General features: G+C 40.0%; 2 protein-coding genes across 3 annotated transcripts; one reads left to right on the top strand and one right to left on the bottom strand.

Annotated features, from left to right (window-relative positions):
• Positions 1-44,640: 44,640 nt before the first annotated feature.
• Positions 44,641-98,581, bottom strand: LOC116992904 (beta-1,3-glucosyltransferase-like). The gene is made up of 15 exons (XM_033053015.1): positions 98,450-98,581; positions 89,376-89,437; positions 87,170-87,209; positions 79,541-79,650; positions 66,165-66,241; positions 63,570-63,681; positions 60,980-61,116; positions 60,108-60,171; positions 58,243-58,374; positions 57,130-57,199; positions 53,069-53,182; positions 50,032-50,131; positions 48,884-49,003; positions 48,217-48,361; positions 44,641-46,268 (listed from the first exon to the last, which is right to left on the bottom strand). Exons 1-15 carry the CDS (start codon positions 98,535-98,537, stop codon positions 46,101-46,103), a joined length of 1,539 nt encoding a protein of 512 aa, XP_032908906.1. The 5' UTR covers positions 98,538-98,581; the 3' UTR covers positions 44,641-46,100.
• Positions 98,582-117,384: 18,803 nt separating this feature from the next.
• Positions 117,385-140,548, top strand: LOC116992597 (heat shock protein 105 kDa-like). Of its 2 annotated transcripts, XM_033052377.1 has the most exons (18): positions 117,385-117,592; positions 118,459-118,516; positions 124,200-124,340; positions 126,059-126,181; positions 127,431-127,530; positions 128,253-128,386; positions 128,865-129,109; positions 129,982-130,210; positions 131,077-131,183; positions 132,412-132,545; positions 134,566-134,771; positions 135,544-135,675; positions 136,414-136,551; positions 136,892-137,017; positions 137,544-137,651; positions 137,759-137,878; positions 139,041-139,202; positions 139,689-140,548. In XM_033052377.1, exons 1-18 carry the CDS (start codon positions 117,486-117,488, stop codon positions 139,884-139,886), a joined length of 2,568 nt encoding a protein of 855 aa, XP_032908268.1. In that variant the 5' UTR covers positions 117,385-117,485; the 3' UTR covers positions 139,887-140,548. The 2 variants fall into 2 exon arrangements, with proteins under 2 accessions (XP_032908268.1, XP_032908269.1); XM_033052378.1 differs by lacking the exon at positions 135,544-135,675.
• The last annotated feature ends 396 nt before the right edge of the window (positions 140,549-140,944 follow it).

Genomic DNA, 140,944 nt, shown 5'->3' with positions numbered 1-140,944 from the left:
CATGCCGTCCCATACTGCTGGGAGCCCAAGCCGCACTGCGATGCTGGGAGCCTGAACCGCTCGGCGGTGCTGCGGTGCTGCCAGCTCCCCCCACGGCCCTCATGGCTCGCACTTCCGGGTTGGCAAATTTCGCAACTTTGTACATTATATAAGGTGCACTGGACTATAAGGCGCAGTTCGGGTTCAGACCAAAATTTTAGTCAAAAGGGTTTGCCTTATAGTTGTGAAATTACTCTAATTTGAAATACTCAGAGGCACCCAGTAGATGTTTAATATTTTTAATTGGATGCTGTGTTGCCAGGTTGCTAAGTGAAGGTGAGGTTTTTCTCTCATGGTGAGCTGCTGCCAGATGAACTGGTCTGGTCCCTCTTCTCCAGTTCCACAGTCACATCCCCTTTGCCATCCAGCCCTGGCACAGGACTGTTGCTCTCTGCAAGAGCAGCTTTCTGCTGGTTTAGTTTTTTTCATCTGCCAGGCACCAGGGAAGCAAGAGAGGTGGTGGGAACATAAAGCCAGGAACAGGTAGGGGTAGACAGGATGTTCCCATCAGAAGTGACTGTAAGGTCTCTCTCTGCTCTGGAGATCAAGGTCTATGCCTTTTTTGGTGTATTATTCTGTACAAAAGGCATGCAAGAGACAGAAGAAAACCACAAAGAATCAAAGAATAGGATGAACTAAGTGCTGCACTACTTACAGAAAATCAAAAACTACTGAGATAACATCAGTTACTGTGAGTTCCAACACAAATATAAGGGAAATAGTATTCACTGCACGGGAAAAATGAATTTATATCCTCTGACTGAACTGCTTTGGCAAAAGTTCCTCTTTTTTTTCCTTATGATTGCTGCATTCAGGTTAAAAACATGCAATATGAACCACAGTAATGCTTTTCCAAATATTTTGTAAGCTATTTGGTTTACTGCCAAGAAGGCATGTAATGAAAATTAAAAATAGAGTGATTATTTAAAAAAAATCCCTCTCTGCATGCATTATTGCTGACATTTGTTGAAATGAGAAGATATATGAAAAATTATTTATAGATTTTTTGAGTTACAACAGGAAATAAAATACAATCAGAATGACACTTGGGGGAATATTTTTATGGAATATGGTAATAAGTGAAAACATTTGTGACATTAACTGAAGATAAGAGATATTCAAAGAATTATTGAAGGACTTAACACAATAGAATCATATGCTTAGATTTAAAATGCAATCATCCACAAATTTAACTCATTTAAATGTTTTAAAAATATCTTAATCTGGAAATAGCCCAAATTCCTGAGAAATTGTATAGCTCACAAAGACACCAGACATTTCAAAATTAAAATAAGGTATTGATATATTTTAAATTCTGTGGTAATGAGTCTAGGTTTTTTTAAGAATTAGAAGGAAACTTTTGGGTACATGAATTTTCTTTGGTAGCAGTACCTGGTGGGCAGGATTTCTTTTAATTAGAGGTTACTCCCATATTTGGAGTTTATGATTTATTTTGGGATTTGATTGCAGCAGCATAAGCTGGGTTGACTTAGTTTTTCCAGAATTTTAATAACAAGAGTGAGAAAATGAATAGATTCCTGAAAAAGATGAATTAAAGATGAAACACTGCAAGAAGAAAACTGAGTTAACAATTAAAATTTAATAAATATATTAAATTAATTACCAAATTAAAAAGACAAGACAAACTTTTCTTTGACTCAGGTGAGGCTTGTATTATTTTGCTTTTAGATTTCAACTTCCACCTACATACCTGCCTAAAACTCTAGCTAATATATTGTATTTCTATCCCAGAAGAAGGATGTTGGTATGTGTTGATTACACAAACTTTACAGAATATAAGAATTGTTACTGGTCTTAGGTATTTGTGGAAGAAACTTTTCTGGTTCTTTTCAAGGAAGCACAGATTTATGAGGGCCTTAAATGATAATGCTTTAACACTTATGCCAGAAACTATATAGTACAGGACTTAATATGCAAGCCATGTCCTTTCAGATGAGATGCACCTATAATTAATGCTTTATATGAGTTTTATGGAAATTTGGACTCCTTCAGATGACAATTTGCAGCTTCTAATACATTAAGCTCACTAATCAGAACTCAAAATCAATGTGATTAGCACAAAGCTTCTCAAAAGATATGCAGGGGAGAGAAGATTTCAGCTCCTGAGTCTTCTAGTGTTCTAGTGGAACATTATTTCAGATGCGCAATAGTACGTTTTGCTTCTCTGCATGTAGAAGATCAAAGTCTGCTGGGCAGTGAAAGGAAGGGAAGGAGAGAGAAGTATCAGGGACATGTATCTAATGCTTGGGACTGTCAGTGGTGGTGTCATCATGGTCCTCATAATTTTGTGCTACAAGAGGCATTGGATAAAGTATATAAACAATCCTGAAAGCAAAAAAAGAGGTTCATTTGCTTTCAAATGAGCACTCAAATCACTTGTGCTTCAAGATTTGTGTTCCTTCTACCCAAAAACTAGCAAAAAATTCACCACTCTAATCCAAACAGAGAGTGCTCCACCCAGCAGTCTATTCCTCAGGCATTGAGATGAGAAAGAGGAGGTTCAAAAGGAGATGTGACTGAAAGTCCCCACAAAGGAGGAATTAAGTGAATGTGTGAGGTACAAGGGAGACTGGGAAGTGAGAGGCTAAGTGGGTTCATTGCACATTGCATTCTTGTAATATTACTTTTATTTTTATGTTCCCTTTTCTCAGTACCAGCTGAGCTACAATGAATGTAAGGAATAGTTATTTGTTTTGACATTAAGTACCTCGAGACTATGTGTCTGATTTGAAAATAAATAAGTTCATAGATGAGATCTTTCAGTTCTTTGGAGGACTTCAACAGCCAAGTGTGTCAAGCTGGGCAGTTCATCAAGAATGTCCCATGTGAGACCTTTGCTCTGACTCTTAGAAACATAGCTAATAAAGCTCAGCCCTGAACCCCTCACATGTAAATTATCCCCTGGTCCTTCTGTTGTTTTTTGGTTTTTTTTTCAGCCTAGGAAATGAGTCCAGCAGGTAATTTGTAGCTGCTCTGTTTTGACAGAAGCAAGATGTGTATGTTCCAGTGAAAAAGTTAGCAGGGTTTTTTTAGGTGGTTTTTCAGGAAAAGCTGTCACAATTCCCTAGCTCCCAGCAAGTCTTTTGCTGTTTTCAAAGTTGTTGAATTTCAGAAAAGTGGTAATTAAAAACACTATATCTAAAATCCTGTGCTTGTCATTCCTTCCAGAAAAAATCTTTATCCATGTATCATTTTGTTTTCCTAACTGCACAAGCTTTTGACAAATATTTACTTAGCAAGCAAATCATTAAACATGACTTTTCTTATAAGATTGGATTTGATGGCAGTTAAAAATTGACCATTGATGGACACTTAAATTCCTTTGAATGGGTCAGTTTGCCAGCTTGAATTCTCTTTGTATCTTCATATGTGCTCATCTACAGCAAGTACTGCACTTTCTGCTCACATTAAAAATCTCAAAAGTTTTATGATTTCTTTCTCCTCCATTCTGACCTAGTGTAGTAATTTGATTAACTGCTAATAGTCTAGTGACACCTTGAAGTGATGTCCTTGTTGGCTTAAGAATGTCACATCATAATCATTAAAGTTAACAAAGCTACTCATTCCCTTTTTATATCTAAAATCAGCCTGCTTTTGCAAAAATATTGCACATCTCAAAATATATTAAACTGTTTAAAAGACGGCCTCAAAAGCTTCCAAGTAATAACCCAGATAGATGAAAGGCTACCAAAGTGACTCAACATTAACAATTCTGTCCTTCAGAAATTACTCAGTGAGTTGCAGCATTTTCATGGGAACTTCTCATGGTGCAGTAGAACAACATACACATGCAACCTTTTTCAGTATAGACTCTGTAGGCCATACTTCTTGTAGCAATAAGGATAACTAAAATAATAACAGCAAAGCAAAAAGATTACCTTTGGCAAATAAAAGGGAAACCTCGAAATACATTTATAAGAGGGAAGTCTGGAGGTGAACGAGCTCCCTGCTTTTCTAGTATCTTTATTTTACTTTTTGCCCCACCCTTGCTCCTTGGTGGAGCAAAATCTGCCTTCTTCTGTTAGACAAAAAAAAAAGAGCACACTTTGCTAGGCCATTGTGGGGTTTTTGTGCTTAAACACTTATTTGCCTTGGTCTGCAGTGGTACAGCTGTCAGTTGTGCTTCCTTCTGATCTCCTGCTTTTGTTTGATGAAGAGGTTCACCCACTCTGTTCAAGAACTAGCTGGCCTATAGAAAAAAGAACACTGAACTTTAATAACACACTGAATCACTTAAATGCTGAAAGCACACTGAGCTGAAAGCACACTAAGCTTCTAGAAGGAGAATATATTACCTTTCCAAAAGAAGCCCAGGATGAAATACAGATTCCTGTGCAGAACTGGGGGCCATGCTGCAGAAACAGGAAACCATCTACTTTAAATTTTCTGCTTCAATTAGCAGATGTCCATCAAGTTCCTGCAACCAGTCTCTGTTTCCTGCCAGCCTATTTGTGTGTCAGATCTCATGGAGCTTGTGTGGGAGCAGACTGCAAGAGGTCTCCAGGGCTCCTGGAGGCATCCTGCTTAGCTCAAGCCTCCACCCTAGGTTTTTATCACTGTGCCTCAGACTGAATTCCTGGCTGCACTTCCAGGACATTCTGGAAATTCCTGTTAGTTGAATGTGTTGATTGCACTAGAAATATCAATACATATGTTTTGAGTCGTTAATGATTATAGATATGTATGTGACTGTGTGGTTCTGAGACTCTATAGCCAAACCCGAGAGACTGAGAAACATGAATAGATGTAATTACCATCTTACTTAAGTTTGATTTAGTCTTTCTCCCCTAACATATGGTAAAAATTACTGGAGAGATTTTGAAACCTGTTAGGAGAAATTATGAAAAGCATGTTAGAGAAATCTAAATGGTTTAGTGTAAAACAGGAGATACTTAAAGAAAATATGCAAGTTAATTCAAGACTATAACATTTTTAGAGCCAGTGTGAACATGTGTGGTCAAGAAGTTTTCATATCTTTTCCAAAAAATACATTCTATACTGTTATTTTCTTCCTTAGTTGGCTCATATACTTAGGATGACTCTCAATTCAGTTCATTGCAGTTTACCTTGAAGTCCCAAAGCTGTGTTGTTCAATGAGTGTTCTCATAAAAAAGAGAGAGAGAAAAAAAAAGATGAGTACACTGTGATTTATCAGGGACATCAAAATATAGAACATTTTGTGGATATAATGTCAGACTAGACATTCTGTCAAGCTGTCCACAATGCCTTTAGCATGATCTCTACATTTCAAGAATCCTGAAAGAAAAACTGACTCATTTGCCAGCATAAAGTTATTTTACATCCAAAGTGGTGCTGTGCTGGAGGAATATGACATGTTCATTAAAAAAATGACAAGCAATAAATTTTTTTTCTGAAAGGCAGCTAAGTTTAAATTCAGAAGAGAAATCTACCACTCCGCAGCTCACTACACCAGTTGTTTGCACGTGACCCACAGCACTACATGTATGCACCTTGTGTATAAATGTCATCCAATGAAATGTGAATGCAAACCTTAATCCATGATTATAAAGTTTTAACAAACAAAAAATGGTTATAAAACACCCAGCAGCTGAGGAAGCATGAATCCCTCATGGCAGAGATGAGTGATGGCAAGAAGAAAGAGACAGGGAGGAGAGAAACTACAGCAATCACTGTAAAACAGTAACATATGCTTGTAGCCTTTAGGATCAACTAAGATGTCATTCTACTAATGCTAGAGGTACTGTGAAAATGCTCTAGCTTTGGAGATTAATGACAGGGATGTTTAAAATGCTTATAAAGATATTCTCTTTGTTTAAACTGAGCCACTGAAGTTATGTAGACAGAATTAAATAGCACATTATTAGAAATAGATTCACCTTTTAAACAGGCAAAAGCATTTTCATGCTGAATATGTAAACTAGGTCAGCTCTTATTTAAATTCTGTATTGCTGAGAAAAGGACACCAAAGGGAATGTGATTTATCAGTAGATCCATCTGGCAGATCATAGCAAAAAGCTAGTGTTTTAATTGCCATTGCTTTGTCAAATCATAAAAATCACAGAAATGTGTAGTGAAAAGGACTAAAATGAATCTTTTATATGCTCCAGTAATCAAATAAGATTACACCTCTTCTGAGAGATACTTGGCTGAATCACAACCATCCAGGGCTGGGGATTTTGCTTTCATTCTTAAAGCCTGTTGTAGCCTTTTAACACTTTCTTCTATGTTAGCCTTAAAAACAGAAGGTTTTCTCTCATATCTGCCTGATACCTCCATTTCTGAAAATTAAGCTAATTATTTTTTCTTCTAGCTTTAGTAGACATGAAGAGCAGTCACAATACTCCTTTATTACTGCAACCTATAAAAAAAAAAACTTTTATCAATTATTTTCTGAGCTTCCTGAACCCATTTATTTGTATTTTTATATGCACCATAGTGCCAACAACCTCTCTAGCTGACTAACCTTCTGTACCTGCCTGAAACACCTTTGACAGATTTCCCCACAGTCGATGAAGACCCCTTATAGCAGCCAGAGTGGTGTGTTTGCAGAGCTGCTCTACCTTTGAATAGTGGTGTGTTCCAAAGGCTGGATCAGGGAGGCTGGAGGTGGACAGAGGCAAGGACTTCTCCCTCTCTTCTCTGTCCTGAGACTACACAGGGTCCTGAGGGAAGGCGTCAGAAGGACTAGGGGAAATTAGATGGCCTTGAGAATTCACAGTGATTTCAAAGTCTGGCTGAACTGAACAGGGCAAAATTCCTCTATCACAGCCCTTACAGTTTGGGTCAGGATGGAAATTTGTGTCACACATATGAGAGGTCAAGTGATTGCCTTGGTTTCACTCAGATGTGACAACTCAGAAGTTTAAGTACTGTGTCCTGCGTGCTAATTTTTATGAAGATTACTAAGAAATTGGTATTTAAGCTTTCTCAAACTTTTTCCTTCTGATGACATCCTACAAGGTACCTTCAAATTTTCTGGTATTCATTGTTCAAGCTGAAATTTGATATCTTTTATTTTGTAAAGGTGATGCTTTAGCTGAGTCAAAATTATTCTGTTTCTAATGATAATACAATACATGCAAAAAGAAAATACCTCTCCTACCATGAAAAACAAACATGCAATTGCCATTATAAAACTCTAATATTACTGACTAAAAAGGAGTGAGGTTCACCATACTTGTTATTTTGGGTAAATATTATTCCATTTGACAAAGCTGTGAATATTGAAAGACATTTTTTCATATGCACACACTTCTTAAGAATTTAGTCTCTTCCCATTTTTACACCTTTTAATCCTTTGTTAGTATTTTATCTTCTTTAAAAAGAAACTAAATTGGATGGACAAAGATCTGGAAGCAAAGAGACTTGGTGACTGGATATCCACAATCAGACCTCCTAGGGTTTTGCAGGAGGCTGGAGCATGGACCTTCTGCACAACATCCCCTTTTCCTCTGCAGCTGGAAGAGGACACAGCTGGGAGAAGGTAGCTTGGACAGACTTGCCTGAAGGCCTGTGTAGTAGCTCCTGAGGTGAACTCAAGCAAACAACTAGCCCAGGGTGCAGGCATGCCTTCTAGGAAAGGAGGAGAAATGATCTTTTTTTTTCTTGTCTTTCTTTGGCATATGTGCTGCATTTTAAAATAACATTTTAACTCTCCATATGTGTTTGAACTGCTTGCACAAAGAAATTAGATAGGGTCTTTCGATGCTGTAATAACATACCTATCTAGAGTGAGTATTACCACATATTACTGTGAAGCTGCACCATGACAACAGACCAGAGTGGGAGAATCCCCCTCCCTTGACCTGGTGGTGATGCTCTGCCTGATGCACCTGAGGACATTTTATTCAGTTCCTTGTCATTTCTCTTAAGGCGCTTTACTGCCTCTGCTATAGATGGTCTTTAGTTTATCTCATTACTGTTTTCAATTCTTCCCAGCTAAAGAAATAAACCCCATCTCTTTGCATCCTCTCATGAGAAAACAAAACACACCCCCAAACCCCTGTAGCTAGGGACTTTCATCATTGTAGCTTACTTTCAAACCTGCCTTTCTTACATGACTCATTCATTTCAGTGTTTACTGGAGAAGGGTATTTTGTAGTAAATGGAACAAAAGCAGATAATATTTTTGTATCACAGATTTAGAAAGCTAGGAGAGGTAGTTATGGATGGGAATCTTGTACCTACTCAGGGGAATAATACCATATTCTGTCCTACAAGAGTATTTTACCTTATTATTTTGAAGAATTGTCTTTCGTGTGTTTTGCAAAATGCTTTGAGATCTCAGAGATCTCTTATGTAAGAACTCAGCCTCAAAAGATGCCGAAAATGCCCTGGCCAGTAAAGCACTTAAACAGGTATTTAACTCAAAGTGCACAGGAATACTCTGGAACATAAATATCTTAAAGTTAAATACATACTTCTGTGCTTTGTTGGATCAAAACCTCAGTTCTCAAATCCTTGCAGGGCTGAGCCCTTGTGTTTTTTGTTTTTATAGAGTATTTGTTTACTGAGTTTTGTAATTCTTAGTATTTCACTCAGCTCAAATACAGTTCTAGAGAACACTTCCAAGGCTATACTGCCTGGTCCTGTACCATTTTTGGCCAGTAGAAAGCTCTGTTTTGATATTAATATGACCATATCTTCATGGTTTAGTCCGTGTCCTAAAGTTATACATAAATAATAATTATTGTTGCTTACAAAAAGCATCCAGAAATGTCCCGTGCACTTCATAAAGCAAGACAGAGGGAAACACTTCCCTCGAGGCATTTCCCAGGGGAGCATCATGAGTAGGCAAGGCTGTGGGCAGGGAAGGGGAAGATGAGCTGGGAATGTACCCACACCTTAGGGGCACAGCCCTTACAGCAAACAGCCTCTCTCAGTGCAGAAAGAACGAGTTAACAGCCTGCCACTTTGGATAAAAGAGTTTGCCTTCCTTTCTCACTGCTTCTCAAAGATGAGAAGGTAGACAGCATCATAAAAGGCAATAGTTACAAGAGGCGATTAAAAAGTAAAGAGGAAGGCAAACTTAGAAGGCACAATAGAATCAGACTTTGGATTTCTTGCTCATCTTAGAAAAGTAAAAATAAGAAAACCAAGAAAATGCTCTCTGAAAGGTTTTCCTACTGGGCTGTGACCAGAGTTCAAGAATGTGCCTGCACTTACCTCATACAGAATGTCAGAGCTGTCTGGGTAAATCATATCAGCACTCTTATAACAAAGTCTGAGGGTTTATTTTTAGCACAATGTTAACTATTGCAACTACCTGGATGTACTGTGAGAACCTGCCAATGAACTTCCCAGTCATATCATCAGTCCTTAGCCAGCAGTTATATCGGATAGTGTTCATGAACTCCTAATCCACCTTTTACTTGCATTCAGGGTTTTTTTTAGGGTTGAGGTTTGATTGATTGATTGTTTTTTGGGTTTTTTACAATCCTTTTCCTTTGTAAGCTCGATGTGGGGAAAACTACTGGTCTTTTCTCCTAGGAAAGGGTGTTTCCACCCTAGAATAAAAGCTGCAGAACCACAGGCAAGATCAGAAATCACAAAAAACAAATGACGGAGAAGTTGAATCAAAAGAGCAGAAAATATACAAACAGTGCATGAGACGTGTAATTTTACATAAAGAAAAAAGTAGCAAGAAAGTAAGTGTATATTAAATGCTAACAAAACCTGTTTTTATCAAAGTCTGTTAAAGGAGCAACAGACTAAGTTGCTCCTAAGCCCTACTATTCTCAACATAGTGCAGTACTCAAAGGAAATGGAGGCAAACTGTGACAAGATTTTTTTCTTCCTAAAGCGTATAGCTCTACAATCAGGTTACTGCTACAAATAGTTTAGGTAGTAATCATTTCCAGCATTCTATTGAATTCATTCTACCATTCTATTGAAAAATGAACAGGAACATGCTTCTTGAATAGACACACCTATCAAAGATCCTTTTTTAGGTCATAGGGACAATGGCACCATGACTGCAGCAGTCACTGTATTCTCTGTTGATAACAACCCATATTTCTATTGTATTAAGTCCCAAAATTCTGGAAGATGGATTTGTTTTATTATAAAATACACAAAGGAATGGTATAATTTCTTAGATTTTTTTCAGCTACTAACTTCTTCTTTAAGACCAAGTCCATGGTTTACTAGTTTATGCTTTTGATATACTTTAGGTCTCATTTTACTCTTTATAAATTCATACAGTACCCCCCTGTACACATATCCTCTGAAGTTCAAAGAAAACTATTAGCACTTAAAAGAGTTTTGGATCTATCAAACCTGAAATTTAAGTCCTTATGAAGGTAACTGTCAGGAGATAGAAAAGAGACTAAATATGGACATTTTAAAATCAATTTCACAGTAAGTAAATCATTAACTGTGTATGTTTTTATATAAGGACCTACATTTTTTTCTCTTTAGTTATTTTGCAGCTTGTTTCTGTTGTTCATAATTTATGTTTTTTAAATGACTATGAGTAAACTGCAGGGATACTTCCTCTCCTGGATATCCATGAAGCAAATTACTTTATTCTATTTGTGGTCTTTCTGTTTTGCATGGCTTTGAACACAAGGATGTGCTGCATTTTACACCAATTAGATTTTCTGCAAATTTCCATGATAACAAGTAATCAGTATTTTGTTTTTGCCAACAGAATCCATCAATGAGAAAATGCCAGGAGCAAGACAAGTATGATAAATTACTGCAGTAATCGATACCATTATGATTCATTGCACAATAGGTTCCATATTGCCCCTGTTGTTTCACTATTTCGTGAAGTATTTGCTGTATGCTGTGAACCAGATCCTGATGACAATTGAGTCATTTACAAATCTTTTGTTAATTCAGAGGATTTTTCACCCTCTCTTTAATGAGACAAATATGAATGATTGCAAGTTAATTTAACAAGCAGCAGATCTTCTTCCAGACTCCCACTGGTTTTCTCTTGTCTGGGAACACAGGCTGCAGCATTGGCTGGGGCATCTGACCCACCTACGCTGCTGCCACCACCCAGAGGGAGCTGCTGAAGGGAGGGGCTGCTGTGAAGACCTCAGAGGGCTGCAGAGGTGCTGAGACCTTTCTCCTGAGGCAGGGACAGTCAGCAGGGACAGGACACCTGCCTGTGAAAGGTGTGCCCTGTGCAGGACCTCTTGGGGCAGGTGGCTGAGCTGCAGGACATGGTGAGAGGGCTGCATAATGCCAGGGAGACTGAGAAGGAGTTGGATAGCTTGGCCCAAGCACAGCCTTGGTCAAACAGCCTAAAACTCCCACAACAGCACACACAGAAGGGAGGGAGGGGGCCAGTAACACAGAAAAATGGAAGATTGTAACAGCAAGAACCTACAAGAGGAAGAGGGCTCCCCCAAAGCCTGACATGACCTTTCAGAAGCAACTCACTGCCGGCTGAAAAGCCAAGATTTATCACATCAGGAGAGAGGGGACCTGCAAGAGAGCTGGAGAGGACCTCTCTTTCAGGGCAATTTGTGACAGGGCAAAGGTGAATGGCTTTAAACTAAAATAGGACAGGTTTAGATAAAGTATTAAGAAGAAATATTTAATTGTCAGGGTGATGAGGCACTGGAATGGGTTGCCCAGAGAAATTGTGGATGCCCCATTCATAGAAGAGTTTGAGGCCAGATTGGATGGGGCTTTGAGCAACCAGGTCTAGTGGAAGATGTTGCTGCCCTTTGGAAGGGCAGAACTAGATAGTCTTAAATGTTCCTGAGTCATCCTATGATCCTATGATTCTATGTAAAATTTTATTCTTGGTCTGAGTTTCAGGAAAAAAAAAAAGTCTTTACTTGTAACAATCTTCCTTGCAAAGACGTATGCCTGTCATGGTGCCTTGCAGTGAAGAGGATGAAGTGGTGGCAAGTACCAATCCTACACCCAGACTTGTGGGCATTGCAGGATTCCTGTGGTTTTATTAGGCAACGTGTCTTCAAAGTGCAAGTGAGAGTACAAAGTGGGGGAAAAAAAAAACCATAATAAAGTGAGATTTCCTATGTGTAGATCATAAAGTCCAAAGGAAGATGGCTCTGACTCATCTGTCAGAGCTGGACTTTTCAGTTCTGCTTCTTGTGAGAGTAAATCTTGGCTATTTACAATCAGCCTCAGGTAACTGTGGAAGTAAAACCATGAGTGCGTTGAAAGGTAGTACAGATTTATAACAGTATAATAATTTTTTGTTTACAACAGAGACTCATTCTCACTTTTGTGTGTCAGAAATACAACATAACCTCCCCTTGCAGTACTAACACTCTTTTGAGAGCCAAATGAGTTTCTGAGATTTTAAAATCCAGTCTGCTAGATAGTTTAGGAATTAAAATTAATGGAAACTGAACCCTCTAAGAAATTTAGCAGCTGTGTCAGACTCTATTCCTACCCCAAACGAGCTAAGTAATGAAATAGCACAGATGAATATATATTTCCTATATGGTTAAGCTTATTGAGAAACAGTGCATATGCCAAGCAGCATGAAATTTTATAATTCATTATTTATGGAATTAATTATATATTTATATATTTATTAAAAGTATTTCCTGGGCATGTAATGGAAAACTGAATCAATGCGGAAATGGGATTACAAGCACAGAATTTTGAAATACCTGAGGCAAGCATGAAAATTTACACATGTATTAGGTCACATAGATTTTTCCTGACAGACTGTTCTTTCTGGTAGAAAATTGCAATGAGTTCCCACTTTCCTACAGAAAAATCTCTTGTGTAAAACTTTTACTAACTCCTTGATGTTATTTCATATTACAGGATGACATGGTGTTACGGCAATTTTTGCATTCCAGATCACATACCCAAATACAGATAGGCACAAATGTTATCTCCTTAGCAGTACTTGATTATACTTTAAAGTAATATTATTTTAATCATCTTAAGATTTATTAAAAAGAAATATCTCATTGCAGTTTAGCCAACACAACTTTTTTGAGGGCAGGCTCGTAAATGATACAGTCAGAAGGCCTCTGAAATCCAAATATAAAATGATTAAGTTTAAAGATATGCAAAATTTGATGTTGTGGTTTTGGTTCAAGCCCACATCTAAATTAAATGAAAATTCTTATGGTTAAACACTAATTTATAACCCTTTTAAGTGTTTCTTTGGAGGCTGTTTAACTTGTACTGTGACTCAAAAGCATTTCAGTCTCAAAAGCACCTAATTTCAAATACATGTTTATGAAGTATTCCTTTTCCTTTTCCTTTCCTTTCCTTTCCTTTCCTTTCCTTTCCTTTCCTTTCCTTTCCTTTCCTTTCCTTTCCTTTCCTTTCCTTTCCTTTCCTTTCCTTTCCTTTCCTTTCCTTTCCTTTCCTTTCCTTTCCTTTCCTTTCCTTTCCTTTCCTTTCCTTTCCTTTCCTTTCCTTTCCTTTCCTTTCCTTTCCTTTCCTTTCCTTTCCTTTCCTTTCCTTTCCTTTCCTTTCCTTTCCTTTCCTTTCCTTTCCTTTCCTTTCCTTTCCTTTCCTTTCCTTTCCTTTCCTTTCCTTTCCTTTCCTTTCCTTTCCTTTCCCTTTCCCCTTCCCCTTCCCCTTCCCCTTCCCCTTCCCCTTCCCCTTCCCCTTCCCCTTTTACAGGCCACTCAGCCAATCAAAAGGTTTAAGGTTCAAATGCAAAAAAGGCATGAGCAACATGTAGGGAACTTGCACTGTGAAAAGAAACCCAGGAGAAATAAATTGTGTAAAGGATGAATTTTAAGGTAGACTCAGATTCAGCAAAAATTCTGCATGTCACATCAAACTAAGGGCTGCTGCAAAAACATAGAATAAAAAAAAATTGCAAACCAAAATGGCAACATGCTTGATCTGGATGTTCTATCTATTTTTGCTTTTTAAAATTAAACTGCATTTTATGCATTCCCTTATCTAAGAGGCAAAGCAGGTGGCGGGATGCCTTCCAAAGCATTAGAAGGTAAAGCTTTGTTAAAAAAGAAATAGTAAACTGTTTGTAAAGGCCTCAGGTTCTTGATCTTTTGGTGAAACAGAAAATTTGCGCTATTCAGGAGCTGCATGATTTTCAGTGTGCAATTTCCAGTGGAGTGGCAGTTCAGAAATTGCGTATGATGCTCCACTTATGGTTCTTTTGCTGCTCTGGGTGACGGCAGCTGGAAAAGCTCTGTGTTGCTCAGGCATGATTAGGTGACAGCCGTGCATGGAGTTCTTAATTGAAATCGTGGTAAACCTCTGAGTTCCTTGCTTCAGCTTATTGAAGATAGCAACATTCATATGGCTTGAAAGAGATGATAATTTCATGGAAGGGTAAACTTGTGGATTCCTAACTACACAGAAACCACATCAGCCTGAAGAAGTCTCTGGAGCTGAAAACAGTTGGAAGCTTGGAGCATATTAGAAAGAAATACTGTTCTCATTGTTTGTTCAGGCACTTGACAAAACAATATTTTTGAGTACACAGTTGTTTGCAACACATCTCTACATTTCTTATCTCTTTCATATAGTAGTTGATATCCTAACAGAAGGGGATTTTGCCATTTTTAATAAAGTTTGTGATTTCACAAATGTTAAAACAAGGCAAAACAGTGATGTTTGTCTGCTGCCAGAACCTTAGAATACACTGTGATTGGGGAAGTGCTGGTAATTATTTCTGAGCAAAAGGATATTGCCTAAATGGTGTTCCAAAGTAATGCCAGTCAAACTGAAAACAATGCAGGTCTTTGGGTTTTACTTTTAAGCCTCAAAAATATTAATACTATTCACACACACACACACAAATTGGAGCAATCACATTCTTGAGTGATAAGGTAATTACAAGACAGATTTAGGATGCAAATAGCTGCTCCCCTCATATAAGTGAAAATATCAAATGATACCGTCTAAGAGTGTTGAAAAGCTGTTGAAAGCTTTAGAAATTAAGATAGTAAAAGGGAGGAATTTATGCCTGTCAGAAAAACCAAAGCAAGGTTTATCTCAAAATGGCAAAAATATCCTGGCAAATAGAGATAATAACAGCAAATTATCAGGAGGCAGAACAGCAACTGTTTCATAAACTCAGTGCTCTGGTTTTGTGTGCAGTGCATGTCTGCTGCCTCTGTGAATTCATGCAGTTTATTTCAAAAAAATCAAGAACAAAAGATTAATTCTTGTCTCTATCTGGCACATCAGGCAGCTGAATACATTTCAGATTTAGAAAGACCTTTCACATTAAAAGTGACTTTAAAAACTACAGGAAAATGTTTTTGGTCTTCCTGGGGACTGTAAAGCATTCAATTCTGAAAGTGAGATACTAACAGAATATATAATTTTATATATATATATATATATAGCCATTTAGTCAACTTCCAACTTTCATGTTGAAATCTGCATGAAACCATAATGAAAAATTTATTTTACTTATTTTGCAGACTCCAAAATTAAATTATAAATAGACATCAAGGCATTATGTTCAAAAGAGTAACTAATTACTATTTAAAATCTGATCTCAGTATGATGTACTCAAATACAGTTTTAGCATAGGAGCAGCTGTAGAGTGACATATCATAGGTTCAAATGAAAGAAGTTGTCCTCTGACACTGCCTTTGATTGTAGCGGTTTTTGGAGTTTATGTTTGTTACTTTAATGTCAAATGGATGAAAAATTCTAATGCATACTAAACATTCATAAATATACATGGGTTCTGGCTTTTCCACTTTGTTAGAGGCTGCAGGATCCAGTGAACCTGAGGACCCAGGGGCTTTGTGTCCTTGGCAGCTGACTCTGGGCATTCCTGCAGCTCTGCCTCCCCAGCTATGGCCAGCAGTGACCTGAGCAGGTTGTGGGAGTTTCCACTTGTAATCCTCTCATTCTCACCGGGCCTTTGGGGTTACAGCATTTAACCTTTAATCAGGTCCCGAATTAAAGTAAAAAGTAATTCTCACTCCTTCTAAGCTGTTTTTGACTAACTTAAGGCTCTAGAACAAGAAAAGTGGCTCTGTATGTAATGGGCTGTGACCATGCTGGGGAGATCAATCAATGTCCTAGGAAAGCTCAACTCCTTGGATGCAATGTCTCTCTTAGGTGTAAATCCCCTGTGGACTCCAGGCAGTGGAGTAGGTCTCAGGGTGCCAAGGAACGCCCAGGTTTCAGCTCTGCCTGTCATCTAGACATGTGGGGTCAGCAAAGTGCAACCTGCAAAACTACGCCTCTGATTATGAAATGCTTGTTTCTGCAAAAGCCAACACTTTCCAGTTACTGCTTCCAGTCCACTTTTATTATTTTATTTATTATAATTATCATATTGCAATGGAAGCAAAATCTCGATTAATTTTTCATTGCATTACTTTTACACTTCTTGCTTTTCAATTCACCTTGCAAATGAATTGTAAAGAACATAAGAAATAGAAAGTCTGTCATTTTTCTTTGCCTCCCAATGCACACAATTCTCAGAGCTGCTGTAATCTGATAGCATTATAATATGTTTGGTTTGGTTTTGGTTTTTTTTTGCAGAAAGGGAAAAGGAAAGGAAAAAAAACTGTGGAAAAAGCAATTTGTATTAGGGTAAGCCTCATTATTTGTTGCTCTTAGCTGATCCTACTGCTCCTGGTCACAGTGCTCCTTAGGGCAGCTTGAATCTTCCACAGCTGCTCATGGCAACACTCAGCCACGTACATCAGCTTCCTCTTACCAGCAATGAAAGTGAGCAGTGAAAGATTTAAAAATAATTGGAATAAGTTGGAAAGTGTAGGCAAATGGAGGGATAAATTCAGATAATGGAAATTAAAGAAAAGTTTAATCGTTATCACACACACATTTACTTTACTGCTATGAATACAGCTTTCCTGATTGCAGACATTCATGTTCTCAAAGAATGGGCCTAGAAAACAGTAACCAAACAGGATAAAAATCTTTATCAATCAGACCCCAAACCTGATCACATCATGACATGACATAATAGTCTTTCAGAAGAGGAATATAATATGAATAGCCTTTTTTCCAAGCAAATAATTTGAGAAGCGGCATTACATTTTCCAACCTCTCTTTATGGGGTCAGTTAATGTCTTTGATGTTACTCTTTCCATTACATCTCCTTTCAAGCTTCAGAAATATTTAATGCATAAATATCACAGAACCTGTTCAGGAAATGGTCTTTATTAAATAGATGTTGTTTTACTAAGTTCATAGCCATTTTAGGTTCCCTTTCTGTAGGTATACTTATACCAAAACTTAATGGCAAAACGATTTTTGAGTCACTTGAACATCAGTTCAAACTGTCTGTAGAAAGGACTTCAAATGAAAAGGTAGGCTGTGCAAGAAAGCTGAGTGAGAATTAGGTTGGTGACATCAAGAAGTTTGGTCCATCAGCAGGACTTGCAAGGTGTGGGTGTGGTTCTTGTTGCTGTCAAGACTCAGCCTCCACCAGGTCGGTGTTCATTCTTCACAAAGTCCCTGAAAGTCTAAATCATGCTGGGAAAAGAGGAGATAAATTTTCCACTTCAAATACAAGTCTGCACATAGACGGGCACTCAAAGGCATATCGTGCATCAGGGAAAGTGTCTCCAAACTGTGCAAATCCACAGTGAAGGTGGAAATACCAATTTAGCCACATTACTGTAAAAATGGTGGTCAGGCTTAGCAGGATCAAGACCTATCACAGTGGGAAAACTCACTGTAGAGCTACAGGTATGAGAAAATACCCTCTTCCTATTGTTTCCAATCCCCTGTGGCAGCCAGTCCATACAGAGATGACTCCAGCACAGACACACCCAGATGTGCTACTCACTTTTTTCTCTAGCCAAAACAGCAGTTAATTTACCTTCCACTCCACTCCTATAATTTGAAACCAATTTAGAGCCATTCCAAGCTATTATAGCAAATTTTCCAGCTGGCAACTTTAATATTAAACAGAAAAAGCTATTTTATTTACTGCACTCACTTTTAGATTTGCCATAGGTACTTAAATCTCAATTGGACAGCTGTTTGTACACATGCCCAGTTTGAAGGAATAGAAGTGACAGGTGGCAGTAGCAGTAATTCCTGCTTCCATCAGCCTTCCTACAACTCTAAGTGGTTTAGATTAATGCCTGTGCTTGTCACTTTAAGATTCCTCATACATCAGAGCAATCTGATTGTGAGAATGAGTAAACAACCATTCCCTTCACCACACAGATAATTTCTAGACACCTCTAAATTCAGGAATAGGTAAAATAAGTCATTTTAACTACAATAACATTGGGTTCTTTGTGAGTTTTATGTACACTGCTTGTCCCACACTTGGTGTTTCATCTTCCTCAGGTGCAATTCCCAGAAGTAGGCTCTTCAAAGGAGATCTTATTCCATAATAAAAATTCTGAGAAGACACACATTTCCCCCTCCCACCTCCAGATCTCATATACTTATTACAGAGTATACCACTGGCAAAATTATTCTTTAACCTGCAATGGGTACTGTAATTGTAGCAGGGTATGGCCCTTGAATAACATGCTGCAATAATTCTGTCCATTATTTAAAAGTGTGTTATATGACATTCTCAGGAAGAGACAGGAAAACCTTCCAAAGGACAACCTTTTAGGGCTATTAATTTTAAACTAGTGCTATTTAAAAAATAATGTCCTTTTCCTTGGCTCTGTACTTCATATCCTCTGTTTCTCAGATGTATTTATCACAAGATTTTGACAGAAAGTTTGGAGAATCTAATCTAAAAATTCTTCAGTAGAAGAATCTCATAGCTTGAAGGCTTTCTGCCAGTCAGTAATCCCTATTATGTTCTGAAGACTCCCATGGTTTCCTCCAACATCTGCCTCCAGAAATAACAATCTCTTTAGCTAGAGAATTTTGAAAAGCAGTAAGTTGAACAGTGACACAGCCAACCACTTTCATTTTAACAATTTTTTTTTGCTTTGCAAGGAATATCCCAAATTACTACATTATTGAAAAAAATTGGATTCTGGACTGACACTGACACTGACACTACAAGCTCACTGGTTTCACTGGTGTCATTTGAACCTGGGATAAATTTTATATTATTCATCTTGGTTGACACCAATTCCTTTTTCTAGTATAGAGTGAGACTTTCTAACTCAAAGGAAATGCACTAGAAAAGGTAGCTATCTTTAGAAAATTCTGCCCATGAGATTCCCTAAGAAGAGCTTCTTTATGAAAACAGTTTCATGAGCAGCTCATGAAATTTTGTTCTCTTCTGAAATGTGTGTATTTAGGCAGAAAGACATGCCCATTGTGTCTTGAGCTTTCATGTTCAGGAGGTCTTTTCAATATTCTGGTCCTAAAGGCTTTGTGCATGAATGAATGTATAAGGTTGATGTTTAATCCACTGGCTGAATTGCCTAAATTTTGGTGCAAAACATCGTGCACAAACTTCGTGATGAATAACAGAATAAAATCAATTGGATTATACCTGCTCATCAGCTGTACTTTGTACTATGTTCACTTTTATTGAGTTTATACTACTTGAAACTACTGTCACCAAGGGCAAAGGTGGGAGAAGAGGGTCCTCAAAGAATGACAGCAAGTGGCAGCTGAAATGGAGGGATCAGGGCAATTAGTGCTGCTCAGACTGCCTACACAGCCATTCTGCTGTGGCACAGCCAATAAGGGCAGTCTTTTTCAGACCCCATCATCTTGCAGAAGCTTATTAGAATTAATGATAAATCAGGTATCCACTTGTACCTTAAAATCAAGCTTTCTTCTTGGTTGTTTGAACTGATTTTCTTCCACCTCTGGATGTCAAGCTGAAATTTCTGTATTTCCATGGAGATAATTAAAATATACATTCATTTGGACTTAGCACTTGTTTTAACAAGAAACCCTCCACCTTCACAAAGTTGAAGCAAAATAATATCTTACACTCACATTAATCACAATGTGCTTAAAATAATATTATAAAGATATTACATATTATATACAAATATTAAAACTAATGGCACACAAAAATCTCACTGTATTTTGAAACAAAAGAAGCATTCAGAATATTATGTTGCAACTTCTTCTTCTGTTTATTTTATGTTGCTTCAGCAGAAATGCTTTCATGTGGTGTCAGGGAAGGTTTATACTGGATATTAAGAAAGGTTTCTTCACTGAAAGGGTTGTAAGGCATTGGAACAGGCTGCCCAGGGAAGTGGTGGAGTCACCATCTCTGTAGGTATTTAAAATTGTGTAGATGTGGCACTGAGGACATGGTTTGGTGGTGGACTTGGCTGTGGTGGGTTAATGGTTGGACTCAATTATCTTAGAGGTCTTTTCCAACCTAAACTGTTCTATTATTCAATGCTTCCTGATTATTTTCCTAATTTTGGTCATGCGGATTATTCTGTAAGTATTAGGTTTGCATTAAAAAGTCATAAACAGTATGGAAAAAAGTATTTTGACATTTATATTTGAATGCAGCTTATCTAAATCAAGAATAAGGTCAAAAAATTATATTTTGTCATTTAAAAAATTTAAAATTATACTTTCTGACTTTAAAAATGTCATTGAAATGTATGAAAAAGAGTAAAAACAGTTTATGTAAAAAGGAGATTTTAAAGGAAAATTGTTCTAGGAATTTCTTCAATCTCTCGTTCCACCTACAAAGCACATTTTTAAATTGTTTTGAGTTAGTGGAGAAGACCAATACATGAATATACATGTATACATACATATACATAACATGTATGTGTGTGTATATATATATATATATATGCACATGTGTGTCAGCCAGCATAAGAGATTAAACACAACTCTCCTCTGGGAGTGGGATAAATTAAAACAAACTTTTTGACAGATAAAAATGATTACCTGAAAAATAGAAATAAAATACTGTTTTTCACTAATAACTAAAGGATTTCATCACAGGTTGCCTGGAAGATCCCTAAATTAGGTTTTGGTGCCTCAGTCCTACCCACTGACTCAGAAGTGATCAATCTTCTATGATCCTAAAATCAATAGTTACTCCTACAAATGGCACAGAAGATCCCATGACAGCTTAGGCTGGGCTGCAGGCACACTTGTTGTGCATGAAAAACTGAGCAGGACAAAGAAAGAGAAAGGAGTGGAAAGATCAGGAGTGGTTTGTGTGCTCTGCATCTTGCTCTAGTGACTAATACCTTATGGTCAAATACTGTTATTCTAATTTTCCAGCAAACATGTCATAATATTGTCAGTTAAACAAAGCATTGCTAAGGTAATGTTGGTTTATGAGATATTTCAATTTTCATAAATTGAAAACACAGTACTGGTCCATGAGGTGATGATGCATGCTGCAGCATGGTGAACCTCAGCTTCTCAGGAAATACATGAATATATATTTGAATATATTAATATGTGCACTCAGTGAGTGCATTATACAAATAAATTGATGCTTGATGTTTCTGCAGCGGAACAGTAAAAGCTTATCAAGTGGGACATTATTAACCACATAAAGGACATTTGTTGGGGTGTTTTCCTGCGCTCAGTCTAGTCAGTAGATCTGGCAGCTATCCTCATTTGCTCCTCATTGTGTTTTTTTTTCTAGTGGTAAATTCCATCTGCTTTGTGGCACCACAGTTGCCATGTGCTCCTGGCCCAGCATTTCATGCCAGTGCATCCTTTGAGATAACAGCAGGACACTCACAAGGAGCCCCAGGACTCAGGATACCCCGTGCCCCCAGCAGCCTTTTGCTGAGCCTGTGCAAAGGCAGGGACACAGCTGGGTCACCTTCAGCGCAGCAGAGCGATGCAGACTGGCTGTGTGCTAATAAATAATGTCCACAGCCGCTCTAGCACGAGTACTAAGCTGCACTTTCAATCGCCTGGCTCACTTTCTCAATCACCGTTCCCAGCTCAAAATATTTACTTGAGATTCTTGCTATTACATCCAACATTTCTGAATCCAGTTCTTGCACAAACTGGATTTTCAGTCCTTCCTCAGATTTCTCTTTCAATAGCCTGTTTCTGACCAATCACCTTGCCTTTATTATCATATTCCAGAAGTATTCCACTAAAAAACCCAAACTTTAAGCATTTATGCAGGAAACATGCCTAGAATGTTTTCAAACTACCCCTCTCTCTCTGCGCTGGTGACCTCATATTTTTTGTTTTCCTCTTTTAATCGCTATGACTCAAAAAGCTCTTTCTATTCAATGTAACTTTAAAAAATGCAAGCTAATTGCAGGCTCTAACTTATGTTACCTTTTGGTGGTTCTCAACTTACGCCGACGACCTCTGACGCTGAAGGTGATTTAAGTTAATTTATGGTTACTTTGCTACGAAGCAGCCTGGAGTGCTCACACATATTTAATGTTTTCAGCTCTGGAGGAAATGGCTTCCAGGTGACAGTAGCCATTTGAACCACTTTTGGTAGAGCTGTGTGAACATGATTGTTAACCCCAGCTGGTGTTTAATAGCTTGGTAAATCAGAGGGGCAACTTTAGGCTGGCACCCGACAAAAATAGATGGGAAGCAGTATTTTGTCTAAATATTGTGCCCACTCTCTAAGAGTCTAAAAATTTAAGTAAAGTAAATTAGAACTCAAACTACCTGGTGACATTAGTAAATATAGATTATTTGCATTTCTGACACAGAATTATTTGCCTTCTTCTATTACCATATAGTGAATGCTGGAGGAGGCTCCAACAATAAAGAAGAGAGACATATTCTGCTCATTCAATTAAAAATTAACAAAAGAGATTGGTTTTATCAATGTCAAAACAAACACACTAACTCCTGAAGGAAAAAGCCTACATTTATCATTGATGAAAAAAGAGACACAAGGAAAATATATATATTAATTAGAGCCAAGATCTTTAAGAGTGGCTAGCTAGTCTAATTACAATTTAAAAAGTGGTGTTAAATAATTTCTATTTTTATTTATAAAACTCTCTGAGAAGCTGAATTATTTATATGCTGTACTACTGCAGAATGTTATCCAGCCATTTTGCTCAGATGGAAATAAAATCCATGCTACACTCTCACATCTCAAATGTGAGCACTGTGACAGCTGTCTAAGATTCCTAGCAGATTTTTAGGCATGTTCACATAATAAAGAACATCTCCAGCAACTACAGCTAGAAAAACATCTGCTTCTATAAGAAAATATTTTCCCAAACAAAAGACCTCTTAACTGTGTTTCTTTCTAGTGCTTCTTCAGCCAAGAAGTCTTCTGTGTGTGTGGTGTTCCAGTTGCACTCTTCCTCCCCAGGTTGCAAATCACTGTAAACAGCTGATTTTCAAGACTTAATAGGTATCACAACAAAAAAAATTAAATCTTTCATTTGCACAGTTGCAGAAGGGGACTTCCCACGTTTTTCTGATAAATACAGGGTACCTTGGCATTGTGATGTCTTCACTTATCAATTGTTACAGCATCATTTTGTATATTTAGGTATCTTCATACATGCCAAAAATGTTCTTTTTTTTTTTCTTTTTTCTTTCTGCCCAGGGTGGTTGGGGGTAGTTTCTTTCAATTCAGCAGTTAAACAATTGTTTAATCAATTTCCAGCAGAAGTTCCCCTGCACAGTCCTTCCTCTCCCTTCCAGGTGTGGGCAGTTCCCAGCTCAGGAAGAAAATGGATATTGCCTGGGCTATTTCAGAGACTTTTTACATCACATCCTGACATGGCCTTCTGCAAAGAAAATTGTTCTGCATAGTTTATTTTATTATTATCTGGGATAACTAGTGTATTCTGCACTAGAAATATCAGTCTGTAGTTCAGAAAATGTTACAATCAACAAGGTTTTTGCAGGTATTTCTCCACATTTCCAGCACGTCTGAGTTATTTTATACACATATGAACAGATCTTGAGCTCTGCCACTGAGTGTTTACTTTCACAATGTCACCGTGTTGGTAAAGGTAAATTCTAAAGAGGTTTGAAGACCCTGGATGTAATAGACAAAAATCACCTAGTGCGCAGATGTTCAGAAAGACTTGGCATTGGTTGAATCGAATTGGTTGAATCAACATCCTTTGTGGCTATGAAAATGCCAAAACAAATTTGTCAAGGTTCTGTGCAAGAGCACTACAGGACAGTACCACAGGTGCACACTCAGTTTCAACCTGAGCAAAAGTCAAGACCAGGCTCTTATGTGAAGCAGCTCAGAGAGGGCAGAGAAGAACCTGAGCTGAGCACTGAACTGCTGAGACTGGTGCCTGAAAGGAGGACCAGAGACTTATTTTCAGCAAGCACCTGGAAAATGCATTTAACTATGGTGGAAAGTAATGACAGACATGGACATGGAAGCTGTGCTCCTAATGAGGTCCCTTGGGGCAGCTGTTCCAACAGAAGTGGCTGCCAGCCTTCAAAGAGGGTTGAATTTCCAAAGGATACTGAGGGAAGCAATCACCAGACCAAGAGGATGGCAGGAGAGTAACAGCACTGAAGGCAGTGGGGAAACCACTCTTTCAAGATGAGCAGTGCCCCTCATCCAACCTTTCCGTGGGACTTGTTCAGCTCATTCATAAAGTCCCGGACAACTTCCCCTATAGCAGCCTCAACTATAGATCTCCTGAGCCACTGAGTACCAGCTGTCCTGGGAGCCCTAGTCAATCGTGTCTACTCTGCTACCCAGGGAAACTATTGTGTTAAGAAATTTTGATTATCTGCTTGACAACATAGATACACTCCTGACATTCCCTCACTCCCCTCTATTGTTAAATTCTGCTCTAGGTGAAATGAAATAAATGGAAATCAAGCAGAAAAGAGACAAAGAATGACTCCTGGGACCCTGGCTCTTTCCTACCTTCCTCCTCTGCTACTCACTCATTCAGAGGCAGACTGAATACTGAGCTTTTTCATGTCCATAGTTTAGTAACCTGGCATTGTAAATGCCTCTCATTCTTCAAGACTCAACCAGCAGACAACGTACCGAGGAATGAAAGGACCTCCTTAGTTCAGACATGTGTGCAGAGGGATCAGGGTCTTGAATGTGGACAGAACTTGACATTTGTTCAGGTCAAAAATATAAATAACATTTGGAACCTGCATCTCAAGGAGGTGATAAATGCTTGTAAGATCAGAGCTGCAGCTGTTGACTGTAGGAGAATACTACACAATGAGATGAATACTCACCTCAAAGAGAATAGAATATGAAGTAAGCTTGCAAAGAACAAGAAGTGTTCTTTGGAATTCAGAAAGTAGGAGCATAAAGTAAAAAACATTAAAAACGGGGTTAAATCAGGTCTTTCAGTGGAGATTGAAATAAAATGAGGGGGTTTTGATGATGCAAAAGAAAGAAGAAATTTATCGGTTGCTCAGCAGTTTTTATGTTACAGATAGAATCATAGAACACTTTGGGTTGGAAAGAACCTTACAGATCACCCACTTCCAATGCCCTTGCCATGGACAGGGACACCTTCCCTTAGACCAGGCTGCTCAAAACCCCATCCAACCTAGCCTTGAACACTTACAGGGATGGGGCATCCACAATTTCTCTAGGCAACCTGAACCAAGACTTCACCACACTAACAGTAAAGAATTTCTTCCCAACATCTAATCTAAATCTGGTCTTTTTCAGTTTAAAACCATCCCTGCTTCCTATCACTGCACACCATTGTAAAAATGTCTAGATGTCTGGTTCACAACTGCAGGAATAAGCGTATTTAATTTCAGAAACTGGTCTGTGTTTGAGGAGTGGCTTTTGTTTCAATGTCAGTGGCTTTTGTTTTGACCTCATTTGGATCCATAACCTTTCAATGCTGCCATGAAGCAGATTTAAGGGACAACTCACTGACCCACATTCCTGAGGAGGAATCTGCTCCAGGCTGGGGAAGATGGTGCTGTTTCTTGGAGACATGTCCCTCCCGCTCCAGGACAGAAGGCTCAAAGACCAAAGGGTGGTAGGATGAGGCACCAATGGATCAGCAATACAGAGTACTGCTGTAGATCTCACTTCTCAGGAGAGTAAGGAAACCAAATTGCTGTAGGTAAGGATAACTGAACATCGGGTAGAATTGTAAGACTAAGAAGATTTTAAGCACAGAAACCCTGTTTTGGGTTCTGAAGTGGCCCTTCCTGTCCTTTCACAGCTTTGAGAATTAATGTACCTGAAAACTGGTTTAATTTTTGTAGTTTTACCTGCTGAGCTAGTATAGATATAGATGTGATATTTATTAGCTTTACCTAGCTCATATAAGCTGGGATTTGCTTCAGAATTATAGCAGATGCAAACATGACCTTGCACTTGAATGTATCATGTGGCTTTTTTACACAATAGCCACACTCATACTAGCAGGATGTTGTTGTTTGGATTAATCCTGTCTTAGCAGAGTGATGAGGCACATGTCATGTGGGAGAGCTGTCCTGGCCAGCAGCCACACTACTCTCTTTTCGTAGCTCAAGTTTTCAGCAGCTCACTGAGTCCACAAAGCTGTTGAAAGAGCCTGCTGAAATGAGAGATTCAATTAAAGCTGTGAGATATAGAACTAAAAGGGTTGGTTTCCGTGAGTGCTTGATTGCTTTGCTTTGACAGAAAAGGTTTGTGTTTCCTGAGGACAGATGCAGAACAGCTTTTACCATCAGTGAAATCCTGTATGAGCTGAACCCTTGCCACAAGCCTATAAATGGGATGGATGGATGGATGGATGGATGGATGGATGGATGGATGGATGGATGGATGGATGGATGGATGGATGGATGGAGGGAGGGAGGGAAGGAAGGATTCCAGGAAGGAAGGAAGGAAGGAAGGAAGGAAGGAAGGAGGGAAGGAGGGAAGGAAGGAGGGAAGAAAGGAAGGAAGGAAGGAAGGAAGGAAGGAAGGAAGGAAGGAAGGAAGGAAGGAAGGAAGGAAGGAAGGAAGGAAGGAAGGAAGGAAGGAAGGAAGGAAGGAAGGAGGGAAGGAAGGAGGGAAGGAAGGAGGGAAGGAAGGAAGGAAGGAAGGAAGGAAGGAAGGAAGGAAGGAAGGAAGGAAGGAAGGAAGGAAGGAAGGAAGGAAGGAAGGAAGGAAGGAAGGAAGGAAGGAAGGAAGGAAGGAAGGAAGGAAGGAAGGAAGGAAGGAAGGAAGGAAGGAAGGAAGGAAGGAAGGAAGGAAGGAAGGAAGGAAGGAAGGAAGGAAGGAAGGAAGGATGGATGTGTCTGGTAAACCCAGCCAGGAGCAGCAAAGCTTGAAAGGTAAAGGTTAAACTGGAAGTACAGGTGCTGAGGGCCTGGGGAGAAGTGTGGTGACTGTGTGCATCACCACCAAGCTCTTCCATGGCTCCGCTGGGGTGGTTGCAATGTAGCACCAAAGCAGACAAGGATGGGGAAAGACTGGCAGTTTTAGACCAGCTGAGGAAAATATGCTTTCTAGAGAAGAAATAAAGCCAATGGGAAAAGCACTGATGTAATTCCCTCAAAATGCATTTTATTTATGACATCACTTAACAAACAAGGTACCATTAACAGAATTAATTTAATTGACTCTTTTACTTAAGAAGAGTAATGGACATTAATTACAAAAGGTAAATGGCAGGGATTTTATTTAGGTGCTTAAAACAATTCTTAAGCGTTGAGCCCAGGTTTATATATGTTTAGATTTATATGTAGAAATGGGAAGTCACCTTTGACACTGGAATATGTCACTCTGGGGCTTAAATGGCATTATTGTGCTCAGGTTACAAAACAAAGAATAACTCAGACTCATGTTAAAGGTAACTCAGGCAAAGGGCTTTACACAATTCAGCAGGATCAGCAAATTTAATTGGATTAGCCAAAAAATTGAGTGATCAAATTATAAATGATCCCTTAATTATGCTGTATGCCAAGTTTCCTGACTGTTTACATAATACAGGAGATGCATCAATCATCAGAGCATGAGTCAGCTTCTCTCAATAATGGAATACCAGAGTCGGGCTGCCGAAGGATTCTGGGGGATAGTATGTTTTGTGCCTGTGATATAGTTTAAGATCTATATCAGGAAATATTGCAAAGGACAATTACAGATTTTAAAAGGAAAAAGGTGAAAGTGGAGGGATATAAAGATCATTAGATGTTGGCTATAATTGCTTATTTATGCAAAGCCAGAAATAGTTGGTGAACATAATCAAACTATGTTAGAATATTGCTAATATATTAATTTTCTGAAATAAAATAATTCTTTACAGTAATTTTGGCAAAAGAGAGCCAAATACAGGTGATGGAAAATTGTGCAGAAAAGGATGTAACTTATGATTTCTAAGAATTGGATCTATAGGATGCCTTTTATAACTCTTTAGTCTGTTTTTACCTGGCACCATGCCTTTATAGCATAGCTGTTGGAAGTGTTTTTACTGAGGCTACTTAAAAGGATGTGCTCCTCATGACATGTTCAGTGACATTTCCCCTTTGGCTAATTAAGAGCAAGCGTTAATTCTTTTGATTAGTACATAGCCAAGATACTCTGTGAAAGTGAGCTAATTTCAGTCCTACTTCACATCAAACATTATTCTTTATCTGAACTCTAGTTGAAGAACCCCAGGCCAAGTTCTCACTTACAACAAATAAAATAAAAATGAAAGAAAAACCCAGTGAAGAACCAATTAAATAGATTTTTAGGAACATTTTTGATCCAATATTATTAAAGGTATGGTCTTCAAAGGTGCTGAGCATCTACGTGCAGCTCCACGGACACCTTCAAAGCTGCAAGTGCTGGCTTTGCCATGGACTACTGGGGTTGGCAAGACTTAACATGGTCATTGGCCTGCTCTTTTTGGCAGGAAATAGGAAGTTTTTTCCTTTCTTATGGTTAAATTCTTGCTTTCAAGCAGTGACTCATTATTTCACTTACCTTTGAATGAATCTCTTGTAAGAATGTATTCCTATGGTCAAAGCCCTGTAGGTCTCATGCCTGTTGGAAGAGTTCTGCAGTAAGTGATCTCATACATTTAGGATGGGAGGGAAAAAAAAGAAAAACAACAAATGGTGTCCCACAGGCTAAGTGATCCCACCAAGTAAATTAGGCACATTGGAAACAGAGCTTCTGTATTGTGTGAGGGGCTCCAAAATTAAACCATCTTTACTCCTGGCTCCCTGCCTCTGCCCCTTCTCCATCTCACAAGCCCACTCCCACAACAAGCATGTTCTGCTTAATTTTTACATTACCTCCATCCATGCTTTCACCTCTTATATTAACCTAGCCCCAGTGTAAATTTTCCACTCATTATTCCTCGCTCTTTTTCTTCTCCTGACTTGTCTCAACACATTTCTGTATTTCTTGTTGCTGAGGAAACTCTGCCATATTCCTCAGACAAAGGGAAAACACCTCCAGAGCTCTTTCCCTGATGTTTCTTTCTCTATCACTCAGGGTTTTTTTCTTTCTCTGTGATGTTGTTTCATGAAGAAATGTAATAATGAGATTAAGACATGAGGAAAAATGTGAAGGCTGGAGCAGCTGAGTGTGTCCATCTCAATTTTCCCAGTCAGGTCCTATGAAAAGGGTGTCATCAGTTCCTTTTCTATCTGCTGGGAAGGGAGGTAAACCAGCCTTGTTCACTTCACCCCAAGGTAGGAAAAGTGCTAAATACTGTAAAACAGCAGCATGGTCTCCCCTTGTCAAAGGCTGAACCCCTGCTATATGCTGCTTACAGATGTGTAACACTGCAGGTTTAGGCAAATAAACATATTTTCTCTGTCACAGCTTATCCATTTTGATCAATTTCCTAGGATGTTAATTTGAGTAACTGAGTACAAGGATAATTAGCAATCATGTCACTGATAGTACATTTATTGAAATTAAGTCATATGTGAGTAATCTCTGGATGTTTTTTTTGTTTTTTTTTTAGCCAACACAGAGGAGAATAATTTAGCAGCTAATTTTAGACTTCTCTGAAAGACGAAAACAAATTCTAGAGGCTATTCCTGCTTTACCTTTAAAGAAGACTCTGGGCTTCTAAGAATTATATTTTAACATTATTCAGAAAACTCATTTTTTCATTTTGCTGCCCAGTAATGGAAGAAAAGGTTTTGATCCAATTTCATGGATCAAAAGAAATTATCTCCTAGTTTCTTTTTCTCCCACTCACCCTGTGGGTGGGATGTCTGCCCTCCACACCAGGGATGAGGAGCCATTGCACAGCTTGTTGGAGGCATGGACACTTGGGTTTACAGCCATTTGGTTCACTGGATGTGGAAGTTGATTGAGTTGATTTATAGCCCTTAGCAAGGATTTTTTGGGTAATACAGCTTCTCACTAATGAAATTCCCGCACATGAACTTTTGTGGGACTCTCACAAGTAATTTTACTGCACGTTTTACTGCTCCTCTGGCAAAGGGGTACCATGCACACAGGCAGAGAGGTGCAGCAGCTGGATGCCAAAGCTGGTTGATGGATGGAGCCCAGGTAGGGTCCTTTCCAGCCAGCCTTCAGTTTCCTTGGGACTGTGTGGTGGTGATCTCCCTCTTCTCAAAGGAGACCTTTGCACCTGGCCTTGGTACTGACCATCTCCATCCAGGTGTACAACTTGCTCTGGGTTTGGTGTCCCCTACTGGCCCATGGTATCTGCATGTCCCAGCAAGCACCAGCCCATGCTGGGGAAGTTCTGCATGGTTTGAAGGCTGCATATGAGGCAAGAAACCCTGGGTCCCCGTGCACTTCCCAAGGGAGGGTGCACACAACGGTCAGTGCCCACCTTGTGCTCTCCTGAAGGTTTCTCTTCTTTCTTGAAACCCTTCCCTATCAGATCCATCTGCTCTGCTGATGGCTTGGGATGGACAGGGCTCCAGGGCTCTGGCCCAGTTGTTGCTGCTGTCTGCATGCCCAGGGCATGAGACAAAACTGCTCTGTGTTTCAAGCAACTGGGACTAAAGACACACTTTTCCCTCCTGCCTGCCCCCTGACTCTGATCTTGGCCCTGAAAGCCACCTCCTGCCCCATGGGGATCCTTCCTGTGGCACCAAGAATAGGATGGGTCTGGGATGGGCTGCCACGAAGCTTTGCTGAGCCTTGAGACAGAAACAAGACTGGCATCATCTCCACTTAGAGTAATCCATTCTTTTATGCATGTGCCAAGGATTACTCCAGGAATCAAACCAAACAACATTGGTAAATTAACATTAGCTAATTTGAAAGATCCTATAGCAAGTAAGTTAGAATTTAGTCAGTCCTATCCATTGATTCTTGTATAATGTGAAGATGTAATATTATAGTAAGATGAACAAATTAAAGTGATCCTGTTTTGAGTGATGTTTCCAAGCAGAAATTTTTTTGAAGATTTCTACTCATCCACTCACTGATGAAAACCCACGTGTGGCACTGGTGCTGGTACCAGGACAGCGGGGACATAAGCAGGCTGAGAAGAGTGTTCAGCATTGCTCTGATTTGGATGAAGGAGAGCACACCAGACTGCCTCTGGCTGGTGTTCCCTTGCTGGGCTCATTTTGCCTTGAGGAAACAAACACCAGCTTTGCAGATCTTGGAGAGCTCTAGAGTCTTTTCCTTGATTTTCCTCAGAGGGTAACAGAGCCACACTCTGTTGTGCATAACTCTATTAACTGCTTTAAGAGAAATCCACATCTTCAAAAGAAGCCCATAAAACTTGCAAACAGACGTGCATTATTTAGAGACAGCTGCTGCAGTAATGACCATGTGCAAAGAATAACAGAGCCACAAACCCTAAGCACCATATCCTCATAGAAGTCTCTGTGGATGTAACCCTAAGACCCTGTTAGCCTAATGGTACTAAGTACATTCAATGGTTCTATTGTTTTGCAGTTCTAAATTCTGTTTCCCCCCCTTACTTCCCTCTGATTGGATCAACCCTGGGAATTTTTTCACTGAGAGACAGACTGGCTCATATTTGGATAACAAATTTTTCTGAGTGCTTGAGAAAACTCTTACCACATGGACTAAGTCCCAGACAATGGACAATGACAATTCTGGACAGATTTGGCCTAACAATGGAAAAACACATTATCAGTGATGGTTTGTACCAATTAATTCCATTTCCCTAGAATCAGGCCATATGTGATATTGATTCATTCAGTCACAGGGTTTTCCACTGCAGATACAATGATAATGAAGAGGCAGCAAGCTGAGTGGCTCTCAGCAGCACACCAGAGCAAAATACACAGCAGACACACACCACCAAGAGGCAGAAGACTGAAAGAAAAGCACTAGGCAAATCTCTAGAGGTACCCCTTGCATGATCCCAACGAAAGCTCCAAAGGGGACTCTTTCTGTGCTGTTTTAGAAAAGCAAAAATCTGTTCAGCTTTCCATGCCCAAGGTACTGCTATTTGGGTAATTGCTCACTGAAAACCAGTGACTATTTCTGTTGCTATTTCTGAGGGAAATTGGAGACCAAGCCATCACTCAAGTGAGCAGGAGAAGGGCTGATCCCTGTAGGGGTCTTGAGAGAGATTACTTCTTGCATGACCACATACAAGTTGAAGTACAGTGCCAATGGCCCCAGGCACAGGTGTTTATCACCTGCCAGACACAAGGCATCACTTCTCACCATGAAACCACAGAAGTTACACGTTCCTTGATAAGTGAGCGTTGAGAAAAGCTCAGTGACCTTCAGAGGTTTGGATTCACTCCAGTCTGCACTGCAAAGGTGAGAGAGGATGTTGAATGGACACTCCTTCATGGGCTATTCTGCCAAACCAAACTGAGTTGAGTCCAGAAGATCCAGATTACAGCAAATGCTTCCCTTAAACCCAAGTTTCTCATCCCATTCCAGGGCAAAATTTGGGATGCATAATTTTGAGCAACATCAGAATGAACCACTTCAGCATTTGCCGAATCAGAGTACCCAGTTTTGACACAATAAATTGATCTTGTTGCTAAGTTCATTTGATAATTTTCATCTGACAGTTGATGGTTTCCTTATTGATCTTTGTGAGCAAAAGGACGGAATCAATTCAGGGTGCTGTGACCTCCAAACACGCTCAAAGGAACAAACCATTTTCTATAAACCCTGTTCTATGAGAGGAAATAAAAGGGAAAAGAATTCAGGACTCCCCAAATGCTGCAAACTCAAGACAATTCATGGCAGTTCACAGAACACTGGGACTTGGTTCAAATCTGTGGGGAAAAAAAATATAAAAAAAAAAAGAGGGAGAGAAATTTTTCCTAGGAAAACACTGGGAATTTCCTAATAATTATTTTTCTTTAAAAGCCTTTTTAATCAAAGTTTGCTGGTCAACTCTAATTCTGAATCTAAAAAAAAGTATAGCAAGAAATTTAGTTTTTAAAATCTTCATAATAAGGTAGGAAAACTTTTTCAACAACAGAAACATAAGTAATGTGTGCCTATTTTCAAATTATTAATTTTATATTTAAATAAGAGCAGCAACTCTGTTGCTTCCTTTGATGAAACATCATCTTGCCCCTTAGGACAACATGAATGGACAGAAATTAATGGGAGCTGCTAATGCATCACTTACTTTCCATCAGGGAAACAAGAAGAATTTAACCTTGCAGGACTCTGTGGATCTGGGCAAAGTTTTTCAGTGAAAATCCTCAAAAATCCCTTGCTTTTCTTGACTTGCAGGAAACGTGAGGAACTGTTGTGAGATCCACTTTCTTCCCGTAAAGCATAACACAAGAGGGACTGCACAACACTGAGCTTGAACAGCATTCAGAGGAAAAAAAAAAAAAAACTCCAAAGCTACCAGGCCATAAGTACACTGCTCTCTGTTACATGATAAAAGGGTTGTTTCAAAATAATTCCAAGGTTTTCACTAATCCACTTGAAAGACACCCATGGGCACCAAGGGGTTCAGACCATTCCCATTATCCTAGTGAGGGTAGAAGGTGGCTGGACAAATACAGCATTCATTCACAGAAATGTCCATTTAGGCAGAAGCTTAGCTTGTGTGGCCTCTAAGAGATGAACTGAGCACACAGTACCTTTCCCTTTGAGCCCAAATCTGAGCCCCAGGGATGATTTGAGCTTGTTACATTTGCGGTGGATCCTCTCCGGCACCTCCTCAAAGGAAATCATCCTTTGGGTCTTGTTTTAGTCTGCCACAGGCCATGAGGCAGTCACAGTGTTGGCCATGGCAAACAGCCTCACGTGAATTGTGTGGGATAAAACCTTGGGCAGTGCTGCCTCACACACAGCTGAGCAGGCGGCTCCCATTCATCTTCCTTTTTTTCCTTGGCTTTGAAGGCAAACAATTCACCTCAGCTTTGAATCTTGAGTGTAAATTTGACTTTCCTTAGCGTTTAAAGTATTTTAATCTAGTCCTTTCCAAGTGCCAGATATAGCCAGAATTACACTAATGGGTTACAATTCATTAAGCTTTATGACTTGGTGACTGACACTGTTTATGTCACAGAGATTTTCATTTATGTATGTTCTGTTTGTCTTGATTCCCAGACCTCAAATTTACTAGCTAAGACTGGCTGCCAAAGTTGATATAGGAGCAGTATTTAAAATACATTCGTCAGCCAAAATAAATTTGTGATACAAAGTGTCTCTCTGGGGATTTCATAGAGAAAGGTTATCAAAAAGCTTTTTTTGCAGGAGTTGTGCAATTACCCAGCTCATGTATATGTACATAAATGTATAGTGTACCAAACAAGTCCTGAGGACTAATCTATCATACAGAAATAAAGTTGAATTCAACCAAATGTATCATTTTCTGAAACTACAGGTTGTTCCAGTGCCCAGAAAAAATAAGTTAAAATAAAATAGAGACTCACACTTCACTAAAGGTTATTTGGTTTCATGTGTCTAGCTTTAGGTGTCTGCAGCTTTACTTTCAAGGGTACTGCAATCCAGGACTTTCCAAGGACTTATAGACATGAAACTATGCTACCAACTGACATCTACAACTATCCCATCTCACCAGGCATAAAGTAATTTGCCTGAGGTCATGCAGGGTTTGGCAAATAAACCCCAGAATTTACCTGGTTCACATTCTCTCAGTCTCTGTGTATTTTTATCACCTTTTCCAGGAGTGCAGCACAGAGCAGTGCTCTGGAAGAAGGAGATTAAATACCCTTGAGCAATAGGCATGTGCAGAAAAAATTGCCACAGGCCTTGAAAATCAGTTGAGAAGGCATTTTATGGGATGAGTCAAAATAACAAGGATATAGACACTGTCTGGAAATCTGAAAGTGGAGAGGAGAAAAAATTTTTATGTGTGACCACATTTAGAAACCTTGACCAGTGATAATTCTTCTGAGAGTCAAAACTAAATCATCCGGAAAAAGGGATTTCAGTGGACATGATGAAATACATCTGAGATGCCATCGGTCCTTGAATATTTGAGCTTATGTAAAATTTTTATAATATTCAAGCATGATTTGGAGTAAAGATCCATATTTATCTATATAGCAACATTTTGGTTTATAAATGTCAAGGAAAGCCATACACTGCAAGATGAAGAACTGGTTTTACTTTTCAAAAATTTAACAAGTTGGTGCATTTTCTTTTTCTAGTTAACCCTTCAGAGGGCTGGTCTCACACAATTTTTTTGGGTCTCCTTTGCTTTTCACTGCAAATGTTAGAGCTCCTCCTGCCCCTAATGCACACATCCTTTCTGTTCCCTGCTCTCTGTGACCACTCAGATCCATAAAGTCCACGTGTGCCATTCACCCCTGCCCAAGGACACTGCCAGGTCTCCTTCCAGCGAGATCTCATGTCAGCCACATCACCCTTCCCCAAATTGTGCAGCCAAGGCTCCAGCTGGGCACAGGGCTCTCACTCTGCAGCATTTTGGGCCAGACAGTGACTAGGTCCTTTCAGCCTTAAAGTCTATGGGCAAATACAGTGATACCTACAGGGAGAAGACAATTGAAGACAGGAATTTCATGTGCCTTTGAGTACCCAAAGGTGCTGCTGTGGTGCCAGGATAAGCCAGGCTGATGCAGGCTCAAGTCTGAGCAGAATGACCAGGAGGCTGTATAGTCCTTTTGGTACTCATGAATGAAGACAGGCACTTGGGGTACTGAGATGGAGACTTAGTCATAGCAGAAAGAAAAACAGCCTCATTTCCTGGGAAAAGTATGTTAAAGGGAGTCACACAGGCTAGGGAGAATTTTTCTTCCTGTTCTGAAGAGAAATTATACAGCTACAGTGTTCATAGGTGCTGGGCACAAGGGAATTAATTAAAGGCAAAATAACAACTGTGTATTGATCTTTAATAACCTGTAAAACTCCTCCTTTTTCTTGGTTTGTGTAGCACTGAGTTCTGCCTCCAGCTGTAAAGCTCTTCAGCTTTGAGTGTGTTCACCAAGTGTTGATAATTCTTCCTTCATGACGACACTTGGACAAAATCACCTAACTGCATTCAGCATTTACTTACAGAGACCTTAACCTCAGGTAGGGGATAGGTTATTTAAAACACGGGAGGCAGATTTATAAAGGTGCCAAGGGCCCAAGGTGGCTGAGTATTGGCAAGCAGGAAAACACCACACTTTGTTTTTTCAGAGAATTCCTTGCTGCAGGCACCGATGGGAGCACTGACACACAATAGACCTGGGGAGCTCCTCTGCACTGACACTGTCAGCCAATTTCACATCTGTCCTCTCTGTGGGAGCAAAACAGTAAAATTTGCTCATATGTGAGGGCATAGACTGGCAAAAATGGAAAGCAGGAGAATAAATCTGAGGTGGTCTGGGCATTTTCTACTTCACAGGCAGCTTTGTTTTAAATAAGTTGGCTGTGTCCATGTCAAGGACACACCAGACTAGTTGGGCTGGGTGGGTGACTGAAGTCCCCTCAGCCTCCCCTCTAAATCTGTTTGAATGGTAGGTTCACTAGCAAACAAGCTAGGGACTGGGGGGAGAAAAGAGACCAAAAGAAAGGAAGAAATAAAAAAGAACAGGGAAGTAAAATTCAAGACTGCATGAAGCTTCTTACAGGCCTTGGCATTTGTTACACAATACTGGTTCTGAGAGCTGAGTGTAAGAAAGTTTAAAGTGTTTCAGGAGGAACAGACAGACTTGCAATTATCCCTGCAGCAGTGATGAAATGTGTGGAGCTTTGCAGCATGCCTGTGAAGAAGCCCCAGCATGTTAATCTGCCTCTGTTGGTTTTGCAGGGCATTTCCCTTTGCCTGTCTGACAGGGCTGATCCACAACCCTTAACAAATAACTAGAGAAAGAAAAGATTGTTATGTTTTTCAATCTGTGAGTAAATCTCCTTTTTTTATCTCCTTTATTCATAAATAAAATTGAGCTGCTTGCCCAGCAAAGATGATCATGTTTGTTATTCAATAGCTTATTGTTGAAAATTCCTGTTTCCTGCTGCTAGGAAAAACAAACTCTCATCATTTTCTATTCAATCTCTTCCAGCAAGTAAGGCTTTACCCTGGTAGAAGTTTGTTTGTAATCAGACCAGAGTCTTAGATGAGCTGTGGCACACAGACATCAGAGGGGTGTGGGCACCAGGGCCCCAAGGTGTCAGTGGCCATTGGTGACCTCAGAGGCAGTTCTGCTCCCACAGAAGCCAACAACATGAGCTAATGTCTTGTGAAATGGTAAGGGATTTGGGAATAATGGCATTATTTTGCCCAGGGAGCTGTACATGCCTGTGAGAACATAGCTTTTAGCAGTATGCAGGTTACACATGCAAGTCTTACACTAGCTTTGAACCAGTTTTGGAAATAATTAGAAGTTCACAAAGTTATTTGAAGCTACTTGTCTCCTCCTTTATACATTTTTAATTATATTTGGTAATTTCAGATGGAAGAGAGCTCTTATATAACATTTAGATGTGCACTTCTTGAATAATTAATTGCACCCTGAATGGGATGATTTGGTCAACTCAAACATGATTTGCTATTTGTCTAATGTGCAATATTTCCATCTGTACAATAGTCGTTGCATGAGATAAATTAGAAAGATTGCATTTTAACATAAAGTCTAAAAATGCAGAATAAAGAAAATCTTGCTACATTCCTCACAGTGCCTGAGAGGTAAAAGCCCAGTATTCCCTAATGTACATCACATGTATTTTTTATTTCTGGCTCACCACTACTGTGAGCGGGCATAAATGGCCCTCTACTGCAGAGAGGTGCTCTGCATCCACAGTGACACAAACAGAACTTTGCTGAACATTTCTCAGCAAAAAGATAAGAAACTGCAGCCTTGTCACCTGTATAGGGATGATTTACCTTTCTTGATCTCAACAGAGCCCACAGCCACTCAGGCAGTACTGAGGAAGACCTGAGATCTGTGGACTGCTCCTCTGTGTACATACTCCACCTAAAATGAAACATCTTCAACAGCAGCCTGGCCACCACTGCTGCTCCACAAATCCAGTGGCTCCAGGGAGTATGGAGTGTTTCTGCTTAAAACCTAGAGATGGCAACTCCAGCTCCCTCTCAACACAGGTGAAAAGGGAACTTCAGAAAGGATTTGGCCAACCAAGGCATGAGGAGCACTTGAGAAAATTACACAGGACAGTATAAATCATTACCTGTCTGCTCCTCTGTATTGTACCATTATTTCCCAGCCCAGATATAATGAAATGTAAACATAGGATTTTAATGGTGGTGCCTGTGTAAAATTAGCTCCTTGGAGCTATTAACACTGAGGTTTGACAAAATCATGGGTTTTTGAAAGAGGTCTTAGAAATGTATATATATATTTTGGAACACGTACCTATAAATTCCCTTTAGGCATACACTCCAAACAGATTGGTGCTGATTTTATTTTTTCATTTGTGGGTGGGGGAAGAATATATCACAGTTATCTGGAAATCTACAATAATAACTATATTTTCACTAATCAGAAGGACCTAATGGGGGAAGAAAAACATTTTAGAGGCCCAGGGATATTACAGAAAACAGTATTTGTATCTTACCAATTTAAACAGCTTGTATTTCCAAGTTACCACCCATAGGTCAGATCCTCAAGAGCTGACTAAAAGTAGTTCTATTGCTCTGCAATCTGTGGTGAGGCTGCTGTGCAGCAAATTGTCTGCTCCTGAAGATACAAACCTGCTTTGAAGATACAAACTGGCTCTTCAGTCCTAATGGGGCATCTCTGGAGAATGTATTAATTTTATCTCACCATGGAAGCAATTCCATGTGAACCTTTAGGGAAATAGATGCCTTCACCAATCCCTCAAATGTTTTAAACCCTCCAGTCAGCCTCAGCAGCAAACACTTCTCCTCCATTCTTTCCACTGGGGAGAAACTCTGGCAGGATAAACCTCAATTTGACCCCCAAAATACTGACACAGCAAAGTATGCACTTTTAAGAGCAGGTTGCATTTGTGCTGGCAAGATGAGGGCACTTCCACATTGGAGGGTCAGGGAAGGCACAAAACAAGTGGGTTCTGGAGGAAATCTCTTCCCCAGCACCTTCAGCTGAAGCAGTACAATCCTTAGGGAGGGCGCAGTAACACCTTGTGCTGGATACTGGTAATGAACCCTGCAAGGGGGCAAAGGGTTAATGGAAAACTGACTCTCCTTCACATGCAAACGATTTAAAACCTGCAGATTACAGTACCTACCCATTGATTTTTAGTGCGATGAGGGCAGCAGGAATGCAGTGTATGTCACGTAACTCATGGCTGGTACTGGGGGGTTGATGTGCGGAACTGAAGAGCTCAGCACAGTGATGGGGTGGCTGGAGGTAAAACCAAGCAGGGAAGGGAGGCAACAGGAGAGAAGGTCTGAGCAGTGATGTAAGTGATGCAGACAGATTGGGCTACTTCCTACAGGGCCATGATCCATGGATAACACGGCTGGCAGAAAGGTGCCACGAGCAGGGTGTGGGGGCACTGAGGAGCTCACGCTTTTCTCCAGCTCTCAGCACTGCTGGCATCACTCCTGCAGGGAAGAGAAATGGGGCTCTGAGTGGGGAACTTGCTTTGCATAGCTGTGTGGGTGGGATGAACCTTGGGGTGCAGGGAATCACAGAGGTTTTGTGCTGCTGCTGACCGGAATTTTAAAAAGCAGTAGCATTTTGTATAAACATTACATTTAAATCTCTTTGACATTTTCCCCTTGGTGCTAATTATTCCCAGCAGCTTCTCACCATGCAGCAAACGCCTGGCACCGTGACAGTTATTAAAAACCTGTAAACAGGCTCTGGTGGAAAATGCCTGGAGTCACCTTGCCATGTTAAAAAGAAACTGTCAAATAAACAAAACCAAATTGAATTGAGCCCCACTTAGGCAGCTTCAGAAACTTCTCAGAGGAGAGGCTCAGGTAGGATCTTATCAGTAAATACATGATGGGAAGGTATAGATTAGATTGAACGGAAGTCTTCCAAGTGGAGCCAAATGACAGGAAAAGAGGCAGTGGGAACAAATTGAAATACAGGGAATTCCAATTGAACATAAGAAAATCCTTCTCTACTGTGAGGAGGTTGCCAAGAGTAGTGGTGGGTCTGCACCCTTTGCACTACTCAAAAGCCACCTGGACGTGGTCCTGAGCAGTCAGCTGTAGGTGTCCCTGCTTGAGCAGGGGGACTGGACCAGGAGACCTCCAGAGGAGCCTGGGCTGTTCTACAATTCTGAGTTTTGTGTGCAAATGTGCTGTTCCTGGTGAGAAACAGCTCTGGGAGGCACTGCCTGAGGGATCTGCTCACCCTGAAGAAGCACTGACTCCAGACCTCTCAGGGACTGAGTGTGATGGATGCTGATGGGAGTCAAATACTCACCTGGAGTAGGTATTTCAGCCTGGCAAGAGCTGGGCTCCATCTTCCTTTTCCCAAGCCAGGAACAATGGTATGGCTCAGTTTAAGGCCCAGTGTTAAGCAGATTTTGCAGGATGCACAGAGCACAAGAGAAAATTGTAGACAAGAAAGAAACTTCCCTGCTTGGAGCTTCAGCTTTCAAGCACCAAATTCCCAAGAGCAGGGTTTGGTGGCAGGACAATTATGAGCTTCTAAAGCAAGGATTATTTATGTGTTAATCATATCACTTAACTGAACAAGGGGCAAGCCATGGTGGAGGTAAGCCAGCTCTTATGAAGCAAAATCATATCTTTTTCAGACATTCAAACTGCACTTGACAGAGTTTCTCACAAGAATACAATAACCTAGTAATTATAGCATGATTATCCATATTTCATTTTGTTAAAAACATATTTCACTATTTATTAAGTGTAAAGTAATTCCAGAACTTGCATTTGTAGGATCAGATGTTTTAGTTAACATAAAATTCATCAACAGGAAAAATTCTAGCCTGAAGAGGCAGCAACAGAAGGAGGAACAACCAATTAGTAGCTTGGTTTGTCAGCACATGAGATAGGCTGAGAACTTTTCAGCAGAGCTTCATGACTGGACAGAATGAGGCCATGGGACCACAGCATAGGCTGCATCAAAGCACAGCTCCCACTCTGCTCTGTGTAAAGGGCTCCCTCAAGGAGCTTGCCAACAACCTTAGCAACATAAGAGGTCTCTGGGAAAAAAGGCTGGTGAATTAGACAACATCACCCACCAGCACTTGTGACTGTCTGTCCTTAGAGCTACCAAAGCCTCTGGAGCTGCAGGTGAGCTTGACCTGCTCCAGGCTATGACTTCATATTTGTGTTTACTGAGGGTTATACCCCATATCATTTCTGCTGCCAGCTAGCCACCTACTTTGAAGGAGGACCACTAAGAGCTTCCTTAAGACAACTGAGGAACTCACAGGTCTTCAGTCCTACAATTTCCCTCCTTCCTAAGGGATATGTGCTGTATTTCTTGCTATTCTCACAGGCTTTTGGGGAGCAGATACCCGACAGTGTCACACAGCACCCCTGTGAAGATGGGGTGCAGTGCCTGTAGAACTAGGGCAACATAAGATCTTCTGCTATGAGGCCCTTGATGGGGTACATTATAAACTGTCTGATTAGACCTTCTTCTGGAGGATGTCCCAGGTAGAAATACATAAATGAGAAGTGGGCACAAATCAGTTGATGATGCATAATAATCTTCCCAGCAGATAATTTTCTTTATTGGCTTCTTATAAATTAACAAGCTGCTTACACTATTTTTTTTTTTTTTGTAAGTTGAGTCTGTAAAATATTAACAGCTTAGTGCTTTCAACTTTTTTGGAATTGTTTTGTTTAGCAGTCAGGCTCTAAAGCCTTCAGACTTACAAAAGCATTGCTTTAAAATTTTATTTCTCACAGGAATGGCTTAGATTTTTTTTTTTTTGGCTTATAAAAGCAGCATGCCTATAGATTTTTCCATAAAGAGTGTTTCATTAAACTCCATTGGTGTAATTTCCTATCACTCCTCTCCATAGCCTGTTTTCCAAACCAGTTCTTCCTTTGACAGTGAGCCCTTTAGGCCTCTGTATGCATTTGCATAATGCCTACTTACCTTCTCATCTTTAAATAAATTATTTCTACTGTGTCTTTTCCCCTTGTGCTCAGAACTAACCGGCACACACATTCCACCAAAGCTGTTTCATTCTTGCCATGCAAATGCAGGTCCTAGCAGAAGAAATCTCATTAACTGATTTCAGTGGAAGTACTTCTGCTTCTTAGCTGACAAGGGCACAAAAAACAAGTAAAGCAAATCTGCAAAAGCAGGTAGATATAAACATATTGTTCACCTCTCTCTACTTCCTCTGGTCCCACAGGTTTCTTCTTGTGAACCACAGGCTGAGATCTGAAAAGAATGAGTTCTTTTCTTCTGAGGACAGAATTTAAATCAAGCAGTTACACAATGGCTACCACTATGAGGCTGTGTATTTAAAAAGCTATTCTTTATACCTGAACAGTGGGTGTCACAAACTGAAATGGATAAATTAGCTACCTACAGATCAATACTGAATCTATTTATTTGCTGAATGGAACAACTACTTAAAGATAGAACCCTCAGTGTGACTGGGAAGGTGACTTTGTTCTATACTGACACAGTAGATGTGTGTACAGGGTAGTACAGAGGGTGAAGCCACCATGCTGGTGAGAGCTGGGACCTCAGAGCCAGAGCTACACCAGGCAGCACTAACAGAGCAGAGTCAAGTGCTCTTAGATTCCTCAACCAATTTATGATGAGGTGACACCCTCAGGGAGCATTTTGCTCAGAATTCTAAATTTCTCCTTTAGTTTCATATCAACAACAAGAAGAAGAAATTGCACTGAAGCAAACTCAAATATATTTATTATCATGGTGTCCAATGCACAAAGGCATTCAGAGTTTCACAGTGCTGCAAAAAGCAAATCTCTTACTACTTCTCCATGTTTCTTGGTAATGCACTTGCAATGTTGGCTTTGGAGGTGCTCATGGTAAATAATCATGGCAATCTTGCACACTGTTGATCTCACCTTCCAGGAATCTCATTGAATGGTGTCTCAGGCCTCTGGCTGAGACATTCTAGTTCCAGCCATGATAATAAAAGCCACAAGAAATTAAAGAATTGAAAATAAGGTAATTTGGACTCCTCCCTCCAGTCAGCAGCCATCAGAGCTGGTGTCAGGGCAAAGTGTTCCTGCACAAAAAGAAAGTTACTCAGCTTGCAAGCTGCCTCAAGACTCTTGCCCATTTTTCTAATCACAAAGGAAGAGGCAAAGGTCAGATCCTTTTGGGTCTCTCCATGCCTGGGACATCTGGAGATGTAGGGAAATAAAAAGAGATTCATAGCCCTCATTCTCGCTTATGATCAAATGTGGGCCTCAAATTCTTCGTCACTCTTTGTTTACATATCTGCTCTATTGGAGCCACAAGGGTTTTTTGGCTCCTGACAGATGAACCAACCAACCAACCAACCAACCAACCAACCAACCAAATTATAAAAATAATGTTGTGAAAGAAAGATCTTACTACACTGGAAATTTTTATGCTATAAATATTAAAAACAAATAGTCAGTAACATTTCCCAGATTTTCTTTTTCATGCCATAACCCTGCGATGTCTCAGAAGAGGAAACTTCAAGCAGTCAATCAACTTTGCAGCCCTGTTTTAATTCGCCTGTTAACAAATGAGTTCTGAATGCCTCTTCTATTGATTTGCTTTAACATTACACCTTTTGTAATCCACTTGATTTTCATTAGAAACATTAGTACTGTTCAGGTTCATTAACACACAGTTTTGTCCTTAGGTTTCAGCTAGTAGAAATCATCCTAAATCTTCTAAAACTAAAGTTCACATAGAAGGTCTTGTTTATAGAAACTCTTTGTGATCCATTTCTTGAAAAAATCTTATTTAGGTGGTAGACTAAAAGGTCATTTGTGTCATGCTGCTGCAGTATCTCAAAAATTAGAGTTTTGGGGGCAAAATACTTGAGCAAATTATGGCTTTGTTGCCTTCAAAACTATGGAGACTAAAATCAGAAGTCTGATGCTTACTAATGCCTCCAGAAATCTTGCAGCAAAACCCAGAGTTAACAGCAAGGGAAAAGATGGACTTTAGGACAGCTACCACTACATTTGTCAAACCAGAAATAAAAGTCGAGTAAGCAATCAATCAATGAGTCAATGTACTTCCCACATCTAAATAAGAAGTCTACTGGTACAACACAGCCTGGACTCAAATCTAATCATCTTTTGTTGATCTAGTCTGCCTTCACAGGGCCCAAGGAGAGATTAAATATCACCAGTTGGAAGTTGGACCTGATTGGACTGAGTTGCAAGACCTTTAGAGAATTAGATAGTGAAATATGTTTTGTGATAGCATCAAGGCTTCCAGTCTCAAGGTGTTCATTAGAACAGCATTTTCCATTGCACAAAACTAGAGGCTGAAAACTGACCTAATATGGAGGTCAGGACAGATCATGAAAAAAACCCCAAAGATTAAGCTACTTTTTAATAAAATTGACAGTAAATACTATTAAGGTGATGAACTTATTTCACTGGTGCTTAAAGAATCCTGTACTTAGTTTGCAAAGAGGAAAAAGGCACAAAAGGTTAAAGAATACTTTTATTCAGCTTTCACAGTTCTAAACAGTAAACATAATTAACAATTCACCAATGGTATCAGAGAACATAGTTCTGGCATCAGTAAAATGTCTACTGTTTAAGGCACTGGTAGTGGGAAGAAAAAAAGACATAACATGGATTGCTCTTTCTTAATCAGAATTTGAATCTATTATGAATATGTGCTTGCTATTTAATGCTTAGGAACCCACAAGTTACATTCACAAATGTTTATTCACGTTCGGTAATTACCGAGACAGGAATCAGTGGTGACTCTAGAGCAAGTATTGCTTTTCTTTGGAGTGGAATCAATTTTTAACCTACTAAAAGAAACCAAAACACGAATTACTTCAGCAGTATGGCTTTAAGACCCTGTATTTTGCTACAATATAGCAAGCCAAGGTAAATAACAGTATACAAGTGCCACATACTGTCATTTAAAAAGAAGCAGTTTTACAACATAAAAATTAGTTTAGAACATACTAAAGCCTGTTTTTGTACAAAAGTTTTACAAAACTGAACTACTAAAAAAAATTCAAGAACGTTTTAAATATGAATCACACTTTACATGTTGTATGCATAAAATTACTTATCTTGATGCGATAAATTAGGGATACTACAAAATTTTTAAAGCTGGCATTTATATGCTATTGAAATGCACACATCAGAAATACTGAAATGTTAGTTCTGCAAAAATGCTTAAGAGTCCCTTTTATATTTGCCAAATTGATGTCCGGTGACTTCAGTTTCTGAAGGAACCACAGTGACCTCCCGTGGCCACCTAAGAAATCCCTATCCTTAACCTTTTTTTCCATTTTGTACATGACAATCCACACAAATGACAATAAACTTAAAGGTACAACAATGGATTCATGCCTGGTCCAGCTACTCCAGAAAACTACAGTGTTTCTATCTGAAATGAGCATAACGGAGCACAGCCTTCACACAATCTAGCTCCTGGTCACAGAAAAAAATCAAACGTCCTCTATGATTTATCAAGAAACTATTCCAGAACCTTTTAAAGAACTGTTTTCTATAAGTCAGTGAGAGATGATGTATAACAGATGTTCAACACTTATTCAATATTAGACTCCCAAATACATAAATTCAGCTTTTGAGAGAGCAAAGGAAGGGAATGTAAATTGATGCTGTCCAAACCAAGTCCAAAACAGAACACAGGTAAAGTTGTACAAGACTTAGATGTGAGTCAAGTTCATTGGTATACAAAGCCCAAAAACATTCTATAAAGAAACCAAGGAGAGGAAAAGAATCCAAAAGTCATTGAAGTGCCTTTTTTCATTGTTCTGAAGGGATGCAACCAACAGGAACAAAATACTGTCTTCTTATGTCATGAACAGATGAACAATGTGAAAACAAAACAAAAATCACAGCAGTGACTGTCTCTCAGCTGTAGAATAACAATTAACATTTACATTCTTCTACTGCTTATAAATCCTCTCTGTTATATCCAACTTTTTTTCCATTATGTGACTCTTCTGTGTTTGGTGCCAGCCATGTGAAATACACCTTCACCGGATCAATATTCCAATGCTTGTGAAACGATACTGGAATTTGGTGAGAAAGGTAGTCTTTTGGGTAGTCCATTGGCCTTGCCTAAGATGGAAGAAAAAAACAAATGCACCCAGTATACTGAAATGAGTAAGCCATGAGAAACAAAACATGACAGTAAACAGACAGGATTTTTTAATATGGACAAGGAATTAAAATATTGAATAGTATGTTCTCAGTCTTCCCATTTCTCTAAATATTAAATGTAATCAGAAATGGAATCTTAACAGAGGAGAAGCTGATAATTTAAATATGAAACTCCCCCCACCATTGACAGCTGCTTTGAACTACAGAATAATTTACTAATTCTCAAGTAGCTTATTTTATTCTCAGCTCATATTTAGATATGCCAGTCTTCCCCGTTTTTCAGCTAAATTGACACCTGAAAAACATAAAATCCTATACTGATTTAAATGTTGACTTTTAAAAAAATTGTGCACTGTTTGGGAAAAAATCTCTAGTGCTTCTTGCTCATATCATGGAAGGATTTGGTTTATTTGGCTTAGAAGGAAGAAAATTTCTACAGGCATCAATGCATCATGTTTTCCACTGTGACACTACAGTTAGCTTGTAAAACACTGCGGAAGACAGAAACAAGATTCAAATCTACTCCAGGTCTTTTTTCCCAAACTCCCATGTAAACCATGTTTTGTAAGCTCTCTTTGCCATGTGCTAGCCTAGAGCAATTTATGGTACTCATATCATTCTTCAGAATCCACCATAAAAGCAATAATTTCATATTTTATATCTCCACTAATGAGAATAGTATATACTAAATCAATAGAAAAATCAGGCAAGTAGAGCAGGTAGATTTATTTAAAATTTTTACAGTCAGTTCTCCATTACCTGAAGAAAAAAGTATTGTGTTGTAGATTTTTTTTCTTAAGAGGACATACAACAACTATTCAAAACATATTGCTCCTTGTTCTATTTTGTTTTGAAAATCCTCACCTCTGCCTGCATTTCTTATAAAATGTAGTTATAGGTTAGCTAAAATATCATACAAAGCAGCAACATATTTTAGTAATCCATGGTATGAGAATGTTCTTATTTGATCAGTTATATTCTGCTGAGAATCAAGGTAAAAAGCAGCAGCAGCAGCATCTTGGTTAGTGTTATTACATATTGATCTACAGTAATTTCACGAATACAAGCCGCACTGTTGTGACCAAAATTTTGCTCCCATACCGGGAATGCGGCTAATATTCAGGTGCGGCCAATATGTGAATAATTTTCTGACATTTTCAACCCTGGGAGTGCAAACCAAGTCAGTGCAAACTGCAAAGTCGAGCACCTGCCAGTAAAACCCTGCATTTACGCAGTTGTTACAAACTGGTTACTTTGTTGTGCGGCGGGTGGAGCTGCTCTGTGCAGGGAGCACAGGGGGTGGGGAAGGTGGGGCAGCTCCCTCCTGTGGCCCCGAGGCTTGGGGGGAAGGCGGGGCAGCTCTCTCCTGCTTAGCCCCGCGACTCGGGGGAAGCAGGGGCTCTCTCCTGCTTAGCCCTGCAGCTCGGGGGAGGCAGGGGCTCTCTCCTGCTTGGCCCCGCGGCTCGGGGTGCTCCCGTCCCCGCGTGCCGCCGCCGCAGGAGCAGGCAGGCTACATCCCCGGCTCCTATGGCCGCCGCAGGTGCTGGCGGGCTCTGTGACCCCCCTGCCGCTGTGGGGCAGCGCCGAGCTGGGCCACCCAGCCCTGTCGGCAGCCCCGAGTCCTCACAGCCCAAGCCGAGCCAGTAAACCCCACCCTGTTACGGTTCTGTTACTATTTGGCAACTTTGTTGCACACGGGTCCTCGCTGCGAACACAGAGCGGCTTATACTCGGGTGCAGCTTATTTATGGACAAAAACCAAAATGTTTGCCAACACCCGGCCATGCGGCTTATACTCAGTGCGGCTTGTATTCGTGAACTTACTGTAATTTGAATATTTATGACTGTTTTATGTGTATGCTTAAAAAGTGAAATACACTTTCAATACTCAAAAACAGCTCTCTGACCTGATGGAAAAGTGGACTGTGTGTTATAGGGATTCCTAAGCCACTGAAACACATCCCAAGGACCATATCATCTGGTGCATCCATGCTGTAACACCGACATTTGCTAGCAAGTAGTTTCTGAACAGCTGTTCTGCTGAAAACCATCCTGAATAAAAAAAAAAAGCACATGAAATGTATAAAAACTTCTAAAGACATCAAATAACTGCAATTAATAAATATTGCTAAATTATTTAAAACTACAAGACCAAATATAGCCCTGTGATGCAACACATTTGAAATTCAAAATTAAAGGGGTCAGAACTGACAAATAGAGTTAGAGACATTTTCTGAAAGATAATTACTTTTTATACTGAAAATGAATTACACCAATTATACCCATTGTTGTTATTGCAGCAATAAGTTAGCTACCCACCATTTTTTACTACAGCTGATAATTCCTCCTAAATTTGGTCTGGACTCCAAAGGGGATGTTCTCGTCAATCTTACTCAAATGTAAAGGAGGAGCTGGGGCCTTGAGACCAGCATGCATCACTAACAGAGGGTGTGAGGTAAATGGCACACGTTTGGGGAAAGCATCACTGTTTCTGTTGAAACTGATTTGTGTTATAATTTAAAACATTTGCACTCAAAACTAATGTAGATCTCAGTAGGAATTTAAATAAATTACCCTCCTCCACCAGTGATATAACTGTATCCTCCTGTTCCCAAGCCGTAGCCATAACGCTCTCCAAGGAATACTGGTTCATTTGGGTCATAGCAACTGAGCAATTTTCGGAGTCTGAATATACTATAATATGAAAAGCCATTAAAAAAAAATCTTGTAAACATTAATTTTGGAGCAGACATTGCTACCTTCAACAATATTCTAGTAAATAGCAAAAAGATGACAGGTGAAATTCAGAAATTCTACCCAAAAAAAACCCCTCCCCCAGAGATACAAACTGCTAAAGAGAAATTTATGACGGATTGTTTACTATGAGATATGACTGCGCAATTTGGTCAAATGATGAACAAATTAGCTTAGAGTATTTCTTGAAGTACACAGTTTGTCAGCCAAACTGCATGTCATCTCAGAGAAAACAGGAAATGACACTTTCCAAGCAATGATAAGATCTTTGCAAATTATCTATGAACATGCTCAAATTGAAAAATAAAAAATGTAGATTTGGTTATATGAATATTGCATTATCATCCTCTCACTATTTCTTCTTCTGTCACATGATTTGATGTAAAGTATTGTCTTGATCCACTGTTCATAACCATGTGATCCTGCACTTTCCACACTGTGCCTTTTTTTGCTTATATTGCAGTGTCTGATTTTATTAGAATGGGATCTAATTTTCCAATAGAGGCAAGTTCCAAAACACCATTCTGGGTGGCTCAGACAATGACCTGAGCTTATGGAACCTTTCTTCTGACACGTTTGTCTGAGGAACACATTAGAAAGGTTATAGCAAATGATGAAACCCTATCAGCTCAATCATACCTACACTGAGGAATCACAAAATGTGGCATATTCAGACTATTTGATTACATCATAACACTGATATGCACAGTTTTAACCAAGTTACAATGTTGTTTTTAATATCTGTCAGAAGAATACTGATGGGAAGCAACAAATTTTTTTCTTCAAGTAATATCAAGCCTCATGACTAATAAAATATATCTCTATAGATCTGTTTCTCTTAAATATATGTATCTATCTCTGTATGATGGTATATCACTGTATCTCTTAAATAAAGAAGGATAGGTGAATATTACTAAATCTCTTATTAATATAAGCAGTGGTAGCTCCTGAAATAATGCAATATATACCTTATCAGTGTGTCATCGTCCACTACAACTAGCCAAGGGGTTCTGGGAGAAGTATGATTCAAAAACCTTTCCAAAATGGCAAAAGTTTTCCCACAGTGACCTAAAAAGAAGAGAAATTAACAGAATAGACACTTGAATAAAAGAGGAATTAAATTAAAAACAACCTTTTTTCCAGTTATGTGTCAAGCTGTTGAACAATACTGGACAAACTGCTACTCTTAATTAAAAGAGCTGTAAAAATGAGGAGATAACCCAGAATAGAAGCATGACAGACTGATAGAAGCATGTTCTGCAAAATAATCCAAGATACTGTCATAGCATTTCATGATGCATCAGGTAGATCCATTGCTTTTATAGAAATATTTAAATCCACTTTAATATACTGTTCTCCTCACTGGCGACTCAGGTCCTGATCACTGCCTCCAAGGAAAGGTCTGAACATTTATCACAAGATTATAATGAAGTTCAGAGGTAAGACACTCTTTGCCAGAAGTGCAGAAGTGAAACACCCTTATTCCAAATAAGCAGGACATGAAAATCAAGAAGTTTCAGACTTCTACTGAGTCTTTTTTAGACTTCAGACAAACCTCGTTTCAGTCAGTCTGTATTCATCACAGTTGACTGTCTAAAGTATCAATATTACATTTAGTAAACAATCATTCAAAATAACAATATTATATTTGAAGCCACTTTTAGTTAAAATATTCTACGAGAAAATGCAGCAATTCTATGCTAAAGAAATTAAGGAAATCCTCACTCTGGTGATTTCGTGAGACTGTGAATTTAATGCAGACTGACAGGTGAACATTTACAAAATTAAACCCAAGATGTCTATATTATATTCTATCACAAAAATGTGGAAGCTCCCTGGCATGATTAGAACTATTGGGCTTCTACTAATGATCCACATGTGCCCAGCAGTCTTGCTGCCTCCTGAAAACATTCACTGCTTGCTCATGTCCCACTCTACCTGTGCACACAGAAATCCCTGCCTGCTCTCTCTCTGCCTCTAACAGACAAAAAAAAGGGGGCGAAAATAACCCAGAGGCCAGAACAACTGACCTGGTGGGCCAGATAAGGCTAACAGGTCACTGCCTGGATGCCTGTAATTCAGAAGGTAGTAGACATAAAATATCAGCCTAAGAAGAATATGTCAAATGAAAGAACAAATCAAAACTAGTAAACTCAAGAAAGCCATCATATCCATACTGTTTTCTCAATTCAAAGTAAATCAATTTAAATGCCTGCTGTTTGCTACAAAAAGATGTTTCAATCTTAACATTTAGGTTTTGTGCTTAAAGCAAGACATGCAAGGAACATGGATATAATATCTGAATACCATATGGCAAGCAGTTTATGCTTAGTAACCAGTTGGCACTGCCTGAGGTCTTTAAAAATAGATTTATGACTTTGTCACTGTTGATGATCCTACTGAAAATCATAAAAAACTGTAGAGCTATTAGTCCTACCCCAAGTAATAATACTTTTTTTTTCTCTTGAAGTATATCAGTGTACCATGCTTTCTCAAAATCTCAGTATTTAGGTTTCTGCTAAAAAGAACATGATATCTCACAGTGGGACTCTGAATATACAGTAAATTCACGAATACAAGCCGCACGGAATATAAGCCGCACTGCTGGTGTGTTGGCAACATTGTTGCCTTTGTTGATAAGCCGCACCCGGAATATTAGCCGCACTTTAGTTTGCAGCGAACTTTCACAAAGTCGTCATTTAGTAACACAATCGCGGGATCGCCGGGGCTTACTGGCTTACTGCCGACCTCGGAAACATTGTTTCCAAGTGAAAAAAGACACACCCTTTATTTACAAGCCGAAAAAGACAGGAACAATAGTGTGGTCACTTTGTGAGCATTCCCAATGGATCCGTGTTGCCTTTAAACAGCCACTTAGCCACGCAGGGCCGTTGTAGCCCTCGCAGCCCACGGGGGAAGCGGCCGTTTTAGCCCTCGCAGCCCGCGGGGGGAAGCGGCCGTTGCAGCCCTCGCAGCCCGCGGGGGAAGGGGCCGTTGTAGCCCCCGCAGCCGGGCGGGGGGAGCGGCCGTTTTAGCCCTCGCAGCCCGCGGGGGAAGGGGCCGTTGTAGCCCCCGCAGCCGGGCGGGGGGAGCGGCCGTTTTAGCCCCCGCAGCCGGGCGGGGGGAGCGGCCGTTTTAGCCCCCGCAGCCGGGCGGGGGGAGCGGCCGTTGTAGCCCCCGCAGCCGGGCGGGGGGAGCGGCCGTTGTAGCCCTCGCAGCCCGCGGGGGGAGAGGCCGTTGTAGCCCCCGCAGCCGGGCGGGGGGAGCGGCCGTTTTAGCCCTCGCAGCCGGGCGGGGGGAGCGGCCGTTTTAGCCCTCGCAGCCCACGGGGGGAAGCGGCCGTTGCAGCCCTCGCAGCCCACGGGGGAAGCGGCCGTTGCAGCCCTCTCCCTGCGAGCCGAGTGGCCGTTCTACCCCTCTCCCTGCGGGGAGAGAGGCTCCCCCAGCCCTCTCCCTGCGAGCCCAGCCAGCCCCGTAGCCGCACAAGACTGAAAACACTTTAAAAAGTACAGAGAAATATCACACACTTTTATCGAACTGCCGAGGTAACTCGCCGAGGTAACTCACCCCGATAACACCCCCCGCCCCTCAGTAACGCCGCCATCCACAGGCAGGCAATAAGCTGTTCTCTGATTGGTTCATCGTCGGAACAACGGGAAACCATGGATTTCAGACTGTTTCGGCTCGGGACTGGACCAGCATGATACTAGGTAAGGGCAGATATCACATTTTTGTCCATAGATTAGCCGCACCGGAATATTGGCCGCATTTCCGGGTTTCCACCAAAATTTTAGTCTTCTTGCTGCGGCTTGTATTCGTGAAATTACTGTACTCTCTATCCATTTCCTGTGTGAAAAGCTTTCTTCTACTTTAGGCAACACATATGTGCTAGAGAAAAACAGAATTTCTAAATGACATGCTTGACATGAAAGACACATATCATCCATAAAAGTTCACTTCTTCAGTCAGTCATTTGTGCAAAACTGACAACAGTCAATAGCTCACCTCTGTCAGTGTTAGGTACGCCTAAATCTATGGTAGGAATGGAGATGTCTGCATAATCACTGTAGTATTCAATCAGGGCAGCTTCTCTTTCCCAAGTCTGCTTTACAACTGGTACTGCAAAACAGTGATTGGCATTCAAACACAAAGAATTTGATTAAAATAGATACTTGATCCAAATATTCATGGTAACCACATTTCGTTAGCCGTATTTCTTCACATGGTAATAAAAATGCTGCTTCAAATACAGCATCATTATTCTAAATGTTCATTCTATTTTCTTTCCTATAATATTTAGAGAAAAAAATTAAAATTTTGTGAAAGCCAGTCAGGACAGTTTTATTTAAATGATAAAGAAGATTCTACTAAAATATGACTATAGTTTCATGATACTATATTCATAATAATAATTGAAAAATGAAATATTCACATTTTAGCTAACCAAAGCACGGAATTCTACTTTTACACTTGCTAATGTATGATTCATAGCACATATCAGCACGAACACTATCAGAGATAAATCCATCCTCCAGTATTGAAATGGCACATTTTAATCCAACTGTACAGTCTGTAATATATTCTGAATCAGAAACAGACCAAATGCACCTTTTGAAATACTACATTGATATTATACACATCCCATCTGACAACAACAACATATTAATGCTCCAAAGCACCTGCCTCTTGAAACTCAGAGGACATTTTATTACCATTCCTATTATAAACATACAAATATTTATTGTTTCATTTGCAAATAAGAAGTATTTGTATAGTATAGTTTATAAATATCATACAATCTGTTTTTATCCCATGGAGATGCTATTCAAAGGAGGATTGCTTAATGCTTCTCTTAAAAATCAACCTTTTTCATGCTAGTTTGCCATTTCACATCAGCATTTAGAAGTGATCAAAGTGCCAATAATGATGCCATGAGTGTTGACATTACATCCAGAAGTGAATAAATTATGGGTAACACAAAAAACCCCAACCATCTGCAGGGCACTCAGAAGAAAATCATCAGATTGAAATAACGATCCCTCTTCCATCTTAAAAACGAGGAAGTCAGGCCTGAGATGAGCAAGTACTCTGAGCAGGTACTCTGAGCAAGTGCTCTGCATTCTGCTGTTACTGCTTCTCTGCTTCATGCTCTTGGCACCATCCAGGAGGTCTCACTGGTGGCAGGCAGTGCTTTGAATGGAGGAAATACTTGTATAACTTCCCTTTGCTGCTATACAACCCTGATGCTTGTGAACAATTCACTTTAGCCCCATGCTAGAATCATCCGTCACCTAATCTGATGTTTGTTGCCTACCTAGTTGCTCACTTCCCTCTACTTTAAACGTATAGGATTTATTACTGTTGATAGATCAACAGTCAGTTTGATAACAATTACCTTTCGTTTTAGTGTTAAGACAGCGTAACAAGAATTCAATACACTAATGGAAAGACTTTAATATTTTGAAAAGAAAAAAAAAATCATTTTTGTAACATTTTGCAACTGTCCACACTACTTTTAAAAGTTCTTAAAGAAATGTAAAAGGGTTCTCTTTTTTTCATAAGAAATGTAAAAGGAATTATGTACAAAAAAAAAATGTATAGGCAGGAAATTATTTTCTTATTTTGTTGCAATGTTTTACTTAAAAATGTTTCTCAGCAGAACAAAACCAGAAAAATTTCAGAAAACAAGGTTACAGAACGGACGACTCACAGACCATCACAAAGATGAATCACAGAGAATCACAAGAGCATCCAAACTTCCCCTGGAAGAGGAGATGCATTTGTGAAAGTTGTTTCACCTTTCTCCAAACAAGGACCTGAAACTCAGCAGGGTCCTTTAACACACAGAAATATTTGGAATTACAGACTGAGCCTCTCAATTCCTTTGGTGGAGCCCCCCTTGTTTCTATGAATGAAGTTTACCAAAGCAAGGACTTGAGTCCCATCTCAGTTAAAAGGTCTAGCAAGGGGGCTGTTAGCTAAAAGTGTCCTTCTCTTTCCCTTGTTTGTCTTGATGGAAGTGTCACCATACAGACTAATGTCAATTGTTAATTGAATCCCACAACACTTTGTCATTTCTGGCAAATTGTATCTTCCAAAGGAAACTACTGGAAATTTTGGAGTAGATGACGATGCAAATATTTATCAATATGTATTAATACTGTGATCACACCAAAGTTTTAATACCATTAGAGATATTTAAAGGTTAGCTCCAAGCTCTTAAAGACTTTTTATTTCTGCTATTTCTAGAACCCTGATGCATGTTTGCAGCCTTGAAAATTTCTAACTACAGATGGTATGTGTAAGGAGAGTTGTATCTGAAGTAAATTCTGAGGTTAAATTTAGCTGCTTTTAAAAGCACATCAATTTCCAAGCCTTAATGCTGCATTAATGTAGTTTCTGGCATACAATAAGGAATGACTTACCAGGTAAAAAGAGCTCTCTGAAGCTGGCATCCATTAATCTTTCAAAATCTGGAGTAAGATTATCCTCTATTGCATAACATTGGAAGCTGTGAGGAAAGTTCAAGAATTTTCCTCAGTCTTCACCAGGTGTTTCTTGAAGGATGTTTATGCTATCTTTGGGAGCCTTATGTTTCTTTTTGACTTTCTAGGTTTTGTTTTTTTTAATTTTTCTTCTTTTTAAAAATTCTGATGTTAAAAAATGAACATGGATCCAGGAAGATCTCTTCAGTGAACTCCAATTACAGGACAGTCAATTTTGTTTTGTCAAAAGCTACTTTAAAGATAACCTAACAATTATGTGATTTAAATACTACAAATGTGCCTTCATCAGGTGCAGTAGAATTATGAAAAAAATCCATACATCTCATGATTAAAAAAATCCCACCTGCTTTTAACCAGACTCAATTAAGAAAAGATTTTACTTTCATCCTGTCCTCTGACAACAAGTGTGGAAAAATCCTCTCAAAATTTGGTACGACTACTAACCAAGTACTTGATTTTCAATTTTTTTTGCCAATTATAATCACTTTAAATTATGCTTATAAACAAACTAAGCCTAATGTACACAGTATTATGCAACTGGAATATTAAAGAGCACACAAAACTAAAGCAAATTCCTGGGAACAAATCTCTTCCTTATTAACAAAATGTCTAGAATAAAACTAGAACAGACTGGTAGGTGGCATCAAGTAGGTGGAGCGTCTTCTGTTAAATTGGTGGGTTTAGAATTTTTCCTTCTAAGCTTTGCTGAGATTTGATCTTCCTCAGCTTAGCTGAGCATTACTACGTGTTAGCAGAAGCTGAGAGTCTCTCAGTGTCTATTTTCTGTGCCTCTGAGGAGGAAGTCAACACTAGCTGCATGGATCTTGTTGGGCTGTGCTCGGGTTTTTTTGTTTCTTGTTTTCAGCATGGTGACCATCACTGCTTGTGTAACACCACAATTTTCAGATGAACTTTTAGACGAATCACGCTATAGTGTTTCACACTCTTGATCCACTGGCTGGACAAAGTTTTACATATGACCAGATTTCTAGAAGGGACAAATTTTCCCATGCCATGCATTATAAACCATACATGCACGTGGAGCAGCAAGAAGCACTATGACAACATAAGCTGCTCAGTCTTTTACTGGAGAAGGCAGGACAAAAGGAAGGAGGAGATGAGAGGCCTTTCAGCTTCTTCAAATTTCTAAGTCAGCCACCAAAGAACTGGTACAATGAAAAGAAGTGAAGCAATTACCTGGGGGAAGCTCACTGTTTACTAGCTACTGTACTAATTCATAATCCAACAGTTCAAATTTACAACAATATAAGCTAATCCTTTGCATGTTTTAATTTAGGCATTCGATTCCAAGTTTTTTGCCAATGATGAAACAATTTTTTATCTTAAATGTTTCACAGCACTCCCGAGAACTCTGAGGAACAAAAGGATTCCACCTGAAGGACAAGCTGTTCATAATTCCAGAACTTTCCTGTTTCCAGTCAATTTTGCAAATATTTGCAACAAGAGCTACAGAGACAGCACACGTCAGCATGCTTTTAAAATATTCATTTTATGAACTATATTGCATAGAACTATTACCTTGACCAGGCAATAACTTACTTCTGTCACCATGAAATTTTTGACATGTTTTTACAGCAACAAAAACATCTTCCTTATTCACCGGCTCTCCCTATATGAACAAAACAAAAATTAGTATTTTAAGTGGAGGCTGTGCCTGTAGTATTTTATAGGATATATATGTCCGTACATATAACAAAACAGAAATATATTTTCACTGTATAGCCTATGAAGTAGAATAGTGTTCTCATGATACACCAGGAAGTAAATTTTTATCTCTCAAAAAAAAAAAAAAAAGAAAAAAAAGAAAAAAAAGACATTGGTTGTTTAAAATTCCAGAAATAACATTATTGGAAAATTTTTCCATTGATGCAGTATTCTAACAAGAACTAAACCACAACCACTGATCATTAGGAAAACACTGTGAGTAGAAAAACTTCGTGAACTAAGAATGATTAATCTGAAAAAGAATGTTTTCCTAATTTCTTTGAAATCGGTCACTATGAGAACACAAATTGTATCACACTTGGAAAAAACAGCTTAAATGCTACACACTAGATATCTTTGAATTCAAAAATTCAAAGATTCCTCAACTGTAATAAACCATTTGAGCACTTTGATTTGTTATCCTTTTTGGCACCTTGAATTTTGCTCTCCTGGAAACACAGAACACTTTTTGGCCTCTGGCTACACTTAACTCATAATATAATAAATGTATTCTCCTAGAGGTGGAAGAGATGGGTTGTACTTTAAGGCACCAAATACTACATTACATTTTATCTTTATCCTCAACAAGTTTTATATTCCCATCTGTGGGGAAATAAAAAAAGATCAACTATACTTTAGTATCTCACTGTGTAAGGAGTGTAAGGATAAATAATTTATAGATCATGTGCCAACCAAACATTGTGGTAGAAAGACTCATTAAAGCATGTGCAGTATTAGTTGCCAGGAAATATTCTGTGCCACAGAAGCCTGAAAGCATATCCAAAATATATCCTAGATAAATGCCAGAACAAATTGTTCTGTTGGGATTTATTTTAGCTTACTTAAAAATAATTTTTCAAGTTTCGAGATTTTTGAACTTAAGTATTATACATTTTAGTGAGAGTTATACTTTTACTAAGCAAATGGTATTCAAAATATTGTACTTACACAAAGTGGCAGAAAATTACTGAATGTTGTTGCACAGTGATCAACCTTATATGAATTCACATCATCTGTGCAGAACTCAGGCACCGGAGTAAGATGTGGTCCTTCCCCTTTCTGCCAAATGTACAGGGCAATCTATCAAAATTGCAAACATATCAGTAATTAAACTAGATAAAAGTTTTCAGGGCATACAAAGAAATCACATTAACAAGAAAAGTAAAAGATGTGGAATGGTGTAGCAGATTTGTCCCTGAGCTGATTAACCAATTCCTCCATATTCTGCCAGTGGTACCATGCTCAGAGCCTGGTGTTGGTTGTTGGCTCCTCCTGTTTCTTCCCTCATCATTCCCTGTAACTGGAACAATAGAGAACAGTACTTGTGTTCCTGGGCCCTTCAAGCAATTGACCCTCTATTAGTTCAGAATCCAGCTATTCAGAATTAATGTCTGTCACATAAACCAACAACCATTATTCAATTCGAGCTTTGAATGGGCATCAGGGAATATGCCATATATTGTACATAAAGTTACAAAAAATTACAAAAAGTCTAAGCAACAAATGAGCAGCAGCACGACAAAAACTTTACTACATCTGCAAGATATGGCAGTGATATAAATGCTATGGATATAAGGAATAGGGACTTGGAAAGTAATAGGGTAACAAAAAAAGAGAGAAATAATAAAAAGAATGCAGAGCACAATAAAATACCAAATAGAGGCATATGTTATTAGGAGTTATACACAATCATTAAAAACAACAGATTATACTCTGTGATTTATTGTCAATCTTGATTCACACAAGATGAGCATAGACATAAAAATGATTTAAGACAGAGAAGATGGTGATTTATTAAATAAACGAGATGGAATGAAACTGTCTCTAGGGAGACATGAGACTGTGCAGAAAGAATAACTACAGAGCTGAAGTAGGTTATCAATGGCAATAAATTTGAAATGAAACATATGCAAAGAACTGCTAACAGAATAATAAGTGGATGGAAGTCATTTTGTTGGTTGAGTGATCAACTTTTTTGCTAAGCAATCTGTGGCACATAAAAGGAGTGGCTCTTAATGATCTTTTTTATGACAATGTTTAGAGACTGTGTTAGTCCTGAGGTAGACTGTAATACTGGGAATATATGAATGATTTTGTCTTAAAAATAAAGTTAAAATAAAATGGCATTGTGAAGCACAAGGTCTTGCATTGAGAAAAATTAACAAGCAGAAAAAAACAGCTTCTTGTCTTGTTTCCCACAGCAAAATGAAAGCTGAGAGGGATTAAATTGTTTTTGAGGAATAGGTCAGTCAATGAGGGGAAACTAAATAAAAGAATGGTTTTACATAAAACCAAATTTCTTTAAATATGCTAAAATCTCTACTCTATAAATACACCACAGATTTATGTTGTAAATGAGGAGGTTTATGACCATTACAAGATCTGAAAAAGCAGCAGTAGTTTTATGTTGTTTTGTGTTGTTTTTTTCTGGACCAAACCAGCAATTTATAGATGCTTTTCAGGAGTACAAAAAGAGTTAAAACTACTTCAATGTCACTCATAATTTCAGGCCAAAATCTTAATCCTAATCTTAATCATCTTCAATCTCCTACCTTATAGAGCCATCCTTAGAAGATACCTTAATGTATACAACCATGTATGATTCATATATCAATGCAAGCTTATTAATGAATTTTTCTGTGCTTAAAATACAGCTCTAAAGTAATACAATATTCTAAACCAAAAAAAGAAATGCCATTGCAGTCAAGTTTTTTAGCAATGTTTAAGAAGAATCTCTTGTTTCCATTATGATCTAACATAATTCAAATATATAAATTTCAGACAATTGTTTCTTTCATTACACCACTGCTTACCTCATGCTTTAAATCTATAGTAAAGTCTGATTTGAGTGGTTCACTCTTCAACTTCTTTGCAAGCCTACGCAATTAGAGAAGAAGAAACTTAATCAAACATATTAAAAAAATCAATCACTAGTGCATGCAGGCAAGTGTGGCTGGTACTACTGACCATCTTATAAGGGGAAAAATAGTAATTAATCACATTTATGTCTATACTGCCTCAAGAAGCAACTTATATTTATTATATAATCCTTTTTAAAAAAAAAAATCTGAACAGTGTCATGATGTTAATATTTTTCAGCACACACACTTTGAAAGTTTTCATCTGGAGAAGGTAAAGGGTCTGGCATAAAATATTCAGTGGATTAAAAGCAGTAGTGCATTTGAAGCATCAGTATTGATCAGCATCTCAAACTACAGACAACATTCTCTTTCTGTGTGTTTCAAAGCATAGTATTTAAGAACTTTCAATTCATGAGAACATGCTTGCTATGGTAAGATGCATTCAACTTCTGAAATCTGTGAACTTTTAAAATCTCATTTAAAAGCACCTAAGGATCTAGGCTGAAATAAATATGTAGTTTGCTGCATAGCATGAGAAAACACTTCTAGATTCTTCAATGCAACGACTCTACAACCCAAGAATAAAACCACTGTCTGAGGGAGAATACATACTACAATATGGGATTGAACTAGTTAATTAGGACTGGACAACTATTAGCTAGTTGATGTAGGCAGAGTGAAGCAAAGTAAATCACATGCACAGCAATGATACAAAAATCTATTTCTGCACTCTTGTTTAATTTTGAAGTGCTTATAATAATTATACTTGGAATGTGTTGAATAATGGAGAATAAACAGGAAGTGACTTAAAATTCAATTCTTACTTGTTAACAAGTGGAATGCTAAGTGCCCAACCAGCAGCAAAATCTGGAAATTTAAAGACTGTAGGATTTTCAGCAAAGGCATAATGGTGAATTATTGTAGATTCTTCATCATATAATGCTTTACCTAAAAACCACTCCTGTAAAGGAATATAGGAAACAATTTTGTTCATCTACAGCATCCTTTTAGGGAAGATGACGACTGCATTCATGCTGAATAAAGCAAACCTGAAAACAAAAACAAGGGAAGCATATTGTTCACAATAAATAATCTGGACAAAAACTGTACTTGGTAAGAATTGAAACTAAAGATTGTTTTCTGAAATTAAATACAGGCTGCATTTTCAAACTCCAAAATATGCTTTGGCTTCCACCTGTTCAAAGAACATGGAATCCCAGAGTCACAGAGGTTGGAAGAGCCTCTTGAGATCATATAGTCCAATTCCCCTGCTCGAGCAGGATCACCCAATGCAGGTTGCCCAGAACTCCTTCCAGTCATGTTTTGAATACATTCCACAAGCTCCCTGGATAACCTGTTCCAGTGTTTGAATTCCCAAACTGACTGCCCTCTAGACAAGACACTCAGAAGCATTGTATTCAGGAACTCATGCATATCAGTTTTGAATTTCCATCCATCTAGCCTCTTCCACACTAGGGAACTTAAAAAGAGATTTCAGCTGTCACACCCTCACTGTCTCACATTTTATGAGTTCTTAGGATTCTCAAAAGACAAACTGTTCTTAAAACAGATCTTTTATACCCTTTAGGTATCAACAGCTACTAAGTCATTGCTGCCCATCCACTTGGGTTATTCATTCCAGACATCTTTGGGGCTGTAGTCCATTGCCCTGAGAGGATGCCTGGAAGAGGAGTGGCACATACAACTTGGTTTAACCTTGCTGCCATCTTCCAATGTGAAAGCACAGTTGGAATCAATCTACTGTTGAAACACAGAATCACAGAGGGGCTCAGATTGGAAGGGATCTCTCGGGACCACCTGGCCCAACTTCTCCAGCTCAGGCCAGGCCAGCTTCAAAGCAGATGTCAGGACCATGGCTCATGAGTTACATCCAAGGATTGAGAGTTCACAATGTCTTTGGCCAATGCTCATTCACCTGCACAATACAAAAGGATTGCCTGATGTTCAGGTATAATTCAGCATCTGAGTGCTTGCCTTGAGGTCTATATTTAAAGACATTCCCCACTGTTTTTCAGTTTTACTGCAGCCAGTAATGCCTTTGATTATCAATGCAGGACATCCTCTTAACATTCCTCCAGAGTCTCTTTCAATGCTTTGAAACATCTATTTTCACTCACTATTACATTCAATGCTACACTTGTATCAGTCTCAATTTTTCTGTTACTAATCTCTACATATCCACACTGAAAAGCTGCAGATTCCTTAACAATTCACATGCCCATTGCAGACCTCTTAATGAGATAAATGTATACCAACTGTTTATGATGCAGATTGTTGAGACTTAAAAGTGAATATTGAAGGAGCTCTGATATAAATCACCTTAAATTGTGTACCTGATGGACTGCTACTGCATATAAGGAATCAAGGATGGACTGTTACACTAAGATGACAATTACTATGTACAAAACCAAAATGTTCTATTTCCCATTTATTGCAGGTTGGAATGTAATTTGTTATTTTATTAGAATCTGTATATAATGCAAAGCAGAGAGTAAAACTGGTAAAAGGGTATCTGGAACAAAAATATTCATGTTTTTATTCTGAGAATATCAATTACTAGCAGGTGTTTCTGAAACAGAAAAAAAGAGGAGTTTCCAAATGTCTGAATATATTCAGTCCTCTGTTTCAAAGACCAACTGTTTTAAAAGGTAAGACCTCTGAATTGTTATTGTTATTACCATTTTAGAAAAGAACTGTGAGAAAACACAAGGCCATGTGCTTTAAAAGGAAGCAAAGAAGCTAAAGTGAGTCCTGAAGCAGAATTACAATACAGAAGCAAAACATATTTCACATGCAAGATCTGGGCTTCTTTTATTACAGGGAAAGGACTGACACCAAGGTGGGGTGTTTTTCTGAAAACTGAAAATTCCAAATACTAACACCTTTCCTGTCAGTTGCATTGCCAAATTTGCTTTTCTCCTTGGTGACTGTACTTCTATTTTGTTCTGCAAATCGTTTGGTGTTGTTTTTTTTCCAACAGGTACAGAATACTTATCTCCAAGACGGATCAGAAACAGAATGCAAGTAAAACACCCTACTATTTTACATCAAAGACAAACTAGCATCAGTCATTCAGTCTGACAATAACCAGAATTGATAACGGACAGGAAAATGGGGAGAAGGGATCACAAAACAGACTATATTCCTCTTTTTATTTATGGTACATAATTTTCAGGCTATTCACAGAAAAAATGGTTTCTCTGCTTGATTTTAACAGTTCTTTAACAGCTATACAGGCATTTGTACTGTTTCATGTTAAATATCTTGCTCTCAGTCTCAGCAACAGAAATCTCTGCCCCTGTTTTAAGGTGTTTGGACACATCTTTTCCAGATTTGGCAAAACACACTCAATCACATTAAAAAAAAAGGCAAATCTCCTAATTTTTATTTCACCTTTGACTTGTCAAATCTTCTGAGAGTTTCTAGCAGTTTTACGACTTGTATTCTTGTATCTTCTTCACAGAAGAAAATCCATGAGGAGTTCCTACCATAGGTAAGAGAGAAGCTAAAAAAAGAAAGAAACAATTTACTAATAAGGCCGCTTAGGAACAAAAATGGCATATTCAAGGCACATTCCCCAAACATAAATAATCTGCCATCAATTCTTCATTTACACAGAAGCAGAAAGTTGTTTTTGTTTTTTTTTTTTCAGTTTTACTACTGATTTGGAATTACACATCAGAGGACTGCTGTGAATGGATAAAGATGCTGACTCTGCTGCTATCTGGTTATAAAGCACCAGTTATTCCAAAAAGAAGGGAACAGAGACACATAAAGAATTTCCATTCAGAAATGTACAGGTCTAATAGCCACCTATGAATTCAGAAGTCCATAGATAGCAGTTTAAATTACCTTCCCCTTCTTCCAAGGGGCCCCACCACTGGCCATCTAACATCTAGCAGCATTGCAACCATCATCAAAATGACTAATGACAGGTTTTCTCACAGCTGTTGGTCACAGGTCATTCCCAACCCAAAAACTTCATTGGATTTTCCAGTACAGTTAAACTGTACAGACTGAAGGGACTCCTTAAAGACAGCAATAATCTCAACGCAGGATTCCTGACTCCTTGAGAAAAAATGTCATTCCTTGTTTCTCTGCTCCTCTAGCCTTAATTCTTCCACTACTCATCAAAACAGAGCTGTATCAATTAATAACATCATAATGGAAAAAAACCTACAATCTTTATTTGGCCAATTTCCTTTGCATGGCTTTTGGGAATGTTTCCCAAGGCTAAGTACTTAAGGTCGCCAAGAGAATCTTATGGGGACCTCAGAGCACAAAAGTTTGGAGTTCAGACTTCAAGGAGACATTGGAGATTCCTAGATAAGATCCTGGTTTTTTTAAAAAGGGATTTCTTCTCTGCTGAATGAACATGGTTACTGAGAAGAAATGTAGCAGGCCTTCTGGGCACAGTAAGGATACTGTGTCATAAGACACCCACTGATTATATCTTCTGAAATTAAATATTTTGTCCAACTTATCCTGTGCTCAAGAATTAAAAATTAAGAATTTTCACAACTTCTTAGAGACCTCCTTAAAAATGCTGACAACTACAGGACTGATAAATCTATTCTTTTGAAAGCAGTTTTCTGATACAGGTGCATCTTATATCTAAATTAAAACCAGCATCAGCTGCTGCAGGATGGGCTGAACTTCCTCCATCCTCTTTCGTCCATTAAGAAAACAAAACAATACAAGCTTCCAAACATCAATATACTTCTAAACTACTCCATGTCTTCATTCAACAAAAGTACTAAGTGAAACAGTACACACACGGAAATCCGTATTCCAGAAATCTCAAGATGGAAATCCTCTACTTATGATTCCTCTTCTGATTTCTAAAGAATTTTGTTCTGCTTTTTCACACAAATAAGCATTTGTATTTTTTCTTTTAGTTTTGCCATCTTTTAAGAGCTGTATCTGTAAGCCCTGTCACCAAGACATAAATAATTCAGAAGAGGAACCACAAGGTCATTGAAACAGGAGCTAAGCAGGGGAAAAAAGGAAAGATGATTGATAGTTTGAACATCATCTTCCAGTTTTTCAATTTACTTCAAATCTCTTTTGCTATTTTTCACAGTTTCCATATATCTCAAAGACAGCCGCTATACAAGCACTATTTTCATTTTTCTACACACAAAGCAGTGGAAAACAGAAGGAAAAGTACCCTGTCCTGCAACCACTCTGACATAAAAACCTCACCCTGAGTAAGTCTAATAAATTATATTAACTAAATTAAACCTCAAGATTTCAAATGCAAGCTTCAGGCAAAAGATAGTCTTCAGTATCATGGAGCTTCAGGATTTCTGAAACAAAATGTTTCCTGACAGTTTGCAAGATACTATCATGAAAATGCAGCATGTCTTCCTTGGAGCCATCTGCATAAGCTAAGAAGAAAAGATACTTGAGACTACCTGTCTTTTCTGATCATACTAATATGAATATTTGCCATACAAGCATCTAAAAAGATGCTGAACCCTACAACTTCTCGCTAGAGAGACATGCAATCTCTTGTAAACACTATAAGCAATAAAAACCTCAAACAAATATTATGATCTCTTTTTAAAAACATTTATTCCACTTCATTCAGTCAAGTAATCTGAAAGATCAAAATTTATGTAATGCTTCACACTTACACTGTGAGAACTGGGGACCAAATAGAAAAATACAGATCTATAAATGTTGTTTCTTTAGACTAGTTTACTTCCCTAATAATTTTAAAATGCACCAGGATTTGAAGCAGGTTGTTGCTCAAATAAATTATATTGTTATTGTTCTTTTATTTTAAATAGGCTTCCCTGATTTAATTAAGTTTATCAGAAAATTGCTTTGTGAAATGAAAATAAAAGAAGTACAGTAAGAAAGTTAAAATCTAAGGTTGCAACTCTCATTAATAAATTTTGCTTCTGAAAAAAGAAGTCTGAGTAATAAATATATTCTTGGTTACAAACGCTTCTGAAAATAACTGGCATTCATTACACTTACTCTTTCATTAATGGCAATATTGTCCATGCACCTTCATGCCTGTCGATCTGATGAATAAGTAGAACTTTAGGCAATTCCTTTAAGACAAATAAAAATATTCCCATTAAACTTGAATTAAATGTACTTTCTTCCTAAACATCAATTACTCTTTAAAATTTTTTTCTGGAATGACTTAGTTTTCACTGGTTTTGACTGGCAAGTAGACCTGAAGAATAGATGACTTAGGATGGTATGAAACAAGGTGATCTGCAAGTTAGGGATAGTGCTTCTTCCAACTCATAATTTCTTAATTGTCTTTCAGTTATAAGTTAACAGACTTCAAGTTAAATACTTTGCATAAGAACCCATGTAATCAATACATCATATGTCACACCATAAAATCCCATATTGTAAAGAAATATTTATAAGTAATGTAGTATATTCTACAAAGGCTTCCTTTGGACAAGCATGTTACACACAGCTTAAGTGAGAGTTCTAACACTCCTCACTTTGAGCTGAGCTTTGACCTGTCACACTGACATCATGACAAATACCCATGGATTTACACAAAAATCAAAATGAGGAGTTAGCATTTTTCTCTTTCTGAAAGATGAAAGAAGCTTTCCTACAAAGGAAAGTTCTTTTGCTCTTTGTTACTTGAAACCCCTTTGATGTGGCAGATCCCAATGTCTAGCAGATAAGCCATCATTCTGGGGTAATTTCCAAGAAAAGACCATTTAAACACGGCCTTCTGATAAACCAAACTGCTTGATTTGTAATACATGCCAAAAGCTGGATACAGATACCATGCCTTAAAACACAGGGACCACTGACAGGGGGTCACTGCCCACAGGAGGGACTCACCACAGCATTCAGGGCAATAGCACTTTGGGCTGGCACAAAACTTCAGGTGAGATGCTTAGGAGAGAGACAAAGGTCAGCAAAAGGAGAATTACGATGGGTTGAGGAGTGGTTAAAGCACAGCTGGAAATTAAGCACCATGCAGCTGCTCGTTCAACCCTCCTGTTTCCCTCTTTCCTCTATCCTAGCTGGAACCAGGACAAGGAGGAAAAATCATTGGTAAGTGTAGGAGAAAAAAGGAGTTGGTCACTTGTAACAAATTGCTGGCCAGGACACTTGTCTGGCCATGCCCTGCTCTGATCACTGCAGCCTGTCCTGTCTCCTCCTTAAATTCCATTTCTGACTCCTGGGCAGGATGCTTTGTGTGTCTGTCTTTGGAGGTCTGTGTTCCCAAAACCAGAGAGAGGACCATGAGTTGTAGAGGTGCACCTGTCTCTCCAGGCCCTAATCCTTGTCCACTTACAGCCAAACATTCCTGCTTGATGAAGGCTTTTTGTGAACTATGCCATTAACACAAAATTCACACCTAAACACAAAAATAATTTATTTTCTAAGAAAAGCTATAAGATAAAGTTTACACTATTTGCTGACTCTGTCAAGTTTACTTTAAATAATTTTAAAGGGCAATTAAGCAGAGCACCTAGAAATACATAAACTCTCCAAATTTCATATGCTAAGGAAATATCTCTACCACTCTAAGGAATAACTGTGTCTCTCAGGATTGCATTAATCTTATACAAAAATAAGGATTTATGCTATTAGAGGACCCAAATTGAAAAGAAACAATGCCAATACTCTAGTTTGGAATGGGATATTCACCTGCATCTCAAAAATCACCATTTCTGATTTATGGTTCAGGTTCAAGCCAACCTAACAAAAATGCTTCTGCTTGTTTTCAATTTACTGAAAAGCCAAAAGTTCAGAGTTTTTTTGTGGAAGTGGAAAATCTCAGTCATAGTATTCTCAACATCTTGTATTTCATCAAAATGTGAAAATGGTAAAAAGTAAAGTAAATTTGGTATAATTTTATCTTTATTGATTTTGTTTACTCAGATTCATTGATTTATTTTTAGTTTTGGTGTAAGTTTATGGTAAAATCATAATATTATGCTTACTTATGGGACTGCAGATGAGAAGATAAAAGGGCAGACCTCTGTCTTTACAAGAACATTTACTTTTACACACATACAAAACCTGCAGCTATGATAGTATTTGTAGGCAGCCATGTATTTCATGTACAATAGGATCCAGACAAAGAAAAAAGTAGTTAATAATGATATACTCAGTGTCTCTGTTGCACTGAAAGCTGAAACTGGATTAATTTTAGATAAAAACAGAATTTACCCATGCAAAAGGTATGAAGTAAAATACATAATCTAAGTAGGTAAGTACCATACACTCAGTTATCTCTTTAACAAAAAACCCAACCATTTCCTTTGTGCAGAGTGAAGATGATAAAGGAAAAGCTCTCTCTCTTGAGCTTATCCAATGCTTTTACAAGGATATCTTTTCTCTTTGACAACCTCATAAACCTGGTCTCTTTCTCTACCCAACTTTCTCTAAAACATGAAAATACATGTCCTGCACGATCCTGTCCTTCCACTCACCTCTAACCATGCATCAATTCTAATTTAATAAAGGAGAAGCTTAAAACACACTGTATCGGTCTAAAACACCTCCTTCAAAAATACTGAGGGATTTCTGTTGCTTTTCCTTTCTCGTTTTTACTCTGAACCTAGTGGAACTGGGCTGACCTATTTGATTTATTTAATCTATCCCCAGTACAAGGACAGAACAAAAAAGCAACATGTAGCTGGTGTCAGCTTTGAGGAGTGGAAGGGCACGTGCAGCCAAGGTAATGAAATGTAACTTGCACACTGGGTCTGCCTGTCTCATAAAACTCTCCTACAAATGCATCCATGGCCTCCACTGCATTCATTGGTTATTCTAGCTTGAAATTTTTGTTTCCACAGTTACAAAGCACATGTGTTTTCACACATACCAACATTTTACATATGACACAACTGTCTTATAAACTAAATAAAATAATTCAATTACTTTTTGAAGACTGAGAAACTCCCCTCTCCACTTACACAACTGAGATGACTTTAAAGGCCAAAACCAAGAAATGGAATTGCTTGTAGTCTGAAACACAGTATGAGACATTTTTATTCTAAGTATCACCTACTTTATCAGCACAAAGAGATCAGCAATACCTGCCACAGATTACAATTTCAAACTTCACAAAAACAAAAATCTAATTGTGAATAAAGGAGTTAGATCCATGTTTTCAAGCCAATTCTAAGAAGACACAGACTCACACAGCCTCATTTGTACCTTAAAATCATCTAGTATTTTTTATGCAAGTTGAAGATGCTAATGACACAATCAATTTCACACCAAATCACAGAGAGAACTCTGGTTCTTGAATCTCAATATTGAAAGTTTTCTTCATTAACATGAAAAACCTTGGAGGACTAGTATATCCAACAAAGAAAAGGTAATTCAGAATAAAAGAGTTAAGAATTAAGTAAGGGAATTGTTTACCTGAAACAAGTATCTGTATTCTTTCTGCACTACATGCAATTTCCAATTAATCTACCAAACCCTGTATGAGAAATGTGTAATTTATAGAGAACAAAACTGTTTAGGGTAAAACCAAAAGAAAATGCTAAGGTTTCATAGATTATGAGGCCAAAATGGGCTCCTATATGCATGCAGGATGGCAGAGATCGACCCCAGCTAAAATGGGATTTCCAGGCTAGGTCACATTCTCTATGATTCTCTATGATCCAGAACTGTGTTTGCTTTCTTCTTCTGCAAAAGAGTTCACTGACTTTCATCTAAGCATAACCAAACCTTGCCCTGAGTGTATTCTCTTGTGAGATCACACTTTATTAGAACACAATTCAAACTAGATCTTGCTCAGCACTAATAATTACATGTCATGTGTGACATGATTTTGCAAGTATGACACAGAAACAGATACAGAACTGTGGTGAAATGCAAAACACGACAGTAATGTGTTCATTATGTTACTGAGTCACCTGAGCAGAGCAAAAAGCCATCTTGTAATACACTAGAGAAAAATGAAGTAGTGTATAGAATTTGCTCCTAATGAGTCCACTTTGCTGGTATCTAGGTGTCTTGCATCAATCATCTCTGTGCTTTGTGAGCTTATTAAACTGCCCGGTAAAGCCCAGAGCCGAGGGGGCAGGAGTGGGGATCTAAAACCCCAAGCACTGCCACTGCGCTGCACAGCTCCAGAGTTAGAAATGTCATCCCATCTCTACATACCCTACAAGGATGTAACAACATTTTCCCTACTCTCTCATCTTCTTTTCAGTAATCAATCCTAAGACATGTTCAGAGTTAGCCTACCTTCTCAGCCTTCCCTTGGGAGGTTAAATAAGCCAAGCTCTTACTCAAGTCTGTTATGACTACTTTGACAAAGAAGAGCTGTGGAATAGATACTGAAGTCTCCCTACAGCTTTATTTTCAAAAATATGCCAATTCTGTAGAAATCCTGAAGGATTTGTAAAAGAAAGTAATCCCAGTAGCAATAGTTAAAGTATGCAACAGCAAATCTCCTACCTCTAAGCCCAGTGGGTCAGACAATTTACTGGGAATTGCCAGCTTCAAACATTGTATCAAACATTACATCTTCTCTATATTCTAACATTTTTCTTAAATATTGAAAATTACAATACACATTTCAAACATTTTTCATGTTTTAAAGACATAACTTTCAATTTTATCCAAGAATCCAGGACAAAATATTATTTCTATAATCCCATTCAAATAAAACTCATGAATGATTTAAAGCACTATTTTGCAATATCACTGTAAAGGAACTTTGCTTCTGTTTAACACATCAGTTATTTAGGGGTTTCTCCAAAGTTGTCCAGTCCTTTTATTTCCTTGCTCTATTTCTCCCTTTAGACTTCTTTCATAGAATTGTAGAACAGCTTTGAATTGGAAGGAACCTTTAAAGCTCTAGTCCAAGCCCCTCCAATGAGCAGGGACACCTTCAGCTACATCAGGTTGCTCAGAGCCGTGATCAAAATGATCTTAAATGTTTCCAGGGATGGGATATCAATCACCTCTCTGGCAAACTGTCAGTGTTTCACCAACATCACTGTGAAAAATTTCTTCCTTCTTTTGAGTCTGAATCTACTCTCCTTTAGTTTAAGAACTTTACCCTTGCCTTATCATTACAGGCCCTCTAAAAAGCCTGTTCCCATCTTTCTTTATAAGCCCCTGCTAAGTACTGAAAGGCCACAACAAGGTGCAAAAAACCCCCACAACAACAAAACCCACGTTTCTAATAAGGCATGGTTTCCAATAATATTTTGCTCCTCAGGAAGCCCAAAGTAATAAAATATAATATACTATTTTCATTAGAGAGAATTCCTACTTCTGTTCTAGTCTCAGATGCCCAGTTATCATTTTAAAAAAACCCTGAGTTTTCATAATGTGTTTTGTATCATTTCAGAGAATTCAGTGAAAGGTCACAGCACTACCCTGCTTTTACAAATCAAGAGCAAGTACTGCAGAAAAATTAACAAATGAGACTTTATTTTGTAGCAAGACAAATTAAAAAAAAATGTGGAGAAAAATCTGGAAAAGTTTTGAGTGCTTATTATATATGCTACCATAGATGAGTATATTAAGACAGCAGCCTAGGATGACAACAACACATTGCAGTAAAGTGCTCTTTGCTCTTCAATTCAGTGAATAAAAAGCAGCAAGGAATACTTTCTCCACAGTTCCCAGTTGCATTCTAAAAAAATGCAATCATACAAAAGACAGACGTGTGGTATACAGCACATAGCTGTTATTACAAAAGCCAATATTAAAGATGAACCACTATAATTATACTGCCAACTGGTCTGAGTAAGATGTTTGTTTACAATGTGTTTAAGATAGGATTTTAATATTGTAGTTGATAATATTAGTCTGTAAAGCGAGTTTTTACTTAAAAGTAAAATCTTTGTCAAACCCAACTAGTGCATAAAAATACTTCAGGTTGGATATAGGGACAGATTTCTTCACTGAAAGAGCAAGTAAGCATTGGAACAAACTTCCCAGGGCAGTGGTGGAGTCACCAGCATTCTAAAAACTGGGCAGATGTGGCATTTCCTGATATGGTTTAGTGGGTGTGGTGGTATTCAGTCAAAGACTTCATGATTTGAGATCTTTTTCAACCGTAATGATTCTATGATTCAAGCAATGAAATTAGGCAATTTATGGGGTTCAGATGCTTCTTTTAATATCAGCAAGATCAGCAGTATAAGTAGATTTTTATTTTCAGGGAAAACCTGAAGCATCTTTCACTGACAGCAAGATTGAGACAGTTGTGTCCCAAGCTAAACCAGTGTGATACATGGGGGAGCAGGTGCCTTCCTCACAACAGGCTCTGGCCAAATAAATCTCACGCACCTTTTTTAACTAGGGAAGGCAGAACAGAATGAAGCTTCCACAAGGCAATAAATTTGGTAAATGTACTTCAAGTACTAGTAGAGATGCTCAGGAGAATTTACAAGAACAAAACAACTGTCACCAGGTAATGATTTTAATCTGATGATTTAGTAATTCTAGTCTCATGTATACTTGAGCACTCTATTCAAAGATGACTGAGCAATTTTAATATAGCCAACAGCAGTGGAGGAGGAAGCTTTATAGCAATCTCATTCTTCACCAAGAAAAGAAATACCTTATTGAAACAGGTTTTTTCAAATCCTATTAAGTATGCAGAGATTGCTGCTGAAGAGGCTGAGAGAGACACTTAGCCTAAAGCACTTTAAACTTCTGAATTTTTTGTATATATTTTGCCCTGACATGACAAGGCATCTCTGTGAGACGACAGGTCCTATTTTCTGCATTTAAAAAGTGAAGGACGTTACCACAACTTTGATTGGTAAAAGCAGCAATATAAAAACGGTACATGACGTGAAAGGCAGGGCTGAGGGCAGCCCATTCATCACTACTAAAACATTTAAAAGATCTCATTAGTGCAGAATTATCCGACTTCTACAAATTCCTTCAAATCTGCTGAGCATCCATTAGAGGAAAACGATCCTGTTCACCTTCCAGCACTCAGTGTAGGTAACTTTCACAGTTTCAACAGTTAATGAGCCAGACATCAATTCTGCTGATAATAAAGCCTAGCAATTGTCAAAAGGATGCCAGAACCTTTGCAGAATGAGAAGCAAGGGCATATTAGAAAGTCAAAGATCGAACAATTAAAACAAAAAGGTAGAACAGCTGGAGGAAAGCAAAGATTAAACAAAAGTCCCTCAAATGTGTAAAGCCCTGCAAGCTGACCTTGAAGAGATTTAAGGCAACTCTGAAATACATTTTCAAAACTAAGCAGTAGCTTTTGTACCCTTTTCCTGGAACATTTTCAGAAGGTTTTATTTTGAATGCACCTCACCTTTCCACAGAACAGAGTTTAGAAGCATGTCACAACTTGAGCACCCAAATACTGAAGCCCCAGAATGAGCAGTTGGACTTTAAAATGGAAATCTTAAAAGGAATGGTGCATTATGAAGAAAAACAAAGAAAAATGGCCAAGAGCATACTGACACTAGGCAATGTATGCAAGCAGAATAAGTAACACAATATAAAACACAGCTGCTAACATGGATAAAATAGTTGAAAAAGGAATTTCATATACTGACCGCTTAAATGCACACTCTTATTAGGTTTTTATACTGCAAGTTTTTCTCACATAATATAAGTGTAATTTTATGGACAGATTTGGAAAACAAATGTAAATATTAAAGTAGTGGATGATGTTGTAAACACAAAAAAGAATGAACCCTTGTAGAAAAAAAAAACACATTGCTAGAAGGGAAGCAAAGGGCACACTATTACTTTACACAAAAAATCAAAGGGAATTGATCTGGTAATCCTGAGAAATCAAAAAGTTGAAAGCTTTTGAAGTTAAAACATATCTGTCTTAATTTAAAAAAATAGGGTTCATCTGATATGGTGGAAAACCTTGCCATAAAGACAAATTATTGTAGATATGGAGATGGAGGGGCAGGCCCAACAATTCACTTAAATATAATCTGTTTGAACTTGTTAAAACTGCAGGATCAAAAAATGAATTGCCTGATCAGTCTCAGCTGGAAAGTAGCTTCCGAGAAATGGGAAGCCATTAAAGGAGGGAGAGAAGTAAACAGGGTTTTCATACTAGAATAATGAATATGAGCAAGTAACTCAAAATGGAAACAATAGGTATATTATGGATTGCACTGAATTTATGGCATTAATTTTGAAAAGTCTCATGAAAATTATGTCTATTTCATCTAAATATGCAAATCAGTTTAAAAACAACTCACTTGCCTTGAAAAAGAAGCTATTCCACTAAATCTTATAATTGCAACATTATTAACTTGCATTTGAGCTTTTCAGTAAGTTCAGATCTACTTCATTGGGAAATTTTAACTGTACAGCTTGTTGTAGGGCAATAAAAGGAAAGTACGCCTATTGATTTTTAGAATACATCTCTCATGGAATGAAATAAGGAGAACACAGTCCAAGAAAAAAATCTTCAGAGTTGTTTCTATCATAGCCTGATAGTATTGAAAAAATGAAAATTTCAGGTGAGATATGGATGTCAGAATACAGTGAATTCTGAGTTTGTTGGGTTCTGAATACAGGAAATAGTATTAAACACTAACAGAGGACTACTTTGGAAAACAGAACTTCAGGTAGCTTCATTCCAGCATCTGAAAGCAAACGTGAAAACAGAGCTGGAAGAACTTCAGGAAACATTAACTCACGCAGAATGTCTCACTGGAAAATTACAGAAATTTCACGATTATAAGCCGCACTATTATTTATTTGACTAAAATTTTGGTCCGAACCCAAAGTGCAGCTTATAATCAGGTGCGGCTTATATACGGACAAAAAAACGAAAAGTTGCTGTTTTAGTTTGGAGGACAGGTGTCTGCTGAGAAAGGCAGGAACTTCTCTTTGAAATGGAGAATGTAAACCCCCTCCCTCCAAATTATTATAATTTTGAAATCAAGGGGCTTTCAGGCAAAGATATGGGAATTAGGAATAACAGTTCTTTTCTAGGGAAATTAAAATAGAAATACAGTGCTACAAAGAAACAAACTCCAAACCCTGACAAAGTCAGAGTACAACCTGACACCCTGTCAGGCAGGGTGTTGGCAGCAGTCCCATTAAATGGTGGCTGCATCCTCCTGCAGTGACAGATGTGATTCAGTTGGAGCAGTGCTCCTGTACAAGGTGCAGTTTCCTTCCAGAGGTCCAGCGGTGATGTGGAGAAATCCGGTTTTCCTCTGGAGTCCAGTGGAGAAAGGGGCTCCCTTAGTGTCCCAAAACTTCTGTTTTATCTTGGTAAGAAATGCTGGGCTCTTCCCCCTGGCTGGTGCAACTTCCAATGGGATGAAGTAATTTTATCAGTCCCACAGTGGGACTCAATGGGCCATTAGCAGAAAATGACTCGCTGGAGGAAGGATGGGTTGTGAAAAGATAAAGAACAATGCCCTGCCTGGTTTCAGTGGATGGCCCATTAACAGAACATCTCCCACGGAGACAAGGATCACTGCCCCCACCCTCAACAGATGGTGATAGAATAGATACCTTTTATCACACTCTGTATTGTAACCCAAGAAAGTTTCTGACACCCGGATGTGCGGTTTATAATCAGGTGCGGCTTAGATATGGACAAATAACGAAAAGTTGCCGACACCTGGAAGTGTGGCTCATAATCAGGTGCGGCTTATAATCATGAAATTACTATAGGTAAAAAACAAAAGAAGTAAATTGCCTAGAAATTCCCTGAAAGTAATCTCGCAGTGATGGCCAAAACATCAGCAGGAGCAATTTGAAGGCAGATCATTTCAGTTAGGAATATGGTGATGGTTAGCATATATACACTAAAATTCAAGCAAACTGATTTTACTTTTTGCCCCTCTCCAATCCCTTAACAGAAAAACCTTCCATATTATTATAACAGTGCAATGCTGCCATCAGTACAGCCTAGTCAATTTAAACTGGTTTTTAAAGCACATATGCCATGCCCAGTTGTCAAAGGCACTTTGGCAACAGATATTGTAGCCATGAGCCTAATGCCACAATAAAATAACTCTGACATGGACAGTTAGAGGCTTTTCAACATCAGAGATCAGCAGCTAAGACACTGTGTTACAGTTCATTTGTGTTGAAAGCAGTAAAACAGAATCTGGTGTAGCCATGGTCTTCCAAAATAAAAAGGACACTGAACTTCTGAGGCACAGACCACCGGTACATGCCGGCTGGGTTTCTGATCGAAACAGGATTTTGCAAAATTGTTTTAAATTAACAGGAACAAAACTACAGGATGGTCCTAATATTTGCTACTTGTTTTCACATTAGTCAAACTGGAAGACTGAAGAAAAAATGGTATTATGAAAGTTTAATTTTGGTATTAACTGAAGTAAGCATTTACTCATGAAACATAATATACATCCATTTCCTGTGTATAGTTCCACACTCTTGACTGTACTTATTTAATTCAGACTGGTGTTAATAATCACTACAGTAACAGTCCTCAAACTCACAAATAAGCAATATTCCCCTTAATATGCAGATATATTTTAAATGTGAAACTTCATTTCTGTGTAATGTCACGATATTTGCTAAAAACAAAGTAAGCCCAGTAGTAAAAATACTGCAAATCAGAGTTACACCTCTATAAAACAGAACTCATACTTCACATCATCTATTACCCACATGGAAGTATGTGATACCCATTTTCATTTTCCAAGACTACATGGTATCTGTATTTAAATATTCTTACTTTATTGGTTTGTTGTTTTGTTTCGGTGTTTTGATTTTTTATTGTAGTGTTTTGTTTTATCATTTTAACTCCATAATGAACAATACTAACTTGCTATAGTTCTTCTGGTTAATAAACGTAGGACCCCATTTGATCTCTAGACTTTTCAGGAAAAATTACAATGTAAGAACCCTCGAGGTCCCAAAGCAAAAAAAATTCCTACTCTACTAGACCAGTTTTCATACAAAAATATACAGACTTTTTTCTTCTAAACAGTGTCACAACCAAAGGCAATTTAAAAGCACTGACTGCATCCAAACTGATAATTTTTCAAAAACTTTATTTTACCTGTTCTCTCATTTTAGATGATGTAATAGCCAAAAAGGAATGCTGATTTTGGTTTTTTAAAGACACAAATGGCATAGTCCCAAACATTATCATTTTACACTCCTGACATTTCCTTATTCTTAATAGGTGCTTCTTACGAAAGTCTAATTTACAGACATTAAATGTTCAGGAATCTCAGAAAAGTAAGAAGATTGGTAGAAGCTGTAATGAATTTTTGCCACTGCTAAATTCTAACTGAAGAGTTTTGGCTAGTAGTCAATAAATTGCTACAGAAAACATTTTTAAAGCAAGAACAAAGTACTGACATCTACTGGTGACCAGAATCACAGATTGGTTTCACTTTACAAAAATGTTTTAAGTACACTATAAAAAAAAATAAATGGACAAATCACTTGTAAAGATTAATGTCAGTGATCTAATCCATTTTAAAGGGAGACATATATGCTAGTTTAATGATGTAACACAAATCTAGCAGATGGATTCTATTTCTCATTTTAATCTAGCAGAAATCAACTAATGAACCTTTACGGATTAAACATCTATTGCTTGGGCCTGTAACAACAGAGGAGTGAACCTGATGATTCTGTCTTTTGTTTTCATACAGCAGCTGTCTTTGAAGACTCAAGGATTTAACTTTTTTCTGCCTGAAACTAATAATTTCATATGTATTCTTTGCTGTGAAAAATGCCAACTTAAATGTTGATATGCAGGATTGCACAGATGATATTCCTCATCTCCATTATCAGCACTACTGGGTAGTGTCTCACAGCGGCATTGTTAGTTGACCAAAACAATCAAGATGTAGCAAGAACCTGTTGATAATGCCCATTTATTTTTTTCCCTATATACTGATTGCTTTTCCCCTTTTCCAAAATTTCAAATTTGAGATTATTGGTGGGATTTCTACCATTGCTTCTCTTAAGATGCCATGACTGCTGTTCAAGAGGTAACTGTTGATACTGGAAAAGCATCACCATTTCAGCATTTCCATAAAGGCATCTCCTTAATTGGGCAATAAAGGTTTTTAGAAGCCAGGTCTGTTTCAGGTACAGCTCTGATTACAAAAAGATTTCACCTCTCTCCCACAAAACATGCCTATATTCCAGCCTCACTGAAACAATCTGTATTTCTACTTACTGAACTTTTCATTACTCATATTCTGCAATATCAGTCACAGAATTCAACTAAAATCCTTGGGTTTAACAATTGGCACCATAATCCTCTCTGCACACATTGTATATGAACACTTGTCTTAATTCCAAAGAGGACTCTGAAAGAGCAGAACTCTGCAGAACAAAGGCTGTGCACATGACTGATTCCATTAAGGGATTAAAAATTGCATTTAGAATGGATTTAATTACAACACGTTTGATAAGCTTGGATAAATGAAGCCTAAAACATCCAGAAATCTGATTTAGGCACTACAAGACTACTGTACATAAGACAATTTAATCAGATTTATTTTTCCTTTACAATAAAGAACATGGAAATGAAAAATAGGTCAAATAACCTCACAGAAAGCTATTTCATATCAGGGCATGAAAGTCACTCTTAAACTTTTGTCTTAATTTTATAAAAGACAAAGAAAATAAAGCATTGCTTATGCATATAGAACTTTCAGTGGAAGTTTCTTAAAAAGCTCTTCTCTCTAAGCTTAAGCTTTACAAATCGATTTCCACATTAGAATATAAAGTACAACATGTAGCTCTCAGGTCAGTGCGACCCACCAGCAGGTCAAGGGCAGAGTGCTCAGTCTGCAGAGGGGTGGCAGAAGAACAAGGGATAGTTAGGGAAGGCACTGGATGACAGAAGGACAGGGGCAGGAGAGGTGTGAAGGACTGCTGCTGCAAGAAGGGGAGAATCGTGCCTTAGGAATTTAATGTCCACACACATTTCTGCTCTACTGCCACGATGTCACAATTGTGTAATGGAATCCTGACAAAATCTACATTAGAGCACATTCACTGGCTCTATTACTATATTATTATGATTATCACTATTAATATTCACCTGAAATTGTTCTAATAATTAAATTGTTGTGTTTTTCACTTCATAAAGAATGCATCTTTTTTTTCCTTTTTTTTTTTTTGTAAACACACTACAGTCATATTGGAAAACTGCCTTCTTCCAAGTCTTATCACTTTTGCATCAAATGCCATCCAAACAATAACAGCTGCTACACAAGAAGGTTGATAGTTGAAATAAAGTGATAAACCACAGCATACAATAATCAAATAACCACTGAAATATTTTTTATAAGCACACAGAAAGAAATTAACAAAAGAAATAGAATGGATTTGAAAAAAAAGGCACAACAAACCCCAATATTTTTAGTAAAATGCGGTAACAACATATATAAAAAGATGCACTTAATATTCTCTCAACATACCTTTCCAAGATCTTCAGCCTGTTTCAAAATGTCTCTTTTTAGATCTTCTGCTCTCTTGGAATGGAAAGAATTACTTTGACTCTGGATGACAAATAGAATTCCTTTTAATTCTGTAAACAAGTAAAAAAGATTTAAAGATAAAATAAATTATTCTCTGATTTGCTCCAAAGGTAGTGAGAATCCAGGTGTATGTAGGACTCGATTACACAGTGAGCTATTCCTTTAATTATGCAAATATTTCACAAAATAGTAAAAGGGCATTATTTAATGCAGACACATGAAAATCCAAACCAGACCTTTTCAAGACTCATTTTAAAAGAGCATGGCATGACTGGAAGATGTGCAGCACTTGACAGCAGCCACATTCATGAGGTTGCTTTTCCTCCAGTACACCAGCAGTCTTTGTCACCAGAGTTAAAAGGCGTCCATCACAGACCAGCATCTCCCCTCTCCAGGGGAGATGCATGAACAGGAAACAGAAAAGCTGATTCCCAAACAAAGAGTTTAAAACCCTACCCAAAAACAAGTATCAGGTGGAGAGACACACACACAAGGACACTGAGCTGATACTCTTATCTAATGTAACAGCATCAATATCTCACCTCTTCACAGTGTTTAAACACATGACCATTAACTACGGTAATTTTACAACCATAAGGCGCACTTGACTATAAGGTGCACTTTTTTTGCAGCGAGGAGCTGTGCAGAACGCAACAAAGTAATGAATTACTGGTAGGTGCTCAATTTGCAAACATTTTTCAAAGATCAGTGTAGCCTTTAAATACAGCCCCAGGCGCCCTCCCCGTGCAGCGGGCCCTGGCACTCCTGCCCGCCCCTGGCACCGGCTGGCACGGTTCATGGCTCCTGGCTCCCACTGCACGGTCGCGCTGCATCCTGGCTTCCCCCTGGCCGGTGGCAGCGGTGCTTCTCGCCGCTTTCCCGGGCAGCGCTTCTCGCTGCTTCTCCCCACTTCCCCGCAGCTGTGTTGCTTGTCGCTGCTTCCCCGCGGCCGGCGGTGGTGCCACCGCTTCTCCCTGCTTCCCCGCAGCGGCGGCTGCGCCACTTCTCCGCGCTTCCCCGCAGCTCCACCGCTTGTCGCTGCTTTGCCGTGGCCACAGGGGCCAGGTCGCCGCCACTTTGCCGCGGTCGCAGGGGCTGGGTCACCGCCACTTTCCCCCAGCCGCCTGGGCCGCACCACTGCTGTTCTGATGCCGCCACCGGGCGGGCTCTGCTCGGGACTGTTGTGGTCTCGCACTTCTCGTTCCCCCCGTACCCGTTCCAGGGCCACCCGGCTTCTCGTTTCCCCTGCGCCTGAGCCGGCACCACCCAGCTTCTCATCCTCCCCGCCCCCGCGCCCGGGGTGGTGCTGCCCGGCTTCTTGTTCCGCCCGCGCCCGGGCTGGGGGTGGCGGCAGCTGCCTCCCTCCCCACGTGGCTTCTGCCGGCCATGGCCACCCACTCCCGCCCCCCGTCACGACTAGGCGTTCCTGTGGCACCATCCCCCCATTGCAGCTCACACTTCCGGTTTGGCAAATTTCGCAACTTTGTACATCATATAAGGCGCACTGGATTATAAGGCGCACTTCTGGGTTCGGGGGAAAAATTTAGTCAAAAGGGTGCGCCTTACAGTCGTGAAATTACTGTAAGTATCAATCAAAGAGGAGGAGCAACTCATGATACTGTGACTTCTGTCCCTTTGGCCACAAAAGGCTGAACTGAACAGATACTATGTAGAAAGTGTACCAGGAAACTCAGACTACAACAACTTACGACAGCACCACAAGGAAAGAAACTAATGCCCAGGAGATCTGTACAGAATGATGAGAATTGTGGAGAAGGAACAAAAAAAATGAAAAATAAAAGCTCACTTGGCTAATAGAGTAAAATGAGTGATGGACTGTGGAACAACGTGGAAGAAAACTGGAGGAAGAAAAGGAAGAAGTAATCACAAGGAAAAAAGAGTAAAACTGAGAGCATGAAGAAGGATCACAAGGAAAACACTGTGAACAGAAAGAGCATTAACCACAAATACCTACACTAAGGTTATGAGAAGATTGCTACATCCAACACCCGAGGATCCATTACACCGCTTTGTTCCTCTGAACAGTTATTTGTTAATGTAGACCTATGACAGCTCAAAACTGCAGTTGGATGTTTTTCTACTTTTGCTTCAATTTATTAGCTTATTCATCAAGACACTGTCAAATCATGTGAGGTTTCTGGTGATACGTTATGGAGATGGAATAAGTATTGGTTTAGGTATCAGTATTCATTTCACATTTTTCCCATACAGTGTAAGAATCAACAGTATTCATGCTCTGAACTAAACAAACTGCTTAAAAATCCCATGCATAATAAAAACTTACGAATAGCAACTAATTGCTACCTAGCAAGATCTTTGTTAGATTTCCTGTGCAAAAATTAAAACTGGTGTGAAAACTTAAACTATACTTCATTGGTGCTAATGAGAGTCAAAGGGCTAAATCTGCATGCACAACACCAAAAACACCCACAGAGACAAAAAGCAAACACGACCTTGTTTTTATATAATTGCTGTTTTAGTACCAGTATATTTACAGATATGGAAGCATCTGAATTACACTTAGATTCACTTACGGTACATTTAACAAATCCTGTGATATTTCACAATAGCATACTTTCTAGGAGTGAGATAACATCTACTTTTATGATTAAATCAAATGGAAATAGTTTCCTTTGCTATAGGTAAAGTACAGTAATTTCACTATTAAGGGGTACTCTTTTGACTAAAATTTGGGTCCAAACCCGGAAGTGCACCCTATACTCCAGACCGCCTTATATATGGACAAAGTTCGGAAATTTGCTAACCCAGAAGTGCGAGCTGCGACCGAGCCACAGCCAAAACAAACCCCAAACACTAACAAAGTGTCATGGGTTACAATACAGGATGTGATCAAAGTTTCTATTCTATAACTATTTGTTGTGACGAGGTGGGGGCAGTGATCCTTATCTCTGTGGGAGATACTCTGCTAATGGGCCATCTATAGAAACCAGTAGGGTGTTGTTCTTTATCTTTGCAACCCCTCACCCTTCCTCCAGGGAGTTATCTTCTGGTAATGGTCCATTGAGTCCCACTGTGTGACTGATAAAATTACTGCATCCCATAGAGAGGTGCTCCAGTCAGGGGGGGAGAGCCCAGAATTTCTTACCTAGAAAAAAACTGAAATACTAGGACACCGAGTAGCCCTTTCTCTACTGGCCTCTAGAAAAAAACAAGATTTCTGCACATCACTACTAGACCTCTGGAAGGAAACTGCAGCTTGTAGAGGACCACTGCTTCAACTGAATCACATCTGTCACTGCAAGAAGACTGCAGCCACTATTTAATCAAACTGCTACCAACACCCTGACTGATGGGCTGTCAGGTTGTACTCTGACTTTGTCAGGGTTTGGAGTTAGTTTCTGTGTAGTACTGTATTTCAATTTTAATTTCCCTAGTAAGAGCTGTTATTCCTAATTCCCATATCTTTACATGAGAGCCCCTTGATCTCAAAATTATAATAATTTGGAGGGACAGGGTTTACATTCTCCATTTCAAAGAGAAGCTCCTGCCTTTCTCAGCAGACACCTGCCCTCCAAACTAAAACACAAAGTCAGAGGGTGTTGGTAGCAGTGCCATTAAATGGTGGCTACAGTCCTCCTGCAGCGACAGATATGGTTCAGTGGAAGTAGTTGTCTGTATTTCACCTGGTCACAACAGATGGTGATAGAATAGATGCTTTGATCACATCCTGTGTTGTAACCCAAAACACCACGGCTGGCATGATTGTTACTAATTCATTACTTTGTTGAGCGTGGAACGTCACTGCCAAAAAAAAAAAAGCACGTCTTATACTCCGGTGCGCCTTATGTATGGACAAAGTTCGGAAATTTACTGACTCCCAGAGGTGTTCCTGATAATCCGGTATGCCTTATAGTCGTGAAATTGCTGTAATTTCCTCCCCATTACCGGCCGTCAGACATGAGACTTCTTTGGAGCACTGTAGAGGCTGCTCTTGGAGCAGGGCAGCCCTGGGCAGGTGCAAAGGCAGACCCCACATGGATGTCCTGTCCCTGCTCTCACAGGGACCAGAAGCAGAGCATTTATAGGAGCAGAGCATTTATAGGAGCAGAGCAGGGCCGTGACTCTGTCCCTACAAAGCCTCCAAGCACTTGGGTGCATTTGCCAGCCCCATCGGCATCTCTGTCAGAAGGACGCCATAAGAAATGACAAAAATACCTGTGAGGGTTGAAACTGATACTTGCTCAGCCCTAAGGAGAAACAGGACTTTCATCAAATCAAGTAGTTCAGAATTCCACAGCATTCCCAGCTGGAACCCAAATCCAGCACTGAGCCAGTTCCTGGGAAAAAAGGAGTTCTCTCCCAGCCAAATGCAGAAAATCAGAAGCACTCAGACAGTTCTTTGAGGGAACGCTAATTTACTTAACACCTATCCTAACTTATTAATCACCTATGCTAATTTATGTCCACCCATCTCAGAAGGCCTCTCCCATGACAGTGAACACCAGCTTGGAGCCTGGGGGCCGTCTCGGGCGAGCCTCTTGCAGACCATGCAGCCTCCGTGGTCTCCTGGACACCATCTGTGCCACCAAGCTTGGGTTGCCCCCAGCTGGCTCCGGCACAGCATCCTGGGAGCCCTGTGGTGGACACTCGTGGCTGCAGGACACTTGTGGCTCTGCCACCTGCTCCTGGGAATGCCTCGCTGGTTCCAGCTTGGTTTCCGTTTCAGCTTCCCGGCTTTCCCTGGTCGTGTCAACATGCTGGGTTGTGCCGGTGCTGTTGATGTCCATGGGATGTTGTTGATCTTGAAGGGAGCAGGAAAAGCTGTCCAGGCATTCCTCGGTGTTCATAAACTGGAAGGGCCCCCCGAGAGGCTGTGGGGAATCAAGGCCTACAGGAGTGAATCTTTGGGAGGGAGGCAGGAACTTGGAGAGAAGGACGGGTCTTGCCATGTGGAGAATCTTGAAGGACTGGGGGCTCTCAGCAGGAACGGGGGCTGTGGGAAGCTGCTCGCAGGGACGTGAGGTCTCAGTGATGGGGAGGTTCTCTGATGGAGGGGGGCAGTTGACATCAGGGAGGGTCTTGCAGCCTTGGTGGCTGTCAGAGGCAGTGGAGGCTCGTGGAGTGCTGGATCTCTGACAGCCTGAGTTTCTTGGACGGATGGTTGGTCCACGACGGAATCTCCTCAGAGGCCTGGAGGCTGTCCCAAGGATGGCCAGTCTCAGTGGGAGCAGGCTCTTGGAGGGACGGAGGTGCCTGGAGCAGCGGGCTGAGGCACAGCAGGGCAGGTGGCCTCCCTTCCACAGCTGCTGCAGCTGTACCCAGAGCGCCTGCCACATCCCGGAATAAAGGGAAGCTGATGCCCCACATGGAACCCAGAGCAGCAGCAGCAGCCTCTGCAGCTCCTTGGCCATACTCAGGCAGGGGCCGCAGCTGCAGGGGACGCTCGGCAAATTCGTGGGAACATGTGGTCGCTTCCAAGGGGTCGCACGAGGTCTGGAGGCCCTGGGAGCCACAGGGGCTCCTGAGCTCCTCTGTGGGCCCCTGGCTTGGACTCTGGGGCGCTTGCGCAGCTTCTGAGTCCTGGCCTGCTGCCCCCGTGGTGCCCAGTGGCCAGTGGCCCACCAGACAGCCGCGGTGGCCAGCAGCAGGACAAGTGCAGTCACCAGGACACCGACCTCGCTCATGGCTCCGGCGTGTGCCATTGCAACTGCACTGGCGGCTATGGGTTTGGCCCAGTATTTATAGGGATGGCCCTGTGATGTCACAGTGCTGGGGCCATTACACTGCTACACCACAGCTCAGCCTCACGCTTGTGTCACCCCCCTTTGTGCTGTCACAGCCCAGCCCGCCTCAGGGCAGCAGGACCGGCTCAGCCCTCAGGGTGCTCATGACCACGAAAGGCCTGCAAGTGGAAATGGGAGCCCAACCCATGGCAGTGAAGCGTTCCTAGGAGCAAGAGACACATCTGGAAGAGGCCTGGTGCCACCACTGCCCACCCCATGGCTCCCAGGACACTGTGGCACTGCCAGCGGCGAACAGCCTTTGCCCCGTGCCTGAGAAGATCCTGCAGACCTTACATACTGGATTAAAGATTTGGGCCACCAGCTAGCCCTGCCAGAGTCTGTCATATTGAATAGAAACCTGATTTATTGATAAAGTGAGGACCAGGCAGTCCCTGCCTGCAGCATGATACAGGCACGGTGACACAGACATGGTGACAGGGGCATGCTGACTGGCACGGCCCCGTGGCAACCCAAGTACAGTAATTTCACCTGGTCACAACAGATGGTGATAGAATAGATACTTTGATCACATCCTGTGTTGTAACCCAAAACAACACGGCCGGCGTGATTGTTACTAATTCATTACTTTGTTGTGCACGGATCCTCACTGCCAAAAAAAAATAGCGCACCTTATAGCCCGGTGCGCCTTATGTATGGACAAAATTCGGAAATTTGCTGACTTCCTGATGCGCACCTTATAATCCGGTGTGCCTTATAGTCGTGAAATTACTGTACTTAATAAAAGACATATTCAGTGTATGAAAACGTCAACAGAAAACAGTACAATATTGAACACCTCAGTTGTTTCTCAGGTTGAGAAACACCCAATGACCCCAGAGAAAGAGCAGTCTCTTGAAAGAATAATCTCCAAATGTGCTACTGTGATCTGTACATAACAGTTCAAACCAGAAGAATGAAATACCAGAGGAACTAAAACCCATCAAGAACTACATTCTGTTTCAAGCCCTTACATTTTACCTATAGAAGTGGGTTAAAAGACCTAAAAAAACCCCAAAAAGTTCAAACCAAAATAACTTTATTAGGAAGAGGCAAAAAAATTGATGTATTGCATCAGACCAGCAATTCATCTAGTCCAGTATATTTTTTAACAGTAGTAAGAGGAAAGAGTACTTAGGGACATCACAAAACCTTCACTTTCTCCAGTGCTCCTCATACCCTCACAGCATTGACAAATATTACCTTAGGAAATACCAGAAGACAGACATAATTAAGTTGGTCCTTTTAGAACAAGCAGAGCCAAGTCCTGAAGGTTTAGCATAGTGAGAAGTCTACCCTTACAGTGCAGAGAATGCAAGTCAGGTCTGTTAATTTTTTTTGCCAGAAGGACATCAGACTTGTCTTCAGAGAAGGCAGAACTTTGCAGAATTTTTATTCTCATTATTTATCACGTGTCCAGCAGCAAAACTTGTTTTACCACTATTTTACCTATTAATGTTTGACATGCTTCTTAAATACTTGCTTCTAGATATTACAAAGTTGTTATAATTTATTACAAGCAACTTCTAAAAACCCTAATTATTACATTTAGAGCCTAGCAGAATGGTAAAAAGTTCAGTTTCATCTGAAGTTCCTACAAGAACAGCTACTAAATATCATAAAATTTTATTTCAAACTATGGTGCACTACAAAAAGCAATTATTCATCCATGTGCTTGTGCACATGTTCACAGAAAACTTAACAAGAACTGCAAGTACAATCGAAGATTTAGAATCCTCTGTTTGATGAGACTACATGAACCAAAAAAAAAGAAAGTATTTGTGAAACAGCACTATACTCTACTTACCTCTGCCTATTTTACTAGTTGTTCTACTTTTTTCAGACTTCTAGAAGAAAGAACAAAAAAAAACCAAGTAAGAATATACAAAAAGCCTCAAATATTTCTACAGAAATACACCAAGAGTCAAAGCACTCATCAGATTCTAAATGTATACACAGATGTTTCAACTCAAAAATTAATATGAAAAATAAAGTAAAATGTTATTCATCATCAAGAATTGCAAAAGATATCCTAAACACTTGCATACTATTACTCAGAAAATAGAGCAAGGCGAGAAAAGAGAAAATGCTTTTTCGTGACTCAATTTATACCAGAGCTCTTTAAATTATTACTATAATGTCTTTTTGTAATTATTTATTTTTTTATTATGTATCTCCCGAGCGCTAAGTTTGGAATATGGAGCTCTACAATAAAAACACACCTGTTCAGTGTGGAAAAAAACCCAACACACTCTATTCATTTAATCTACTATCAAAATGCAATTCTTAAAGACTCAAATGCAATTTATATCAAGACAAATATCAAAAGGTATTTGCACATAACATGACTCCACTGGAATTTATTCACAGGTATCACAAACATCAGGTATCTCTGCACTGCCCAGAAAATTGTAAGAAGGAAAACAGAGCTTTCATTTGTTGCCCAATTTATCCCAGGTGACAGCACCCCAGTGCTTTGGTTTGACCTCATGAAAAAATCAAACTCATCTTTGCTAATTCCATAAGAATGTTGTAGGATTGATCTTGGTTCCATGTTTTAAGACTTTCAGATAGAAATGCCATACATATCCTTAGCAGTAAGCTCATACATAGTTTTCCTACCCTTGAGACAAGTTCTATTTTTAAATACTTAGCCCCCTCAATTTTTAAAATATCAGTTCCATGTAATCCTTTTAGCTCTATTTGCATTGGATGATCTTTCCTCTGACTTTTGCACTGAAATGAATAAACTCCAACTTCCCTGGTAGTCATCTGTAAAATTACTGCAACTCCATCCATTCTTATGATCCTTTCCCTGATGCCTGGGTTAATAAAGTTTAAAAGATTAATTTACTTTGATGTCTAGACATAAGACTGTCATTATATAGCACAGTAAGTTAACATTTTAAGCTAACCTGTATAAGAAAAAATAATGATTTTCCAAGCAAACAAAAACCTATGTGTTTTGTGGTACAAAAGAAGAACAAGCCATATTTGAAACTACTTTTATTAAAACACAAACCAATTGTTGCCTATTATATTCCTGTTAATGTTCTTTTTAAGAAAAGGGGGAAAAATATATTTTGACCTGAAGAGTTCTAGGAAGCACCTCTGACTTTATCTGAGGGAAGGTTTTCAAACTCTAAAATAGTATGAAAGCCTTCATAAATTATATCCTCTCTAAGAAGGGTAGCAGCTGGATTGAGACAGTGACGGAATTTAACAAACAGCATGTTTGGTATTGTCATTATTACTACTATGACAACAGAATGACATGACCAAATCTCCCAGACACTGGCAGATTAGCAGTTTGCAATAGGGGTATTTTCCACTTAGAAAAATTACTGTAGTCATAGCAATCACAATCAAAATCAAAAAATATTTAGAAATATGTACTTCTGACTATATTTCTATTTTATGTCAGATCACTAGATCTAAATGGAATTTATAGATTCTAACTATTGATTCATTCCAGTTTTTTATTTTCCTCCCTTAAATATCTATACACAAATATCTGTTACAACTATGTACTCATATAAAAGTAGTAATCAGAAATCTGTCAAAGGACATGCATGCATACACACCTAACACTCAGTATGTTACTTAAAGCTAGGTCTAGCTCTGACCATTAGTTCTCCTAATCTGAATAACCTGAAATTTAATACATGAGCTTTGCTTGAGCTGTGACTTGAGTGGTAATATGTAATAATGCTAATTTGGCACAGAGGCAGCCATTTCCCTCTCAGTGTATTATATAATTAACAAAACCAAGAAGAAAGGAAAACCTGTCTTTGAATTAATAAAGGTTATGTACTCAAAAACTTTTCTCAACAGCAATAGCACTAAGAACTTACATGACACACAGCAGAAAGACATCACATGAAATTTGGTACTACTGAAGTCAATAATTAAATATTCAATGCCGCAGATATTGGGCTCTCTGCTTAGGTCTGTTCTATCTTATATTGTAATGTCTGTAAAATGTTCCTCCTCTAGCAATTAAAATTCATTACCTGCAGCACTGGTAGTTCAGTCTCATCTTCTGCACCTTCAGAAACTACACTTAGAGCAAAGGCTGAAAGAAAAAATAGACTTTTTTCATATTACAGGAGCTCACCTTCACAACTGATGAAGTTCTGTAGCAAAAAAAAAAACCAAACAATTCCTCCCCCCCATTCATTTAGGTAGATTTTTCACATTAAATGATACTGTATTTGTAATAATCTTTGTGAACATGAGAGTCTGTTCTTCAAGAATTTATACATTTGCTGCCTGACAGCTCCCACATCATTATTTAAAAAATGACTCTGATATGAAGCCAATTTTTCTTGGCTTCAAGGCAAATAAATCCCTTTAAAAAAATCTGTTCAGTCCAGTAGCTCACTTGATAGCAGCCTAATGTGCTACCACACAGGAGACCTGCAGTCCACTGTTTCTAGGTTAAAGTTTGGATTTCCAAAGCTTCTCTTGGAACCACAAAAAATGACAGCGGCTGACAGAAATTTCTATCAAAAGTGAAGATGACTATCACAGGCTTTGAATGCCATCTTTGAAAAACAGTCGAACTTGTAAATGCATGAGACCCAAATAAATGTTTACAAAAAGAACAGGGACCCTACAGAGCTAATCTGCACAGAAGTAGCATTTTCTTAAACTATTTATAGTGACACCACCCTTTGCATACACTTCTGGTTTATTGTATTAGAAAAAATAATCGGGTTCTGGAGTTACTTTTTCGTTGTTGATGTAATCAATTTGTCTCAGCCTGCTCATTTGTAAAAGTAGTTCCATTTAACATACGGAAGTCTTGCTAAGATTCTTCTTAAGAAGTCTTTTTCTTAAAAGTACTAAAGAGATGCAAATGAAAGCAAACTGTTACAATTTGGAAGGAATTCAAGATACTATTCATCATGGTCAAATTGATGGTTTTCTTAAAAACTGGGGCAGAAAACAGATTCAAGTGGATTGTCTCACTACAAATTTAAATTATTTATTGCTTGAAATTTACTTCAGCGTGAACTGTTAGTCATTATCATTCCTTTGATGCACTACAAACCTACAATATAGGACAGCAAGACCAGATTGTCCTAGGTCTAGGATGCCCCATCTCTGAACACCTACATCCTTATGTTCTTCCAGCTGGAGATCAAATTTCATCAAGTGTCCAGGAGCTGAGGTTCACAGTGACATCTCAGGTCCTGGTTAACTTGCATCTCAAATTACACTACTAGATCCAGACATCCCAAAAATCATTCTAACACACCAGACTCATGGTGGCCATAAATCAGAATCATAGAATATTCTGAGTTGGAAGGGACCCACAACTCTTAAATGAGTGGCTAGTGCAGGGACTGAACCCATGGAATGAGCACCAGGCTCTAACCAGCTGAGCAAATCTCAAGGTCACTTTCCTCCTTTTCTCCCAATATAACAGTATTTACAGATTCAGACAAGGAACAGCTTCCCCTACACAAACCAGATCTACACCTTCTTCTTGACACAATCCTAATTATAAGATCAACACAAAACATCCTTATTCCAGGAAATGTATTAATTATGTAGTATTAACCTGAAGAAGTGTCACTTCATAAATTCAGCCTTATTCACAAGCCTAATTTTCAGTTTTTAATATGCACCCGAGGAATGACACGTGAAACCTAAGACAACTGACTGACAAGAGATGCTGCCTCTGTCACCACACTGCATTCAATAACCCATGCCACACTGATCCTAAGCTTTATAAAATATTAATAAACATGATCCTTGAAACAAATCAACCAATAATCAGATCACCTATTTCACACTACATCTTTGAGACCACAGATTAAGCTCTTCAGGGAATTACAGTAATTTCACGATTATAAGCCACACTGACTATAAGCCGCACTTTCGGGTGTCAGCAACTTTTCATTCTTTGTCCATATATAAGCTGCACCTGATTATAAGCCGCACATTACAATACAGAGTGTGATAAAAGGTATCTATTCTATCACCATCTGTTGAGGGTGGGGGCAGTGATCCTTATCTCAACGGCAGACATTCTGCTAATGGGTCATCCATTGAAACCAGGCGGGGCATTGTTCTTTATCTTTTCACAACCCATCCTTCCTCCAGCCAGTCATTTTCTGCTAATGCCCATTGAGTCCCACTGTGGGACTGATAAAATTACTGCATCCCATTGGAAGTTGCACCAGCCAGGGGGAAGAGCCCAACATTTCTTACCAAGATAAAAACAGAGGTTTTGGAACACTAAGGTACCCCCTTTCTCCACTGGACTCCAGAGGAAAACCGGATTTCTGCACATCACCACTGGACCTCCGGAGGCAAACTGCACCTTCTACAGGAGCACTGCTCCAACTGAATCACATCTGTCACTGCAGGAGGATGCAGCCACCATTTAATGGGACTGCTACCAACACCCTGCCTGACAGGGTGTCAGGTTGTACTCTGTCAGGGCTTGGAGTTTGTTTCTTTGTAGTACTGTATTTCTATTTTAATTTCCCTAGAAAAGAACTGTTATTCCTAATTCCCATATTTTTGCCTGAAAGCCCCTGGATTCAAAATTATAATAACTTGGAGGGAGAGGGTTTACATTCTCCATTTCAAAGAGAAGTTCCTGCCTTTCTCAGCAGACACCTGTCCTCCAAACTAAAACAGCAACTTTTTGTTCTTTGTCTGTATATAAGCCACACCTGATTGTAAGCCACATTTTGGGTTCGGACCAAATTTTTAGTCAAAATGGTGCAGCTTATAATCGTGAAATTACTGTAATTAAACAACCTACTCATCCTGCATTTACAGAACCATAGATTTGTTGAGGTTGGACAGGATCCCTAATGGTCATTTAGTTCAATCCCCCAGAAATAGATCCTCAAGACCCTATCTAGTTAGGTTTTGATCATTTCCTAGAACAGACTCCATAAATGCTCTGAGCAACCTCTTCTAGTGTTCATTCTTAGATTAAAAATAAAAAAACAAAACCCAAACCACAAAACAAACAAAAACCAAATAAAGAAGTAATTATGTTCAAGCAGAATTTCCTGTATTTCAGTTCGTGTAAACTGATTCGTGTTCTGCTAAGTACCAGAGTCTGGTTCTGTCTTCTTTATTGCATCCCATCAGGTATTTAAATGTTGGATGTCCTCCCTGAACCTTCTTTTCTCCAGGCTAAACAACCCCAGCTCCTTCAGCCTCTCCTTGTCTGTCAGGGGTTCCAATCTATTAATAATGTCCATGGTCCTTTGCTGGACTCACTCCAGTATGCCATGTCTCTCTTGTACTGGAGAGCCCAAACTGGGATACAGCACCCCAAGAGTGTCACACCAGTGCTGAGCAGACAGGAGGGGTCACCTCCCTTGCCCTGCTGCCAACATTCTTCCCCCTGCAGCTCAGAGGGCTGCTGGCCATCATTGCCACAATGGTTAAACACTACTGGAGCCACTCATCAGAGCCCACGAGCCAACCAAGTCAGTTTTCTATCCACTTTGCTGCCCAGAGACACACCCATACTTCTATCAGTTTGTTATGACATTATAGGAGACAGGAGTAAACTCAAACTCCTTGCTGAAGTTGAGATGAACAACATCCACTGCTTTCTTCACACTCATGAAGGCAGTCGTGTCATCACAGAAGTTTTTTGGGTTGGTTAAGCATGACTGCCCATTCATAAGAACATGGTGACTTCTCCCAGTCACCCTCTTGTCCTTTATATGCTTGTCTTGTCCTTTCTTGTTTGGCAGTGATACTGAGGGTTATTTGCTCCATCACCTTCCCAGGGACTGAGGTACCACTAGCCAACTTATCCTTGCCCTTCTTGAAGACCAGGGTGATATTCTAGTCTTGAGGAAACTCCCCCCAGTCACCATCACCTTTCAAAGATTGACACCATCAAACTCCACCAGTGCTTGTATGTGCCCACCATCAGGTCCTGTGGCATCTGTATGTCCAGTTTGTTTAAATGTTCCTTAAACCAGTCCTCCTCCAGTGGGATTAACTCTTCTATGTTCCAGACTTTCTCGTGAGTTTCAGGACCCTGGGATTTCTGAAGGTGAGTCTTAGAAATATTGATCAAGGTAAGAAGGTTCGAAGTTCCTTGCCCTTTTTTATATCCTTCATTTAACTCTGTCCTCCATTCATAAGAAGATCTATTATTATTTTCCCTAGTCTCCCTTTTGCTGATACACCTGCAGAAGCCCTTTTTCTTACCTTTCAATAGTTGAATCCCTCACCAGATTCAACTCCAGGTGGGCCATGAGTTTCCCAATGGCATACCTGCACTCTCAGACAGTGTCTCCATGTTACTCTTGTGGAGACCTGACTGTATTTCCATCTCTTATGTGCTTCCTTTTTCATGTTTGAGCTTTTCCAGGAGCTCCTGTTTGTGCATGTGGGCCTCCTGTCATCTTTGCCTACCTTTCTGCATGTGAGAATGGATCATTATTGCAGGAGATGAGCCTTGAAAATCAACCAGCTCTGACCCTGTCACACAGTGCAATTTCAACACTCACAAATACAATTTATTCAACAAACCAATACATGCAATGAACGTTAGTCTCTTGCTATATCATTATTCTTATTCTCCATGGTTTCAGAAAATCAGTTTCCCCTCCTTTTCCAACCATTAACCACTTTAAAATGACTTGGTATCTTTTACATTAAATATATCAGGAAGACCTTTTCCAGCTAATACATTTTAATAAGACAAGAACTGTTCAGACTGTTTTTTAACTACTGAAGAACCATTAACAAAACAGACTAACAGACCCCTGAAGACACCATCAAAAAAGCCTCAAGAGTCCTCACCCAACAGTAATGAAGTTTTTCACGCATGCAGGCTATATGAATTTATCTTAGCAACACTCTTCTACCTGATTAGCAAATCTGTTATGCACATCTAATTTGATAAAGCAGCTGTCAGAAGTCTACTGTGGTCAAGACTGCTCTGGCTAAGCAACCTGATCTCTCAGCATGGAAATAAATATCCTCTTCTAAGGATTTACTGGGAAAAGGGCAGCAGGAAAAGAACATGGTAAATTTAGCTGGTCTACAAAATACCAACAAAGGGACCGCAGGGTAGGTAGAAAACACAGTGCCTTGGCACAAGTGGACAACTCCAAGATTAATTCATTCACATGCAATTCCCTTACAAGAGGTTTGTGACGTAGGTGTTCCCAGGAATGGACCACTGACGGAAAAATTCTAACTCCAGATGCAGTTCATGACCAGGTCGCTTGTACAACACAGGCAGAAACTATAAATTCTCTGTGTGAAGGATATCTTTTTGTTGCATGCAAGGCACATGTGCACAAAGAAGGATGACCTATGTTTAGGAGCTATCAGATGCTACTGTAACAAAACAGTAACTTTTCTCGCCCAAACATCGTTATTAATTCAGACAACTGCAACGGATTTCTTTTGGTATAACTCCCTAAAACGCATATCAATGCCTGGAGTTAGAGGCACCTTTGCTAAATCCAGAATTTCCTCTAATCCTTTTCTGTTTTCTAATACAACGCAACCATACCTCAGCTGGACCACTGACTTGCCACAGAGCACAGAGAAAATAAGATTGCAAGAAGTAACTTATTAGCTGGTAAAAGTGCAAGCCCTGCAGCTACCACAGTAACCAAAAGACCAGGGAGATTACAGTAATTTCACGACTATAAGGCACACCCTTTTGACTAAAATTTTCCCCGGAACCCGGAAGTGCGCCTTATAGTCCGGTGCGCCTTATCTGATGGACAAAGTTCAAAAATTTTGCCTACCCAGAAGTGAGAGCTGCGAGCCACGGGGGGAGCCGGCAGGGCCATGGCTGCCAGGTGGAGGCGGGGCGGAGCAGCGGCGGGCACGCCCCGGCCCCGTGCAGCAGAGCCGCCCCTCCAGAGGCACGCCCTGGCCCCGTGGAAGTGGAGCTGCCCCTCCAGAGGCACCCCCCGGCCCCGTGGAGGCGGCACGGAGGGGCGGCAGCCATGCCTCGGCCCCACTGGATACAGGCGGGCCCAGGGGCCAATGGCTGCCGGACTGAGGTGGGGCCTCGTCCAGCAACCGCGCGGGGGGAGCTGGGGGCAGAGCCTCACTGCAAAAAAAAAGTGCGCCTTATAGTCCGGTGCGCCTTATCTGATCTACAAAGTTGCAAATTTTGCCAACTCCCGGGGGGTGCGTCTTTTAGTCCGGTGCGCCTTATGGTCGTGAAATTACTGTAACTGTACCTTTTCTCATAAACAAAGCTACACAAAGCAGAAAAAAAACCAGCAAGGCATCATCTTAAGTGCAACCTGCAATCTTGTATTTGTCACTTCATTATTTAATGCACTGTGTACTCTGAAGGTTGTTAGCACACATTGTGCATTAACATCATGTCATCTGGCACAAGCAGGCAGAATCAGAATGTGTCAATCGCTAGTCCTCCCCTCCTTTTGCTAAATGGCCAAGAACTGAGGATAAGAAAAGCAAAGAAATTTTAGAAACGCTTCAAAGTTCTACATTATCATCAATCTTATCTTTGTGTCTTTTGAGAGCATGACTAAAATCCACCAGAAAACCTAGACAACATATTTGGATCCATTCAAAACCTGGACATCTAATATGAGAATTCCTATTCAATTAAATTCCTTCAACTCCTATTTATTTTTGTCAAGTGTTTTATTATTTCCATTAAAATTTTGATAAACGAAAAGACTTGCTTATAACACTAGAAAGTAAAACTCAGCAAATATTTTCATTGTTCAGCAACCAAACTGCAGGAATATGTGCAGGATAGAAAAATGGATGTAAACGCTGCAGCATTAAAATACAATAAATATCACATTTTATATGTAGAAGCAATCCACTCCTCAGTAACACTCTTTCTTGCATACACAACTTCCAAACGTTTACAATTATACGTCCTTGAAGTGCAAAGGATGCTAAAACCTGAGGAGTTAACTCTTTGCTTTCAAAGACTAATCCACCTGAGAAAGAAAAGCATCACTTCTATTATATTCCCCTTTTACAGTCTGATTCACGGTTGACTGACCCCAGTGTCACTCCAACCACCTCACTGAGCTGTGGGTCAGTTTAAATGAGCTACAAAAAAGTAACAATTCCATGACTTAATATATGGTAATACTGTGACTGATAATAACCACTTCAAATAATGACAGCTAGTGATTATGTTGTACACAGTGGAGAAAACACTTAAAATACAATTTCTTTATACTTCTAATAATAATTTAATGAAAGGTCTATTTTTGTTTTGGCTGGGTTTCTTCCCCCTTACAAGTTTTCAAAGAACATAAGATTCTGTGGGTTGACATGATACCAGAGAAAATCTGCACTGATGCTGTCAGTCAAAGAGATGGGATCTTCAGTTATGAGACAGCCTGTGAGCACAATAAGTTATTTTGTGTATTTATATGCAAGCTTTTATAATATTTCTTCACTGTTGCCACCCCATCAGCACCAAAGACTGGTCTAGCCAGATTAGAATGTATTACAAATTCATCAACACAAAATGGGGAGAGAGCAGGGGGAAGAAGAAGAGGAGAGGCTGATGCAAGCAAATTTACAGCATCTGAAGCTTTCCATAAAATAAAAGCAACTACTTATATTTTTTTTTTTTTAACAAATGGCACATAATGGGATGAAGGCAGCTGAAATCACCACTTTGAACCACTGGAACATCTAAATGAGTGCTGTGTACATCACTATCTTTATAAAAGGCAAGCAAAGAAAAAACATGGAAGAAAAAGCATCATCATGATCCCTTCTGATTGCCTAGAAGTTGCACCATACAAAATCATCTGAATACATTTTCTCATTCTGTAAGCTGCCACTTGCAAGCTGGAATTTATGAAATTACTGAACTAACGACAGACAAGCTGTTTGCTTCTGCACAAGGCAACCCAAATTATTTCTGTTTTCGAAGAACAAACTTACTATCCAGGCCATCTCAAAAGCACGGGTTATTTGGAAAAGGACAGACTCTGTAACTTACACTGGTATTAGAAAACCAAAAGAAAACCACAATACTGCAGGAAGCTTCTGGTGAATAAATTCCATACAAGCATTTACCAAGACCTACTAAACAAGAACGTGTTTCCATTTCTGCTTTCTACCTGCATGTATGTAGGTATATATGCATGTAGAATAAGTACAGATATGGGAAAAACTGAATCTACTATTCTCTGACTATGATTTCAATCTGTTTGCGATTACAAGTGCTGTAGTACCTTATTGGAGCCAAACTACTCATCCCAGAAAGAATGAAATGCAGCTTTAGGAAGAGCTATAGAGTATTAGGACTCCTCCAAAACCCAAGCTGTATCAGTGAAAGGAAAAGCGTTTAGCAGAAGAAAAACCAAAATATCACAGTTTTACTTTGCTGAAAATGTGATTTATTAGTACCACATTTCCCCTGCATATTTTTTATGCACAAGCCATAGCAGTGGAAGAGAATCAAATCCAAAGGCTCACAACAAACTGACAAGCCTATGCAAACAGAGATGAAAATATTTAGGAATAGAAATAATGAGAAACAGAATAGATGCAAACATTTACTTCTGTCTTTTACACTCACGCCAACAGCTCCCAACTCCAGGAGCCTGTAGCAACCCAATCACTGACATAGTACTACTAATCCTTCTCCTTTCATCTTCTCCCACTTGACTAGACACATGAAAATCATCTCTAAAGCAGAGTAAGGTATTTTTTTCCTCTCGGCTGGCATTTTAGGCGGGCGGTTTTGCTTTTCCCCCCTCCCTGAGCAGAACACCCCGGCAGTGCGGCGCTGCCCAGACACGAGCACGAGTGCTCCGCGCTGGGCTCGGCTGCTCCACGGAGCTGTTCCCGATCCCAGGGCAGGTTTCCCCCGGCCCCGCTCCCGGCGCTGCCCCGCAGCCCGGATCACCAACAAACTTCGGGAACAGGGGCACCTCGGCTCCGCCGCCTCCCCGCGCGGGGCGGGACACGGCGGCCAGGAAGCGGCTCCGGCGCCGCTCCGAGCTCTCCGTGCCCTCCTCCCGGCCATCCCCTCCTCGGAGGGGCCGAGCGTCCCGCCTCTCCTCCCTTCACCTCGCCATGGCGTCCCGGCCCGGCCCCCGCCACTCACCCCGGGCGCGGAGCGGCGGGAGAAGGAAGACGAGGTGGGCGCAGGCAGCGAAGAGGAGCCAGCGGCTGCAGCCGCGCTCCCGAGACATCTCGGCGGGGCCGCCGAGCCCACGGCGCGGGGAGCGGGCGAGGGGCACGGGGCGCCCGCCTGCCCGCCTCTGCCGCAGGAGCGCGGGTGAGCGGCCTCCGGCTGCCGGCGGGGCCGCGGTCGCCGCCTGCCCGCCCTCCTCCTCCTCCTCCTCCTCCCTTCCCTCCTCCCGGCAGGACCGGCCGCCAGCGCCGGCAGCGGGGGAGGCGCTCGGCGGCCGCGCCCTCTGGCGGCAGCAGCGGGACAGGCAGCGCTCTGCGGCCCCGCGCTCCGGGGCGCTGCTCGCGGGGACGGGAGTGAGCGAGCGTCCTGCCCGAAATAATCCCGGTGATAATCCACCGCTCCCCTTGGCCTCTAACTCTGCTCAGCCCTCCGCTGGAACGGGCCGCCGGGGAGGTGGTGGAGTCACCGACTGCATGTGGCATTCAGTGCCCTGGTGTACGGTCGTGGGTTGGACTCGATGATCTCAGAGGTCTTTTCCAACCTAATTGGTTCTGTTACTCTGTGAAATGTTACCCAGCACTCCAACAGGAACCTCATCCACGAAAGCAAGGGACCTAATTCGTCTCTAAAACAACCCTCACCCAAGAGAGCACACGGCACCTTCAGAGAGCCTTTCCCAAAGTGCCCGTGTGACCGGGAGTGGGGACACGGAGTGCGGGCATGTGACCCGGAGCACAGCCTTGGCACTGGAGCCTCCACAGCTAAAATGACTCACCCTATTTGGCTAAAGAAATGCAGACCTGGAGCTGCACAAAACTGGTTTTAGGGGTAACACAGAGGACAGAGTCGATTCTAACATGCTTACATATCATGATACAGACAGTAAATTTGCATATAACAGAGCCACAGACCAGTGAAGAAAGATCAAGAATGTGAAACCTTGTTAGCAAACAAAAAATGACCCCACATGAATCCCAGCACAAGGAAGAAGAAAACATCCACAGGAATGTCAGATTTGTCCTAGTGAACCACTCTACGTGTTAACAACAATAAGCCCCCCCCATACACCCCAGAATTAAACTGCTGTATTTCATGCCCACAGAAGCTGCAGAAAGGCAAGCAGTGATAGGACTAGGACCTCAGCAGTGTGCAGAAAATTTTCAGTGCAACGTTATTATTTCTTTTTTCTGTAACAATTAGGTATGTATTAATAATTATTAGAATTTCACATTTCAACTACAGTAGCAAGAAACAATTATTGGCATATAACATATAATGTGTGCTTCCTCTTTGCTTTTAAACATAGTTTTGAGTGTAACACCTGGTGGGCCTATGTAACAATTCCTTTAATGTTGGCTACATATAAACATGAATTTTAGCCAGGTCCATTTCTACACATTTTTCCATCAAATACTTTACACACAGACCCCTCCTAGCAACCAGCCATTCAGTATGCACTGACCTCATTGGAGAAGAGTGATGCAGAGTCCAAGTCAGCCATAAACTATTTTTAATCCAGTAAGGCCAAACAGCACGGGACCCAACTTGGATCTTTCTTCAAAACACTGCAACCTTTTAGATATATGGAATTCTTTTCCAGACAGGTCAAGTGGTTACCATAGGATACCTTGAATATGCTAGGGAAGTGATTGTGGAGATGAATGGAAACCTTCTCACAGTGATAAAACACTCATTCCCACTGCAAGCTCAGGCAAGCACATTTGTATCACAGTAACTTCGTAGTAGACCTCATACTATCCTTTAAATTTACCGCAATAGGAATATTAGCCAGACTTCTTTGGAGTACTCAACTTGCTTTGTGTATTTTCTAAACACACACCCCCTGATATCACAAGAGAAGGGAAAATGAGGCACAAGTGTGAACAACAACAGCTTGTTATTTGCCTTACAGAACAACTACTTGTGGCTGACATTCCAATTCACTAAATAACTTACTGGCCTCAATAATAATAATTCTGATGCAAACTAAGTGAAACTTACATACTATTTCTCTGTCTGATTTTATGTGCATGCTTATCATTAGGAAAAACAAAAAGAGAGAATTATAAAGTTATCCTCCATTTCTAGAACTAAAACAATATAAAATATATTAAACCTTTTGCTTAACAAGTATATCTGCATTTACTTGGTCTTCCTTATAAGTTTCTTCCATTTCTCTGTTTTATTCTGGTTTCTTTCAGAATTCACATCACAAGTATCATGCCCACAACATCTGGGATAAACATAAGACTTTTCACTTTCGAAGTGGTTAAGATACACCCATGTTCCAATGTTTCCCCATGCAGCAAGTCTGTAAGGAAAAACACCCCAACATTTTGCTAAGATGTAAAAAGTGTTTTGGCTTGTCACAAATACAAAAAAAATTCCATTGTAACAACCTCCAAGAAATATGGAACTCTACCATGAAACATGTGTTCTCCAACTGTTAAGAAAAATAGCACTTAAGTGTTTTAAATCTTATAGTTGGGTCTGTGAGGAGGGAGTAGGAAATAAAGCTTTTTCTTGAATTCTACTCTATTTACATGCTCAGATTGTGTTTGTTTATTATTCTAACTACCCCACTGAGAATTTCCATCTCAGGAAGGTTGAAAATAATGAACTTTCTGTTAAGGAACACAGAGGTTTAGAACACCACCAAGCCTCCTTTCTTTATAATATTACATATATTTTAGATTCCTAAATAATACAAATATAGCACTGTTGCTGTCCCTCCTCTGAGATTAGAAAGGAGGGGCTGCAAATACAAATAAATGCTGCCATATATATACATAGATGTATACACACATACATGTATATATATATAGATGCATATATACATATGTATATACACACACACACATATATATATGTAAAATTTGTAAAATTATTCATATCAAATGCAAAGGCTGTCACATGATTCAAAGGTAGCTTGCTCTTTGTACAGGCACTGCAGCAGTGCCTCCAGATACCCTGGTGGCTCTGTTATCCCTTTCTATAGAAACAGGGAAACAGAGAAATTAGAAGTTATGAACCAGATACAACAGCAATTGCTGAGTTAGAGAACTTGACTGCAACTCCTTTGTTCTTTTAGCCATTTGAGAAAGTGTTCATCCAGGAATGACAGAGTTTCCATAGTTCCTTTCAATAGGTGGGGCAGAAAGAACTCTCTGTCTGAGACAGCCCTTTAAACCACGTGAGTTAAGTTCTGTTCCAGCTCTTCCTCAGGCTTCTGCAATTGGACCTGTCTGTCCTAGTCAGGAAGTTACGTAAGGAGGGGCATAACTTCAAGTGATGACTAATCCCATGGAAATGAGCAAAACCAATCCAAATTAGTTCAGGATCACACAATTACTTTTTGACTTACAAGATGCGTTTGGAAACCGTTTCCCAGCTTTCAGCTACTCAAGGCAGTTATTCAATGCCAGTTCCAGTCCCTTATTATATACCCTAAAATACTGATACCCTGGGAATACACCTACATTTCTCAAATGCTAGGCAGTGGGTTTGAGTGGGAGTGCTCTGATACTCTGCAGCACTCAGATCTGAACTACATGTGCTTGTTCCCTTTGGACCAGGTCTGAACAACTCTCCCTGGGAGAAACCTGCTGTAGCAGGGAAAGCCCCCCACACTCTGACCATGACTCAGTCGGCAACACTTGGCCTGGAACTTGTCCCATCTTGCTCAGGAGAACTGATAATGTTGCAGTCAGTATCAGCAGTGCATGTTGTAAACCTGACAATGAAACTACTGAGGGAACTCAGCACTCCAGTCAACCCCTGTGGCAGCCCTTAGTGTGGTCCAAGTTTAGTCTCTCTTCTTCCTGGGTTAACCTGGGAAGTGCTGTTCTTAATTAAAATTTGAGAACTCCATTTGAGCCAAGTCAAATCAAAGCTTTGAAGAGCACTGGTGTGTAGCTGTAGCAAAGAGTCCTTTGGACAGAGTTCAACCAAGCAATTTTTCATGATAGAGACTGCTGTTATTAGATCACACACTCTCTGGAAAGGACATGGAAAAACACTGGGTGTGAAGCAATCAGTCACAGATTCTTGTAAGATTGTAAAGATGGATCAAAGACAATTCCTTTCCTGTGGGGCAATAATGAGTGCTTAACTGTCTCTGCCAGTCAGCTCCTCTGTCTTCTGGAAGAAAAACAGTGAAAACAGCATCTGCAGCATATCTTCTGGTGCTCGTTTAGGATTGCCCAAGAGGCAGAATACATGCACTCAGGGCAGGGGGCAGGACACAGGAATTTCAACATCCTTGAACTATTACAGACCGAGCTACAGATAAGAAACAGAAGATCTATCAAGCTGTGGAACTTAACACAGGTCCCCAGAGTTCAGGTGATAAGATTATGAGATGCTCCTGTCTACTGTAGTGCACACAGTCAAGGAGAAAATTCTATAGGCAGATGTAGAGGACTGAAGATTTTCAGTCTTGATTATAAGCCAAGGGCATGCTGCCCACTCTCTTGGTCAAATGAACAGCTTGCCTAAACAACTGTCAGACTTGCTGCTCTCTCCTGTTTGGTCTCCTGCTGTTTCCATCTGACACAGAACTAACTCTACCAGGCACATCTGAGCTTTTTATATGTTCCCTGCTGAAATGTAGCTATCTGAAAATATGAAACATTAGTCTTAAACTACCTGATCCTGTCTTTTAATAAATAAGTGAAAATATTACTTTGTAAACTGAAAGTCAAAATACAGATAATCAATAAGGGATTTAACTGAGCAAAATAACATATGAACAAAATGCTTCCATACATTTTAAAGAGTATAGTGGCTACATTAACTACTTTCCCCAGCTTTTAATTCTTACAAGAAAAAATGGTGTAAAGAATCACCTACTTTTCTCAACTGTATACTAAATCATAGTGGCAGGGGAAAAGAATGAGGCAAACTGTTCAAGAAACATTGAAGTGGGTGGTTAAATAATGTCCTATGAATTCATCTGTAACATTTCTGCTGGTTTGATGAGCTGTAAATATCATGATCGCTCAAGCATTGATGAACCTGCATCAGTTCCTGGGACTTGTCCCTCAAGACATCCCATGCCTCACAAACAACTTCCATATATTGTGTTTTACCTTATTTCAGCTGCCCTGTAAACCATGACAGTTCAGAAAACAACTCAAACGTTATTATGCCAGCCTAATTTGGCAGCCAAAAAAAAGAAGATCTCTGAGAGTGTAAGAGATAAGCCGTCACAGTAATATCCAGAGATGTTCAGCCAGCATGGAACATCTTAACAAGGCTTTAGACTCTGGAAAAATCCAGAGTGATTTATAAAATGGTGACACAAAGACTTTGGGGTCTGTCTGTCTGTCTTACAGCTTTTAATGCCAGTAACCTCAAGAAGCAAAGGGGCTGTGTGCACTCTAAACATTGGCAAGTGCACAACAGCTAGTTTCTTCAGCCAAAGTAGTTTTCTTTTGAACCAGCTCAGGTGTGCACAGTAATCATGCCATAGAACAAGCAGAGCTGGAAAACTGTGCCACTTCAGAAGTAGCTTTGAGCTGGGTGTTGGACCAGATGACCTCAAAATTCTTTCCCAGATTAATTGTTTTCTTATTCTGAGATGGCAGGGAGAAGAATAGAAAAAGACATGACACCTACCTGACACATACCTGCAGACAAAATCAGTCAGCTTTGAATATGTAAACTCACTCTCACTAGCAACAACAGAAGCTGGTATTTGCTGCCTGTTGAGGCTTCCCATTTAGGCAAAACAGCAGTTTAAAGTTATTGTATCAGTCATTACTGAAAGTAAAACAACTAAGCTCTGAGCTTGCCAACCATCCTTGATTATGAGTAAGTCACCTAACAACCATCCCTCGACATGAACATGAACTATAAAAATAGATTTAATTGTCTGAAAATTGTCTGCATCCTGATTGTCTTCATTGAAAGGTGGAGATCTGCCTTGTCCTTCTCAGTGACATATGGGGAAACAAGGGTTGGCATAGTTAACCAGATGAGCAGCTTATTGATCAAACCTGACAGTAGGAACCAGAGCACTCCTCACTCAGAAGTTTTCAGTTATGAAGTGGCCCTTAGCAGCCATTACAGCCTGGTGTCACTTCAGAGCAACTGCACTCATTGCAACCTGTAGTAGTCTCAAAGCAGTTTTAGATTATGTCCACCCACAATTGCTCCCTTAGGACTCTTGCATTCTGCTTTTGATATGGGAAGTCAAACAGAACTGGACCAAAAAACCACAGAAAGCCACATCTGGTACAGAACCACTCAAGTACAATAACATGAAGTCAACGTGACACAGGGAAACTACAAAAGTCAAAAGGAGTTTGTGAGTTCGATGGCAACATCATCTAAGAAAACATTGCTCAAACCCTCAAAATACACTACCCTACATCAAAACCACTCAGTTGAGAGCTGGAAAAACTGCTTTGTGACCAAGCAGTATGGCACACTGGACATAACCAGTACCAAGCAGTACTAAGTTTTTACACAGCTCTATGGAAAACACAAACAATACTAAGAAAATGACCATGACAAGCACAGTAAACCTCAATTATAAGCACTGTAGACAGAAAAGAAGACAACTAGTTTATTGAATTTTACCTAAAAAGCTGTAAAAACTTGGTGTACTGGGTCTGGCCAGGATGGAATTAACTTCCTTCATAAGAGCCTATACAGTGCTATCCTTCCCCCCCAAGCTGAGTAGGATGCTGTGAGAGGACCCAAACTGGCCAAGGACATATTCCATATCATATAAACTTATTCTACCCAATAAAAGCTGGGTTAGTTGAAGGGGTGTGTGTGTGGGTGGCCTCCAAGGTGATGTCTGGAGCTTGGCTAGACACTGCACTAAGGGGTGGCGAACAATTGCCTTGGCATCACTTGGGTCTTTCCTCCTTTTTTTCTTCATTTAGTAAAGTGTCTTTATCTCAGCCCGCAGCTTTTGCTCTTCTTTTACACACTGTCATGCTGGGGGAGGAGGAAATGTGAGAAAGCAGCTGTGGGAGTGCTCAGCTGTTGGCCAGGGTCAACTCACAAACCTTGGTAACAATCTCTTCTAAATCTACGACATTCTGATCTTTTCATCACCTTTGTTTGACAGTGAATTTACTGTAACACATTGTGGTCTGAATAGTAAGTTCGAAAGAAGAATAATTGTTTCCAGCAGATTTATCTACTACAGAATGTACAATGTTAAAACCAGGGGGTGGGATTGAACAGGATTTAGAAAGAAACTGAACAGGTTCTTTCATATCTGCTCACAGCAGGACCCCAGCTGCTTCTCAAATCATGGAGACACCAGAAATCAAAAATATCCTTCAGTTGTGCAAGGCATTGGCTCCCAGTTCCTGGCTGACACTGAGCTTCAAACCTTCTTGGAGCCAAAGGGTACTTCTTTGTTTTAATTTCGGGACATTATTTCTCATCATATTCTTAATGGGCCTAGTGAAAGTCCTTACATATTTTTTCAATACTTGAGAAATAGCTGCATGTTTCTTTTCAACTTTCATTCTCATTAAAAAGAATAAAAATGTAGAATGCTCCCAATGTTGGATCATTGATCCTCGACTATTCTCATAATGCATACTTAAAGCTTCTGTCTCACTTTTCAGCTGTGAAACTCATTTATCTGTTACTTCAAGTTTATTTGTAGGCTCTAAAAGAAGAATGAAACACCTTGAACTTAAAAGAACTTCATTGTGATGAGTTCTAGGGCAATATAAACAGACAGAGTTGGTCAGATTATGCACTACAGATAAGCCAAGAAATGTGTTTTAATTATCTGCTCTTTAATTCTGCAGTTGGCTCAGATTCTAGTGAACACATTCCTTACGAGGCTCAACAGTGAAAACATTGACAAAGTAGCAGGTTCATAAGTTGTTTATAGCAGGTGCTACTATAGCAGATACATTATTTGATATTGTTTCTGAAAATAAAACTGATTGGCAACATTTTCAAAAAATAAGAAATACTTTTTCGCAGATTTGTATTTATGTTGAACTTCTATCTTTATGTTGAACACCAACATATATGGAAGGAGGATTTTTTTTTTTAATCCAAATTTTTTTAAAAAATCACTATTATTCTTCCAGCTTTCATCAGAATGCCTTCTCCCAAGTAAGTTAGTACTGACACTGATCTACATAACTCTGACTGTCCTCTTCCATGAGACTCTCTGAAATAATGTCAAAGCTTAATTCTGCACTTTTCCATCAAATAAAAACAAAGCCATAAAGTAAAAACTAATGGGGAAACTGCATTTCTTTTTACTGGTTCTTTCACTTCCACAGTAGTCACTGCTGTGTAACTGGTCAGAAAATTTTCAAAATGCAGTCTCTGATGGTTTAATCAGTCTGAAGACAAAATACTATTAGTTATCTACTGAGTCCTTTGTACAGTAAATTTGATGAACCCTGGAAAAAAAATCATACCAATGTAAGGAACAGTATATTTGTTGCATGTTTTTTTACCAATCTCCTCATTTGGAGCAAAGTTTTTGTACTTGCCAGAAAGGAGATCAAGGTCCAATTAAAAAGAACTACGTAAATACAACTTAAAAGTAAACCTAGAGGAATCTTGACCTTAAGAAGCACATAGTGGTCTCTGATATATCAGCCCTGCTACAGACATAAATCAGCTCTGAATTTAAAAATTGTTTTTAACTGAATTTTATTAAAGAAAGTAAAACACAGAGGTGGTATTCCTGCTTTTTTCATTTATTGTACAACTTCATCACAGGCTGGCTGGTGCCCATGCACATGAAAGCAGTTTGGCTGTACAGAATATCTCTCCATTTCAGCATTTGAAATCAAAACACCACTTCACTAAACAGAGCAACATCAGCTCTTGGTTAAAAATCCATTACTATTTAAAGCAAGATGATTACTTACAATCAAACTAAAAAAAGAGGGGAAAAAAAGAGAGAGAAGAAAGAAGGCAACTAGTTCTGCATTCTGACTTGCCTTATATAGTTATGCCAAAGGAAAAAAGGAGTAGAGCCAACACTGTGAAGGCTTATGTGAGGCAATGGTGCCACCCAATGTCCAGAAGTTATACATAAATTTGTTTTTCTTTATTGATCCAAGAACAAAAAACCCCAAACTCAACAAATTGCATGTAATGTTATTAGTAATCATAACTGTATGTGAAGGCTTGGCTCAGGCATAAGATTAACAGATGTGGTAAATTTCCAAGCAGGCAAATACTTTTTTTTTATTTCAGCTTGAATTCTCTGTAAAATTAATATTAGCATAGCCCAGGTAAATCCATTCAAGCTGTCAAAACACTTCTACCAACATTTTCCTAAGGTCCTCATTATTTCAGTTTCTCACTTTTTGAGCCCTCTGAGCTGGGACCTCTCACAGCAATCAGTCTTCAGCATGTTTCAAGTAGCGCAGGAATTCCACTGTTACACTACTAAAATGAAAATTCTTGCACAATAATCCAGTTTTGATAAATGGACGAATCCAGCCTGTGTTCAAAGGACAGTAACTTTTTAGAAAGGTACCCGTAACTATTAATAAAGAGTTTATAATATTAGAAAACTTCAGTAGGAAATAATGAATGATAATTATTGTTAAAAATGCACATGTCACTTTAGTTTGGAATTTTACCCTCATTCATCTACTAGAGGAACATTATGTCACTGCTTCTGAAATAAATAGAAAAAATACTCTAATGAGCATATACCTCTTGTGTAATTCTAAGTCTATACATGTTTATTTATACCACTTTACAGATCATGTGTTCTACACTATAAAGCATTCTGTCAGCTCTTCGGGCTATCTTCAACTCTTCCAAATGATGTATAAATGTAAATACAGAACTACACATGGCAAATCATGCATATTCAATAAAGTACTCACACCACAAAAAGTATTATTGTGTTAAGATCTATTTCCCTGTATTAGAATGTTCTGATATTTTTTCAAATATTACTTCTTTCTTTGCACTTGCTAGTTCATTATGCAAGTATGGGTTTGTGCTGCCTTATTTTCACCACATTCATAACCAAGACTTACGTTCACGTGACAAATAAACAAGCTCCCTTCAGAGGTCTTTGGTTTTCAGAATGCATGTAATATTTCTTTGCCAAGCATATTGATTTTTTTTTCTTTAAAAAAATGTTTCTGTAGTGTTAGATGCACCACCCTCGAGACATTCCTTGAAAAGGAAGCAATTTCATCTATTAATCACTCACTCAGCCTGTGGATTTTTAACTCTCAATATTTAATCTTCTATTCAATAGATTTTAATAGCTTTCATATGAAAACAGTGTGAAGTTTTCAACTCTCAGAATACATTTTATTAAAAGGTTTATGTTGCAGCACGTTTAAGATAGACACATAACAGTTAATACATTCTAAGTATAGCTATAGAGGTACTATACATACTCAAAGGAAAATTTTATAGTCCTCAATTTGTGGCAATTGTTGACTTTATGAGAATGAAAGTGGGAAAATTACCTACCTTAATTTCCTTTTAGGAAAAAAAAAAGTGTTTGATTTGTGTTTGTACAGACATGGTGCAATGTATGCACACTTTATAAAGATGCTTCATTACTTGATCTTTCTAAGCATGTTTACTGTAACCTGTAGTATCTATATATTCATGTACTTAGTCAACTTTTCATGCTGCTCAGGCCTAACCACTCAGTCAGTAGATTTTCTGAAAGTTACTTGGAAAAGCAAAAGAAATTAATTTTTTTTAGTGTCTGGACAGAAGATCCTGATATTATATTGAGGTTTTTTGTTTTGTTTCTATTTTTTTAATAAGTCAAAATCTGAAGAGTCTTTGAAGTGCTTTGGATACTTTCTAGTGAAAAAATGGCTTGGATTGCTGTCAGAAATTCATAACAAGTACATGACATACTAATAATGTAAGTGATATTTTTAAAACATTCTAGCAATGTTGAAAGCACAAGAAGTCTGCATAATCCGTGCACATCTAATTAGCACTGAGTCATATAAATGATACATAATGATTTGGCAGCATATTGCCAGATGGTTTGCTATCAGATCAAGTAGTAATAACTTAGCTTATTTTTCTCCATTCCCCTCATCCCTTATTTTCATTTTCATCCCTTTTCATTTCCCTACTTAAAAATAACATTCAGTTCCTTTCATTTTATATACAAAAACCAGACAAAATCCCACTGTTTTTTTTTTTTAATCCAGACTGTCTAAAGAGGCTTTGCAATCTTTCTGCAGTACTTTTATTTTATTAATTGCACTTAGACATCAGAGAGTTTATACAATCTAGTTCCATATTTACTTTAAAAAATCCAACTCCCCCCTTCTTCCAATTAGTGGTGTTCAGCTGGTCACCTCTATTAATTTAGTTTTCAACCCTAATCATATTGTCTGATTTTCTTGTTTAAAACACATCTTGTGTCTAAGCAACAGGAGAAAAGTTTATGAGGGAATTATAAACATATAATCACTCAAATTTGAGTATTTGAGATTCATGAACACTCCAGGTTTAACACTGTTTGAATATGCTCAATCTCCATAATTTTGGATCTTAAAGCATTTATGGTATACCGGCCGTGCTGTGTTAAGTTCATTAAAAACAAAGTACCATAATTTCATGATTACAAGCCGCATTGATTATGAGCCGCACTTCTGGGGTGTTGGCAACGTTTCATTTTTCCTCCATAAATAAGCCGTACCAGATTGTAAGCCGTAATTTTGTTCGCAGCGAGGATCCGTGTGCAACTTTCACAAAGTTGCCAGTTAGTAACAGAATCACAGGATCACGGGGTTTACTGGCTCAGCCCTGCTCGGGGCAGCCGCCAGGGAGCGGCTCCGGCCCCACTCACCGCTGCTGCCGGGAGGCAGGGGAGTGGTGTGCCTGGCCGGTGCCACCGGGAGGAGGGAGAGGGGCGTCCCTGGCTGCTGCCACCAGGAGGAGGGAGAGGGGCTTTCAGTGGCCGGTGCCGCTGCCATTCCCCCTGGGGCTGGGTAGCGCTGCTGTTGCGCCGCCACTGCCCTGCCGCCGCCTGGGGCCGGGCAGGCTCCACCTTGGCTCAGAGTTGCTGCTGGCTCGGACTTCCCGGTTGGGAAATTTCCAAAATTTGTTCATACATAAGCCGCTCCTGAGTGTAAGCCGCACTTCCGGTTTGGGAGCAAAATTTTAGTCAAAAATGGTGTGGTTTGTAATCGTGAAATCACTGTAAATAAAATGTAAATGTTCTTCTTCCTAAAGTCTTAACTTTTCTAGTGGGACAATCCAGTTGTTCAGGGGAAAGGATGAAAATATCTGTACATCCAAGGGAATAAAACAAAGAATTTCACAATAACTTTGGCACTATAACTTTTAACTTACCTTCTCCTCCTTTACATTAGTTTCAGTCTTAATCTGTGCTTTTCTAAACACGAATAAGGCTTAATCTGCATCAGACAGTAACAGTAGTTTCTGAGCCATCAAAGCAAACATTCACAGCTACAGGTTTTGAGGAATTCATTTTAACCTCAAAAATAAAGTCTGGTCCATTTTAACTAATGTTTTATTACAACGAAGGTCTATTAATAGGCATGAAAATGAAAAAAGTTGCAGACAAAGGACATCCTTGTATTCAGATTAAGAAAATTTTTGGGTTAAGAGTCTTACTCAGAGTGTCAGGGTGATAAAGCCATCACCCTGTTGGTTACTCTGGGATTTGGATGCATGCTATGCTGTGTGTACAAGTGCTGATACATGGCCAGAGCTGCAAAGAGCCTCATTAGAATTTGCCAAGTGCTGAGGTTGTTATCTGGAAGTATGCAATAATCTATCAAGTTACAGTAAATTCACGAATACAAGCCGCACTGACTATAAGCCGCATCTCTGGGTGTTGGCAAATATTTTGGTTTTTGTCCATAGATAAGCCGCACACGAATATAAGCCGCTCTGTCGTTCGCAGCGAGGACCCGCGTGCAATTATTAACAGAACGGCGGGAGGGTGGGGTTTACTGGCTGAGCTAAGGCTGTGCAGGCTCGGCCCACTAGGGGTCGCTGACGGGGCCAGGTGGGCCAGCACGGTGCTGCAGCTCGGGGCCGGCCGGCGCTGCCACTGGGCTCGGTCACCCCGGGTCGGCGCTGCCCTGCGGTGGCAGGCAGGGACGGAGCTTCCCCTGCTCCTACGGCAGCGGCGGCGGGCGGGGAGGGAGCTTTCCCGCGCCCGTGGCGCCGGCGGCGGGCAGGGACGGAGTTTCCCCGCTCCTGCCGCGGCGGCGGCGGGCGGGGACAAAGCACCCCGTCGGCTCCCCGAGCCGCGGCAATGGCTTGCGCGGGGCTCCTGTCGGCTCCCCGAGCCGCAGCAATGGCGGCGGGCGCTTCCCCCCCCCTCCCCGGGCCGCAGCAATGGCGGCGCCGGCTTCCCCCCCCCTCCCCGGGCCGCGGCAATGGCGGCGCGGGCTTCCCCCCCCCTCCCCGGGCCGCGGTAGGGGCGGCCCGGGTCCCCCCTCTCCTCCCCGGGCCGCGGCAATGGCGGTGCCCCCCCCGCCCCGTCTCTCCCCTGGGCTGTGGCAGAGGAGGAAAGGGAGCTCTCCCACCTCTCTCCCCGCCCCCCGTGCTGCCTACAGGGAGCCAGGCTCCACCCACGGTGCAACAAAGTAGCGATTTGTAACAATCGCAAAATGCCGACTTTGCAGCTGCTCGGCTCAGCACTCTGGCAGGCACTTCTGAGGTTGTATTAGCCGCTCCTGATTATTAGCCGCATTTCCGGTTTAGGAGCAAAATCTTAGTCAAATTGGTGCGGCTTGTATTCATGAAATTACTGTAAGTTTATCTGCCTTACCCAAGAGCCTGTGCATTTTGTGCTAAGTGGATATTTGCCACAGTAAGAATACTCTGAACAGCTCAGCTCAGATTTTAAACATTCAGAAAGCAGCGCCCATTGACTGCTATGCTTCAGGCTACTTACACTACCACATTGGTGACATATCCGCTTCAATTTTCCTCTCTTTCTCCAGGATAAGAATGTAAAAGGGAGGTATTAGCAAAGATAATACTGTAGAAATTGTCATTAACACTTCCTATACAGAGGAGACCAAAAAGAATTTAAGTGAAATACAAGCATGGTGTGTTAGTCTCACATAGTTGGATAGACTTTTGGCAACTCATATTATTTTCCTTGTCACAATACTCTTTTTCACTTGATTTATGAAATGTTTATATACATGTCCTGGTTTAAAGGGACAGTATTGCCAGGAAAAGGAAAAGGTGAGAGTTTTTTTTTCAAAAAACAATGGATAGTGAAAATCCCCTCCCTCCCAGTTTACTATAATTTGGAAATTCAGGAACTCTCAGGCAAAAGGTATGGGTTTGGAATAACAGTTCTTTACTGATATATCTACAAGACAAACAAAAACAGCATCAGCTATGAGGAAAAAAAAAAAGTGACAGAACAGAACGAAACTCAGTCTCAGTCCCTTTTTCCAGTCACCGATGCCCCTCCTCATCCACACAGTCGCGATGGCGCAGGGCAGGGCAGCCTCTCAGTCGTGGCTGCTGCAGGAGCAGGGGAGTGAGGCAGCAGCGGCGTCCCAGGTGGGAGAAGGGTGCAGGAAAGCACTTACTCACCATGGGCGTCCCGGTTCTCAGCGTTGTTCTCAGAAGCAGGAAGCTTTAGCAGTTGGAGTCCAGGGGCCTGATCCCACCACGGAGAAAAAACAACCTCTCTCCCCGAGTTCGGGCCGGCGAGCTGCGAGTGTCCCCCCACCCGCTGAAGGACGAAGCAGCACCCCACGTTCCGTAATGGAGCCATCGGGGCAGCCCAGCCATTCTTTTGTCTTGAGCACTTAATGGCTAAAAGAGGAGCTCTGCCCCGGCCAGTTTAACATAATAATGGGAAAAATTTCTAAAACTCCCTCTCCCCACAACAATACACCAAAATAAATATCATAGTCGTACCATAGTGATATGAATATCAGGGTAAAGCAAGCACTGAAGTACACGATTGTACTGCAAGGGTGAGACTACTGGAGTTGTCTAGTGAGCTAATTCATATTTCCAGAGAACCACAGCTTGATAGGAATGTCAGTCCTTCTTTGGAATAAGCAATGACCTGAAATGCTCTTTACCCTTTTAAAACTTAGCTGGGAAACCAAGAACAAATGAACCCTAATCTCATTAGCTTGCACTAAAGACCTTCTCAAATGATGAGAGACAGAAACAGTGCAGAAGCTTAGATTGACCAGCTATCCTAAGAGCCAACTGCTCACATTTACAGAACGGCAGCTGCAGCAAAGCTGGCACAGGCAACTTCCAAACAGATTAAAACAATAGCATGGGCTGGAATGCATCTCAGCCCCCAAATGGAAAATGAGAACATATATAAAGTCCCCAGGTAAATGACAGAGACCTATTTACTTGGAATGCAATGTTTAGGTGCTGCCTGCCTGTACTGGGATGGGTTTTCCTGTTTTCTGTTCCAATTAAAATATGAAGATTATGCACAAAGAATGCTGCCTCTATTGTCCCAGCAGAGTTTCTGTAGATCTCTGTTTGGGCCTCTGGCAACACAGCAGAAATTTCATGTACTCAACTGATTCCTATGTTATTTTCTGCCACGCTTGGCCTTCCACAGGAACATTAGCCCATCTTCTGGTTGACTGAGGTCATGTTTTATAACGGTAACATTCCCTGTATAGACGCTAATGTCATTCTATCTCTGCTCCCCATGGCAGTTTACCAACATCAGGACTGGTTTAACACATGAGATAACTCCTGTTCCCATGTTAAATTCAGTTTCTGAACACCCTTATTAATGCTCTGGTAGAGGCCACAGTATCAAATAAGAAACAATTTTTAAAGGCCGGATCAGCTACCATTTTAAAGCATTGCTTGCACTGAAGAGGGTCAGATTGCTCCTTCCTCCAGGTCAGAATGTGAGCAAGTTTACAGAAGCCTTTACTGTCACAGTAAGAGCACTTGCAGAACTAAACTCCCTGCATTTACTGAGGGGGTGAATTAAAATCCAGCAGAGATATCTTTGTGTCACCAAACTCTCTCTTCATTTATCATAAGTTAAACAATGAAGTGGGGAGAATATTTGGGTAAACTGGGCATCCTAAATGTGCAAGGCAACCTTAAAAATTAGAAAAACATGGCTCATATTTACTATATTTTGGTAACAAGCTACAATAGTTGGTGCATTGCAAATCCACAAAGGTTAAAATACAGCACCCATGTGTAAGAACCAAGCATGCCACTGAACTACGAGAAACCAGGAATAGCAGAACTCTCCTCTCCTCTTCCCAGGAGCATTAAGATCACAGACTACATGACCAAGAAGGACCTTAACAGAATTTTCACATCAGACCAGCATTTCTGTCCACATGGATACCCAGTGGAGGCTGCTGTGACACCAAAAAGAAGGGCAGCACTCTGGGTAGCCTCAGTTCTGGAGCTCACAAGCTTTCCAACACTAACAAACAGCAGCAGAGGTCACAGTGTTTGCCCACCCACCCCTACAAGATTGACTGTCCATATGCAACCCTTCCTGTCTCTCGTTTAGAAGGAAGAGACACACACTGTCCACACTGCTGGAAGAAAGAACTGAGACTTTGCAGAATCTTTTCCTAGACTTTTAAAATAAAGTTTATCATCTCATTTCTACAGCCTTTGGTAAATCTTGGTTTTAAGGATTCCAAGCCTGCTGGCTTTATCCAAAGCATCATTCTAGACAGACAGATGCAAGTGTTCTCACTGCCAGGCCTCACCAGTGTGTTAACCTCAGCCAGCCCATGTTGTAGCATTTCTTGATGCTTCTTTTATCTTGTGTTTCTTGGTTCCCATCAGTGATGAAAAACAGGGGATTCTTATTCACATCCTAACATTCAAACTTGTCCCTTCACAGAGCACTTCCTGGTGGCAGCAGGCTGTGCCCACAGCCACAGAGTTTCCAGCCTACAGATTTGCTGGCAGCATGCCTATGCTTTCAGAACAGCCCTCACCACAGCATCAGCTGCCCCAGACCCAGACGAAGGAACCATCTCTAGCAAGCACCTTACCAGTATTACCTCCCTCAGCAGTTCTTATCTCCCCTCTACTCCTCCTCAACACTGTTCCATAGTGGGAACACATAGCAATATGTGCTTCTGCTCTAAGCTGAGTAAAAATAAACTTTATTTCTATACTGGGATTCCACTTCATTGAAGCCATAACTCAACCACTGCACTGCACCATCAGAGGTGGTGCCAGCAGAGTAACTTACAAATTCACTGCTGATCTTTTCCTCCCTTTAGAGAGCAGCTGCAAATCTGGGCAAACAGTCAAGCTTTCTATTTTTTTTCTATTCAAGGATAAGCACTTTATAACAAAAGAGGAAAAAGCAGAAAGAATGTTTGGTATTTACTTTTATCATCTATGGCAACTCTTAAACCACCAGGTGTGCTGCATGTCCATAATTTGCCACAATAGGACTTTCTAAACAACCACTGAAAATGGCACTTCTTGTCAGATAGGGTGACAGCTGACACGCAGGTGAACTGATAAATGAAAAGACTGTTTATCACCTTCAAGTTCTACATAAGTATTATCCAGGATGCAAGTACTTTGGATGCTCATGAAGGTTGCTTAGATACTTCAAGCATTTCTGTGTCAGGATATTTAAGCAGCTAAATACTTTGATGAAGTCTGTCTCCTCATTCAAAACTGGAAATACATTATCATGAATATTTACCAAGTCAAGTAAGGACACAAAACTTCATCAACTCACACACCCACATCGATCAGGCCAACTTACCAGTTCATTCTGAAGCTAGAAGCTGCATCCTCAGCTAGTCACACTGGTCTCATGAATTTTTCAGCCCTGTGTCTCCTCTGAAACAGGCAAGCACTATTTCAGGAGACCAAATCCTCCCCATACACACTCAGAAGGGGGTCAAAATCCAGCAGAGCTGAACGTTACTCAAGTCTGAAGCAAAGCTTTATCAGAAATTGCCGAACCACAGTACCTAGAAAGAGAGGAGTGGGGGTGGAAATATCTTGCCTCTTCCATGCAGGAGCACTCAGGACACTGAGGACACTATCATCTCTCCCTGCCCTTTGTAACATCCAGGACCTGAAAGGCAGCACCTAACATGAGAAGGACATAGTCTTAAGCTGTGCCAGGGGAGTGTGAGGCTGGACACGAGGAGGAATTTCTTTTCAGAAAGTGTGATTAGCCATTGGAACGGGCTGCCCAGGGACGTACTCCAGGTGGAGTCACTGTCCCTGGAGGTGTTTGAGGAAAGACTGGATGTGGCACTCAGTGCCATGGTTTGGTGGTCATGGTTCAGTCAGAGGTTGGAGTCAATGATCTCAGAGGTGTTTTCCAACCTAACTGATTCTGTGATGGATGTACTGCTGACAACTGAAATCAGGACCTGTGTACCCACCATACCTCCATACGGAATGCAGAAGGTTAAGGCTTCTTCTAGCAGGGACGGGGTCCTGCACAAAAAGACAGAGCTAGACAGCTAGGAGGCAACAGGACATTTCTGTTATAGTGGATTGTGGCACACCGAGACAAAAGCCGTCTGCAGAGAGCAAGTGATGTGTAGAATGAACACATTCAGCCTGCCAGCACAGGGGGGAGTTACCCACAACAGCGCGACAAGGAGCTCTGGAGAGGTTTCCCAGCGCATTAAAGTAGGGGCACTGCCACGGAGAGCGGCTGCTCTCCCATGTTCCCGCACATTCCGCGCTGCCGGAGCCCCCGCCTTTCCCGGCCCCCGCCCGCCTGGCACCGCCCCGCGCGGGGCCGGCGGCGTCCGCGGTCGCCATGGGAACGGCGCGCGTCACCGCGCCCGGCCCCGCCGATTGGTGGGAATTGTTCGAGAAGGCGCCCGAGGGCGGAAGCGGAAGCCGCACGTGGAGCCGGTGAGTGGCTGCCGCAGTTTCTGGAAACTTCGCCTCATTGTCATATTTAAAGCGGCGGCGCTGCCGCTGGGTCCCCTCCCCGTCCGCCCGCCCGCGCGCGCTACGGGGACCGGCGGCCGCAGCAGCACCGGGAGCGAGCCGGGCAGAGCGGGGGCCTCCTTCTGGCGCCGGCGCCATGGCCGTGGTGGGCTTTGATTTGGGCTTCCAGAGCTGCTACATCGCCGTGGCGCGGGCCGGCGGCATCGAGACCGTGGCCAACGAGTTCAGCGACCGGTGCACGCCGTGAGTGAGGGGGGCGGCGGGGGCCGGTCTGTGCCCGGCGGAGCGGCCGCTGTGGGGAAAGTTTCGCGGTGGGGCGTGGGGGGTTCCCTCTGTGCGGGGCCAGCGCGTTCGCCGGCTCTCGCCGCCTCCCTACGGGCCCGCGAGGGCTGCCCGGGGGCAGGTACAGAGCGGTGGGGCTGTGTGGCGGCCCGCGGTGCGGCCCCGCGACCCCCTTCCCTCCCCAGCCCGCTGTGTGCCCCCTCCCCGGGTCCTGGCCAGCTCTCTGCCCCTCTCCCCAGCCACCGCCCACCCTTGCTCCCCGGTCCCCACCCGCTCTGTCCCGCGGTGTCCCGGTCCCGACCCGTTCTCCGGGACTCGTCCCGCGGGCAGGGCCCGGGGCACGGAGGGGCTGTGCGGAGCCTGCTGCGGTCGCGGTGCGGCGGGCTGGGAGCGCGGGGGCGGCCCGCAGAATCCCCGTGGGGGCAGCCCGGGTTAAGTGGGACACGGAGGGAACGCGCTGCCACTCGTGCTGCGTAGGATGGGCTCTGCCAGCTGCTCTGCTTTAGTCAGAGGTCAGGTATAGAAAGGCAGGCTCAAAGCAGGAGTTAGTTGACAAGTTGGAAGCAGCCGTGCACAGGCGGGTAGGGTGTAGTCTGGCTGTGAGCTCTGAATTGCGACCATCCTGTTGTACCGTTTGGATAAGCCTTTGTGAAAAATTCCTGGATTCGAGCCAAGGCTTTAAGATGGATAAAAGTATTCCTGTAGTTTTTTACTGCGAACTGAAAGAATGACACTGTGATATCTGCAGTAGTAGAAAATGAATCCGTGATAGTTCTCAGTCGTGTTTGTTTTCAGGACCGAGTTAATTAGCCTGTTGTTCTTTCCAGGTCGGTGGTTTCATTTGGATCAAAAAACAGAGCTATTGGTGTTGCAGCTAAAAACCAGGTAGGTAATTTTGTGCTGCAAACTGTTGAAGTACCAGTGGGTGTAAAGAGAGTTGGCTGGGTGTAGTTGAAACTGAACAGCTTCAGTTTCTTGTTGAGCCTTTTATTTTAGAAACGCCGCACTATGCTGCCATGCTTTCTTCAGAGCAATGTAGGATGTTTTTGCCAGAATGCTTCTGCTCTCTTTTTCGTTAATGTAATACTTTCCAGTTGAATTTGTTCCTGTTAAGGTCACTGGGTTTCTTTTCCTAATGATTGTTTACAGGATTTTCCTTGTAATTGAAGGAAAACATTTTAAATGCTGTATATAGTTTCTTAAAATTAGATGTAAGGGGAGAGGTTTGGCTCACATTCTTAAAGCTATTTAGAATACCTTACTACCTATGGATTTGCTGTAAATTAAATGCCTCTGGTTTTGAAGGTGCAAGTCCTTATTTTGGGTTTTTTGTTGTTTGCTTTTTTATTGAGGTGCTCTAAACGATTGAATGTTTTCTTTTTTAAAGTATTATTTTCAGTTTAGAATGAAAACTTAATTCCAGTAAGTCTCAGAATAACGAAGTGTCACGATTCAATAAATCCTTAGGCACTGTACATTGTTACATAACTGCTGCTGGGAGATCAAGCATGCAGCCTCCACTGGCCTGTGCATCTCTCTCATGTAGTAAAAGGACTGCAGTGGGTTTCCATGGAGAGAGCACTAAAGGAGGCTTTATTCCACTGTAATAGCACTCTTCTTAATTTTGACTAGCCAAGGCAGTAAAAATACTTTACATGTTAACAGGCACACACATTTTCAGTTACATTTACAGGTTAACATTTGGAGTAATGAAGTAAACACACATTTGTGTTTTTTCCTTAAATTTCATTTTAGCATTGCTAAGTTGCTGCTGACATTGTTACAAGTCAGAAACCAGTATGATTCATTAGTGTGCAAAAATGAGTTGTTACTCAAAATGGGAAATGATCTGAATCCTATGTACTCTCAAGCATGTTTCAATATTAGATTGTTCCAGTAGATGCTATGAAAAACATGAAGTAAGCTGAAAGCGAGGCAGATTATCTCATAGATTGCATTTGCAAATGTGCAATTGCAGTGATGAACACCTGTGACTTTACTTACCTTCAGACTAACTTGTATGATGTTACTATATTGAGTGTTTCATGCTTGCCTCTTCTAGTAGTTGAAGCGAAATATTTTTGCCAGGAAAAAAGAATGTGATACTTAAAATGATAAAAGATGGCAGATGATTTATTTCTCTAGTTGTAAGTGGTCCAGTTTGGCTGATGACCTGAGATGTGAGTGGTTTCCTTTGTAAATGTGGATGTTTCCTCGCATGGACTATTCAGAGTTAGATTTTTGGTGTCCTAGGGTGTAGTAGCTACTTAAATCAAGGAGTGCGATGATTCTTTTCATTTAAAAAAAAAAGAAGAGCAAACAAAAAAATAACACAAAATAAAAAAGAAGTTTTGACTAATGACTTCTACAATGTGATTTTGTGAGAGACCTCGAAACACTCAAAGGTGTTCTTTTTAACATTTGAGAAATTGCTGCTGGAGCAAATTTTCAGAGAATTTCTGTTCCCTTTAGCTAAGTGTGGTAGCACTGGAGATGAGAACAGTATGTTAGTTAATAGACCATAATTCTCAGCTTTCTTAATTGTGACTAAGCAGGAAGATATTAAAACATGCTACAGACCTAATGGCATACAATTACTCTAAAAATATCTTAAGATTGTTCTCTTAGAAAGGGCTTTGAGGTTAATTCTAAATTAGGCCATAAAAGCTACCACAGTGTTTGTGCTTCTCTGCCCACTACATGGTAATAATTCCTGCTGCTACGTTCTTTAGCCGTGCAGCTGTGAAATACGTAGCATTCAAGTACTCTGAAGTTGTGGCTATACAAATAAATGAAACCATGCTGGGAAACAAAACAATCTTCAACACATAACCTAACTACTCAATCACATTAAAGTACTGGAATAGTTCCTGGCATCATTTTTGGCCTGTGCTAACTTGTGCTTGTGCTATTAATTGCTGAGCACTGTTTGGTGATTAGAATAAACCAAGGATGATTCTCAGCAGGGAGTCCAAGTGTGACATCTTTGCGCAGACACAGCTGTCTGAAAGTTACTGCTTGTTAGTGGGAGTATGGCCTCCTTTTTTGTCAGGAAGCTTTTCTGTAGGAGAACTGTCCTAGTTGAGTAGCTTTCTAATACAAGATGTAGCTCAAATTCTTTCATTTCATGGTGGAAAATTTTATATGCAACAAGGAATAGTTTTTGCTTTTCTTTGGGGGTGGTGAATACACATATTCCTTGGTATGCTCAGCTTTTGAGTTGCTATCATGCTGTCTGTTGGTGCCTGCCTAAATCTATCCTGTAGATAATAACACACTATTATAATTTGTCTCTAATAAAATAGGATTAATTCTACTCTGAGATACTTGCATTATCTCTTAGGCTGCTCTAGTTGTCTGGTTTCTGTTGTGCTTTGCATTTCTGATAAGGAATGCTTGTCTGTGTTGCTTGCATTGTAGTTTAGCATATACTTCAAACTGATGTTAGCAAAACAGATTCCAAGTTGTCTGTGCACTGTATTCTTCTTTGGTCTGGTGCAAGAATTTGAGTTGCTGCTAGGTGAATGTGAACAAGGAGCTGATGTGATTTCAAAGTAGCTCAGGGAGGAAAAAGCAAGTATTGAAATGCATGGGGACACTTAAGCTTGACACTTGGTAACTAGGAAAGCCCTTGTTTGCTCTTAATGTAATGTTTGAAGTGGAGGTAGTGTGGCATGAGTTGGAGGGCCATCTTACAAACAGAGAAACCAGCTTCACATGTAGTTGAAATCTTTAAACATTGTAATTTGGTCTAAGCTCTGTCACCCAAGGTGAGTGGCTCTGCTTGCCAGCACAGTTAGCAGCAGAGTGCTCCAGTGCAGTGCACAGGGGGGTTTCCTGAACTGGGGGAACGTCACAGGGACAAGAACGTCACTACAAGAGCTGCCAGAAGGCTACAGCTCAAGTGACGGTGGCTGATGGGACCTGGGTGGGGCCAGAAGCAGCAACAGCAGTTTCCCGCAAATATAAAATAAGCCCTTGGGGAATACTGGTGAGCAGGGTGTGGCACATCAGAGTGCAGGAAGGGTGCTGAGGCAGTGCCAGCCCAGGCAGCAGTGGTATCCACTGGCAGAAAGCCACGGCCTCGCTCAGCTCCACACCCGGCACGGCTGGCGCAGCTGCCCAGACAGCTCTGGCAGGAACACCCTGCCACCCAGGTGTCACCTGCAGGGTCAGCCCTGCTCTCCATGCCAGCATGGGTGGCACTGAGAGCACAGATGTAGGATGGTGTCCAGGTACTCTTCCACTTCATGACAGAACTCTGGTGAGAGGTGAGCAGGTTGAGGAATGTCAGGGAGTGTGAGAGAGGGAGATGATATAGCAGAATTGTACCCTGCCTTCCCTGGGACATGTCTGGGAGGCAGACAGGACACGCAGCATTCTTTTCTCTCCTCTCCACCTGCTGGAAAACAGTACTTGAAGGGAAAGGGAGCAGTCGGTCACCATGGTTAAATTGTCCTATGTCAAAACTGCTTCCCTGAAGAAAAGCAGACAGGTCATTACAATAGGAGACTCCTTTCAGAAGGGAGCAGAAGGCCCAGTATGCTGGCTGGAACCACTTAGGAAAGCCTGCTACCTCTCTTGGGTCCAAGTTCCTACCCTGGTATGGCTGTCAGATAATTATCCATTATTGGTTTCTCAAACAGTGATGAGGTTCCACCAGCAAGTCCAAGGGCAATCAGGAGAGATTTCAGGGCCTTGGAATGACTGCTTAAGGGATCAGGAGCACCAACAGTGCTATCAAATGTTCTCTAGCCTTCCAGTTGCAGGAAATGAAGGAGGAAGCAGGAAGAGCCAGCAGACCAATATCTGAGCCGGGTGCCACTGGCAGAATTTGGGGGTTTTGATCGTGGGTCAGTTCACATGACAGCAGCAACAGGCAGGGTACACCTGTCTCAGAGCGGGGAAAGGATCTTTGCACAGGAGCTAGCAAGCATCATGGAGAGCTTTAAACCAGGTTTGGAGGGGGAAAGATATACAACCAGGTTTGCTAGAGATAAGCCTGGAGAGTACCACAGCAGTGTTTGAGAGTGTTCTAGTGAGGTCCTTCACTCTGCGTCCTTGGTGGAGATGGGATGGAGGTCCATGCAGCAGCAGTGACGCAAGGGTTATTGTTGATGTGTTAGAAACTATGGAAGCTCCTGAGAATGGTCATGTAGGAACTGGGGCTTCTCTTCAAAAACGTGGTGGGGTCAATAGTCCAGCTGAAGTGCCTGTACGTCAATGCCTGCAACACAAGCAATAAAGAGGAGGATCTGGACACCATTGTGGAGCAGTAAAATTGTGATACAGTTACCATTGTGGAGACCTGGGGGGATGGCTGGCACAACTGGGGTGTTACTCCTAACTGGTTAAAAACTGGCTGGATAGCCCAGAGTGCGATGGTGAATGGAGTTAGATCCATCTGGCTGCCTATCACCAGTGGTGTTTCTCAAGGTTCAATACTGGGGGCTAGCCCTATTTGATATTTTAATCAATGATCTGAAAAAGGGGATTGAGCGCACCATCAGTCAGTTTGGAGGTGAGGCCAAGTTGGACAGGAGTGTTGATCTGCTGGAGGGCAAGATGGCTCTACAGAAGGATCTGGACAGGCTAGATTGAAGATTTTAGGTCCAATGTATGAAGTTCAACGAGTGCTGGGTCCTGCCCTTGAGTCACAACAACCTCATGTAACACTACAGGCTGGGAGCAAAGTGGCTGCATGGTGGAAAAAGACCTTGGAGTGCTGTGGCTGAACATGAACCAGAGTGTGCCCAGGTGTCTAAGAAGGCCACTGGCATCCTTGCCTGTGGCCAGCAGGGACGGTCCCCCTTTACTGAGCACTGGTGAGGCCACACCTCAAATCCTGTGTTAGTTCTGGGCCCCTCACTACAAGAAAGACATTGAGGGGCTGGAGAGTGTCCAGAGAAGGGCGAGGGAGCTGGGGAAGGGTCTGGAGTGTAAGTACTGTGAGGAGCAACTGAGGGAGCTGGGTGTGTTTAGCCCCTGAGGAAGCTCAGGTGTGCCCTTATCACTAGCAGTAACCTAAAAGGAGCACGAGTTGCACCAAGGGAAGTTTAGATTAGATTGGCTATTAGGAATTTTTTTTTCACCAAAGGTTTGTAAATGTTTGGACAGGATGCCCAGGGAAGTGATGGATTCCCTGTCCTGAGAGGTATTTAAAAGGTGTGTGGATGTGGCTTTTGAGGACATTAGTGGTCTTGGCTGGGTTAGGTGAATAACTGGACTTGATCTGAAAGACCTTTTCCAACTTAAATGATTCTAAGATTCTAAATTAGTTGACTAAAGTAGTAGGCTCTGTTGATCATGTTATTGTTCACCCAGTTGTATCAGGGTTTCAGAGATAGGTTTATAATCCTTAGTAAGTAAGGGTCTGGTACTGTGTCTAACTTATTAATGAGGTGATAAAAAGTACCAGACAGTAATTACCAGTGTTAAATAAAACAATGTGACAAGGGAGTGAGTGGTTGTCTGAAAACTTGACCTGTGCTTGGGGGCATTCAGAGCAGCACTGAACATTGCAGGGTGATTGAGAGTGGATTTCTAACTACCCTGTATTTCTTTACAGCAAATTACTCATGCCCACAACACTGTATCTAACTTCAAGAGATTCCATGGCCGTGCATTTAATGATCCTTTTGTTCAGAAGGAAAAAGAAAAGCTGAGCTATGATTTGGTTCCCATGAAGAATGGTGGTGTTGGAGTGAAGGTAAATCTGCACTTGTTTCTTTCTGGGTTGTGTGGATAAATATGAAGTCTTACATTTCAGCACCTAGTCATAAAAATATGGGTTTCTTTTAACTACCCTAAAGGGTAGGTTGTTTTAATCTTTCTGTTGAAGAAGAACTCTTCTATGAATAGACAACTTCATCTTTAAATAGTGGATGTTAACCTACAAATTAAGGTTCATTTACAAATAATTGCTGAAATGCAGGTTTCCCTGTTGGCAGGTTGCACATCTAGCTCAAACATACTGGCGGGGAAAACTGCTAAGTTAATTACAAGGTTGTATGGTTTTACTTCAAAGTATGACTTTGTCACTTTTGTGTGGAATGCATTGCAGCAGGTATTATTAGGTGGTTTACAAGTGCTTTAGAAAGTAATCTGAATTCTTCAGAATGATTACCATAAGTTAGTGGCAAGTGTCTTCAGTGGACTGCCTGGAGTCAGTTGCTTGCAAAGGGGTGTTCAAAACCAACTCCTGCCACATTGCAGATTTGGCTCTTGCTTATTCTTCAAGGCCTTCACTGATACAATGTCATCTTTTGGTAGAATGGCTTGATTTAATTACATTGTGTCCATTTACAGAAATATGTACCAGTGCTGATAATGAAGCATTGCTGGCATAACAGGCAGTTATTGCTTGTTAAGTCATTGCTTCGCTAATGAAGACCTTAGCTTCAACTGGTCCCTCATAATTTCGGTGTAGATCAGTCCTAAGTAGTGAATAGATCGCAGAATTGTATGCATCAGAAAGAATTCTGACTGGAAAAGTAACCAAGCTTTGCAACAGAGGAGATGCTTTTTCTTTTGTTCTTTGTGACTTGTGAGGCTAACAGATAAGACAGAAATGATTGGTTTCCTTTAATCAGTGTGTCTGTGTAGGAGTCTTGTATTATGAGAGTAGCGTTGGGAGAACACTACTAGTTGGTATTTTTCCTATTTTTCTTAGGCTGCTTGGAGAACAAATTAGTATTTATTTAACTGTGGTTAAAGAGTTTTAATAATTGATTCAGTAGCACTCAGTAAGGCTGGGAGGTTCAGTGAACGGTTTTTCTATTAAAATCAAAATGCCTAATTTTCCCCCAAATTGTACTGAGTGAATAAAAGTGCTACTTTCAAGCATCAGTTATGTGTTACTTCACTTCATCATTGTCATGTATTCTGTTGCATGATAAAAATGGTGATTCAAGAATATTTTTTGTGAGGAGAGCAAGAAATAAACTTTTTGCTGAGCTTTATTTTAAGTTTTTAGCTGTTTTATGTGCCTAGGTGAACTGTTGTTGCACAATTCTTCCTTTCAGAGACTCCTAATATATTTAAGCAGAGGGATAAAAATGCCAAGGGAAAATAGACAGCAAGTAGTTCTGTACATTTTTTGCATTTGGCATAAATTTGAAAAATTATGGCTATTTTTACTTAATGGTGTGCCACATTTTAAATTTGTGTCACTTTTGGCCATTTCCGTACTGTTTCCTTGATCTATCGAGTTGATATAGTTCTTGATGTTTTAAGACAGTGAGAATGGAATTATTGCTTCTATAAACACTCAACTGGGAAATTAAATTGTAAACTGAAGTTCTATAATGAAATAATGAAGCATGTCATGATTCATAGAGTATTAGCCAGCAGTGTATCAAAGAACATTAAATACATGTAATTTTCCTCAAGTTGAGCTAATGGAATTATTTTACCTATTCTATCCAGGTCATGTACATGGATGAGGAGCACATCTTCAGTGTGGAACAGATTTCAGCTATGCTATTGACTAAATTAAAGGAGACTGCAGAGAGTAACCTAAAAAAGCCAGTAACAGACTGTGTTATTTCTGTAAGTAATTGTAGTGCACAGGAACATTATGTCTTTTAACTTCAACTATTGAGGGCATTTTGTTTCTGTGAAAAAGAACTCTGCTAAGCACTTACAAAGGGATTAATCTTAACTAGCTTTAGAGCTTTTGACTTAAAGAAATCCCAGGGCTGCTGCCGTGTTCCAGACCCTGACTAACTTCATGAACTCATTCTCTTGGCAATGTCTGAACTTTTGGACCCAAAATGTCTCTGGATCCAGGTATATATCCTTTTGGGACAGCTTGTTTTCACGACTAAGCATACTAATTACTCATTAAGGTAAATACATATGTTTGTGGTTTTTCTTGAATTTAAAATGCTTTGATAACAACTTGAATAAACAATTCCCTTTGTTTATCAAAATTTCCCCTCTGGTAGCTGAAAACTTTAGCTTCTGTCCTGTTTATCTTCATCTTTTCAGCAAATTTTGGTTTGTTTTTTTTTCAATGTTATGACTGCACAGAAAATGTCCTCAGATCCAGAACAGTCATTCCGTTGCAAAGCCCTGAGTATAAAATAACACCTGACTCTCTGTTCTCAATGGCTCTAAACAAGTCTGTCTCATGTTGCATCTAGGAATATTTAGCTCTGTTATTATTAGAAATGTTGATTCTCCAGTTGATACCTGGAAAGCTAGTTCTTCATGTGTCCCTGGAAGGGGACATTAGAAGGCACTGTTCAATGCCAATGCTAGAGATCTGTAGAAAATATTCAATTTTCAGCATATTTCTTCAGATTTTTTAAGCACTTCTTGCCCAAAGTAATTTCTGCCAAAATAGATTCTCTTAATTTGTTATCCCTTATTTCTTTGTATCTCTGACATCTGTAGTATTGCTGTACGTTTTTAGTTCCTGCTTTCTGTTTTGTTTTTTTGGATGGGACTATACCGGCTAGTTCTAATTAAGGTATATCATGTCACTGTCTTAATAATATCCAGTTTCACATTTTGGGCCAGCACTTAATGTTATTAGCATTTGTATACAAGTAACTGATTTGTTTCTTGCTAATGTATGCTCATGTAAAAACTAGCTGGTGTTGGTTTCATTCCATCTCTGAATAGAATATTTAAGGTGTCAATTCAATATAGTAGCTGCATTTTAGGGGACTTGCAGTAAATGTCTTCCTCCAAGAGGAGGAATAGATAACATTTTTTAATTAATACTTTTTAGTAAATAGTGGAATGTCTCATTTTCTGGAATTAACTTTGAATTCTCACCTGCTTTCTTCAGGTTCCATCATTTTTCACAGATGCTGAAAGGAGGTCCCTTTTAGATGCAGCTCAGATTGTTGGCCTAAATTGTCTTAGATTAATGAATGACATGACAGCAGGTAAGTAGGATAAAACAGCAGTTCCTGCAAGTGGGATAGAGGATGCGTTTAATTACTCTAAGAAAAAGGACTGACTTGAAAAGGCAAATATGAAACATAAATATTTGAAAAACTTGCTATTCTTTTCTTGATTTAATGTCTTCTGTGTGAAGGGGTAGATGAGATCAAGCTCCAGTGATAATTATCTCACTGAGCACTTACTTGAGTCACTATGTGTGCCTGGACTACTTGTTCATTTAGTGTACTGCCCAGATGCATAGTTGCAGGATTCTGACACTCATAAAGGAAGTTCCTTGATTAAATGTCAAGACCTCATAACTTCCGAGGATTTTCAGTATAGTTAGGGTTTTAAACAGACCCTTGGCTCTGCTGACCATTTATACAGCTGTCAGACAAAACTTCCCAGCTTGGAAAATACTGTAAATACAAAACTGGCTTTGGACTTTGTGGTTAAGGTGGTCTGTGTTGATTGCTTTGCAAGGCAAAACAAAACAAACCCAAAAAACCCAAACAAATGCTTAGGGAGCATATAACATGACTAAGGGAGAATGTTCTGCTTTTCAGGTCCTACAGCTTAGATTAATGGAATAAAACTTCCATGTCTTGCACAGGTGTATGTCTGGATTTGTCTTGATGCCTTTGATCTTGCAGCTTAATGTTCACAGGGATGTGCCACTGGAAACTAGAGATTGTGTGGATAATATCTGACACTTCTTTTGCAGTGGCTCTGAATTATGGAATTTATAAACAAGACCTTCCAGCTCCTGAAGAGAAGCCACGGATAGTTGTGTTTGTTGATATGGGACATTCTGCATTTCAAGTATCAGCCTGTGCCTTCAACAAGAGTAAATTGAAGGTAGTAAGATTAAATGGAAATAAAAGGGTTTATAAGCAGTTAGAATCAAATAGGCTGTCCATTTGCTTTCTTTTTTAAATTCTGAAATGCTTTAATGCATAGAAAGTGGCAACAAGTCAAAAGGTGAAGGTTTTCATCAGTGTCCTTCATTTCATTAGAATTGTTTCAAACAGACTGTAAATTTCTTGCCATATACATATTACATATGTAATACAAGTGCTAGAATTTATTTGGTTTTATCTAAATGAGTGTGTGTATGAATTAAAATTTTGAATACTTAGGATTGTCACTTAGTTACTTAGTATTATTTCCTCTGTAAAAGCGAAGATCAATTTTTGACTGAATGTGGTTATGCACTGGAAGACAGGCTGACCTGTCCCCAGCATTTTTTGAAGCAAGGATTTGCTGATATTGGAAGATTGCTATTCTCTTTGGTTTTATTGGTGTAAGACTATATTATTGTGTTCTTTCAAACCAGGTACTTGGCACAGCATTTGACCCTTTCCTTGGTGGGAGAAACTTTGATGGAAAGCTGGTAGATTACTTTTGTGCAGAAATAAAATCCAAGTACAAACTAGATCCAAAAACCAAAGTTCGGGCTCTTCTTCGTCTATATCAGGAGTGTGAGAAACTGAAGAAACTAATGAGTTCAAATAGCACAGACATTCCCCTAAATATTGAGTGTTTCATGAATGATATTGATGTATCTGGAAAAATGAACAGGTAAGTTCTGTAGAAGACAGACATTTGCTTTGGTGGCTATATTTTTTAAACAAGTGTTTCTTTCTGTATTTGAAAGAAACTTAATGTGCTAAAATTAAGTGTAAGTCCTGAATAGCTGTGGCATTTTTGTAATGCTAGACTAGCTAAGGCTGGGAAATGTGGTGTTCAGCTACTTGAGTAATGTTGCGCTGCAATAAAGCATGCATAAGAAGTTTGGATTCTTTTTATAGAGTATATTCTTAAAACCATGGATTGATGCATGCAAACCAGAGGGTTGGCTGCATATTTAGACCCTTCTGTGTATTTTAGGTAACCTAAATCTCCTACTGCTCTTTAAGATAGCAACAATTTAAGCTTTTTCTTTTTTTCTGCTCTTAGTATACTGTGGATATTGGTAGAGAAATGGAGAACAGAAACAGTGCTTATGGGTGTTGACTTGATTATGGTCCAAGTGTAAATGAAGTCTATCTTTCTTGCATGTGTTCACAGGCATGGCTTAATTTGTTAGTTCTGTAGCTGCTGGTAAGAGTGGTGGGTTCTTTTTCTTCCAGTATTTAGGCAACAGTTTTTCATTATAAAGGAAGTGTCAGTGTTTTCTGATTTCTTATCTGTAACCTCTGCTCTGAGGCAAATATATAGCAGCTGCCCAAACAAAACGTCTTATTTAACTACATTGATAGTGGCTTAGGAAAATTAGTAAGCAGTTATTTGTGTACTGCCTTGTCTATGGCTTCCTCTTTAGCCTATTCACAGGAGTTTAGCACTGTTTGCAGTGTAGTTAACTAACGTAGTCATCATCAATTTGGAAACAAATACCAGGCAAGGTTCTTGTGGGACAGGCATTCTTTAGTTAATTCTATTTTTATTCTTAGGTCACAATTTGAAGAATTGTGTGCTGACCTGCTGCAAAGGATAGAGATGCCTCTGCTTTCATTAATGGAACAAACACAACTGAAAGTGGAAGATGTAAATGCTGTAGAGATTGTGGGAGGAGCAACCCGTATTCCTGCTGTCAAAGAGAGGATTGCTAAATTCTTTGGCAAGGATGTCAGTACAACACTGAATGCAGATGAAGCCATAGCTAGGGGCTGTGCTCTGCAGGTATAGTACTGGCAATACTTGATGAAATTAAAAGATACATTTCTTGGTAGCACTTCCATGAAGAATTAGTCAAGCAGTTTTAAAAAATTGTAGAAGTGGTTCATTTTAAAGTACTCAAGGGAAACATACATGTTCACTAGGTCTTTTTATGACACTATGCTGTTTAAAAAGTCCAGAGTACTCCTCTCTGGTGCAGTACTTTATTGCAGGATGTATTCTAAGCAGCCCACTGCTCTTCAGAAGAATATGATCTAAGAGTGTTTAATGCCAAAAATTTAAGTCATTGTCAAGATGAAAGATTTTTACTCAACAAGATATGAGGAGTATCTATGGAGAGCCCTAACTACTGCAAGTTTGACTTTTCTGGTATGCAGCTTGCCATCAATGTGGAACAGACTTTGTTCTGTCTCCCTCCCATTTTTACTGTTTCCAACTATATTTTGCAAGGAAACCACTCACTCTGTGTTCTCCTTTTTCTCCTCTAACTTCTTATTTCACCCTCTTCTTTTTGACTTGTTTCTTTACTCCATCTCACTAACAGATTCCCATTGCCAGCAATCAGTTGTGTTCAGGAAAAGAAGCAGGACCCTTTAGATAAACACTTCTTTTAGGACTAAGCAGTGCAGCATTTCCATTTTTTACAGTCCTGCTATCAGAGTGCTACCTTTATTCACAAGCTAAAAAAGGCCTGGTAACACAGCACATAAACACTTGTGTGTGAAATTTCTCATGTTGCATTGAAGTTGAGTATTGAAATAGTTCTGCCTAATAAAATCAATACAGTTCTCACTTGTTCAAATATTTTTTTGTTGTCTTGGCTGGTGTAAGCCTTAATGTAAGTTATTTTGTTTTTTGGCTTTTTTTAGTGTGCCATTCTTTCTCCAGCTTTTAAAGTGAGAGAATTTTCTGTGACAGATGCTACACCTTTTCCAATATCTCTGCTGTGGAACACAGAAGCAGAGGACACTGAAGGGTAGGTTGCTCAGACTACTGTTCTATGAAGCATTTCACCTTCATAATTCAAGGGTAATGTTCTTGCATGCATTCAATTTAGGATCTTGGCATTCTCATGTAGAAAACCCATAGGCCTTGTTGTCAACCATAGAGATAGTTGACAGGGAAGATTAAGACATAGGTTGAAATTTTAACTGTAATTCCTCACTTGTAAAAATATGAAGATTTTTAAAATGTGAGTGGAAGAGCTACCAACCAGTATCTTGTCTTGCACTATCATTATCTGGTTGTTAGGATTAGAAATACAAAATTGACTAGGTTAGTGCCTGGGTCCTGATGGCACTTTGCCTTCTGGCTTTTTGTTTTTCACTCGTGGTGTTCCTGGCACCTATCCTGATTTATTAGTAATGTTGTGTACTATGGCACTACTGTGAGTGTATATGGATACTGTTTATCTGGCTAAAGCAAGAATTGAATACCTAGAAAAAATTTAACATTTAAGAGTAATTTCTTGCCTCAGTCTTATGGCTGACATCTGTTATTAACTGTGCTGTGCCTGTGGGAAATGCAATTGCTTTCTAAGATGTTAAGAGCTCCAAGTTCAACTTCTGGAAAAATCATAGTTCTAAAGGGATCTGTTCATAACTTTTTCATGTTCTTTGTAGTTTAGCCTTTTTTTTTTTTTCTTTCCTGTCTGTTTTCTCTGGAGGTGCAGGGCCTAATTTTTGTCTCACTTGTGAGAGCAGCCTGTGGGTTCATGTTCTAGGTAAAGCTCTCATTTTCTCACATCTAGGTTATTAGATGAGATCTTCCACAGTTAGGAGACAAAACTTAGCAGGAAATTAGAATCAGGCTGGCATAACAGTGGACATGCCATAGAACATGAAGTAAAGCTGGTTGTTTTTCTGTCATGTTGAGGAATGAATAATAATCTGGTGTCAGGGTTCTCAACTGAGCCATGGAACAGAATTAACAGGACTATAATTATCCCTTTGAGACTAAGGAAGGGTGCAAATTATTATTCAAAATACAGTGTTCCAAGCTCAAATAGTAGAATAGGACAATTTCTTATTACAGTAAGGAACAGTAAATCCTTTTTTGCAGTACAGTAGTGAAGTATCTTCACTGTAATTGTTCAGAAGGGTAAATGTGTCAAAACATGATGTTCCTCTGAAAGAGTTCTGACCCTATCAAAACATTTTAGCTCAAATACACCACTAAAAGTGTTGCTTTTCTCTTAACTACAGAGTTCATGAGGTCTTCAGCAGAAATCATGCAGCACCTTTCTCTAAGGTACTTACGTTCTATAGGAAAGGTCCATTTGAGCTAGAAGCTTTTTATTCTGATCCTAATGGAGTCCCATATCCTGAGTCAAAAATTGGTAAGTACTTGTCCTGGAAATGGTGTTGTCTCCAATAGAATGATTTGAGATCAAACAGTAACTGTGTGCTGCAGTATGGTTATGATGTATATATTCAGGTTTTTGTCTCTGAAGGACTCAGAATTTTCCCATTCCTGAGGCAACTGAATCAGTGTTTTTTATTTTTTATTTTCCTTGCTTATAATGTTGCTTTGGCTAAATGAAGAAATGAGGGGAAACGAATGGCTATAACTAAAATGTGGCTATCACAGCAAAAGATAGCTTTGTAACTTTTAACATCTTTTCTGCTTATCACTGAAGCAAGCTAGGAATAATTGAAAAATAACTCCTGTATATAAAAATACCCCTATGTCTTGAATAACTAGTTGTTTTCACCTGTACCCTCTGGAACTGACATAATGCTGAATAACTTTTAATCAAAGCAGTCTGAAATAGTGGCAGCTACAAGACTACAATATTGATTTGTCTATGTAACATTTCTAGCCAGCCCTTTCATACTTTTTGACAAATTGCAGTACTTGACAGTGTTGATACTTACAAAGAGCTTACAATGTAGTTAGTTAGAAAAAGATGGTGATGGTAAAGACAGGCCAATTAAATAATTATTCTTGAGTTCTAAATATGCAATTAAATGCTCTGTTTGCATACCATGTATTTTGAAAAACCGGAACAATGGAGAGGGACTTAGTACAAGCACAAGTAGTGATCGTACAAGGGGGAATAGCTTTAAAAAACTGCAAGACAGCAGGTTTATATTGGATATTAGGAACAAATTCTTTACTGTGAGGGTGGTGAGGCACTGGAATAGGTTTCCCAGAGAAGTTGTGGATGCTCCATCCTTGGAGGCATTCTAGGCCAGGTTGGATGAGACCCTGAGGAGCCTGGTGAAATGAAAGGCAGGAGGTTTGGAACTCCATCGTTAAGGTGTTTTCCAACCCAGGCCATTCTGTGTTTCTCTGACAGTGTTCTGTAGTTACAGAAACATCAGACTTCCTTTTGTTGTTAACTCTTACCATAAAGACTAATGGTGGGTTTGTCAGTGTTCAATTTATATGGCTTTAACAAATGGAAAGCTGTTTACCTGCTGTTCTGGAAACTGGTAAGAACAGAACTGAAGATCAGATTTGTTTCAACTCAGTTGTCAGTTAATCCTTTGCTCAGAACAGAATTGCTGGTATGACTAATTGCTTAAGTAGTAGTTCTAATGAGACTGGCAAAAGGGAGACCACGTCATACAACTCCAATATTGCTGAATTTACAAGACAGGATTACATTGCGTAGTCTGTGAGCTAGGCAGGTAAAAGCTTGTGCACTTGTGGTCTAGATCTGTTGCCGAAGGAATTGTGTGTGCAAATGCATATATCTGGGCTGCAAAACTGGGGAACTTTGCAGCTAAGTAAGCATTCTGATCTCCAGGTTGCTCTTTTGGTAATCCATGCATAAGGAAAAATATCTGCTGTTAATGTCAAGGAGACCTGATTCTTCATTTACTCTTAAACTAATGGTCTATTACACAATACTTGTTTCAAGTTTTACAGTAGTTGCAGAACGATTAGGTTCTGCCCTAGAATAAAAGGTAATGACAGACTTGCATGGATGTTAGAAGCTGTAAGGAAAGCCTTGAGAAATACTGTTCCTATGTTGGGCAGCAATTTCTATCAGAAGGCCACCACTTAACAGTGGTGTTAGGCTAAGCCCTTTCATAGTTTTCTTTCAGCCCACTAGTAACAGAGATAGCACCAGTTTTGTATTTACTCTGCATAAATGGTGTCAGGAGAACCTACTATTTGATTTATAAATTAAGTTGGCTGAAAAGCAGTGTACTTTGGTTTTGTTGCTTTGTTTGTTTGTTTTTTTTGCCTGGTAGTACTGATTTAATTTGAGGGACCATGAGATTAGCACAGAGGCTTCATCAAATATTCAGAAAACAGTTTGCCTGTGAAAAAGGGAGATGTTTTCCTGACTCTGTTATATTACCTACTTAATTCCACTGTGTGAGTTTTGATTGTTTTGGTTTTAGGTAGGTATGTTATCCAGAATGTGGCAGCCCAGAAAGATGGAGAGAAGTCTAAAGTCAAAGTGAAAGTCCGTGTCAATACTCATGGCATTTTCAGTGTGTCCACTGCATCTATGGTAGAACCAGTTAAAAGTGAAGAGTGTGAAGATGTCAGTGTTGAGACTGAAGTGGAAGCTCAGGACCAGAGGCCTACTGAAAACTTCAGTGATGTAAGTTGACTTTTCTTGTGTGTGAATGTCCATACTGATTGATGAAAATGTGTTCTGCTGTTACATATGCTGGAAGAAAAATACCTTCCTCTAAGGAAGCAAAAGGAGATTAATTTTAAGATGTGTGCAGCTGTCAAGAAATGTCTTTACAAGAACAGGAAACAATTTGTGCTATCTTGCAAATGTGTGGATTTCAAAATCAGTTACTGTGTGAAGTGCCGAATACCAGCAGGTTGGTTGAGGGTGGGGTTGCTTACAGCTGCCATAGCTATCCAGCTGTTCCAAACAGGAGAACTAGATTTGGATTGTTAATCATCCATGCCCTTTGTGTTGATGGACTTGTATGTAATCCTTTGTATCAGTAAAGTTTTTGCAACTTTTTGTGAAAGGAAAAGCTGAATTATTTTCTACAGCATTGAAGAAGAGGGAAACACTGGGGAATAATGCACACTGTTACAGTCTACTTGGTGTTTTAATACTTTTCTGAGGGGGAAAAACTTAAACATTATGACTCAATAAATTAAAAGCCCCTTTTTTATGAGAGAGAGTGGTAGCATGTGCACACACGCACACAAGTATGGTGCATTTTCATGAAGTCCTTCTGAACTTGCAGCTAGTCTGTATCTCCATAGCCGAAGCGTGTGTTTCTGCGTGTGCACAGAATGCTTTGTAGGGCACTTTGTACCGTATGTGCGTCAGAAGTGAAGTGCCCTATACTTAAATGCAAGTGCACATGCCTTCTACATCCTTTGTGCCTGGGCTTTCATTTCAGAAAAATATCCAGCAAGAGAACAGTGAGGCTGGAACACAGTCCCAGGTACAAACTGATGGTCAGCAAACGTCACAGTCTCCCCCTTCATCAGAACCTCCCTCTGAAGAAAACAAAATCCCAGATGTCAAGAAAGTGAGTGACCCTTTAACTCTGTTGAAAATGTTATCCTATATAATGGCTTTTAAAATGGTAACATATTTCAGGAAAAGGAACTTGGTGTTGGAACCTCTTTCATTTTCACCTTTCCTATAGTGAAAAATGTCTATCTTGTGATGGTTTTTGTGCAGAGTTTCCAAAAGGATTCCTGCAAGAAGCCTTTCTCTACCACTTCCCTATCTTCTTGCAGTGTTGTACAACTAGTTTATTTGGGTTGAATACATTTCAATTTAAACAGCAGTTAGAGGCCAAACTTACTAGGCCTGCTGAGGGAAGCTGGGATCAGGAATTCATAAATCTAAAAGGAAATAATCAATGTGAAACATTGGCCTGCATGTTATTGCTAGTGATTTTGTTTTTTCATCTGTATGTGATGAAAAATGCTTTGGGTTAAAATCTTAACCACTGTCACATCCTTAGCGAACTGCTATGTTACAGATGGACACTTCTGGAAAATCTGCAAACACATCATGTATCTGAGTAATGTCCTTGCTGTAGCTCAGTGCTTACTATCTAGAAACAGACTGTAAGGAGACTAGGATAGGAGGTGGAATCCTCCAAAGGAAAGTGCCTCATGAGTATATGTTGAAGATTTTAAAAGAACATGGAAAAACCTTTTGTGTATTCTTTCTCTAAATGTATTTTTCATTATAGTGGTACTTCATCAGAAGAAAAGTCAGGAAAATTATCTTATTTTTCTTCTTTCTAACTCAGACAAATGAGAAGAAAGGTGATCAGCCCCCAGAAGCTAAAAAACCCAAGATAAAAGTGAAGAATGTGGAACTACCCATTGAAGCTAACTTGGTTTGGCAGTTAGGAAAAGATCTTCTCAATATGTATATTGAAACAGAGGTGAGTTAGTGTGGTTTAGACTGCTTTCTTGTGTGCAGTTACTAACCATTCACCTGCTTCTCAAGGCAACCTCTGTTCTTATACAATCACCCTGGAGTGTGGGCTCAATTAACAATGAGCTAACATATACTGAGCACTGATCCGTGGAATAACATCACAGATTCATTTAAACTGTTGTAAGAAGTGAACCCATTTCTTCAGATGAGTCTACTGCATAATAATGAGAATTTCAACAGTTAGGTGAGCCAAGGCCTCTGGGAGATTTTACAGGAGCTGTGCTTTGCAGAATGCTGTTTGAACATTGGCATTTTATAATTAAAATATTTTCTGTGGTATACAGGGAAAGATGATTATGCAAGATAAACTGGAGAAAGAAAGAAATGATGCAAAGAATGCAGTGGAGGAATATGTATATGAGTTCAGGGACAAGTTGTCTGGACCATATGAAAAGTTTGTTTGTGAAAAGGTAGGTTATGGTTTCAGGAACTTCTCTGAAAATACTGATATCAAATAACTGTTTTGTATACCTTAGTTAAACTTTCTCAAAGCCACTCTGGACATAGCTGCACAGAGTTTCATTTGAATGATGGCAGTGTCTAACCCAGAATTAGGTTTAGGCGTGTCAAATACATATCCCTTAATATAGATTTTGTCAGAAATACAGTGAAGTTTTGTTTCCAGTTGAAGCTGGTGACTGGAAGGGGAAGCTGTGTTGCTTTTTGTGTAACCAAAACCATGAATTAAGAGTTGCACTCCAAGCATTGGCCTAATCAAGGACAGAAGTCTAATGCTACCTTTGTAGGTGTGTTTCTTAGTCCAGAAGCTGGCATGTTTTAAGTAACCTAATTAGGCAAAAGCTGCAGTAGAAATTAAATTTTTATACAGGAGGCTAAGGATTAATGTGTATATTTATCTCTATCATGGTACTTCAAGACAAACGTGGTGGATTGGTGTGTATTTTGATGTTTGTGTTGAATTATGTTGATACACAGGATCTGCAGGGATTCTCTGCCCTCCTAGCAGAGACAGAAGGCTGGCTGTATGAAGAGGGTGAGGATGAAGCAAAGCAGGTGTATGTAGAAAAATTAGAGAACTTAAAGGTAGGCCTGTTAATATGCCCAAAAAGCAAAATTTCCCAAACACTGTGCTAAACAACATTAATGAATGTTAATGAATCACATAAACATGTACAAATTGCTTTTTCTAGAAATTAGGTACTCCAATTGAAATGCGCTACCAAGAAGCAGAGGAACGACCAAGGCTATTACAAGAACTGGGACACAGGCTCCAGTACTATGCAACAATAGCTGGGGAATTCAGGAATAAAGTAAGTGACTTTTTTTAACCACAGTGCTTCAGTGAGGCTCATTGGCTGGAGGGGCTTCAAATGCACTTTCAGATGAGCTGCAATCTACTGCTATATAGGTCACAAATTTAACACCACAAATGTTTCCCAGTACTCAAAAAAAATCTCACACAGTGTCGTATCTTCAGTTGCTTGATACTTCTGGATGTTTTCAGGCTGAAGAGGATACCCTTATAAAGAGTTTAGACTTGTGATCTGATTCTTGTCCTTTAAAAAACTGGTCTGAGTGTTTTTCAGAAATGTACTCCTCTTCCAGTTGTTTCAGGGGCAAGAATTATTGCATGATGAGAAGCATTAGTGTAAAATTTAATTGCAGATAAAGTAGAAAATACCATTTTATTATGTGTGGGTGTTTGGGGCTTGGTTTTTTTAGATTTTTTGTGGTTTTTTCCCCTTGTTGGTATTTGTAGGTTATGTTCTTGATAAGCATTCCTGTCTGAAAATTTGCTCCTTGGATTTCAACTTAAAGAATTTTAGTAGACAGCTCAAACACTCAAGCTAATTCAATCTGAAACTTAACATCAGAAACAATTATGTCCTTACAGCTATAGGTTACAAAATTAAGTGAAATCAGTAGTAGTGTTATATGTGAAATAATGAGCATCATTGTAAGTATTATATTTAAAACTTGGTTTTATGTAAGAATTCTAAATATGGATTCATTGGTTGTGTATCTGGGCAGATCCTTCTCCTGATAGTAGTTAACTGTGTAACTGTGGTATTGTAGGGAATGCTAAAGTTGAAAACTCTGATCCTTTCTCTGTACATCAGAATCTCTAACTTGGGTAGAGGTAGCTCCTCCAGAATGGGAGGGGATTTTTTTTTTTTTTTAATCAGCTTTGTGAAGAATGTTAAATTTTATTGCATGATGCTCTTCTGAAGCTTGTATGACCTCTGTGAACCAGATTTCTTGTTCATTTGGGTACAGGAAGCTTTATATTGACGTCTCTATTTCCTGTTGTCCCTTGCTGTAATGGATCTGCCTTGTGGCTAACTTCTATTTATTTTGACCATTGGAAGAGATTTACAAGTTATAAATAATTGATAGACTTGTTGGGATTACTTGATTACATTATTAACACTTGACATGATTAACTAATACAAAATGTTTGTATTTGGACAGGATGAAAAATATATCCATATCGATGAGATGGAAATGATGAAAGTAGAAAAGTGTGTTAGTGAAGTGGTAGAGTGGATGAATAATGCTGTGAGTGCACAGGCTAAGAAGAGCTTAGATCAGGATCCAGCTGTGCATTCAAGTGAAATTAAGGCAAAGCTACAGGTAAGTACCATAAGAAACTATCTTTAGAGATTGGTGCTTAAAGTAGACTGGATCTGTGCCTTTTGTCTTCCCCAGTTTCATCTTGCTACTCTAGTGTTCTTGAAAGGTAGAAAGTATGGAAAGGAGGGGATCCAGTAAAAAGCAGAGGAGCTGTAGTGTACTGGATACAATTCTGTGAAGCTCATTGATGTTTTGTCTTTGTCACCTTAAAAAGCTCAGGTTGTTTTTCAGTGTTTTACTGAGAGACAAAATAGTATTGGAAAAAACAATGTGAAGTCCAAAATACTTAGTTACCTTGACCCACAAAACATCAGAAAGTATAGCAATTAATTTATTTCAGGGTACAATAAGTACCTGTCAGTTTGGACTCGGGAACAAATGCAGAAACCAATTTCAAGCAGTCTTCTGGACACAAGGCTTTTGGCAGTAGTGAAGCTGGTGCCTCCTTAATATATATTCTGCCCACATCTTTTCTTTTTTTTTTAGGAGTTAAACAATGTCTGTGAGCCTGTTGTGACACAGCCAAAACCAAAAGTTGACTCTCCTAAGGAGGAAAACCCATTAAGTGAACAGAGTGATTATAAAACTGAAGACATGGGAGAAGATAAGAATTCTGAAATGCCTCAGCAAAATGGTGAATGTCATCCAAGTGATCAAAACACCATTAACATGGACCTGGACTAAGCCACTGCACTTGCAGCAAATTGTTTCATCCCATGACAGAAGATGTTTTGGCTGTCATATGTGATGGGGGTGGGAATGCATTGTTTTGGAAACTATTTATATTTTTTTTCTTAAGACTTGTCTGGGATATGTAATGTTGTGGGAGGAAGAATAGTAACAGTGTTGGTCATGACTATCCTAAAAGGAAAATTGCCTTGGTAACTTTCAGATTCCTGTGGAATTGTGAGTTCATACTAAGCTTCTGTGCAGTATTTAACCATTTGCATCACTAAAGATGAAAAGAAGCCCTTGCTTTGAAATGTACTGCTCCTTTAAAAGGTTGTAATCGAAACACTCGTAGGCATTTGTAGATGCCAAGGTAGTTTTCTTTTGTCTGGACATCTAATTGGGTATGTCAGAAAAAGCCAGTGTCTGTCCCCTTCATAAGGACTTTGCAGAGGAAATCTTTCTGTCCTGAGGTTCTTGATTGTTGCAGTCCAAAGTACTTATCAAGTAATGAGATGGTGAAATGTGTTAGTAGCATGCAGAAACGCTTACGTTTCATCTCTTGCTAAACAATACATTTTTCATGTGGGGTACATAAAATGAAGGAAATGCTAATTCTGTTAGTGTTATTGTGAAGCTTTTTAATGAGCTTTGAAATAAAGTTCATTTTACTGGTATCTCCTGACCTCTTGAGTTTAATTCTGCTCTGAGTGTTGCCCTTCTCACCGTTTGTCAGGCCATTGCTTTGTGTTCCTGTGCAGGAGAGTCATGAACATGCTTAAAACTCTCATTTTGCTCAGAGAGTTGTACAGTGAGATTAACATAATTCAGCCCCTTAATGAGTTATGCCTCTTTCCTTTGGCCCAAGGGTTGTATATGCCTGAAAGAACCTGGAAACTTAACAGATGTTAGAGCTTAGGACAGTGTATGTAACTTAGGTTACAAGGTGCTTATAAAGCTTGAGTCATAAGATATCAGTATAACCTGATGTATCTGTATAACCCAATATCAATGTGACCTAAATAATGACTTTTTATCTATATAATCTGATATCAAGAAAAACTGAATCACAT

The sequence above is a fragment of the Catharus ustulatus genome, chromosome 2, assembly GCF_009819885.2.
Source record: "Catharus ustulatus isolate bCatUst1 chromosome 2, bCatUst1.pri.v2, whole genome shotgun sequence".
NCBI lineage: Eukaryota > Metazoa > Chordata > Aves > Passeriformes > Turdidae > Catharus > Catharus ustulatus.
This window is presented reverse-complemented; position numbering and strand designations above follow the sequence as displayed.

Bases quoted from the DNA above. Each gene is read 5' to 3' on its own strand.
- LOC116992904 (XM_033053015.1), bottom strand. From the start codon at position 98,537: ATGTCTCGGGAGCGCGGCTGCAGCCGCTGGCTCCTCTTCGCTGCCTGC. The intron at 79,651-87,169 runs GTAAGTAGAGTA...ACTTGTTTACAG, and splicing joins AACTAGTAAAATAGGCAGAG to AATTAAAAGGAATTCTATTT. The intron at 49,004-50,031 runs GTATATATTGCA...TTCATATTATAG, and splicing joins GACGATGACACACTGATAAG to TATATTCAGACTCCGAAAAT.
- LOC116992597 (XM_033052377.1), top strand. From the start codon at position 117,486: ATGGCCGTGGTGGGCTTTGATTTGGGCTTCCAGAGCTGCTACATCGCC. The intron at 118,517-124,199 runs GTAGGTAATTTT...ATTTCTTTACAG, and splicing joins GTGTTGCAGCTAAAAACCAG to CAAATTACTCATGCCCACAA. The intron at 132,546-134,565 runs GTAAGTACTTGT...TTTTGGTTTTAG, and splicing joins ATATCCTGAGTCAAAAATTG to GTAGGTATGTTATCCAGAAT.